Raw genomic sequence first — 123112 nt, forward strand, 5'->3', positions numbered from 1 at the left:
GCCGATCACTATAGCAATACATATATTTTAAATATATATGTATAAATACATGTTTTTAATTACTGGGTCGCCAGGAAGTAAGTATTTGTTAGGCAAGTTTCCAGCTTCGATACTTAGGAATGCAGCACATTGTTTTGAAGCTTATTTAATTTAGGCATAAAATAAATTTTGATATTGAATTTTTGATTTGTATAATTGCTGAACACTAGCAATAATGCTGCACTCCAATCAATGCCCCAGCAACTCAGCTGATCTCAATAAACTATTTAAATACAAATTCTTATTGGCATATAAATCTTCAGGTATTGAGCAATAATGACACACATGTATGTAAAAACAATCATAGGTAATATATATATATATATATATATGTATACATATACATAGATGTGTGTGGGTGTATATATTTTACTATCTTTGGTTTCCAAAAATGTTAACTTAGACGACCAAGTGCGAGACATCGCTGGTATAACCAGGCGAGTAACGCGGTGGCAATGGATTCTGTTGTGGACGCGTCTTGCCCAATCCCAGCTGCGATGCGGTCAGACCACCCTTGCCCAGATCATAGGGCCGCCGTATGCGCAGCACATCGGCCCCATCTCCCGGCCAGGCGCGTTCCGGTCCCAGGCGCTGTCCCAGACGTGGATAGCGTCGCTTGTCCACCGCCAGGCTAATCGTTCCGGGCGCATGTGTGGCCATTAGACCCACATTATACTGTCGCTGCATGGCCAGCGAGGCGCGAATCGTTTTCCGTTTCTATAGAATGATTAATGAGATATGTATGTCAATCAATCTTCTTTATTTTTTCGTTGACACGAAAAGAAACACAATCCAAAAATTAAACATAACTTATTTAGTTTGAATTTATACCAGATGAACAAAAAGGAATTAAGAAGGATTACCTCAATGGTGCCACGCCATTTGTCGGCTGCGTGGCGTGCTATATCCAAACGCTTCTGCTTCTTCACCTGATGCTTCTTGTAGATGACCTCGATGATGATGAGTCCCACGCCGCCGGCTATGCCCACACCAACCAATATAAAAACGCCCGCCATATTCTTCAGTCCCAGCGTGTTGGGCGTCTTCTCAAACAGCTCACAGTTCTGCTGCACATGTCCATGGAAGATCCACTGCTTATCCAGCTTCTCCATGAATCCACCTGCAATTTGAAATTGTTAACTTAATAGTTTAACACATAAGCTAGAATCGAAAAAAATTACTTTATGTATGAAATAAACTTGAATTTAAAGTACAAATGAAAGCTAATCTTAATGGAAATATATCAATAACATAATATTTAAAAAAATATATATAAATAATGAATTGAAAAATGAATAAATTAATAATGTTCTAATACTCAATAATTATATATTTTAATACTTAATAAAAAAAATGGAAACTATTTGAACATATTTGTTTTTGATATTTAAATGAATTTCAGTTTGTACCATTATTAAATATATTATGAAGTGAAAGAAACACATCGCAAAAAACGTACAATAAATAAATGAATAAAATTTGAATACTTAATAAGGTAAATATTTAAACTAAAATAAGGCTTAAAATTCATTGTATCTTTTCATATTTCAATTAAAACAAACATGAAACTGGTCAAATTAAATTTAAAAATAAATTAATTAATTTTCTATTTTCCTAAGTAAATAAAGAAAAGTATTGTAACCGATTTCAACACACTAGTTTTTAATATTTATATTTGATTAATATATTTTTATATAACATACTCTCATGGAACTCGAGTATGGCCAGCGTGACAGCATCCGTCCAGGGCGAACCCTTCTGCAGTCCAATCCCATAGCCGCTGCGTCCAAATAGCTCACCAGCGGTAACCAGTTCACAATCCTTGGAGGCCTCGTATTCGAGACGGGATGAATCCCAAATAAAAGCCATCAGTTTGCTGAACGAAACAAAAGGTGCAAATATTTAGTAACAAATTTATAATTGTTAATTGTTTCAAGATCACAACAATTACAATAGTGATAATAATACAAAATTGTTGAATAAAGAGAGAGAGAGATCTCGTTGGGGAAACATTTAAATACGAGGACAATACGAATATGATTACGATTACTACGGCTACTGACGAGACATAGAAAGAGAGAGAGAGATACTTGGGGGAGAGAGAAAAAGATAGTGATAAGAGTTTGAATTGAGTGGAAAGTGAAGAGTGAGTACTGAAACTTTCATAGTTGTTGTTGTAGTTATTGTTGTTCTTGTAGTTGTTATTGTTGTAGTTAGTTAGTTAGTTAGGTTAACTATTTAGCTAGTTATAGTTGGGGTGCCAAAATCATGCGACTATTAAACACTCGTAGCGAAGAGCAACAGAGACAGAGAGACAGAGAGAGAGAGAGAGAGTGTGTGTTTGACAGACAGAGAGAGAGAGAGTGCGATCTTCAGTTACCCCTTCTTCACATCCTGAATGGCCTGCTCAGCAGTGACATAGTTATTGGACTCCATGGTACGATACATATTGGACAGTTCCACCTGGCGTCGAAAGTACATGTCCACCGATGAACCCTTGACCGTTGCACAGGTCAAATTTTCCATTGTGTTGCGCAGACGGGCATCATTGATGCCGCTCAGCTTCGTCTTGGGCCGCTCCAGCACGAGGAAGGCGGCCAAGTTGGCCGTGTACGAGGCGACAATGATCATGGCAAAGCCTGCCCAGACCATGCCCAACACACGGGCCGAGAAGCTGCGCGGCGTCCCCTCACCAATGCCGCTATTGAGTAAAACTCCCCAGGCGAACCAAACCGCCGAACTGAGATTCAATGCCTTCTCCTCATTGCTGTCCGAATGCGATAGCTTGAAGCGTCCAAACGGTGAGAATCTAAATGTTAGAGAAATGTCACTCAGTTAGTAAAACGTACACTTAACACCAACATTTAACCACGGCTAAGTAATGTCGGGGACTTGGTTCGATTTGGATGTTTGATCTGCTCGCTGCCTTTCAACCGTCAAATGCAACGAGCATATTAAGTCTAAAACATCGCTCATCGAGTGGCACAAGTAATGCTTGTGTTGCGTGTGTTTCTGGTGATTGACTACAGTTCTAAGACTGGTGAGGGGGGATTGGTGGGAATTGGTACGCACCTGTCCAGCAGATAGAGCACGAGCGCCACAACATGAACCGACACCATTACCAAGATCCATAGCGTGTTACTAAATGGCTGCAAGAAAGACACAAGAGTACTCGATCGGGACGGTTTCTTCTCGAGTATTGTAATGCCTTGGTATTTGAATGGTTTCGAGAATTCGATATACTCGGCACGCTCCGGATTAATGGTTAGTGGTGCAACGATCATGCTAGAAATGAATAAACAGAGAAAAATCACATATTAATCATTATTATTCAAATCATCTTTAACTCATACTACCACTAAAATTTTAAAGTAAAAAAAATACTCCTAAAAAATGTATAAATACGAATAAATATTGCGAAATAAACTTAAATTTAAAGTAGGACTTCAAATGAATCTTATGGCAAATTCTTTAATGAAATAGTTATGGAAAATAGGAAAAATTAAGTTTCCATATGAATTAACAAATGCAATTTGAATACGTAATAATTTTAAATAGTTTGTTACCAATTTTCAATATTTATATTTTATCAATATTCTTAATAAATATCATGACAAGTGCCTGTAAAACTAATACTACAGGCTCCAATAAATCTTACTCGGCACGTTCATTGACCAGCTCGCCAATCAAACCCGTCCACTCTTTGCGCAACGTCATCGCACCGGAGTTATTCCGCAGGATATAGTGTCCGAATTGGCCATCTGGCGACAGGGCCAGATCGTAGGTAAAGTTAATCCGCTTCGACAGCTCAATGAGCAGATCAATGCAGTATCCACGACAGCAGAACTCGTTGGCTAAAAAACGACAATATGTTTAAAATGGTTAAAGTCTTCCACCCGAAAGTGACTAAAGTATATAACCAGTCCAAACTAATCCCTACATAAGATGATGAGTTGATGGAATTCAATTGAAAACTAAGTCGATCAGAGAATGACGAATTTTGGGGGGACAAATTGTAATTATATTTTTATTTTAATCTAAGACACTTTACGTTTATGTAAAATTTGACGTAGAATCGGAAATTGCCCACCTGCGTAATGAATGAATAAAAACATATTGATTTGGAAAATGCAAATCGAATTTCAAGTACTATAAGCAAGAAAGATAATGGTAAAAACATCTCTCTTAATGGAATGGTCTGCTATAAAATATAGGAAATAGTTGGTGTGCTCATAGCTTACTTTAAGTTCAAATTAAAGTCAGCTAAGATTAAGCACTCCATATCCAAAATAACGTATATTTTGTAGTCGTCTTAAGAAAATGGAAAAGTCACAATTTGACGCAGCTAGGTAACAATTTATGTCAGGATTTCTTGACTTGCCTTTGTCAAGTGCTGCAAATCGATATTGTTTGCTTTCAGGAAATTGGAAACTCGATTAGAATTTAAATCTAAAATGGGATTTTTAGCTCTTATTTAGACAGAATACGATACAACATTGCCATAAACGTTTTTTTCCCAATTTTCATAGGTAATCTAATAATAATGATTTGGTGTATACGATTGTATCTCTTACCAGTCGCACCGCTGGCATTAAATAAGGGACATGGACGCTCATCGGGTTCACAGCGGAACTCGTCGTCGCCCATGCGACGCACATAGACAAATGGCTTCTCCTCGATGGTGAGGAGCTTGAGATGTGTGGGTATCATGATGCCCTCCGGCTTGCGCTTCTGTTTGCCGCCCCAAATGATCTCGCTGTCATTGATACGCATTCGCATCTTGCCCCGCGGCTGAAGTATAAATCGATGTTGGATTATACGATATGAGGGATATCTTTTGACTGATTAATACTCACACTATCGTAGCTAAACTTGCCGACAACATGTTGCTTCTGATGTTCACGTATATTGATCACATCGTAGCCGGCATAGATGCGATCCCCGTTGTCATCGAAGGCCACTTGACCCGTTTCCCCGGTGATGTTCCTGGATTTAAGATACTGAAAGAGTCGTTTGCCTATTCGATGGTGTGGAGCGATTAATGATGCATTCAATTACATTCATATCATGTCTTGGTTAAGAGCTCACCTGACTCCCAGTTGACAGCGGAGTCACCACAATCTTTGGGCGCCTCGGCGATAGTTTCATTCGATATCATTTCCTTTATTGCCGAGGCCAGCACATAAACGCTGTCCTGTAACCCAAACACATCATGCATAATGAAGATGCTGGACGGCGACATGGTCTGGAATAACATGTGCCATGCACACTTTACTTACCCTAATGTGTCCCTTGTCGCTGTGGGCGTGCTCCAGCTGCAGGCCGAGGACTCCGTCGGGCGTGTTATTCGCATGGAGCGCCTGCTCCGTCACAATCCACACATGACCTTCGCCGGTCATGTTGTATTCGCCAGCATCGCGGAATATCACTTGAGCGTCCTCGGTGCTATGAATATACACATATATACACATACACGTTATATATACACATTCATATACATATAAAACACAACACAACAGCTTATTTTAATGAGCCTGGGGACACAGGCTAAGGACTAGTCTTTTAATAAGCTCCAAACTTGTCTGTTGATAAATGAACCTAAATCTGCACAGCACTGGGGATCTGGGGACTGTAAAACCTAATATCTGTGTATAGTGTTTAATGAATAAATGAACAGGACATTTATAAATAACGCTCAGTCAAATGCTTATATTTCATTACTGTTGAAATATTTGCAACTTTATTGCCCATGCTAATATATAAAAAAAAGGAACGATTTCATATCGTTTACTATTAGATAACATATCTGATATTGTTTTCTCCGTCTATATAAAGTTATTAAATAAGTCGAAATAGGCAATTTCAATTTTCTTATGTATTCTGCTTGAAGGCAAAATAGATATTCTAAAATGGATGGCCGATTTAGAATTCCATTCCTTACAGATGGTCAAAATGGCGACGAAATCGATATCACAGAAACTGATTTAGCAGTTGGTGAGTTGGACAGTGTAAGTTTCGTAGCCTTGATTTTTGTCGCAGAACTCATTTGCCAATTAGGTTAATGGTCCATCCGTTTTTATTTAATTTTTAAAAATAGTTTTACGTATTTTGGCTTACTAAGATGAACTGGGCAGCCAAAGGATTTGACTGAATTTATAGACTTTATTCTTTTCTAGTACATAATTAGAAAACATTACCAAGATTAAATATCAGCTTGTAAATAGTGATTTAATGAATGGGATCTCTAAAATATATTATAATCATGATTTTGGCAGTAAATTATTACGCATAATAATATAAAAAAAAGATGTGTCCTTTAAAATTAAATCTTTTATAAAAGTTGGAGGAACTCTACATTTTTTAATCAAATCGAATCAACCTTTTTAACATCTTATCTTATTTTAAAGTAGTAAATATTAAAAACATCTTATTTTCTTATTTTTGGACAACCCATTTGAATAAGTACTTGAAAGCTAAATTATTTTTAGAATATTAAGTCTGAAATAATTCTTGAGTATTAATTTATTAAGTCTTGGTTCGAGTTTAGAATAATATTTACTTAAATGGAGTTCCCATAACTAATCGCAATTGCAACCAAAAACATAAATATTGTGAGCGAATATTATGTAATGAAAAGCCCCCAGATGATATGTCTATAAGTTCGTTAGAGAATATTTTAGAATAGTTAAACCATATTCGAAATTCAACAAATATGTAACTTCAATGACTGAACCAAAGATAAAATAGTCTAATTGGACCCAGATTTTATGGAGACAAACAAGGATTGAAGGATGCACTTTGTCTAATAGGAATCCTGTGAGATACTTAATGTGTTTTTAACAAAGAAACTCAAAACTTTTTAATTCTTAATAAGGAAACCCAAATTTGCTGGGTTTTAAAGTGTATGAGTATATCTTATGGGAATCATATCTTTTACAACTAAATTTTTATCTTATCTTATCTTCTAGCTTTTGTAGCATACTTATAGGAACAACTAAGTTAGCATCTAAAAATAAGCATAATTTTGAGTTTTATTAACCTACCTGGCATACATGAGATAAACCCGAGACTGTGCTGTCTTCATATCGATCAAATGCTCCGTAAAACTCTCCAGTTTTGGTTCGAACTCAACAATCAATTCGACTGTGGCACGTACATCGACATCATCGTAGTAGGTCTGCGATGTGGTCTGGAAGCGACCCAAAATGGCGCGTCCGTCCGTATCGGAGCTGTGAATGATGATTACCTGTCGGTGGAATCGCAATGGAGACAGGTCCATAAGTCAATAAGTCATAACTTAGACTACCTACCTTCGTGTACAGAAAGTGACTGAGCATCTCGAGCCAAACGTCCGCTTGATGATAGTACGGGGGCACTGTGCGCAGAAAGGAGACGTGTATGTTCTTGTCGGAAAAGGCCGCATCCCGCGAGGATATGCCAATGACGGGTATCGAATAGAACCCGCTCGTATAACTCACAGCTGCCGGCGACAAATCGCCTGAGGTTTGCTCATGCGAAACGACTACGGCGTAGACCTGAAACGAGACACGGCACCACGACACAAACACACACACAAAATCAATCCAATTGAATGAGAAATGCAAAAAGACAAAACTGGGTTAAGGAACGGTTTGGTGTGGGGGGAGCAATCTCTAGACAAGCGGAAGTGTAAATCGAATTGGGCGTCACCAGAATTCTGCAATTGAGTGCCAAAATATATGTGCATCATTTACTGGCTGTGTGGCAACATGAATCTCATCTGACACCGACTTGTCCTCCAGGGTGTGTAATGAAAGGTTAAAAATGGCCACATTTCTCCGGGCAAATGATAAATGACAATTACGATTGCGCTCACAGCACAATTCGAAATTGATTCAGATGGCGAAGAGTTGAGTTATGTGCGAGACAATGTACGATTAATGAACCCCGTCAAGAGTACTTATTTGAAAGCACTTTTTAAAGTTCTTAACAGAGATCATATTCTAATTGAAGATGAGTGCAATTTTATTACTGTCGCAGTCTATAAATTGTTGTAAAGCAACTCAACAGAAGTACACACTTTATTACAGCTGTCTCTAGTTTATGGGCATTTTTTAAGGTTTATACTTTAATCAATTGTGCAAAAGCCTAAAATCTTTGCGGATATAGTTGGAAACTTTATCAAAAATATATTTAAGTTGTGTTAAAAAACAACTTTTAATTTTGTACCCCAAGGAAACTTAACTTCGGAAAAACAAAATGCAACTAAAATAAAAGAAGTCAACAAAGGAGAATTGCCAAAAATTAAATAAGTTAATTTATATACTTAATAATATATATTTATGGATAAATAATCCACGAACTTCCGTTTTTCATATTTTTATTTATTTATTCAATGAAGACTAAATAAAGTCTAAAAAATGTTTAAAGCTTACAAAATAAACATAAACATAAAAAATAATGACTACAATTATATAAATTTGAGTTAAAAGTTAAAACGTAATAAATAATACAACATTTAAAATATCTGCAGATATTCAAATTTATTGCACGGAATGGGGAATCAATCAGACCAACTGAAAGACTAAACTGCAAAATGATGAATCAATGATATAATTTTGAGAGGGTATTTAAATGCCGTTAATCATAAATCGGATATTTGCTGCCTATTTGCGCTGAATATGTCTTAAAGCAATTCGCAGGCAGTCAGTCAACCGGATGAACCAACGACTGACTGACTGACGAACTGATAGACTGACGAACGAAATGACTGTGTGTGATATGCTCGGGCAAATTACCGCTTGTCACCGACTCATTTCCGACTCATTTCCCTTTGAATTATTAAAATGAAGACCCCAAAAACGTGGATGGTGACGGAGGCACTTTAATTATATTTGCATTTGCCAGCCGAGATGCAAAAAATTGGAAATGATTGCTGTTTGTTTTTCCTTTGATACTTACGCGTTTCTCGATGAGCTTATCGCAGACATTGAACACGGTTTTAATTGGGTTCTTATCCATGCGTATTGTCTTATCGTAGTAGGTGACTTTTCGCGGCACATATTGTTGATCGAAATTTAAATGCTGCAACGCGGGAATTAATATTCATAATCTGCAAATATCCAGTTAGGCAAAGAATAACACAAACACACTTACCGCTATTGTTGTGCGAAAATGCTCCTCGCTGTCGGAATTGCTCAATACGCCGCCAATATTGTATGTGGAGGGATTATCGGAGGCTGTGTGCCTTTGTGCTACGAGCACATTTACAATGGCCGCGCCACACAAAAGCCAGCGATAAATAAATGCAACCCGCATATTGTTGCAGCTGCCTGTGTGCAAACTTTTTAGGGAAATGGTAGCTGTGTACGGTGATTTCTATGCGCTTCGCATTTTCTGCAAAGAGGAAATCCTTTTAAAGTTATTAATTTTTAAATTTGCCCGCCAAATTGGCGTTGCCACCGCTGATCGTAACATGCGCAGCGTTGCCCAACCAAACGCTTCAGTTTACCATATGTTGGTTGTGCATGTTACCAGACTGTTCGCTATTCAAAGCGATCAGATGTTTTTGACACTTGTTGCCTGCTCATTGTGCTCAGTCTTCGATATTGTCGCGTGTCGCTTCGCCGCGATTTTTCTTATCGCGGACCACTACGCAAGCAAGACTTGGAAGATAAAAATTCAACAATCGCATTTTTTCTACTACTTAAGCTATTTAATATTGTTTTAATATATTGGAAAAGTGTGTGGCCTTGTTGTAGGTCACAGTAGGCACACTGGCGTAAACCAAAATATGCATGGAAATGTGTGAAAATTGTAATTGAAAATCTATCCATTGTTGTTTGCTTGCGTTAACGCTTGACGTTGACGTCGCCGTCGACGTCATTGTCTTGTCTTAAAAGCCGTCTTTTGGCGTTGTGTTATTGCCGTTGCAGCGGTGGGCGCGGGGGCGTCGCAATTGTTGACGTTGCTTTGCGTTTTTTGTTTTTACCTTCTTCTGCTGCTGCTGTGAGTCGCGTGTGTTTAATTTTTTCTGCTTTTTTTTTTAACGTTCGCCTATTGAAAGCAGCAGCGCAGTCGCTTATTGTTATTGTTGTTTTCTGCGCTTCCCCTTTGCGCTTTTTGTGGTTAAGTGCGCGCACTCAAGGTGAAAAAAAAATATATATATTTTGAGTTCTTTCGAGTGCGGCTTTTTGGAGTGTGTGCGTGTGGCCATAAAACTTAATTTGCAATCAAATTATTCGATTTACGATCTACGAGTGCTATTGCTCCCATATAGATGATCGCTCTGGTGATGATTCAGTTACCGCAAGATTAAAAATAATAAAATAAAATAGTAAATAATAAAAATATGTGAAAATAACTCAACTCAATTCGAGCAGAGGAGCTGACGCTGAAATTGCAGATTTTACTGTAAGTAACTAAAAAATAAACGACAATTTTGCCAACATGCTCCCTATTATATTACATACAAAAAAAAACCCGTTCCACCTGTTGTTGGCCGTTTAATCTGTCTGGTTTAACGGCATTAAAAAAGGGCTTTATGTGGGTCAAAAGGCAAGTCTTTGATAACGTTTAAATGACAGTTGGGCTAATTGCTAAAAAACAAGTTTGCTTTCATGTCGAATAATTGAAGACAAAACAGAGAGAAAAAAAAGAAAATTTTGTTAGACTGCTCGCACTGCCTATTCAGAATCAATTACAAGCACCCAAATAGCAACAACAACAACAACTGTAAAAAGAATCACGCCCTCTCTCGCACTCTCACTTAGCATTGAAAAGAGGGCAGCGAGCAGACAGACGCGTGCTTAATTAAGCGCAACAGACAGAGAGAGAGAGAGAGAGAGAGAGGACGAGTGAGAGTGTGAGTGTGAGAGAGCGAAAGGAGCAGAACGAGCCAAAAAGCTTTCATATTCAAATTTGTGGAATGGGTGAGATGGGGTGGGATGGTGTGTGGTGTTGTGCATAACTTGTAGTTATTAAGTAGGGTGGGATGATGGCGCCACATGCTGTCCACAGCACGCGTTGCATTCAATTTTTTTTTTGCACTCTGTATAAAATTTCACGCGCACCGCAGATTTTTCGACGACACCCACTCACACACCCGCACTATTTATTAATGCATGTGCAGCTGACTCACATTAATACACACATACATACATACATACATACACAGCAAACTGCCGATAACGACTCAATTAAACGTTCAGCAGTGAAAATCAATGACTGAGACACATCGAGAGCACTTTAAGTTATGCCTGCAGAAACTCTTATACAAACACACACACACACACACTTGTGCTCGTCTACTCAATACTTATACTTATACATAGTTCCATATATATTTATATGTGCATAATTTGCAGTTCAATTAAGCGGCAAGAACAAAAAGATACAAACGCCTTTTGCCATATGCTCAATTAACATAAATAGTTAAACAACAATTTATAATATAAATAAAAGATACTCGAGCAACGCTGATTGACCCGCAGCCAACAACAACAACTATCGCAATTGAGAGTGCCCTTCATAGCAATTACTGCGAGAGAGCTTTCTTCTCCCTGCATATTAAAGGGTCTACACACACACACACACATGTACATACGTATGCATGTATGCAAGTGTATGTGCGTGCGTGTTTGATCAGCTGGAATTGTGTTGCAGTTATTACCATTATCGTTATCATCATCAGAGCCATCAGCGGAACAATTTTCAAAACAATAATGAGACTTACATTTACGTAAACTCTCAATTATAAATAAGTGAGAACATTTCCTGATTATGTAAACGACTGAGGAATAGAATTTTACCAGTGTCAAAGTGAATTCTTTGTATTTTGCTGTTTATTATTTTAATTATTACATTTTCATATAATTTATTAATTGCATAATTGTATACCTCAAATTAACGTTACAAATGAAATAATTTACAATTAAAATGAATAGTTAAATTAATAATATAATAATATATTACTTAATGATTAATAATGAAAAAAAATAAATAAAAATGATTCAACATCTACTGCACGAATTGGGGAATAGTTACGAGGGATTAGATTGGAAGGAGTCAGCGAGAAACTAGAGAATAGATAATATTGACAAATGTTCTACGATTAATAAACGATGGAAGTTGAATAAGACGATGGTTCAGAGATTTTCCTAACTTTCCTTTTTTATATGCCTCACTTTGTATCTGTCTCTTTCTCTTTTTGCTGCTTAGCTGCTTTTATTTTCCTTAAGCTACTCATGATTAACAACAATTGGTCTGATTAGATCTTTTCTGGGTTTTCCGAATCCCACAATTTTATTATATCCTTTATTTTATTGTTTCTTTAGTTTCACTTTTATAATTTAGTTCCTCGCTTTTAATTTTAAATAAATTAAATTCGTAACATTTAAAGTTTGGACTGTTTTTAGTCGACATCAAATAAGTAAATAAATAATAATATAAACAAACGAGAAGAGAAGGAATTGCGACTGAATGGATTGAATTGGGTGGTTTTCTAATAAGGAGAATAAATACATGTTCTGTATTCAAGAACTGTACGGATTTCTTGAGAATATAGGACGAGGTTCTTTTTTTTTGAAGATCATCAAAATTTGCAAAATATTTGCAATTTCTTGGAACTTTCTTTCAATCAAAATTCAAATAGCAATATACCAAGCAAAAATACATATAAATGAAATACAATATACATATTTAATATACAGATAAAGCCAACGATAATGCGGATCGAAAAAAAAAAATCCTATTCACATTCTGAGTTTTTCAGAAAAATTAAGCAAGCCTTCCGTTTGATAATTTGCGGAATGTGTACATAAAAAATGAATTCATTTCAACAGTGATTGTAAACATTGGCAGAGTTAAATGAGGGTTTTTTTCTTTTATGATTCAGGCAAATTCCAAACAACAATTCCAAAAAAAAACATTAGACATTTTAATAGTTAATTATGTCCGATTGGCTGTTATCTCACCATATATCATATAATAAATGACTAGCATATAAAATGCAGAACAAGTTGTAAAATAGGCAAAGGAATGTAAACAGGTGAACAAATAAAAAAAAAAACAAATACAAAAACTCATCCATCGCTCGAAAGTTTTCTTCCAATCTATACGTAAAAATTCGGATTTGTTTCCTTTTAGGTTAGGTTACCTTTGTTTCCTTAGTTAAGCTTTAAAACTTATGCATTTTATGGGGTCATTTGGAATACTCTTTGCAGAGGTGTATATTTATAAATTTCCTATGTTTTGCCAAATACTATACTATATAATACAACTTTTATTTTACTTAGCAAATAATGCTACTACTTCATTAAATCGATTATTATATATTTTTTTCATGTACTCTTCCATGTATTCCATAATTCCAACTTTCATTTTTCATCAAATCTTCTCTCACTTTTTTCATATTTTAACAATTCATTTGATATATTTTAAGCATCTTTTACTTTTTGCTTCTGAATGAATTTTTTTGAAAATAGGATTTTCCTTTAAATTAAAGCTAATTAATGCGGTCTTTTAGAAGTAAAATATCTTACCCCTTTATGGCCCCTTTATATTACCATAAAATGATAATTTGTACGAGTTTAGTATTATTTCGAAAAATATGTTCCCCACATTTCGTGGGAAAATTGAAGATTGATATGGAATATTTCCTGAATTGATTGAAAGTAATGAATGTGCAGCTCCCCCTTGAACATTTTTGCAAGAATTCAGTTCATACACACACACACACACACAATCACACACACTCAGATACATCATTGCCTATTTGTGTGCTATTAATAGATTGTGCCACAGGCTCAACACACGCCAACCCCAACACACCCACTGCGGATGCATCATCAACTTGGATGACGCAGAACCAACAAACAACAAGTTTGATTCCCAGTTTCACGACTATCAGCTCGAAACCTCTTTCGCTGTTTGAATCCCCTTTGTTCCCTCGATATTTGTGCTATGAAGGATGATTTTTTTTCCATGGCGAACGTGCCATTGCTGGCGTTTTGTTTGATGTTGTTTTTTGCTATTATTATTGTTGTTTGTGCCATTTGTGGTTTATTTGTTTGTATTTTTTCTTTTTTGAAGCTGATTGCGACTGGCAGTCGCTGAATGTTGGTGACTTTTTTGTGTAATTCGAACTGACATGCAGATGCATGCCTGAAGATGTCTGTGCATGCAAAAACATATATACATATATATATTTATATATATAGAACAGTACGTGAATTATACAGGGTAACAAAACAGTTTGCAATGCCATCCGATTGTTCAATTGGCATTAGTGATAAAAGTTAAGCAAATGTTAAAACATTTAAAATGACTAAAATGATTTTGCTAAAGTTGTACAAATAATAATAGAAATGTACACTAATAGTTAGTAAAGAGAGTCTTTTGAACAAAGAAAAAATGCATCTGATTCCAATTGTCTTGCAAAAACATTAAAAACTTTATTACTTTATAATATTTTTTTCTTTTTTTTTCTACAGTTCTAAAAATCAATTAAAAAATTTAACAAAATTATTAATGGTATTTCATAGATTGCAAAGAAATTCGATTTCATTTCATTCGTGGAGCGTCCAATATCTTCCCACAGATATACAAAGTAGCCACATCCGAGAAAATAAAGTGAAAATATCAAATGGATGACCTCGGAAAATATCAGACTGAGATTAACGAATATTGTTGAGTCTAGACACCAAATTTCGATTTATATTATCGTAAGAATATAAAACGTAAATGTTTTCGAAGAATACAATTTTCAAATATTCAAATAAACTTTGAGCGCAAATTAACTTTGTAATACGATTCAAAATATTCACACTCTCGAAAAATGGTTTATTAAAATTAGAGTAAATTTCAAGAAATTTAATTCAAATATAATTTATTGCACTTCTTCTATTCCATATCTTTCGATTTTGAAAACTACACTTTTTACTATGATTTTTATCCCTTATCACATTTGTTGTTTTAGGAAATTGGTTTATAGCGTTGTTTTGAGTCACCCGTTAAAATCTCGTTTGAATGGTCGCTTCGCTTTCAATTGTTGATGAGACTTTTATTAAATGCTGGCGGTTTTCTCGATGCGAGTATACGTTGACCTTTGCCAGACATTTAATTGTAGTGGATCAACACAAAAATAAATATTCAGAAACAGGTGCACGACAAATGGGATTGCAATTCAAATTATTTGAACCGAATGCATTGACTACATTTCTAGATCTCATCGTTGGATGGAATCGATGTGGATGCAATCCAATTGACAGGATATCCGGGAGCTGCTGGTGAACACAATCAGGAAGTTGTTGCTGCACAATTTTTCGTTATCTGATCTAATTGAATTTTGCCAAATAAACGACCATTGTTTTATGACAACATCAATGTGGTAGTTGAGGGCTCCAAAGAACAAAGAGAGGAACAGGCACAACAGGCAGGCAGCAAGGGCAGCTCCCAAAAGTGTCGCACGGACAAAAGCTTCAATCAATGCCAAAAACTTTGAAATTCACCCTCCTTGCTCCTGGATCCTGATGCTGTAACCTTTATCCCTTTCATTGTGCGAAAGCTGCCTAAGCCAATCAAGTAGCGAGGGACAACATGGAGCCATGCAGCCATTCGCAAGGACCATTTGCTAAAGCGGCGCCTTTCAGCTGATTCCTATAATTTCCCAATGTGTGCGGGCATGTGGGGTGTCTTTGGTGTGTGTGTGTGTGTGTGTGTATGTGAAATTTGTGTGTGTTTATTTTATATCACATTACGTGTTTAGAGAGCTTTTTATCACAATTGCATAAGGTTAACATTTTTGAACTAGCACAAGACAGAATATTCTTTGTTGGTTGGGGCTATCTTTACTATAATCAAACTATCTACATGGACTTATTTTTTTCGTTTCTTTGGGGTGGGCTTTGTATTATTTTGGCATTCCAGTTTATTTGCCAGGGCTCTCAAGGGTAATTTTCCATCCCATTTTGCACACACGAATTGTTAAACATATGTTGAGTTGCCGTTGCGCTCCATTGAATTGATCGAACCTTTAAGCTGTTTATTGGCATCCGGAGCATACCGGAACGAAACACTTCCCAATCCAATCCCTTTGCCGCCTTGCTACCTGGCCGCCTCAGCCAGTTAATGCTCAGAGCAATGTTGATTTTAGTTATTCAGCTTAAGAGCCTTTTGTGTTCAATGCCGTCTGCTTTTTGGTCTATTGTTGCCAACATTATTAAATTGAGTTCTTTTCACATTTCATCTGGTTGCTTGTAAAATGGTCATTGCGATTACTTGTTTATTTACAACATTTTCACTGGCTTTGAGCCACTTTCAGCCGTTAAACTATCAGCATAGCCAAATAATATTAAACTGTTTGCAGTTACAAAAATTGTAGACAGCAGAAAACAGTTTATAATACAAAGGACCAAATAGCAAAAGAAAAAAGAAAAATAGCTTATTTACTTCACACCGAAGATTAAATACCCTTGCAGACCAGAGGCAATTGCTCACTTTTCAAATTTATTATTAAAATTAATCTTCAGAGAACATCGCCAACAATCTACCAACCACATTTTGTGACTGTAGCTTTAAAATTTTGGGTATATGTGGACATATCGATTTGCGATTACCGATTTCCTCGATTTCCTAGCTTTCTAGTGGACATATGACTCTAATTTTAAGCCTTTTCCTGATGCGGACACCGACCAGTATATATTCCAATCTTCGAATTTCTGGCTTTAAGGGTGTCGACAAAAGTTGCATTCATACATCAACATACAATTTATATTTGCCAGACACAACTTATACGAACGATTCATTTTACTCTTGATAGGACTATATGTAAATCCCGCATTCAGATTTCATCAACTGTGGCGAGTTTTTAATGAGATTTCTCTAACGCTCTTATCTTCAATCGTTTTATCCTTTCCTATAGAAGGTGTGAACATTTAATTTCATATTGAATAATTGCAAGCGGATTGAAATGCATACAGATCCAATAATAGAAAATCCCAATGTTTTCCACTAAGTAGCTATATCCCCAAAAATATAGAATGTAGATAATACAACCGACTACGATAATAAGTGAACCGACAACAGCACTCCAGACAATGCACTGACCAGTCCTGACCGGATCCATTGTGTTTAGACGGAGTCCCTGAAAAGAGCCACGCCTTTAAAGCATATCACTGAAAATGTTTGGACATTATATGTTGATGTATTTACTTTTCACATGAATCACCAGCACACACAGCATTTGTCCTATATTTGGGCATTCATTGCTGCCTCGGACTTGGCCTTAATCAAATTATATTGGCTATATACATAGATATATATATATATGTATAAAGATATACATATATATAATGGCTCGAAGGGGAGGCGGGCGCCTTAAGTTATGCAAACACTTTTGTATGTGTGCCACTCCTACGGGATGCTTTTGCTTTGCTTTCTCTATTCTTTTGCTGTCGCGCACACATACACACACTTACACACACACACACATACACACACACTTACACGCGCACACAGAACTTTTATCCTTCTTTTTCTTTTTTTTTTGTTGGCTGCTGCCTCAACTTTCACTGTGAATTTGTTTTGTAAAACAAAATAGGTTTTAATTTATTTAATTTTGTTGTCGTGTTGCTTGTCTCGTTTTATTTTTTGTTGGCTTACAAGTTTGTAAAAGCACAAGCTACCCATTGTATCATATTTAATTTCCACATACACAACCAACATTGGACAGACCAAAATCGCGGGCGGGCGTTTCTCATACGCACCGTGGTCGACTACGCAGTAAACAACGGTCCTCGACGGGTCTGCTTCGGTCGGAGACCGTCAGTCGCCAAATTAGACTGGCCTGCTGGTCACGACTTTGCGCCTTGCGCGACGCTCTATTACTAAGTGTATGTCCCTTTTTTGGCCTGGCAAACTTTATCCCTGTGCTTGAGAGAGAGAGAGAGAGAGAGAGCTTTCGCGTTGCCAGGCAGCTTTTCTCATGAGTGAAGCTTTTCAAGTTTAACGAAAGCTGTGTTACGCCTGCGCGCTGCATACGTAAACAAACAAGCAATTGTCTATTGTTTTGCATGTTTTACGCTTTCCTCTTCTCATTCGGTGGTCAGCTGATTATACCTTTCGCACGTGCGTTTATCGATGTCACTGCCGCTGTCGCAGTCGACATCGCTGTCGCAGCGACCACCTGTGGCGTTTGTATTGTGCGAGAGAAAGAGAGTGATTTTAGTTAGTTTTGAGTGTGCATGTGTGTGTGTATGGGAGACTTTTTTTTAACCGCAATGCAATTTTTATAGTGGAAAATACATCACACAAGGTATGCCAGCCTATAAAGCGCGTAAAAAAACTTTCGGCAAATCATACTTTCTACATTACAGGGTAAAGCAGCTTGTATTGTGAATAAGTAATATGGGCTGTGGTATGGATTCGAAGCTACACCGCCTAAAAAACTATAAATTACGAATCGAATCCGTAATGGAGTCTTTTCGCTGCTGGGTTGTTGACTGGTTGTAATCTACTTTGAAATGGATTTGTTTTTAATTTGCATTCGCTATAATTTGTCCAACTAGATTAAAATTTTGACAGGCCGATAAGAATACATAAGAAATATATAATAAAATAATTGGTGCTTAAGGTAAAATTAAATATACTGCACTTTAAGAAATTCATGCTCAAACAACAAGCCCTTGTATTACAATACTTGAGCTATATTATTTTCTAATGGTTTTTCCTATTTGTGCACTCAGCTAATAAGTTGTTGAGAAAAACCACTCCAAAGTCAGCAACAGGCTCAAAAGCCACTCAAGACACAAACATAAATGAAGAGGAAAAGCACAAACACAAGCACACTTACAAAGAGAGTCTTGAGTTAATCCGTGACCTTGACCCGTTAAATGCAATTGCATTTGCATTAGAAGCATGCAAAAAGTCAAAGTCATCGTCAATGTCTTTGTCTTTGTCTATGTGGAAATCAAATCATATTTGCACATGACCCGTTTTCATCGGCGTCGCTCAAGCGAGTGCATAAAGCAGGAGAGGCCAAACTAATGTACACAACTAAGAAAGCTAATTCGCCGCGCTGATGCGTGAAACGACATAGGGGAAAGGGGATCGGACGAAGGCAGCAAGCAAGCACACACATGAATGAAAGCAAAAGTTGTGTGTGCAAAATGTTGGATCCAACAACAACAGTAGCAGCATCAACAAAAAAAAAAACACTCAAAAAGCTACACCCACGACACACTGCCTTACATTGGAAAAGCTTTTTGTACGCTCGCGCCTGAGCTTTTTGGCAGCGACTCTACGCATAAGCTTTCCAGCATTTTCATTTGAGCGCTGGCCTTTTGTGGGTCGTCGTCGTCGGCTGTCGGCTGTGTCGGTCACATTAAAAGCTGCATTATTCTTTTGTTGTTTTCTCTCGCTGACTCTCGTTAATTGCGGTCGCGCCGTGCAAGCATCTGCGAAGAAAATTCAAACACCTCGTTAATTTATTATTTTATTTATTAGTGCTACTTATTTATACGACTCCCGAGTTAAAATGAAAAATATGAATTGTTTTGTGCAGCTTGGATTTGTTTACATTTGAAAATTTGTGAAAATATTTGTAAGTGCTTTTTCATCATCCTCCTCTTCGAGCATGAAAATGTACACCTGGCAAATCAATCTAGAGCCAGGCAATGTGAGATGTGAGCAATGTGTGTGTGTGTGTGTGTGTGTATGTGTGTGTGTGTGTGCGACTCTGCCCAGTATCCCAGGAAAAAAAGGCAAATTTCTGAATGGGCCACCCGCCTAGCAGAGGCATGTGTATACATCACACACACACACAACTGTAACCCGTTGATGTATAAGTGCTTACATACACATATACGTAAATCTGTGTGGATAGAAGAATCTGGAAGTTGTTTGATTATTGTTAATTAATTTTAATGCATTTTGATACAAATTTCATTTTAATTGTCCAACAGCTGTGAGCGATACAGAAAAAGAAGAACAAGATCAATAATTTATCATTGTTATAATGATAACAGTTCTAATTGAATTGAAATAGTATAATTGTGGCAGCTGCCACAAGATTTAAAATTGCCTTTTCAATCACATTTGCCAGGAAGTTGTGACTTTCGTACCACATTTTCCTGTTCCTGCCACATGCTGCAGCATCGCTTTCCTGGGGGCATTCTATTTTGCTTTTGACTGACAAGTCGACGTTTTTTTTATTTTTTTTTTAACATTTTGTTTGCGTTTGCTCTCCCTGCGGAATTTGTTGGAATTTCTTTCCGCCCAAGGTCTCATACATCACTCACACACACCCAAACACACCCACACACACAGAGTTTTGCCTGCACATAAATATGAATTTTTAATGTTTTAATGTGCATAAATCTCAAATCAGAGCTATGAGGACTGACTGGAATTTGGCCTAAGTGGATACTGGAATTTAAGCTTAAGACAAATCCACAACTAATTGCCTGTCATTGTGCCTGTCAAGCTAATACACTCAACAAAAATCGACCTTAATTTTAGTAAATTGCCATACTTTTTGCATCAATTTGTGATTGTGGCTTTCTTAAAATCTCTGTTTGCATTTCTAATTTTCAGGGTGAATTTTTCTAAGACTTAGAAAAATATGTAAAAATTTTTTCTTCGAAATTATTATTTGCATTTCTTGGAATCTTAGAATATTTTTTATGTATATAAAAATTATTTCTAAAAACTAGAAAAACGTTTACATTTTTTAGAGTGGTTTACTAAAACCTATGGCAATTTTTATCTGAGTGTAGAAATTGGCAATTATTTGTGAGTAAACACGATTCGCTTCTGTCCATTGATAGTTGAGCTCTTCGCTGATTATTATGCCAGACAGACACACAACATAAACACAACACAACACTCACAACATGAAGGAACACACACACAAATATATATTGAATATTCCGAGTATTGCCCAATAGTATTTTTTGGGCAGGAGCTATAATAAAAATAGAAAAAGAAGAATGCCGGTGACTGACCCAAAGCAAAATAATCACATGGGTAATAGTTAATAACTCAGCGAATTGTATCCGGAAATTTAATGAATTTTATTGATTATTTATTATTGTGGTTGAGGCAATGTTTAACTTTGGACTGTAAATCTAATGTAATTAGTGTGATTATTTAAAATACTTGTGCACAAATATTTGGTTCATATGTCTATTAGGCTGTATGTAGTAAGACTCTTTGCTAACACTCTGAAAATACCAACAATGGACATGAAAATCAATGTGGCATGCCACCATTAAAACAACAATAGCAATACACTTTTGTTTTATATTTTATATATATCATTGCTTAAGCATTTTGACTGCCTCAGCTTTTTGTTTTCATATTGTGTCCATTTTCTATGAACAATGGAGACAAATCACACACAAACAATAAATTATTAAAATACATATAGTAGAAAAGTTTTCCTATGACAAGCACTTAAAATTTAACAGCACAAACTACACATAAAATATTAAACAAAAAATCACAGTTAGAATTCCCCATTCAACGTGTGTCCATATTGGGCACATAAGAAATTTGTAGGTATTCGAATTATGATTAATTTATCTGTTGACACGCCCAAAAAAACTGTCTAGATTTCCCACGTGCAACAAAGCTACTGAAACGATACGATAAATCAATGACAAATTATAGCTGGCTTATGTAATGTACTAATTAGGCTAAATGTGATTTATTCTGCTGCTTACAAACATAATAAACGTATGCTTTTTCTTTCTGTCTACTCCCACAGGACACAGAATAATAGCAGCGACAAATCTTTGCAATTAACTCGCATAACCGGCCACAAACAAAGCGAAAACAACAAGCAGCAGGCGGAATACCACCCGCCGTCAAATCACACACGCACACACACACACACACACAAGTGAAATACACAACACACACACCGCCTCAATATGGGCGACAATATAATTGGCTCGGCGAGCTTCCTCCACTTGGGCGACATTGTTTCGCTTTATGCGGAGGGCAGCGTTTGCGGTTTCTTGAGCACACTCGGGTGAGTACCATTCATACTGGCACATAGTTATTCACTCACTGTACTCACAGTACTCACTTATTCACCTACTCACCTAGTCACCCACTCATTTAGTGTACTTGCCCTGAATGACATTTCAATTGAAGATCTTTGAGGACACCCTGACAACTGTTGCGTGGCGCCTCGAGTTTTTCCTTTCTCAATGTGTCACGCAAAGGGAAGCTACTTGTATGCCAATTGGTGCAAATTAATTAGATATAATCAACATGCTCAACAAACCTTGACAACACTTGAAAATTGCACTTTCTTTTCGAATTTAAAGTGCTCTTACTTATTTATCTAAAAGATACTCAATTTTCTTGTCTTAGCTGTAGAAAAGAATTCTTTACGCTTTAGCGCTGCTAGGAAAAATATTGCATTAAATAAGGAAATATGGCACTTTCAAGGAAAATTAGGCTCTCCGTTTGATTTTTCCTAGCAGAATCATATCAAATAGTAACTGTGACAGTTATTAAACATTATAATTACGATCAGTGGTTATTAAAGTAAAGAATATTGTACTCAAATTTTCTGAAGAGCGAAACAGAATTTAATTCTTATTTGAAGAATGGTTTTTTTACAATTTCTGAATTGAATTGTTAATGAATTGAAGAATTAATGTAAAACTGATTGAAAGATATTTGCTATCAAGAAATTAATTTAATTTTCAACTTTAAATGCAAAGTTACAAATTAAATGAAATATAGTAAAAACTGAATAGTTAAATTAAAATTTGAAATAAAAAAAGATGAAGGTTATTAAAAACTATAAAGTGGACCAACTTTTTTGATATCCAATTACGAGTATGATAGATCTCAGAAAACTGTACGATGAAGTTAACGGTTGTTTTGACAATAAAACAGATTTCTTTACCAATAATCTCTGATTGTGATGAACCTGTCTGAACAGCTGACAGATCAAGGAAATCTATTTATATATATTTAATGGTGTCGCAGGAAACTCGCTTCCTTTCTAAAACTTATATTGGGTACATCCATTCATTACTCATTATTAAATACTTTTATGTTAAGTATGAAATTTATTTCTACTTTTTATCTTATCATTTAACTTTATAATACTAATTTTAAACATTTGTTTCAACAGTCTGGTGGATGATCGAACCGTTGTGTGCCCTGAGGCTGGAGATTTGAGTTGTCCGCCGAAAAAGTTTAGAGGTAAACAGTGGAAAACTCAAGAGTTTAATTTAACTTACTTATAACTGTATACAATTCAATTGATCTTTATAGATTGCCTTATCAAAATAAGTCCTATGAATCGGTATTCCGCACAGAAGCAGTTCTGGAAGGCCGCCAAGCAATCGGCCAGCTCCAACACAGATCCCAACCTGCTCAAACGTTTGCATGTAAGCACCAAAAGGTTTTATTTGAAGACTAGACCTAATCCTTCCTCCTCTTCAGCATGCCGCGGAAATTGAGAAGAAACAGAATGAAACCGAGAACAAGAAGCTGCTTGGGACCTTCATCCAATATGGACGAGCTGTGGTGCAGTTGCTCCACTTAAAGTCCAATAAGTATCTGACGGTGAACAAACGTCTGCCCTCGCTGCTGGAGAAGAATGCGATGCGTGTGTATTTGGATGCGAATGGAAATGAGGGCTCCTGGTTCTACATAAAACCCTTCTACAAGCTGCGCTCCATTGGCGACTATGTCGTTGTGGGCGACAAAGTCATCCTCAGTCCGGTGAATGCCGATCAGCAGAATTTGCATGTGGCCGCCAACTATGAGCTGCCCGATAATCCCGGCTGCAAGGAGGTTAACGTTCTCAACTCATCAACCTCGTGGAAAATCTCATTGTTCATGGAGCACAAAGAGAACCAGGAGGACATACTCAAAGGCGGTGACGTCGTACGCCTCTTTCACGCCGAACAGGAAAAGTTTCTCACCATGGATGAGTACAAGAAGCAATACCATGTCTTCCTACGCACAACGGGACGCACCAGTGCCACAGCGGCAACCAGCAGTAAAGCTCTCTGGGAGATCGAGGTGGTGCAGCACGATTCATGTCGCGGTGGCGCCGGCGATTGGAATTCACTATATCGCTTCAAGCACCTAGCTACTGGTCACTATCTGGCAGCCGAATCTGAATCCGATGTAGTAGCTGGTATTTCCGCAGCCAATATCCATGAATCGCTGCTCGGAGAATGCAGCAAAGACTCGGGCATCGGCTCCACAATGAACTCCACCCTTATCGGTAGGTTTCAGCTGTAGTACTGAGATACTTAATGAACATAGCAAGTTATAAGAAATCATGCAGTTCAGTTGTCCATCCCTCATAACAATTGGTTGACAATTCCATTCCTGAGGTCTTCCTTTCTTATATATATATATATATATATATTTTGATTGAAAAATGATATTTCTATAGGATAGTTACTATTACAAAACATAATTAATAATGCAATTATAGACATGCCTTGACTATTTTGTTTGCGGTAAACTTAAAAATAACTCCAGCTCCAATCGAAGCAAAGTATCTTTTTAGTATGCAACCCATGTGAAACTCATGCTTTATTCTAATTGTATTGCAGATAAGCCAAAGGGCAAGCTATATCGACTGGTCTCCGTGCCATATTCAGCGGACATTGCATCGGTGTTTGTGTTGGATGCGACAACAATGGCCCGGCCGGATAGCTTGGTGCCACAGTCCAGCTATGTGCGATTGCAGCACATTTGCTCCAGCACGTGGGTGCATGCCACATCGATACCGATCGATGCGGACGATGATAAGCCGGTTATGTCGAAGGTCTGTTGCTCACCCATCAAGGAGGACAAAGAGGCGTTTGCACTCATACCCGTATCGCCGGTGGAGGTGCGTGATTTGGACTTTGCCAACGATGCGTGCAAAGTGCTGGCCATGGTTACCAGTAAACTGGACAACGGCAGCATATCGATCAATGAGCGACGTGCGCTGATCTCACTGCTGCAGGACATTGTGTACTTTATAGCGGGCATGGAGAATGAGCAGAACAAGACCAAGGCGCTCGAGTTTACCATCAAGAATCCCATACGTGACAGGCAAAAACTGTTGCGCGAACAGTACATCCTCAAGCAGCTGTTCAAGATACTGCAGGGTCCGTTCCAGGAGCACACAGCCGGCGACGGTCCATTCCTGCGACTGGACGAGCTCGGCGATCCCAAAAACGCTCCCTACAAGAACATCTTCCGGCTGTGCTATCGCATACTGCGTCTCTCCCAGCAGGATTACCGCAAGAATCAGGAGTACATTGCCAAGCACTTTGGCCTCATGCAGAAACAGATCGGCTACGATATCCTGGCCGAGGACACAATCACCGCCCTGCTGCACAACAATCGCAAGCTACTGGAGAAGCACATTACGGCGGCGGAGATCGAAACGTTTGTCGGACTCGTGCGCAAGAATATGTTCAACTGGGACTCGCGCTTCCTCGACTACCTCTCCGATCTGTGCGTGTCGAATCGCAAGGCCATTGCCGTCACCCAGGAGCTCATCTGCAAGAGTGTGCTCAGCGACAAGAATGTCGACATCCTGATCGATACACAGGTCAAGGCGCTCCGTGGCGACACAGCTGTGCGCTGCTACAAAGGCACCTCCGAGGATGTATGCCTGGCCACACTCACTGAAGACGCCGGCGACGATGAGGATCGCTCCGATGTGCAATCCACCTCGACCACGACCACCTGGGACAGTGCCAGCCTCAATGAAGAGTTTGACGCCTTGCCCAACGAGAAGTACGAGATACATTTGCAGTGGAAGGGACAACCGGTTGGTATTTTAATATTATGTGCAAATATCCTTGATTTGATCAAATGATGTCGATATAACAAAGTGTCTTATAATCTGATACTAGTAAGAACTTCACCATTAATTGATTTTATTGGCATCAACTTGTTGATCCTGATCAAGAATACATCTACTTTATGGGGTCGGAGGTGCTTCCTTCTGCCTGTTACATGCATTTGCACAAGACCATTATATCCTTTTTACCCATTTTCAATGGCTTCAGGGTATAAAAGCTACGAACTGCTGTAAAATTTTTAATTTATAATTAAGTTACCTAATAAGTTAAACAAAATACTCGCAAGCCACTTTATTGGAAGTATCTCAGTTTTTAACAAAAATACCAGCAAAATGTGATTTTCTTATGAACATTATTAACTTTTTTTTTTTTAATTCTTTTAAACAAAATGCTTCATTGTAATCCTAGCATTTGAAAAGTAAATAAATCAACATCGGACTATTGTATCACATTGATCAAATAGGAGCAATAAATAGAAATATGAGTAGCTGTTGCAATATTGCTATATTTAGTATATGTCACCCAAAAAATTATTGATCTCTTTTATTTCTCATCATTTTTTTCTCAGACGTCGCGCTCCATGGCGGATCTGGCGAAGTGTGTGGCCGATGGCTGTGAACAGGAAGCAGCCATATTGAACTATTATCGCCATCAGCTGAACCTGTTCTCCAACATGTGCCTGAATCGTCAGTATCTGGCATTGAATCGACTGTCGCCTCAATTGGACATTGATTTGATACTGAAGTGAGTTTGTCTGCTAGCTGACAAGTGTTAAATTCTATCCTAATCTTCATTTCTATCCGGCAGATGCATGTCAGACGAAACGATGCCATATGAATTGCGCGCATCCTTTTGCCGGCTAATGCTCCACATGCATGTGGATCGCGATCCCCAGGAGCCAGTTACGCCTGTGAAATATGCGCGACTGTGGAGCGAAATACCCTCAAAGATGTCCATCATGGAGTGAGTTCTATATTCTGCCCGTTCCCTTAGCTTTTAGCTAACGATAAACTCATCTTTGTTATCCGTTTTCAGCTATGATGGCAAAAATCTGCAACCAGATCAAAACAAACAAGCCTGCCGTGCCAAATTCAATACGACAATTGCCTTTGTGGAGAATTATTTGTGCAATGTGGCCACCAAGGTGTGGCTATTCACGGACCAGGAGCAGAACAAGCTCACATTTGAGGTGCGTCACAGAAAAAAAGAAATAAACCAACAAATATCCTAAGTAGCCATATGCGAAGCAGTGACTTGCCTAAGGAGCTCTTAATGCGATATAAATATCTATATTGATAGCCAAACGGCAACAAAATCTAATCTCTGCACGAGAACCACTGAGCCACTGACATTGAGGGCAAATATATAGCCGACGAGCCAAAACACAGTAGAGAGTTGTGTAACCTTCAATAGACTTTAGGCCAACTGTAATGATTTCTGCAGAAGCTGCAAGGAAGAGCAAAAAGAGAAAAAGAATCAAGCACTTCTTTTGCTGCTACATTGGCACTTGCCCGGAAGGGATTAAGCCTCCTGGGAAGCACCGATCTATTACAGTTCGCAACTTGCTGGGGTGATTTTTCGTTCAGTCTTCCACTAGCCAAATCTGGCCTATGATTAACTTTATAACCTAACTTAACCCAACACTCATAGATTTACCAATATTTCTTTTCAGGTGGTCAAACTGGCCAGAGACTTAATATATTTTGGCTTCTATAGCTTCAGCGATCTCCTGCGGCTAACAAAGACGCTGCTTTCGATACTGGACTGTGTGTCCGAGACGACAACTGGTGGCGCCTATGTCAACACGGATATGGCTTGTGAGTATTGAGAAAGTTAGTCAACTTAGATTTAGTTAGCGTTTAGCAAGTTGTCTCTTGATCTTGAAATCCTATATTTCTTTGATAAGCTGTCGAAGAGGAGACAAATAATGATGGTGAGCTTAGGATTTTCCATATGTTAGTCTTGTTTAGTTAAACTAAAGCCAAATTCTATCTATTTCGCAGCTGAGGGCGGCGTCTTGCGGTCCATTGGTGACATGAGCACGGTGATGACTTCACTAGCCCTGGGCTCAGTGGGTCAGGCGATAGCTGCCCCAGCCATAGCGATGCAGCAGCGCAAATCTGTATCGCAAATGATGAAGGAATATCCGCTGGTCATGGACACCAAACTGAAGATCATTGAGATACTGCAGTTCATATTGGATGTGCGCCTTGACTATAGAATCAGCTGCCTGCTCTCCATCTTCAAGCGGGAGTTCGACGAGTCCGATTTGGTCGCCCAGACCCAAGCCACCACCAACTCCACACCCACTACCAATGAGGAACAGGCGCAACAGCAACAGCAGACGACACCTGGCAGTGCTGGACCCTCGGACTCGGAACAAATAGCCGCAGCCGAGGCTGCCATGGCTGCAGCAGCAGCAGCCGCCTCCGCGGCGGCGGCACGCCAAAAGAATATCGATCTGGAATCGATTGGTGTGCAGGCGGAGGGCATCTTCGACTGTGAGCGCAGCGATGCAGCCAATTTGGATCTGGATGGTCAAGGGGGACGCACCTTTCTGCGCGTCCTCCTCCACCTAATCATGCATGACTATGCGCCTCTGGTGTCCGGAGCACTGCATCTGCTCTTTCGACACTTTAGCCAGCGTCAGGAAGTGTTACAAGCCTTTAGACAGGTAGGTTTCTTCAACAATTTGCACACCTTGCAGTCTCTTTTATTTTATTAGGGTTTGCAAAATATGCATAGCAAGTTCACAGCACTTGAATGGGTTTCACATAGGTTTCTTTAAGTCTGAGAATATTGATATATATTTTTTGTTTTTAATAAAAAAAAAAACAACATTGCTTAAAAATATTAAAATTACAACCAAGTATTTTAAAACATTAAAAAATTAAATGCTTAGCACGCTTATTTAAATGAACTAACAGGAGCGATTTTTTGTTTTTAATGTCTAACGTTTATATGGCAAGCATTCCAATTTAGAATAGCTTCTAGTATTGAATAAATTAGCCTTAAATTTTTAATGTTTAACAATGCCTTCTTGATTTATAAAATATAAAATATAATAAAAGCCGATATAACTTAAACATCCTCTAAATATATACTCTAAATTATGCAATCTTGGTGCAAATATAGTCTCGAAGAAGAGAGAATTCAAATCAAAGAACTAAATTCTACGAAGAAAAAAAATACCCAAACTTTCCTTCAATTACCTCACAAACTTTCGATAAAATGCCATTTAAAAAATGTTGCACATGCCGTAATTTGTAGAAATTTGTATTTACTTCTATATTTTTTATAAGTTTGTTGGTCGAATGTAGAATATTGTATTCAATTTAATTTTAATCCATAAATTGTAGGAAATCGTCCTTGAATTAGTCACAAAAATGCACTAAAATAGTGAAATAAGTATAAAACTAATTCCAAGTTGTTTTCTGTTGAGAAATATATTTACTTTGGTCTTCTAATGTTTATTTATTCGTATGGTAACAGAATGATTATATCTTTGTAAATTTAGTGTAATTTGAATGAATCGGAGCACCGATGTTGGTATTAATTTGTTGTTTCTCTCTAATTTTCTGAATATTCTTCATCTCTCTTGTGTTTGCATGCAACGATCTTGATCTCGAATTCGATGTCTCGATGTCGATGTTGAGACTCGTGCCACTTTGCCACATAATCAACTGCATTTCTCATATGTATGTGACTAACAACTAACACACCTCACGTACTTGTAATACACACACAAACACACACACCCACAACTAACAACTAACAATAAAGTGGACGTATTCCGCATATCGTAATGAAAGACATTTTGATTTTGTATGTATTAACAAACCTTCGATTTTTGGCCATAAGATTATGTAGCTTCATTTGACACTTTCGCCTTGCAGGTGCAACTGCTCGTCTCGGACAGCGATGTGGAGTCCTACAAGCAAATCAAATCTGACTTGGACATATTGCGCCAGAGCGTGGAGAAGTCAGAGCTGTGGGTGTACAAGGCCAAGGCGACGGATGAACTGGGGGGTGCCGATGCCACCGGTGGGACAGACAATCTCGAATACGATGCCACCTTATCGCCAGAGCAGCGCAGCGAATATCAAAAGGTCAAAGAGATACTAATTCGCATGAACAAATTCTGCGTAACGGCCGGTGAGTATAGATAGACGCACTCAATCTTTCCATAACAATGAGCATACTAAATCTCTGATTCTCTTTAGGTCCCATTGCAAGACCACGAAAACATGAACAGCGCCTGTTGCGCAACGTAGGCGTGCACACTGTCGTCCTGGATCTACTACAGAATCCCTATGACGAGAAGGACGACGTGCTAATGAAGGAACTGATGTGCCTGGCCCACGAATTCCTACAGAACTTTTGTCTCGGCAATCAGCAGAATCAAGTGCTGCTCCACAATCATCTCGATCTGTTTCTCAATCCAGGCGTAAGTAGCACCCCATTAACGTTTTAAGAAAATGAATATATAAATCTAGTATCTAAAAATGCGGTTTTAATTTGAACTCACTTTGTGCTTCTGCAGATACTCGAGGCGAAGACCGTCTGTGCCATCTTCAAGGACAATTTGGCGCTGTGCAACGAGGTCACTGATAAGGTTGTGCAGCATTTTGTGCACTGCATCGAGATACATGGCCGGCATGTGGCATATCTGCAATTTCTGCAGACGATCGTTAAGGCGGAGAATCAGTTCATACGCAAGTGCCAGGACATGGTGATGCAGGAGCTAATCAACTCCGGTGAAGATGTGCTGGTGTTCTACAACGACAAGACCTCGTTCCACCATTTCGTGCAGATGATGCAGCAGCAGCAACTGCGACGCCAGCAGCTCAGCGACGACAGTCCGCTTAAGTATCATGTGGAGCTGGTGAAGCTGCTGGCTTGCTGCACCATGGGCAAGAACGTCTACACGGAGATCAAGTGTAACAATCTGTTGTCGCTGGACGACATTGTGACGATCATTTGCCATCCGGTCTGCATGCCCGAGGTGAAGGAGGCGTATGTGGATTTCCTCAATCATTGCTACATTGACACCGAGGTGGAAATGAAGGAGATCTACGCCTCCAGTCACATGTGGAGTCTCTTCGAGAAGAGCTTCCTCGTCGATCTCAACCAATTGATATCGAACACGACGGCCACCACGAATAAAACACTGCTGGCCTATGTACTGAATGGTGTCACCAATCTGTTGAGCAGCTTCTTCTCCAGCCCCTTCTCCGATCAGAGCACCATTGTTCAGTCGCGCCAACTGATCTTTGTGCAGCTGCTGCAGGCCGCCTATCGCCTGACCCAGTGCAAGTGGCTCTCGCTGGGCGATCGATTCAACGTGGAGAACTGCATTCGGACGCTGACCGAGTCGGCGAAGATGCGCAGCATTGTGCTGCCCGTCGATCTGGAGCAGCAGGTGGCCAATATGTCCAGCAAGACGGCGATGTTGACGCGCCAGACCACCAAATGGCTGTTGGCGTCCAAGCAGCCCAAATACGAGAGCCAACAGTCGGCGAATCTGATGCGCTGGGATCGCTCCATCATTGAGGGGCTGCAGGACATTGTCTCGCTGCTCGAGGATCAACTGAAGCCAGTCGTCGAAGCGGAACTCTCACTACTCGTGGACATACTGTATCGATCCGAGTTGCTCTTCCCCGCCGGAACCGATGCGCGCAAGCGATGCGAGAGCGGCGGCTTCATTCGCAAGCTGATCAAGCACACAGAGAAGCTGCTCGAGGAGAAGGAGGAGCGCATGTGCGTCAAGGTGTTGCGCACACTGCGCGAAATGATGGCCATCGATGTCAACTATGGCGAAAAGGGCGATGCACTGCGTCAGACGCTTCTCCTCCGCTACTTCCAATGCAAGAGTGCCCCCAAATCGGAGGATGAGCATCCACATCCCCAATTGCCGGCTGCTGTTGCTGCTGCTGCGGTTGCCGCAGTAGCCGCTGCTGCCGCCGCATCCTCCTCTTCGTCCTCCTCCTCATCCGACCCGGCTAAGCAGCTGCATTTGGTTACCCATGGGCCGGGCGCCAAGTATCTGGCACGTGCTGGCAAAACACTGCACGAGATGCAGAATCACTTGGATCGCGAGGGTGCCTCCGATTTGGTTGTCGAACTGGTAATCAAATCGGTCCACTCTCCCAACATCTTTGTGGAGGCCGTCGAGCTGGGCATTGCGCTGTTGGAAGGCGGCAATCCGATCATACAGAAGGGCATGTTCCAAAAGTTTCTCAGCGATGATCTGAATCAGGCGTTCTTCAAGGTCTTCTTCGAGAAGATGAAGGACGCCCAGCAGGAGATCAAATCGACGGTGTCCGTCAACACCACAGACATTGCGGCCAAAGCGCACGAGCACAAACCGGACACCAGTCTCGAGCTGGACAAGATCTCGCGCAAGCATGGCCTCAAGAGCAACGGCGTCGTCATCACCGATGAGCTCAAGCGGGAACTTCACAATGCTGGCCTGGCCACAGCACGTGCCTATGGCAATGCGCGGAATATCCACTCCGGCGAGGAGAGCTCGTCGATCAGTGTGAATAGTCCCCTAGAGGATATACTCGCCGAGAAACTGGAAAAGCATCGGGACAACAAGGATCAGCGCAATCAGCTCTCCAACAAGGTGCTTGTGATGCAGCCCATTCTGCGCTTCCTGCAGCTGCTGTGCGAGAATCACAATCCCGATCTGCAGAATCTGTTGCGCAACCAGAACAACAAAACGAACAACAATCTCGTTTCGGAGACGCTCATGTTCCTCGACTGCATCTGCGGCTCCACAACCGGTGGCCTGGGCCTCCTCGGTCTCTACATCAACGAGCACAACGTGGCGCTGATCAATCAGACGCTGGAAACCCTCACCGAGTACTGTCAGGGGCCGTGCCATGAGAACCAGAACTGCATTGCCACACACGAATCGAATGGTCTGGACATTATAACTGCATTGATATTGAATAACATTAATCCGCTTGGGGAGAATCGCATGGATCTGGTGCTCGAGCTCAAGAACAATGCGTCCAAGCTGCTGCTGGCCATCATGGAAAGTCGCGGCGACAGCGAGAATGCCGAGCGCATCCTCTACAACATGAATCCCAAGCAACTGGTCGAAGTGGCCTGCAAGGCCTATCACCAGGAGGAGCTCATCGACGAGCAGGACGATGCGGATGAGCCCAGTGCTGCAGCCGACGATGATGATGCCACTGTCAGTCCACGCGAGGTCGGACACAATATCTACATACTGTGCCACCAGTTGGCACAGCACAACAAGGAACTGGCCGCACTGCTCAAGGCCTCCGAGGATCCACAATCGGCCAGTTTCGATGCCAAGACAAGTCAGGCTCTCATGTACTATGCAACGCACACAGCCCAAATTGAGGTAATTATCGATGATAAATATTTATAAATGATATTTAATGTCGAACTTCAAATCAATTCTCAGATTGTTCGCAATGATCGCACACTGGAGCAAATCGTATTTCCCATACCGGAAATATGCGAATATCTAACAACGGATACGAAAATCAAAATACTAAATACGGCGGAACGCGACGATCAAGGCTCCAAAGTGGCCGATTTCTTTGACAAGGCCGAGGAGATGTTCAACGAGATGAAATGGCAAAAGAAGCTGCGAAGTAAATCGCTCAAACTCGAATACATTTTCTGATATGGTTTCACAGATCTTATTTTAATATCTATTACAGGTCAGTCGCTGCTGTTTTGGATTAGCAGCTACATGTCGCTCTGGAGCAATATACTCTTCAATTGCGTTGTAGTCATCAATATGATTGTGGCCTTCTTCTATCCCTTCGATAACACTGTACCAGGTATGATGCCCTGAATTCTAGAAACTCATTTTATTATTTAGAAAGTATATGTCTAAAATCCAGGATTTTTCTTTTCTATTTATTTTCAGAGCTCAGCTCGCACATTTCACTGCTGTTCTGGGCCATTCTGATATTCTCGATGGTTATAGTGATAACGCTGCCCCGCGAATCCGGCATACGCACATTCATTGGCTCGATAATTCTACGATTTATATTTCTGCTTGGTCCGGAGTCTACGCTCTGTTTGCTGGGCGTCGTTACGGTGAGTTTTAATAAGTCTCTTATCGAATATTCTATTACTTATATCAATATGTAAATTGTTTTTATGCAGGTGACACTTAAGAGCGTTCATATTGTGAGCATCATGGGCAATAAGGGCACGCTGGAGAAACACTTTCTCAAGATCATCACCGACGTTCAGCTGCTGTATCATTGCATTTATATTGCATTTTGCTTCTGCGGCCTCATATTTCATCCGTTCTTCTATTCGCTGCTGGTAAGGAAATGCGCCAATTAAATTTAAATAAATATGTGTTTAATATATGAGTCATTTTGTAGCTTTTCGATGTGGTCTATCGCGAGGAGACGCTGGTCAATGTGATTCGCTCGGTTACGCGCAATGGTCGCTCAATCGTATTGACGGCTGTCCTGGCATTGATTTTGGTGTATCTGTTCTCGATCATTGGCTACATGTTCTTCAAGGACGATTTCCTTGTGTCGGTTGACTTTGAGGAGCAGGAAACTGGCTCAACTGGCGCACCCTTAACAGTATCGATGCCAGCATCGTCAGGGGAATTCTGTGCCACACCAGATGAACTGGGTAGCTGTAATGCTGATAATGTCAGGCAACAAACAACTGCAGCTGCTACTGGTGGAAACGGTGATGCCAAGGAGCGCTCCTGTGACTCGCTCGTTATGTGCATAGTAACAACCCTGAATCAGGGCCTGCGCAATGGTGGAGGCATTGGTGACATTCTGCGAGCACCCTCAAGCAAGGTAAACTGGCAAAGTGTTTAAGTCAAACGAAGTTTTAATTTAAAAATTTTTTTTTGTCTTTGCAGGAGGGTCTTTTTGTGGCGCGCGTCATTTACGATCTGTTGTTCTTTTTCATTGTCATTATTATCGTGTTGAACTTAATTTTCGGTGTAATCATCGACACATTTGCTGACCTCAGATCGGAGAAGCAGCAAAAGGAGGCTGTACTCAAGACGACCTGCTTCATTTGTTCGCTCAACCGTTCGGCGTTTGACAACAAGACAGTCAGCTTCGAGGAGCACATCAAAAGCGAGCACAATATGTGGCATTACTTGTACTTCATTGTACTGGTCAAGGTGAAGGATCCAACTGAGTTTACCGGTCCCGAGAGCTATGTTTATGCCATGGTAAAGGCGGGCATACTAGAATGGTTTCCGCGACTACGCGCCATGTCGCTGGCCGCTGTGGATGCGGATGGCGAACAGATCGAGTTGCGGAGCATGCAAGCCCAGCTGCTGGAAACGCAAAATCTTATCAAGAATCTATCGACGCAGCTGCACGAGCTCAAGGATCACATGACGGAGCAGCGTAAACAGAAGCAGCGCCTGGGGCTGCTCAACACAACAGCCAACTGTCAGCAGTTCCCATGAGGCGTTGATTTTGGGAAATGAGTTAAGAATGGTACTTGGCTACACTGTCACCTAAAAGCAATTGAATTAAAGACATTCCCTTATGTAGATCAAGCACTGCATAGTTGTTAACGTTAAAGTATTGGCACTATTTCCATTGTAACTTGTTAAAATCTCAATAGAATAACATTTTTGAATCGAGAGTATAATTCCGATGATTTTGTACTTACATATTGTACTCGAAAAGAGCCCTTTTACTGCTCCGCGTTGCTCTCTTTTTTTAACACAGAACTGAACTGAATTATCCAAATTACAAATTCCTTCAGATTGTATTACATTCTTCGAATTCCAACAATAGATTTGTTCAGAACAGAACTTGTGACTCAACCACATATTTTACATAGGGACATTCATTCAAAACAAACAAACAAACATACATTTATAGAAAACTCACTCAGAGAACTTAGGGCTGTTGAAATGTTATTTAATGGATTTCTTGATCCACATTTTCACAATTTATACGAGTTGTGTTCCCCCATCCTTATATATATCTGTCTATATATATATATCTATATCTATCTATCTCCGTATATACATTTTTATACCTGTTTACTATGTCAATGGCAATTTATCGCGTAGCGATATGAAACAAAAATTACTTAACTGTTTATTTGCGCTGTTTTATGTTACCTATTCTTATAATAATTGTTAATTACATGGAGTAATATGTATATAAATGGAATTTTAATCATATTACAGATGCAATCAAAACTAACTAATTATTGTGATTATACGTTCCCTTGTTTTCATTTTTTCGAATTGTTTATCTTGTACTCGATACGAGTTTTGTTGGTTAATTATTTTATTATAAGCTAACATTTAATTAATAATCCTTAGAGAATCTATTTTACACTTAAGCTACTTTTAAACAATAAAGAAAATAAAATATATAAAAATGTTAGAAAGGAATTTGTATTTTGTACTTTGAAGATACTTTCACGAATTTCCAGCCGGGATAGATATTTTTGATCTGAACAAGGTTGCTGCTTTTTTAGTACCCCTGCATGAAAGGCAGTTCTTGGACTGGGTAAAGATCTCAGTCTGCACTGGACCAGCTCTTAGAATATTATTGGTTTATTCCCGAAGACGACTGTAGCAGATCTTACAGAGTCTACAGCCAAGTCTACTAGAACTTAATCTCAAAAAAAATATCAATCATAAAAATAAATAATTACAAACTGACACATAGCCGGAACTGTTATTCACAGTGATATGCATATGGTAGTTTTAAGGAAAAACACTTGCTTTTTATTTTTTATCCAACATTTTTTATTACATATTAATTAAACTACAGTTCATTTTCATAAAATTGTTCAATGCGCTCTTGAGATTATCGTTCTTTGATTGATCTGTATGATTAAATTTGTATAACTAAATATTTATGTATGTGTATATTTGTATGTAAAGATTTTATTCAATTTACTCTTGCTTAAAATTATAATTACGGTCCGTTTGCCTAATTTCAACAAAAATTTATCGATACAATTTCTTGGGGATTTGACGAACGGTTTTCTTTAAAAATATATGTGTAAAAGTTGCATTAAGTTTAAACTTAAGCTTTAGCAAACATATTCTTTAGTCATGCACAAAGAAACATTTTGAGAAAGAAATTTTATCTTAACGTACAAAGTATTGGAAGCTTCCGAAGTTATGGTTGAAGTTAGTGAGCGGTGTAAAATAGTTACTATAAATTAATACTTTAAGTGTGGCAATTAATGTAAAAATAAAAGGACTTGGTAGTGAATACTTGGAGGGCATATGTATACGTCGGGGGTAAGGAGTGTAATTACAGGTATTATAGCTGACATGGAAAGCGGCAGATACTTTTATATGATTAACAATCATGATTTTCTTGCTACATATATATATATATTGATGTATATATAAATATGAAAATTTATTCTTTAAATTACAATTTACTGCCTTTTGTTTAATGCTGTTGTTGTACGATAATTTGTTATTTGTAATTACTATTATTTATATTTTGTAGTAGTATTTGGAAGAGAAAGAGAAGGAATTGTAGTAGTAAAAACATAGTTCCATATAACATACATACATACATGTATAAGATTAGTAATAGTACTAAGTATGTATGTATGCGTTAATGTATATAAATTAGTTGTCATACCATATTTAATATTAATTAACAATATTTCTTTAACTTCTCATAGTACAATTCGTGGCATTTATAATATTGTTACATTTGATTGCTAAAATTAAGTTCTTGTATTTGTTAGGTACAAAGAAAATCTCATGGCCAGCGTTTTTCATCGGTTAAAATTCTGTTTCTTTTGAATACACGCAGATATTTTGAAACGGATTTCAGCCTCAGTTTAAATATAAAATTCATTTTTGAATTAAAAAAAGGATTTCATTAATTGAATTTAAAATTACTAGACTGCTATATAGTCCTCTGTTGTTTCTCGGTAAATAAGTCTAGAGTAAATAGGTATCTAAATTGTACAAAAATGGCTTTTCTGGATACCCCTGATCTGATACGATATTTTATTTGATTGATTAACTACGGCCAAGACAAACCGGAAATACATCGGATCCAGGCAAGAAGAACAATTTACACGTATTTAAAACGATTCGAGTTAAGTTCGAAAGTTTATAACTATTGCCCTAACTAACTGCATGAGTTTTCTAATTGATATACAATTAACTATAAGTCCTGCTGCTGTTGTTAATAATATAATTTTTGTATTGGGAACACAATCCATTTTACACTGCACTTATGCAATGCTTTGTTAGAATACCTATCTACCCTATAAGGAGTGCTTTGCCTTCGCAAGTGGAATACAATTTTAATATTGCTTAATATTGTATGGTCGATCAGTACATATTTTTCATAAAAATCTATCTTTGAAACCATTAACCTAATTGAACGTTTTTGTAGAATAACTTTTGAATTCTTATAATAGTTGTAAAAAAGTATAAAATAAAAAACTCATTTTTGCAACCAAAATCGAACTAAAAAGTTTAACGAATATCGACAATTTGTAAAAAGGCTGATGGGAAATGGTTTAAGCAGTCATTTAAATTGATGTACCATTTGCAAATCTATGCAAATCTTTTTAAATATTTGTTGAGCAGATCAATGTTTATTGTAAGCTATTGTTAATAAAGGTATTTGACCTTTGTGTGAGTTCTATGGGAACAATATTTAATAAACCGTAATTGAAACGCATTCTAAAAAATGCGTACGATAAATAATAAAATTCGCATTTCCAAAGTTGTAAGATTGAACGTTGAAATCTACATAAGTGGACCGTGGTGCATAGTTAATTAAGTTGAATAAAAACAAAATTTATAACTATTACTATGGTAAAATCATCATAGAAGCCATACGAGCTGAAGCTTTTGTGTTTAGTATTCTTAATTAGTTGCATTAGAAGAATTTGAGTAAAATTGCTGCATAAAATTTGCTTGCGACTAGAATTAAGTTGGTTGCTTGTTAGATTTCTTTTGTGTATGCATTGTATATATGTATATATATGTATGTATGTAGGTATGTATGTATAAGTTTGTATACAAACAAATCATTAATGTATGTATATCATATACGCATATGTAAATATAGATATATGTATATGTATATGGATAAATTTATTCATGCTACACTTTAACTAGCATAGCTGCCTAACCTGCTGAGCTACATTCACTTAGACATCTGCGATGGCCTCGACTCACTTTATAGCCTTTCATAGTCATTCTTTGCTAATCAAATTTAATCGAAATAAAGCTATTAATTCGCGAAATGTCACTTGCTATTTGTGCCATATACAAAAGCCTAACTGGATAATGCGAATATTTGAAAAGTATTCTGAAGAAATGCAAGCAAGCAGCTCGAAGCCCACGCATTTATACATACTCGTATCTGTATCTCTACTCTGTGTATAAAGGTAAATATTTGTGTATATGTAGTCTATATACTGTTGTGTGCCCGAACCAGCGTCAACCTCTTAGACTGTGGTGCCATATGCATTGTTAAACACAGCACGTGAACTATCCGTATCCAGCGATATATCCTCGGGACTGGCCAAATCGACGCGCACATTGGAATTGGTGCGACGCCGAGCTGTCTGTGCAGCACCCCAATTGCTGAGAGTCCAGTGAAAACCGGAGGCGCTCGGTGCAGGCTCCGCATCGACTTTGACCTGTGTGCAAACCTGAAATGGATATGTTAATATTCAATATGCCAATGTAATGCACAACTTAGACTGGTACCTCTCGATTTCCGCAAGGTAACGTCTCTGTGCCATTGCCCAGTGCAGAGCCAGACGCAGAGCCAGAGCCAGAGTCCCGGGTGCTGCCAATGCTGCTACTGCTAGCCAGCGAATCATTGCTGGATTCTATAACCGCGCCATGATAACGCGCAACCGAATGCACTGCCTAAAACAAATACAATATTTGAGCACAATTGGAAAGATTAAATGGGAGCAACACTCGCACCATGGCGTCACCACTTTGACAGTCCTCAATCGATTTGAGTATCTCCCAGACGAGCTCTGAGTCCAGTGGTATGGGTTGCTCTGTATCGCGATTATAAATGGCAATGGCAATGTGCACGGGATGCGGCACTGGCAACGGGATGAGTAGCTTCTCCGTTACGCTTCGCTCCCCGCACTTCTGCTTCCAGGGTCGCCACGGCTTCAGGCCATCCTGTGGCGCCTTCGGTACGTGCTGAGCGCGATGGGCCCGCACCCGAGGCGTCGTTAGACCCACGGTCATGTCGCTAGCACAAATAACAATTCATTAGTTTGACATGCGCAAGTTTGGGGGGTGTTATATTTAGTATGCTAGTTGTCTTACCGTTTTTCAGGCTTGCGAAAAGTCAACGTGATGCGTGAGCGCGGATTAAATGCTGTCACTTCAAGGAATGGTAAATGCACTTGGACATTCCCGCGCGGCGCGTAAACATTGCCCAACAAATCGAGGCCCTTGGAACCGATAACATCGTTGGCATTCTTCACCATTTCCGTGTAGCGCATTAGGTCGAGCGAGGCATGTGGTTCTAGTTTAAAATGCGTATCGTTTTCAGTCAATGGCGTTAGAAAATCTAAACTAAATATGTCGGTATATAAGAGACCAGCGAGGCCCGGCCAATCGTTGACCGACAGACCCTGTAAAATGTTCACAAATACACCGTACGGAATAGATTAGTAATATTATTATTATTATTTTGCTATTCTTAGTAAGCTTCTTACCTTATTATCCCAAAATTCTTCTTCGCTAATGGACAGCCTACCGATGACATGAGACGGATAGTATTTTTCGAGTAAATGGGCGGCCAATTGGATAGCAATCTGATTAAATTAAAGATTATCAATTAATTTGTGATAGAACAAATTGTAAATGTTATTATTCAGTATGTTTGTTGTGAAACGATTTGAAATGTAAAAAAGTTTGCTTAGACATGCAAAAAGATACTGATTTTTTAGATAGACAATAAATGCATGTCATGTAGATTGATCTGTTAGAATTATATTCAAAATCAATTGATCATGTTCGAAGATTCACTTTAATTAGATCACATTAAGCAAATTGTGGGAAGCATGAGTAAAAATGAAATAGTAATCGATCATACCTTCAATTCTTTGGTATTCAGCTTAATGCGTGACTTGACCTGTGTGGTTAGGCTCGTTTGTAGCTCTCTTCGTCGCTTTTCCAGCTTTTCGTGTAGTGAGCTCATCAAATCTTGGGCCTCGCGATCCAGTGCCAAATATGGACCCGATTTTGACAGCTGAGCCGAGAAGGGGCCAAAGCAGGCTTCGACAAACTGCAGGAAATCATGCTGAGGCTGCAATACCACACGCTCGGTGGCATGCTGATACGCCTGCAACTCGTCCAGTTCCATTTTAGCTTCTAGTGCTGCCAAGGCTTGCTCCGGCCGTATGATGAAGTAATAGTCCAAGGCTAGGCCGGGTCCGGCAATACGCTTTACGGCAATGCTGTCCGAGGCTGGCACCCGTCCGCACTTTTTAATGAACAAATGAAACGTGACTGAATCCCAGAGCAGACGCAACGTATAACGACCGACGCCAACTGAAAGATAATGTATAAATTAGCACTCATGTGCTAAACGTGTTTCTTTCTATATATTTACCAATCAGCACAAGGCCTGTTGCCAGCGGGCAAAGCAGCGTAGCCACAAAAATCGCCACCACCGGCTGCAGCAGGCCCTGTATTAGAAAGTTCCATATGAGCGCCTCCAACAAAATACAGTAACGATTTCGTGAGTTGTCGGGCGCATCCAGATCATAGACGAGTATCATGTAGATGTGCAGCAGCAGAACAAACACTGGAATCCAAAGGGGTGCACTCAATGCGAGCCCAATGCTGAGGCAGCTCGTGGCAATGCATATCAATGGGAATGCAAACAGAATGACAATGGTGCCAAGAAAGCCTTTTACAAAGTAGTTCCAGGTGCGATTCACATTGCGTGTCAAGCCCTTGCCGATGAAGCCTAAGATACAATAACAATAATTAATGAAAATGCTCTATTTTCATTTAAAATACAATTTCTGTAAAAGTAGCATAACATAATAAATCAATCTGGATGTGATTTTTATGACTATCTAGGAAGCTATCTCTCTATACTCTGATGACAATTATTAAACTCATTTGGAAAACTATAAATATATTCTACGATTATTGTCAACAGCTTAAGTATATTTTTGAAAATGCTTTCCTCATTGTTATATAATTTTTAGGTAATAATATTCAAATTGTGGTGGTTGGTTAACTGTGTCTTGCAATTCTTATTCTTATTGTCAAATCACTTTGAGATTGCTTGTGGCGCCTCACCTGTGTCAGGTTCCGTTTCGAAATGAGTGCGGGATTTTGATATGTGTCGCCAGAGTTCGATGAGCCGCGAGGCTAACGTCTGAGTGATGCTGGTCTTGCGTGGAAAGAGGGTGCCATTGATTTGGGACAGCTCCAGGTCGGGCATGAAAGGCTTAATGCAGAAGAGGGCGCGCAGTCCAAGGGGACTGCACCAGGGCACCAGGATGCCGAGCAGGAACATCATATTCCAAGTCCAGCACCAGGTGCGCTGCAGCAGATTCAATAGACGCCAGAAGGGCCAGCGTGTGCTCGTCGTCCGTATCATTTCTTTCTCGACCAGAAATACCGGCTGGCTGGGATCGGAACGGGGCGTCACTATCGATGTGGCCTGCTGGCTAATAACTGTCGGAATCACATCCGATTGACCCTGGAAATTGCGGCGTATAATCCATGCCTGTGGCGACCAGATGCGACACGCCCATTGAAAGCTGCGCGTCGGCGTTTTGGCATTCTTTAGCTCCTTGAGCAGCACGGGCTCGCGCTCCTTCATGAAGGCCAGATCGCGCGACAGAAAGTAAGCAGTCTGATGTAGATTGTGCTGACTGCACATTTTCAGTGCCTCCTCGTGCGCCGACCAAGCGCACTTGTACAGCTTGTGCTGCTCGGCATGGCGCAGCTTGGAGCGCAGCCAGGGTGCGACGCGGGACAGCACAGAGTGATCGTTGGCCAGGCATTTTTGGTGGTCCTCGCGCGTTCGCTTGATATCGTGCTGCACTTTGTCCACAGCCTTGTACATGATGACCACCGATTGAGCCTGTTCCACCAGCAGCTGCGGCACACCGCCACCCAGTTCGGCCAGTTTGGCATTGGACATGATGGAGGTGTAAACACGCTGCAAATACTCCTTCATCACCGCCTCGTTAACCTCTTCCTCGATCTCCTTGTCGTTCAGTTTCTTGGCGCGCAGCTCGGCAATCAAACGCTCCCGGAAGTGAAGAAACCAGCCGCGTGTTTCTCGCTCCAGGATGCCTATGAGCACGGGAAGCGCTTTGCGCATTATATCGCGACAGAAGAGTCGCAAATCGATCTCCTGGCCCTTGGGCGTTAAAAACAAATATGGCACAGGCTGTGTCACCTCGCAGCTATTGAAATCAAACTTCTCCATTGTGGCGCGACGAAGCATTTTGCGCACATACGAGCAGAGTCCATCCAGACAATCCTCAAACTCGGGCTGCAAGGCAAATTAATTTTATCAGTCCAAACATGCATTTAATATATTTAAAGTCTTATTCATAAACACAGATTGAAATATTTAAAAACAGGCGCTAACATCTTGCAAAGGTTTGCCTTTAAGCTAAGGCAAAATACAGCATAATAAAAATAATAACGTTAATGCTGATAATGATAGATATAATTAACAGATTTAACAAATAAAAACTTGACAATTATATATATTTACGATCTTATCAAAGTTGATTTGTTGTAATACGAAGTTTTAATATTAATTTTAATGATGAGCTCTTAACGGGAAAATAACATATTTGTATTGCAGTAGCGATAATTACGCGTGTTCCAATGGCTCACATCTCGATCTTCTAGCAGATGAGTTTACTACTGAAGTTGGTATATTTATGGGATTGAAAATCACACTTTGAATGTGTTAACCAATAACGTTTTATAACAAACAAAAAAGAACAACAGTTCTTTGTCAGCTGAACTGTAAATATTTTGTATTTATTTTTAATTAAATTTATTTTCTACTTTTTGTATATTAGTCGATATTAAATAAATAAATATATATATATATATAACCTACCCGACACACTAGCTCAGCTATGAGAAAGCGACAGCGTTCCTCCTTGATTTTGTAGTCCAGATTGTGGGCCAGCAGAGCGGGTACACCGATGAACATATCCGCCAGCCGCATGAGGGCATCGAGCAGGGCATGCGCCGCATGCACCACCGAGAAGAAGTGCGAGAAGATGCGCGCCCGAGCGGTGACGACCACAAAGCGAGCTGCCAGCGCTAGATCACTGAGGAAAGAGTCGTTGGCCCGCAGTGTGCCCTTCTGGAGCAACTGAGAGAGGCGCCACTTGTGCACCTGGCCAGAAAAGTGCAAGCTCGGCACATCAAATTCACTGTTTGTGCAAAATGTACAAGTTTTAGACAAATGAATTGGTTAATTTGAACAACATAAAACACACACATTGACCTACAACACACATAAATATATTAATAAGGACACAACAACTTAATGACTTAATGACAATCTGTAGGCATGCTTAAGCGTGGGCCAAATTCAAAATTGTGTTTTTGTCCGATTCCATGTGAGGAGTTGTTTCGTTAATTAATTAATTACATTTCAGATGTGTGTGTGAGAGTGAAGGGATTGTTTTTGTTGTTGTTGTTGGTGTGTACAAATATGAGTCGAGTCCGCGAGTTATCTAAATAAATGATATCAGAGCATTTAACAAGGCATAAAAAAAAATAAAAAAAAACCAAAAAATCAAGTAGTTCTAGTTCTATTATAAATTTACAAATGTATACTATTAAATGGATTGCGAAGTGAAATTATGTTAACAGTTTATAATTGATGGCTTTTTTTTAAATTTCATTATAATTTAAAGTTGTTCAGCTGAGGGGTATCCCACAATGTTTTTAAGATTTCTTTCTAAGCAAACAGGTTTTTTTAAACACCTAAATAAAGAACATTAAAGTTTGCCTTATTTGTTTTTAGCTTTTTCGCGTTCGTATTTCTGTTTTTATTCAACGAAGGCATGCATAAATTTGGAGTAGCTTTATTTATGAACACAAATGTATAAACACAGAAGAGAAAAAAGTACCACGCATAATTTATGAACATTTATTTATGTTGGGTTTGAAAAATGATAAATATATAGATGGATATGCATTTTTTAACTATGTATGTTTATGCATAGGTACTATAAAATAAGGAACACTGACTAAACAATGGTAAACACGCAAAACATTTATTTCAATTTTTTTTTTTTGCTTTTTTGTTTTTTATTTTGTTTCATTTTGTTGCTTATTGTTGTTTATTTACCCATTTTTGCGTATTGTTTCCAATTGTTCCAAAGTTAATTTCTTCGGCTTTCCATATTTATCCTTTTGCAAGCTTAACAGGAATATTTTACATACAAATATTTGGTTTACGTTAATTGCAACCGGTACGAAGTTGTTTGTATATCGGAGCATTTTTGTACATAATGTTAATGCTAACGTTTTATCAGGAGCAGATTAACTGGTGTGACATGCAAATAACATTAAAACAAAACTAAACAAAAATCAACAAATTGATCATATCTTTTGGCCCCCCATATACTCTTTTGAACATGCTTATTATTTTGATGGTTGCTTTTCATTTATTAGCAGCTGCTGCGTGTGCGTGCGCAAGGTGACATATGATTGGTTGCCTATTCATTTTTTAACTCATTTATTTTTGTTTAATTGGCGAAGCGATTGCATAAAGAGGGACGTAGAACGACATCGTTGAGTGTGGGGTGGGTGAGGTGTGCTGTCAGCTGTCTGTGCTGCCCAGCATAGAATTGCATAGCATAGCAGCGACATGTTAATAGCAGCATGTTAGCATGTTGGTGTTAGCTACATGGAACAAATTGCAGATCGGCCAGTGCTAATTTTAATTTGGTATTAATCGGTTAATGTTCAGGCGGCTCTTTCAGTTCTTGTTTAATATCATCATTATCACAATTCACTTCCTTGCCAGACAGGAGACTTGGCCAGCTTTAGCTTCTATTTGTGTGGTATCCGAATGCATGCAATCTACAAAAGAAAAACTCACCCAGTTTCACGCAAGCATTTCAATTGTGCGTTTGTTAGACGACGCGGCTCGCCGCTGCCATCGGAGGCGACTGCGTCCAGTTCATCGAAGGGAGGCGCTATAAATAGGTCACTCTGATTGATGGCACGCTTCTTGCGACCGCTGACACTGTTTGTTGCATTGCTAGCCGTCACATTTAAGGTGCTCGTTGCCAGTGGCTGCGGCAGAGCTGCAACGGGGAATATTCAGTTAACATTAGTATTTATCTATTGATTTTGTGTATTCTAATAATTATATATTTACTTATGGGAAAACTCTTCCAGTGATAGAGAAACTGCTCGGCGACGCACTTAATCTGCTCCACAAGTTGCTCGACTTCGGGCGGTGCACCAACCAGATTAATATTGAACTCGACGGGTTCACGTTCGGGTGCAGCCAACGATTGGGGGCGCAATAACTGTGGGTTGCCATTGCCGGAGACACTGCTGCTGCCATTGCCAGCCACTGCCGGGGCTAACGGGACTAACGGAACTGGCTGAAGCGCCGGCTGTTGCAATGACATGTTGTTGATGAGATTCCCCGCAGCAGCAGCAGCTGTTTACTCCATCATTGGCGGCAGCGGCTGCGTTTGTGTGTGTGTGTCTGTGTAGCTTCTATATCGACAAATCAAAAGCTGAAAATATTTATGGAATCTGTTAATCCAAACACAAGAAATGCCAATTAAAATTGTTGAAATGCGCGCCATATTAAAATTAATGATCCAATTGAAGACACACACAAACACACATATGAGCGTGCGTGTGTGTGTGTGTGGGGCAGATCGCTCACAAATGAATTTTTGGGCAGTAATTCGAGCGAGATGTAAACAATAGATTAGAGTGTGTGGGAGCAGGCAAGAAATAGGTTTACACTTGAATCGCTTTAATAGCCCAACTTGCACGAATACAAAATACGCAGGTAAATGCGAATCTTTCACAATTTTACAACACTCTTCAGTTTAGCTTAATTGCGCGCTTCGTTAACTCTGGCAAGACGGATAGGTGAATGTTTGCCTCATTGTCTGGACACTTAAAAAACTATATATATTTATATATATATAATGCCTTCCAATTGTGCGTTCCACGCCCAACACAACAGACAAATCAACTCACCTCACCACCCCACCTCACCGCACAAACACTTGAGCTTTTTATTGTTTATTCGTGGCGCACGCACCAAAGCCATTTCTTATTATAGTTGGGTTTTGAGTTACAACTGCCTTTTACCTCGCTTTAAATATCAGGTTGCTATTATACACTAGCATGTGCATATGTTTTGCATGTAAGTAAACATGTACTAAATTCAGATCGAGAATTTCTGCTACTACGGGTACTTTAAATTTATCGATGATTTATCTATCAGCAGTTTTACAGCCTTTGGATAGCGGCGACAAACCAAACTATATACGCACTTTTTCAATTGCACTGGCCCGATATTATAAAACGAGTTAGAAAACGTGTCAAGCATAAGTGCACTTCAGGTTCTAACTGAATAAGTAAAACTTACACTTGGTTTATTTCACAGAAAGCATTGTTACTATTTTATAGTAATTATTCAGCGAGTTGTCTCAACACCATATTACCATTTCGACAGAGATGGTCCAAACTATCGATGTATCGATAGTAATGTGAAGGCTCAAGCTGCTTTGATTAATATCAAATATATTCAGAGCGACATCTAGCGCTCAATTTTTCTTAGAGGGCATTAATAGCACAGCCACATTCGAAGACCAGAGAATAGTATTGGCTTATCACTTTTCTTTTTATCTTTTCCAAAATATATTCTAGAACTTCAAATAAAATCTTAACACCGTATCGCCCTTAATAGTCGGAGCAGCGGGCATGTTGTGTTATAAACTGCAATACTAAGAATTATGATTATTACACTTGTTTCCATGAGGATGCTACTCAAATAAATATAAAAGCATTAATAACCTTCTCTTTTGTTTTTTAACTCTTAGTTTATGAAAAACTCGAGCTGAAGCACGTCTTGATATTTCGGATACAGCATGTTTTGCTGCCATATTATCTATATTTGGTGATTCTTTAAAATCTCGCCGGCTCGATAAGTATAAAGTAATAATATCGATGCTAAAATTAATGCTGACAATGTCGATATGGGTTATACCAACGATACGTCGTACAACGGAAATGAAAACACCTCTGATTTAAATTACCATCTGTTACTTTTTTGGAATTTCTATTAATATTCAAACATTTTTATTAACCAAATTCAATTCGACAGACTCGCTTCTTACATTTTATTACCAATATTATTTTATATTTATATAATAGATGCCTATCACTAATTGTTTTTAACCTACCATAGAAACAATCGGTCGGAAGATTAATTTCAAGCTGAAGGATCAAGATGGGCGTCACCCGTTCTGAGAGAATATCATAACTCAAAATGGGAGTGTTCACAGACAGATCTGAAACAGGTAGTTTTAGACAGTGCTTATTCTTACTTTGTAGCATATTGCAGAGTGGAAAGCATTTGACCACGTTGAGCTCAGTGGGACTGAAGCCGGCTTCGACTTACGATACGGCATGTGACTAGCAGTTTGTCCAGCTGTAAAAACAGTCCAGAACATTTATAATATTCTTTCAGAATAATACAAACCGTTTTAGTATCGGTGTATGGATGGATTTAGACTATTCCTTCTCTATAAAATACAGAAAATATAGTGAAATAATTAAAAGTTATATTACTGTAATACATATATCCCCTAAGGGTTATCTTATGGCCTTGTGACCTATTTTTTTTAAGAGGCTACCATCAAAATATGTGAAACTTATATTTCTTATGCACACATACAGAACTAGAACATCTGCTTTTATAATACACACCAGTTAACAGTGTGTTTTGTTGGGAGAGCATCAATAACAAAAGGGACAGTGAACCACATCAAGTCAACATACAGTCCACAGAGCGTGTGGATGAACAGAATGCTGAAGCGGAACTAACCGTTTCTGATGCTGAGCAGAAGCAGATATCTGAGATACAAACTGCGATGAACGTTTGACGCATAATCACCGGTAACAAATCGATGCAATGCGTAGGAAGATAACCCAAAAGTGGAGCACATTTGGATGCTGACTCAGTTATTTAAACATGTATAAAAAATGCTGGTTTTTTTCTGTTTATTAATTTCAATGCATGAGCAGCTCAAGCTGCAACAGGCGCTGATTGGTTGGACAATAGGGCATGGTGGCAGCCATGTTGGCAATGGCCTTGGCGCGTTCGCGCAGCTGCTGCTGTATTATGCAACCGGACTCAGTGTCCAACTTCAGTTGCTTGTACTGTGAGAGTGTGATATCCATTGCGGCGACCATCACGTCGGGTATGACCTTAATGACCTCGCCGCTCAATCGCCGGAAGGTGGACATACACACGCTCACGTCCTCAGTGCTGTTGGGTATAATGTCAGGTATGCGTTCGAGCTGCTGCAGCGCCAATAAAAGTTTGCCCTCGTGATATTTATCAAAGAACTTGAGCAACTCCCGCAGCAGCGTAAAGCTGGTAGAGACTTTGGGCTCCACATCCGTTTGGCGCATGGGCAACCGTGTGCTGAAGCGCTCCGCTTCCAAGCTGAGCCGCGCACGCAATGTGCCCTCCACTGCCGGCTGCTGCACCACCTGGGCCAGCAGTATGGAAATATACTTGAGAGCTAAGTTGAGGTTGCCAGCCATATCATAGAGGCGCACTGCCATCTCAAAGTTGCCGCGGGCGATCAGCTCATCGGCCACCAGGCCAGCCATGGTTGGCGTGTCAAAATCTGCACAGCTAAACTGTCGGAATAGGCCCCTGTGGATGGAGTAAAGACGAGTTATAAATATATGTATATATATATATGTGTCACTTTATATATGTTATATATATGATAAATCTTGAGGATTATAAGAGCTAGTGAAATAGTGGTACACAAATCAAGAGTATCCTGGTATACATAATATATAGTCTAGATATTAATATTTATATGTAGCTGTATTCACATACCCCGAATAGTCATCATCGGTCGCCAATCCTGTCTGTCTCTGTCCAAATATCGAAGCAAAAATACTGGTGTCCAGCACACCGCTGTTGACAACCAGATCACAGACGCACTTGAGGAACATGTTGCGTCCCTTGGGATCGTGCAGGTTACGCAGCGTGTAATAGTAGTGCAGAGCTTCGGCCGTATCCGTTCCCTCGAATCGCTCCACATAGAGGCGAATGAGTCGCGCCAAATTAAGACGACGCAACGGCGTCGGATCTGATATGTCAATAGTGAGCAGAGGCTGCGACACACTTCGCACGCCGCCCAGCATGCCTAGCTCGTGCAGAGCTATTGCCATGTGGACAGCATGCACCCGATTAGCATCCGTGCGAAAGAGAAACTCAATGGCTGCCTCAAATTGGCCCGTAAGCGCTAGCGCTTGGAAGTACAGATACGGCTGATGAAGAGCATCAAAATACTCCTCGCCATAGGTGGTCGTAATGATGGACTGCAGTTGGGCATAGCTAGTCGCATCGCCGGGATGCAGCATGGACAGCCGGATCCAGAGAAAGTCATCGATTGTTTTGGCCACTTCACTGTGGGTATCGTTGATGTCGCAGTTGAGCAGAGTGCAGTACACGGCCTTCTTGAAGGCATCCGTCGAATTATTGCGTATCTTGTTAGCATACTGCAGTTTCAGTTGGCTCTCGATCTTGGAGTTGACTACGCCACCGTTGCGATCGGCAATGAGCTGGGCAAAGTCATCATAGCTGGAGCCAGCTTCATTTAAAAATTCCACAGCCGTTTCAACGGCTCCACAGCGTAGACTATAATATATGAGCGGCCAAAGGGGTTGGCCACCAGCATGCTCCACCAGTCCGATGGTTTGTTGCCCGCTAAAGCGGCGCTCCACATGGGCACGCACCAAACGATAGCTATCGTCCCTATTGGCAATGTTTACCATTTTATTCATGTAGACTCTATATCTATGCTCCAGATATTGTTTGGCATACAATACAAATTCCGGTCGCTGCTGGCGAGTTTTGATGGGATCCCCGAGACAGGGGGCATCGTTCACCTGCGTCACACAGGACAGCATCAGCCACATATTGGTAACTTCCAAATTGCCAAAAGTGCTGTTCGCAAGCTGTGCGTATTTCTGCACAAGATTTGGACGAGATCCGCCCTTCAGCAGCAGTGCATTATACTGGCCCAGCTCCTGGGCATATTGTAGGCCCAGGTCATCGAGACAGGTGAGCGGTAGGCATTCCGGATTCAATATGGTTTGCTCCGGCAATCGCTGCAAGTCAATAAAATTCTGCGATGGTCCAATCAATGCCTCCAATAAGCGCGTTTTCTCTTCATTCCAGCTGCTTGTCAAATTTTCCCATTTTCGCTTGCTAACCGAGTCGCTAATCTGTGTGCGAGAAATCCAAATAAATCAGAACATCTTGCCAGAAGTGAAACTTACATTTTTATTGGTCTCCTCGATGACAGAAAATATGGCATTCTCGCGCTCATTCTTGAGGAACGTGCACACATCTGTGTCCGCACCAGCCACATCCAGAGGCTCAAACGTTTTGCCCGTGCTCAGAGTTTCGAGTTTCTTGTTCAATTTGGACAGGTTAATGCCCTTGGAGCCAAGTAATATTTGTCTGTCAATGGAAACCCAACAATACAATCTAACATCTTTAATTGAGTTAATAATAATTACGCTTGTATCTCCTTGGTGCCGGTCTGGGTAACATGGCTATGTAACTGTTCAATGGACTGCAGCACCTGTTGGAGCGTCCGCTCCACCCCGGGCAGTTCACCCTCAGCCTTGCCTGTGGTCAGGCTTTGTGCCTGCTGCAGCAGGGTGTTTAAATCCATTTCAATAAATATTTCTCTGCCAAAATAAAAACGCGGTAGAAACGTAAACACAAACGTGGTGCTGGAAAACGGATAGAAAAATGTGTTCACCCTGCGCAACACTGAAAATGTTATTGCTGCGTTTGATAGCTTCGAGCAAATTGATTTTTGTGATCAAAAAATAAATAAATTCTGCAGGGTATTTAGTTCCTTTTTTATAAATATTTCGCCGCAACAATAAAAACGGGGTAAAAACATAAACACAAACAAAGCGGATACAAAAATTTGTTGACACTGTGCAGCACTGAAAATGTTTACGCTGCATTTAAAAGCGTCAAACAAAATTAAAAGAATTATGTACTACAAAAGTAATTCTATTTTTTATATACAGATGACAGTTACAGCTGCAGATTTTCTAATATTTTGAGTCACTCAAAGAAATATCAGTCATATGCTCTTGACAATTGCCTCTCTGTAAATCTGATTATTACTAACATGCTCAGGACCAGAATCTCTTCCACTTTTATAATCATATATATTTTCAAATGCGTGTTTTTCTCACCGGAAAGCCCATTTCTTGGGTTTTTTTTTTTAATAAAACAATTTATTCTCTTGTTGCATTTTTTATTAAACATATGTCAAAATAAATATTCAAATGCCTTAGGACTAGGTAATCTGCCTGACATAAGATAAGCCATGCTTATCTCTTATCTTATTCCCTGTCCAATGAGTGCAACAAAAAAAATTAATTTTTATTAATTATACAAATTAGATTTAAATTGAAACTAAACACAATATATAAGTTTGCGTATAAATTTTATAACTGAATTGTTGTTGTGAAAAAGTACTAACTTAAACCTGCTTTTGTTGCTAAAGTCTGACCTCGAACGGTGCTAGGCAACACTTGGGATCCCTACACATTTGTTAGTTGTTATGTATTTGTTTAAATTTGCTGTTAACTTATTGCTAGTAGTTTGTAGAATTTTCCCATCTTCGCGGACCAAACAAACTATTTATAAAAGATGAAACAATGCCGCCGTGGTATGGGCCAGAACTTCACAGTTTCGACATTATTAACGCTGACCTCCATTTGCCAAGCACTTATGATACAATACAACTGCTCTTCTCGGGTGGATTCCCATTCTCGTTCTCAATTAGCACGAGTAATTGATGAAAAATATCGCCGACAGACTGAAAAAACATGAACAAAAATTGTTAATACTATTGTCAAATTGATTAAATTTTAACAGACACTCACCTCATTTTGTTTGGCGGAGGTTTCGAGAAATGCGGCTCGCCAGGATTCCGCTAGTTTTTTGCCCTCGTCCGTGGAAACTGTGCGCTCCTGATGCAAATCCGTCTTATTTCCTACTAAGACTACAGGTACACTGTACAATTTTGAATAAAAAACAGTTTTTTGAACAACCATGAATAACTTTAGTTAAAGTTACACAATTTCTTACTATTTCATGCCCATCACATCCAATAACTTTTCGTATATGATTTTGATCACTTCAAAGGACTTTTGACTGGTTATGGAATATACCAGAACGTATCCATGAAAGTCCATGCTATACTGAACTGGGAATATGCTATACTCATCCTGTCCAGCCGTATCGACCAGCTTAACCCGATAATCCTGCGAGTTGACGCGCGTCGCCTTGGTAAATGCTGTAATTTTATACGTACACACACTAATCACAATTATCGAATTACGTTAATTGTGCCACGCTGCAGTCACATGATCAAGAACAAGAACAAAACGCATGGCAATCATCATCAGCATCCTTCACAGAGATATCTCTATCTCTATGACTAATTTGCTGTTTATGTTCGCATTTGCAAGACACAGCTGCTTATTATTATTCCACTTACTATTCTCGATTGTTGGATCATACGAGTCCACGAATTGGCCTTCCACGAATTGTATACTGAGCGATGATTTACCTATTGATACATGCAAGTAACACGCAATTATTATTACGAATATTCCAATAATATATTGTATGCAATGCTGTCTGTTGTGTCTGTTGTCAAAATAATACGCAATTACAATACAAGCAACAGCAACAACAACATCAGAGCAAACGCACCCACAGACAACAACAGCAACAGAGCGATTAGTCAGACTGAAACTGGAGCTGAAGTTTGAATGGAGAGACGGGACAGACTCACTCACTACTCACCCACTGAACGGTAGCCCATCATGGCTATGTTGCGTTCCTTTGGTGGCATTATGCAGATCAATTTATTGTTTCTTCTACCTTGTCAAATTGTTATAGCCCTTTCGAGAGGGTATGCGTGCGTGTGTGTGTCTGCGCCTTTTTTATTTTATTAATGACGATTGGGTGGTGTGCTTTGCTACAGTTATTTGTTTCTATAACAGTTTTAAATTAACTGCAGCGGTGTGCCAATTTTTTATTGTTTAATTCAATTATGTATTATTTCGCAGAAAACATTCTGATTTTACACTATGCGTTTTCTCAACTGTGGGCACCTATAAAAAGACTTTAACATACGCTGTTAGTTATTAGCAGCTCGCATCGAAATGTTCCCAGTGAAAAAAAACATTGGTTACACATTCGTTAGTAATTCAGGTAAAACACGTCAATTATCTTATAAAATTGCGGTGCAAAACGTTTAAAATGTTTTTGAATAGTTCATTTTAGTTCATTCATTTGGCATCAAATTTAACAGCTGTTAACTAGCTCCAACAAAATGTCTCTAATCATGAACGAACTAAAAAAAGATTTCGCTTTGTGCAAGTCAATTATGTCTTTAACGATGCAGCTGATTTTGTGACGTCAACTATACCATTACATTGGCTCGAAATAAATATGCGCTAAGTAGCCTCAATTGTGTGTGTTTATAAACAAAAGATTGGAATAATAAATTAAGTACTTTTAGGTAAATTTTCGTAGTTGCTAATTATGAATTATAATGTTGGTGACCAAATAAAATTCATATACAGCGCTTAGGCGCACGATATATTTACAAATAAAAAAGTCACAAATGTTTTGGAGTAATTCAGATTCAAACTGTCATATCTTCAGCAAAAATGATTAAATTTCCGAATTATTTTCAATATTAATAAGGTATTGTTATCTATATTAATTCTGCAATACATTCTTTAGATAAAAAATAAAGAATCAAATCATACAACTTAAATCGAGACTAATTTTAGATTGGAAATGAGCGCGTCAATTTTCAAATGAGGACAGTACTGCCACTGAAGCACACAAAAAACAAGCTGGCAGCATTCCAAAAAAAATTTTAAAAAATAGGTGGCAACCGCGGCAGACTTGTGTAACAAAAACAAAATTCGACTTTAAATTAGTGTAAGTTTATTTTCATGTAATTTTTGACCGGAAGTACCCATACACATTGTGTATTTGCTGTATTTGTACTGCCACTAACCACATAAACAGCCCGATAACTACAAATGGTAGGTTATCAAGGCTGCTCCCTGTTCAAGGCCATTCAACGAACAAAATAATCACATTTCGTTTTCTGCCCAGTGCGTAAATCCATATTGCTCTTTTGAGTCCCTTGTGTTTGAATTGTGAAAGATGCTGCCCACCATCATAAGCCGACAAATGCATCGCCCGCTCATCGCCAGTGGTCCAACAACGCTGAAACATGTGCTCGGTGTCGGCGGCAGCAGTATTGTCAACTGCCTAAATCGCTATGCTGCCGCAACCGGCTTCATCCGCATCTCCTTTCTAGACATCAATCAGCGTCGTAATTGGGATGTAGCACGACTGCGCCTCTATGCCGATGCCAAGAAGCAGTCGCTGCAGTTGCGCACATTGCAGGGACGCGATCGCTTGCAGGGCGTCATCGACAAGCAGCGTGCGGAGTTCATTGAGCGCAAGAATATCCTAGTCGATGATATTCGCGAGGCCAGGCACAAGGTGCAGGAGCGTGTGCGTGAGAAGATTGTCGAGATACGCGAGGAGCGTGAGAATATCATGACCATACCGAATATGCTGACCATCAGTCGCGCCCTACTCTCGCCATACATTGGCTATGTCATTGTGCAGGGTGACTTTACCCTGGGCATGAGTTTGCTCGTCGTCGCTGGCATTACAGATCTGGTTAATATTCCTTTTTCACATTATCATATATATATATTTATTTATTATATTCTTAGCTGGATGGTCAGATTGCGCGACGCTGGCCATCGCAGGCTAGCAAGGCTGGTTCCTTCCTGGATCCCATGGCTGATAAACTGCTGATGGGGTCCTTGGTCATTTCGTTGTGCTACAGCGAACTGTTGCCCGTTTGGCTGGCGAGTGTTGTTGTCTTCCGAGATGTGTTCCTAATTGGCGCTGGTTTTGTCATACGCTACATTAGTTTGCCACACCCCGTAAGTACCGAGATATAGTTTAGTAATATATTAATATCCCATATATGATCGTTTTGTTGCAGAAAACGTTTTCACGTTATTTCGATGCCACCCATGTTACTGCCCAATTGGAGCCGACGTTTATCAGCAAGGTGAATACTGGAGTTCAACTGGCCACCATTGGCATTAGCCTGGGCGCACCCATATGGAACTATATTGGTGGGTATTGCACATTGTGTTTGATTAACAATAAGTATTGAATTCGACTTTCGATTATGCACAGATCACCCGGCGCTACATGGACTTTGGTATTTAACGGGCGTTACAACTGTCGCTGCAGCTCTCAGCTATGTCATCAATAGACGCAATACTTTTAAGATAATTAAGAGAAAGTCGTAGAACTGAGCATTTTTTCATTTGCTATTACCATAAATAATAGTAATGGAGCACCAACTGCAATGATTAATATATAAAATTCTTTTGTAAACAGTTAGCTATTAATAAAAATTCTGTATTTTGTTATTGATGTTGATGTCATGATTTCAAAACATCCAACTGTTGTCACACTGAACGAGTCTTCTTCTGGTTTACGTTGCCAGATGTGTACACAATTACTTTTCATGTAACTCATCAATGTATGCTTATGCGTGGGTACCCAAGCCCGTGTGTGTAGGTGTATATCTACTTTATGACAATACAGTCGCCATAGGATAACATGTAAGTAATATTATATTAATACAGCCATTCGCCGCAGTGCTGCCACTAACGGGCAATAATTATCAACATGTTCAGTATGCGAAAGTATGCGAAATGTACAAATTGAAAATGTCTGACCGTTTTCAGTGTTGTATAACGTATTATTTGATTAGTGCGCATCGTTTTGTTGGGATTGTTCAAATGAGTTGTTTTGAAACGCAAATTAGAAAATAAGCTGCCAATAAATCAAATACAGCCAGCAAAATGTGAGTAGCGAATACTTAGAAAACAGTCACAAACAACATATATAAATTATTCCTTGCAGGGCGAGAGCAGGCAAAGATGCAATGCGAGAACTGGATAATATTTTGAACGCCAGCGAAACTTACGCAGATCGCCTGACGGCATTTTTGCAGCTGAAAACTGCACCGAAACCAAAGCAAAGCAACACGCCCTTCGTTCTCGGTGGCTGTGACTTTTCATTTGACTTCGATGTGGATTTAGTTGAACTACTGCCCAAAGCACAGCCAGCAGCTGCAAAGGAAGCTGAGCCCGAGTGCGAGGAGCACACACTGCGCGAAATCATAAACGAATCCCCGAATTCAGCTAACTCCAAAGCAGCGCGGCCAGAACAAACCAAAGCTGCTGTTGCGCTCCTACCCGCAAAGGAGAATGTAACTACTAGCCAGATGCGAGTCATTCGGTCACCAAGTCGATCGGTAAGACGCAGCATTCCTGGATCCGATCGTCTGCGTCGCGTGGCCATCCAGCGACGTTCGCGCAGCTGTGGACATCGTAATCTGCTCAAGGAATTCAACAATGCATATGCAAACAACTCGAGTTTTGTAAGTATTGCTTACTTATTATTATTAAGTGTCAATTTATATAATGGTCGGAAGGAGTCAAAATTAAGCATATAAATTATTTTTATTGTTATAAGGGACGGTGAACAAGTCGAAAACTATAAAAAACGAGTTTTCCAAAATATGCATTACATTTTTTCTCCATTGTTCGATTAGTTAATATTCATGGTGAATGCGTTTATCTATTGAAGCCAGAATATATTTTTGTAATATCTCTTACTTTATAGCATTGCTCACTAAATAAAGTCTTCATTCTCACAGCTGCCCACGCAGAGCAGTACACCTTTAACGGATAATCAACCCGCAGCGGAGTCAGAAAAGCAGACAATCTTAAGCGAAGCAAGCCCACCTGAAAGATCCGCACCAAAACCGTTGCTGGAGCACTTTGAAGACAGTCATGAGCTGTCAAACAGTGCACAATCGAACAGCTCCATCTCGCAGCAATCTATGCAGCGTCAATCAATGTCGGACAGCAACATCAAGCGGCGAACCTTCACCATAGAAGTGGGACCCAGGCCAGGTCAGCTCCTGCTCTTGCCTTCGGGTAAAAAGCAGCTGTCGCCCTCAAACTCCGTTTGTAATGTCTCTCTTAGACAGTCGTGTATGCGTCCGAGATCAAGCGCTGATCAATCAAAACTATCAGTAGCTCCGGCGCGTAGGACGTTGTCAGTACCATCATCTGAACCGGAGTACATTGTGCCCGAATCACCGCAACTGGATTTGCAGCAAGTTGTGCAGAATCTGACACGCAATTCATCGTTGGCTACAACACCTTTTATGGTCGTTCCCATGGCGTGTCTGAATGCCAAACCAACTAATGAGCAGGTCAAGGCAGGTCCAAGTACAGTCACGCCCACTGCAAGAGTAACTAATCGGAGCATACAAACTAGCTGCAGAGAAATCGATTTAAATGAAATCCTCACAGAAGACGAAAGCGACGAGGAGCAGCAAGTAGCTTCAGCTAGAGGCAGCTCGATACAGCTGCTTGACTTGCACTACTCACGCTCCAAGGATTCGCGTAGACGGAGTAATCGCAGAACCCGTCAAGCTGTTCTTAATAAACCCTTGCAGCCAGCCATTAATGGCGAAAAGTTTGCCCAGGAGCTAGCGCGGATCAGCAACTATGAGGTACTTGATCTACGCAAGCGTCGATATCGAGCCAAGCAGCATCCGTTCAACGGACATCGAGAGCGATCGATAGAGCAGCTTACGCTTCCGCATAAGATCCCCGCTGCAGCGACTTTGTCCTCTCCACATAAGATCTCGGCTGCAGCGACTACGTCCGGTTCGGATAGTGATTTTCTGTTTAACAGAAAATCGATGCCGTCACCACCTGCTCCCCCTTTGGACTTTATGGATAGATCTCTGCATCAGCGACGTTCGCGCCTCAGTCGTCATGAGACTTATATGGTAAGAAATTTAAAAACCTTTGGGTTTAGTCTCATATAGTTTATACAAGTTCGAGCATCCCAATTAAGCTTATTAAATTATTTTACAAAACTATTACCACAATTTGAAAAACAAAACTATATTTTTTATAGAATTTTAAAGATTATAAGCGATAGAGGCATGCAATTAGATTCTTAAATATCCGCAGACAGATCAAGTATAATTTATTTGTTGTATAACTCATTCCAGTTTGAATCAATGTCCACCGAGAGAACAGCGCTGCCGCCGTTTGATTTCAGGGATAATTCTATACAGTCGCAGCCCCGGAAAAAGAAAACCAAACAGCGACGCACACGTGCCAGACATCGAGAGCCACCTGTAACCGTAAGTTTGAGACCCAACCAATCACTTTATTTATTTTGACTCAATCACAAATACAGAGCGATGAGGATCAGCTTTTGGAGGTGTGCACGCCGCCCGCACAATTTCGCTGGTCCAAGTCGAGACGGAAGTCTGAACTGATGGAGACACCAGAAACATCCTTGGCAGCACCGCCCTTGCAGTTTATTGATGTGCCCGAAACAGATGCTGAGGAGGAGCTGCAACAGCAAAGCATACAAAGTTCGTATATGGAAGAGCAACAAAAGAAGGAACAGCTGCAAAAAGAGCGACAAAAGCAGGAGCAAGAGAAGGAACAACGGCAAAAGGAGCAGCTGGAGACGGAGAAGCGGAAAAAGGAGCAGCAGGAGATGGAGAAGCGGCAAAGGGAGCAGCAAGAGGAGGAACAGCGGCAAAAGGAGCAGCTGGAGATGGAGAAGCGGCAAAAGGAGCAGCAGAAGAAGGAGCAGCAGGAGAAGGAGCAACAGGAACAGAAACAGCAGCAGAAAAGACTGGAGAAGGAGCAGGAAGAAATGCTGCATAAGGAGCAGCAGAAAAAGGAAAAACAACTGCAAATGGAGCAAAAGCAAGAAAGGCAGCAGGAGCTGCAGAAGCAAAAAGACCGGCGGAAAGAGCAGCAGAAACAACAGCAGGAAGAAGATCAGCAACAGCTGATAGAAGAATCAAATCAAGAGCAAGTGTTGAAACTGGGGCAATTGCCGCCGCCAGAAGTGGTTTTTAAAAAACCAACAGCGCCAGCGTCGCGCTTAAAGCGTTATAAAAAGAGTAAAGTTGAAAGAGAGCTGACAAGATTGACAATAAATCTCCGGAATGAGCCGATGCCACCGGATGAGCAGGAGGAAAACACCGATATGGGTAAGAATAACGTAAATTCAGTTCCCAAAATTTGAGTTTGCCAGAAATGAAAAGAGTAAATGTATTTTTTTTTTTGCAATTGATAAGACAAATGAGAATCATTTTTATAAAGAAAAATGTAAGAAATTGAACTTATTTTTGGCAGAAATGTTCAAATTCCGAGCGGCGACTGTAGTATGGAAACACTATTTATTAACTAACTTCCATCCATTTTAGACGGCGTACGTCGTTCGAGGCGTGGTCAAGTTCCGCTGTGCAACACGTGGTCGCATACCGTCAGGGAGCCGTTTCTGTTTATGCACAAGCATCTGGCACACTTCGAGTTGCCAGCTTGCTATAAAAGCACGTCACCGCAGCGACCAACTGCAGCTAATGGCATTTCCATAAAAAACAGACCACCGATAGCCAGCAGCACCCCTTGCAATCCAACAGCTCCAATTTCAGAGAATAGAAGACGAAAAAAGAAGCCACCACCAGGAGAAGCTGCTGCACAACCGGGTGAAACTCACCTAAACCGAAAAAAAGTTCATAAGAAAAAGAAATAACTGCTAAAATTGTATAATATATTTCAAACATACTTGTATTTTAGTTTGTGAGAATTTATTTAAGGTTTAACTCAGAAAAATACATTTTTTATGTTATTGTTTTCTGAATTATCCGGTCTTAAGCTTTTTTTATATAATTACATTAATTAAATAATTTAAGTATAACACTAATACTTATAAATTAAAAATGGAGACAGAAGTACAATCTTGACTTAAAGATCGGAGTCGCTAGATAACAACCAAATGGCCAATGGCAGCACAATTAAAATCAAACAAGGTTGGTATCCAGCTTATTCAATGCAGATCCATACAAATATTTATACTTTTATATTTGTTTTCAGGCAGTAGCTATATTCAATATGGTTTTAATAGGGCCTCAAAAACTTTCAATTAGTACAATCATTACTCTAGCACTTGGATGAAAAAAAAAAAGTTTATTTAGTTCAACAAAATTATAGAACAATTTAGTTTGCTATTTTGAATCATTCAACTGTTGAGCAACAGTGGAGCGTGACAGTGGAGCGTGATTTTGCGCTGCCAGATTGTTGATATTTTTGTAAACAACGAAAGGTGGCAATGCCAGAGGCGCTGCCAACTGTCACATTTGCTGTCAATCTTTTCTTTCTTTTCCGGTCAGCGAACAGACCTGTAAGTTCGCGTAATATTTGTGCACAAAATAAAATCGTATTCTGTTAGTGTATTAATAAAGCAACGCCAACTATTTAAGGCGCCAAATGAATGGGAATAGTGTGAACCATGCCTGCAAACAATATTGCACAAATTTACCATGATTAGGCTAAACAATTTGCTTGTCAAAGCAACCAAACAAATCAAAATAGAAACAAGACAGAATGCCAATAAATTAAATGAGTGCAAATAATAAGCACTCTATTTGTTAAAGTGCTTAATATTGAAACGAATAAGTGGATCTGTGCTAATTATCCGAATTTCTCTTCCTTTACTTTCTGCATACATGTTTGCTGCTCCGCCGTCGACGTCGCTGCCAACGCACCCAACACAAAAACAACAATAAAATCGACAGCCGCCAAAATGAGGAAAATTATGAAACAGGGCAAGATCGTAATCGTCCTTAGCGGACGTTACGCCGGCCGCAAGGCCATCATCGTGAAGACCCATGACGATGGCACCCCAGAGAAGCCCTTCGGTCATGCGCTCGTCGCCGGCATTGACAGGTATCCACGCAAGGTCACCAAGAAGATGGGCAAGAACAAGCTGAAGAAGAAGTCGAAGGTTAAGCCTTTCCTGAAGAGCCTGAACTACAACCATCTGATGCCCACCCGCTATACAGCGCACGACATCAGCTTCGAGAAACTGTCGCCCAAGGACATCAAGGATCCCATCAAGCGCAAGACGCATCGTTTCCAGACACGCGTCAAGTTCGAGTCGGTGTACAAGGAGGGCAAGAACAAGTGGTTCTTCCAGAAGCTACGCTTCTAAGCAGCACATCTCTGTGGAGGACTCTTGATTTAATTGTCGCCGTTTTTTTAAGGTTAAATAAAAAACCAATAATGATACAAACTGACCGAAACTTATGCCAAATGCTTGCTTATTTTGACGTAAAACGATGTATGGGATTAACTAAATGTTTTCTACAACATTAAGTTCTTAGCCATTTTGTGTCGTTCGTGTACCCCCCGTTAAGGACGGGGTCTTTTTGGGGGATACGAATCAATTTTCATGTAAATTTATTGCTTAGTTTCTTGATTTAGAATTCCTTTCCATATTATTATTATTATTGAAACGCTTCGGATCGAGATAGCTAATTATTTATTATTTCAAAGCTTCAGTAGTATTTTGGTTTTATCATTACTTCCAATTATTTAATAAATATTCGAACAGAATAATACATTTTATTGAATTTCGTTCTACATAGTTATGATCGCGTTTGAATTTATTATACAATTAAATAGCTTCACTGTACACATTTGGAACTTGAAAATATTTTAGAGTATAGTAGTCCGAGTTGACATGCTTATGGATAGTAATAGTGGGTTAGCAAATTAAAGAGTCAAAGCAGATCGTGTTCAAAACCATTGAAGAACGTAAGAAATTCTGCGAAATAGAAGATAATATTTGAATTAAACAATTGCAAGTAGAAGAATAGAGTATTTAATATATGCATTGCAATGAAACGTATATTACCTGCAGTACCTGAACATCGGAGGAGCACAGAACACATAACACTTAGCCGGGGCGGGGAGATTTTTTTTTTTGGTAAAGCAGAGCAAATAAATGGATTGCTTCTATTATTATATTCAGACATCACAATTAAACGCTGTTATGCATTGGCTTTGGGGCGAAACAAATCTGTACAAGAGTTGACTCTGATTGGCTTAGTTGTGGGTTAATATAAGATTTTGGTATTTGTTTTAGTAGGGCATTGACTTTTGGTTTTGGTTTTTGTATTTAGTTTTTTGTTTTTGGTTTCTCTTAACTCTGGTTGAAATAGTTTCCATGTGGCCTGTGGAACGGTTAAGCATGGATTGTTGGGGAGTAGAAAAATATATATGTTATTATTAATATCAGTTAGATTCGAGCGAAATTTGCAAAAAAAAATTGATTGTTAAATTGAAGAGGAACACAATGGTTTTGACGCAGCTACATACGTGTGGGTGTAGAGTGGGTGTTTTTCTGTGTTTGTGTTGGCACTACGGGATAAGTACTACTTAATAATATAAAAAAATATAATATAATCAACTTAAAACATATTTCGGTTTTAGACCAAATTAGTAAATTTTGTTTTTTCGTGTGTGTTTTGAGTTGTGTTAAAAAACAATTGTGTGCAACAGCTTAAATAGCGAGGAGCAGCGCAAAATATAACATATAACACACTTACAGTTCTTTTGAAGTTGAAGTGAAAATAATAATACAATAGAGCATGAAATTTTATATACATAATACAAAAATAGGCGCAGCACTTAAACAGCATGTGTGACAGTGAAGTAAAAAAAGGTAAAGCGAATATAGGTGGTACATAGACGTGTGGACGCTGTGAAACTAAATACATCTCTAATACAGAGAGAGAGAGAGAACGTCTCCCTTTCGAACAACAAATAAACTTAAAGCTAAATTCAAGTTAATTATTTTACCAATTAACACGCTTGGCACTCAAGATTTTGAGTATGTTTTCAACGACATCAGTGCTGCTGTTTACGCCTCCAATATCTAAAATATACAAAGTTTTAAGGATAATGATTTATATTCTATTTATATTGAATTGAAATAAAGAAACAAATTTAAGATTCATATTTACTGCTGCATTCAGAACAAATCAACTTGGGAGATAAATATTACCTGGCGTGCGTATGGCATCTTTAACAATAGTCTGATAGGTGGCATCATGGATAACCTTGGCGTGCTCCTTGTGACCCAAATGATTCAACATATCAATGCTGGCGTTGATCATCGCCACGGGATTGGCAATATTCTTGCCGGCAATGGCAGTGCCAGTGTTGCGGGTGCCCGGCTCAAAGACAGCATACTGAAATAAATGTCAACTTCAAGTTATACCAACAAGAGATCAACATATTGCACATGATCTCACATGATCGCCATAGTTGCGTCCAGAGATCAGACCAGCGCCGCCAATGAGTCCACAAATCACATTCGATACAATGGTGCCATACAAATTGGTCATGTTCATGACATCAAACTGATGTGGGTCGGAGACGGCCTGCATGCAGGTGTTGTCGATAATCATATTATTGTGCTCCAACTCGGGATAATCTCTGTGCACACGATTGGCCACCTCCAAGAAGAGACCGTCCGACAGCTTCATGATATTCGCCTTGTGAATGGTCGTCACTTTCTTGCGATTATTCTGACGGGCATACTCGAAGGCATAACGAGCCACACGCTCAGCATTCTCAACTGTTACGACCTTCATGCTCTCCACGACGCCGCGGACAGATTCGTGTTCCAACATCGCATACTCACCGTCCGTATTCTGGCGGATGAGTACAATATCAACGTCCTTGTGATGGGCAGGTATGCCCGGATACGATTTGCAGTGCACCACATTCACATAGAGATCTAGCTCATTGCGGAGTGCGACATTGCGGGACATCTCCTCCAGGCCGTGCGACTTCGTCTCAATGTTGCCCTTGAGCGCGACGCCATTGCGCTTAATCGAGGTGATCGCATAGTCGAGATCATCATTGCCCTCGGTGGATGGATCAATGTCGATTACCTCAAAATCAATTGGTGCACCACAATAACGAAAGATTTCACGAACATAGCCCATCAATTCCGGTCCAATGCCGCCACCGGGTAACATAGTGACACCATGACGGCCACCATACTGCGCCGAAGGTATATCGGTGCCCTGTATGGGGAGCAGCAAAAATACTTATAATAGTATACAGTGGAAGATCAACATTTCGGGTGAAAACTGTATAACCTCAAAATCATACCGTTAGTTTCTTTTGCAGCGCAGATTTTGTGTGTAGCACATCTTCGGTCTTCTCCTTGGTCACGAGCAGCGGATAACCCTGCAAACGCCAGAGAAAATACAATTAATAAATTGTCATTACCGATCCAGTGGCCAACACATTATGTAATTTGCCAGACGCGCTCCGTTGGCCAACTTGGAAACTGGGTCCCCCGGATCAGAACTTACACGAGTTAGGATTGGCGCCCGTAACTGTAGCAATCTTTGTGACAGGCGTATAGACATCTTTTGTTTTGAGATTTATGTCTTTTCAGGTGGGTTATAGAGCTTTTCAACCAATTTTCCTTTGCTGTCAGAAACTACGGTCAAAACGCCAAATCATATGTTTCTTGTATCGATATGTTACTCAAAATGGCTACAAAACTATCGATGTGCGGAAGATTAGGCAATCACATGGGCAGCACTGGCGTATCCATGGCGTAAAAATATTATTTGGGAATGTGAGATTATTATAATATTCTCATTACTTTTGTTACACTTAATGAATTTGCGTATGGAATATATAAAATATGTTGCTTATGAGAGAATAAAAATGTGCGTTTATTTCGACTTAAGCTATTTTTAAACAGATAGCTGCGTAAATGTTGTGAATAATGTTGTATATATTTAAACTGCAAAAGGGTATTCACGTTTCGATGTGATGCCGAATTTGTTCACAATGTTCCTCTTACGTTAACAACCGCAATCATTTAGAGTTTGTTTTTGAATGAAAACAGTTGTGCTGCTGCAGCTTTGGTCTGGAATCGACCATTACATATGCAATAATCTACGAAATGGAAGCGGAACTTGTGCCCGCTGCAATTCCGGGCCAAATTGAGATGCAGGAGCCGCTGTCGAAGCTCACATTTCTGCACGCGCTTGTTGTAAGTCAGCAGAATAAACTTAGCACTTCAGACAATTATTGTGTTTATATATTTTTTTTCAGGCCGGTGGTGTTGCGGGGTTCGTGGTGGATATTGTATTGTTCCCCATCGATACTGTCAAGACGCGGTTGCAAAGCGAGTTGGGTTTCTGGCGTGCCGGTGGCTTTCGCGGAATTTACAAGGGCATCGCACCGGCGGCGGCAGGCAGTGCACCAACTGCAGCCCTCTTCTTTTGCGCTTACGAGTGCGGAAAGCAGCTTCTCAGCAATGCGAGTAACACCAAAGATTCACCTTATGTTCACATGGCAGCTGCTTCTGCAGCGGAAGTGGTAAGCCGTCGATGTAGAATGAATATAATAATTAAGAGCGTAGTCAGCTTTCAGCTAAGGACGTGGGGGACTTGTACTTTTTTCATATTTTTTTAATCGAAACCATGTTTTATATTTAATTCATTAAAATACATTTTTAATTAATATGCACATATGTATATGACACAAATTTATTGAGAATTTAAAATGTGTAGGTTATTTTTTTCTTCCGCTATTAAGCTTTTAAGCCTTGTTGTTTTATGGTGCGTCATATGTACACCCTTATATGACTTAGTTAAGACGAATTCGATAAGAATTTGAAACTGTGAGATTTTTTTTCAACTGCTAGACGATAAGTGCATAAGAGCTATGATTTATTAAATGCTATTATGACTAATATAATAATAAATGCATAAAATCTTCTCTCAATAAGCTTCTAATCTGCTAACTGCCTTCCCGCTCTCGATATCATCATACAGCTCGCCTGCCTAATACGTGTACCTGTGGAAATTGCCAAGCAACGTTCCCAGACCTTATTGGGTCACAAACAGCACCAGACAGCGGTGCAGATCTTATTGCGCGCCTATCGTACCGAGGGCCTGCGTCGTGGAATCTATCGCGGCTTTGGCTCGACAATAATGCGCGAGATACCCTTTAGTTTAATACAGTTCCCCCTGTGGGAGTACCTTAAGCGACAGTGGACGCCAATGACTGGTTACGGGTCGACGCCGCTAACTGTTGCGCTCTGTGGCGCAGTTGCCGGTGGCATTTCGGCTGCATTAACCACTCCGTTGGATGTGGTGAAAACCCGTATAATGCTCGCTGATCGGGAGAGCGCGACGCGACGTCGCAATATTCCATCCATTCTGCATGGCATTTATATGGAACGAGGGCTCAGCGGGTAAGCAAACCAAATATATATATAATTTTAATTGTTGTACACAAATGTTTATTATATTTAACATTCCAGTCTGTTTGCGGGCGTTGTGCCGCGTGTGCTCTGGATTACACTGGGCGGAGCGTTCTTCTTTGGCTTTTATGACCTAACTACGCGTCTTCTGGGCAAAGCAAATACTGATAACTAAATGTTATCTTAAGGCACATATTTTACACAATTTTAACAATTGAACAATAGTCTGAGGCTTAATTGTATAAAGTGGGTACAAAACTCGATTCTATTATTGGCGAACCTCAATCTGCCATCAACAGACGATAATGTAGACAATAAAATTAAAGTTTATGAAATATTAGAAGCTAAATTGAAGTCTTTCTTTCATGTTGAGGAAGCATTTGTCTCCTGAAAAGATTCTCTTTTGATACTTTTCCCATCTAGGCGATGTCATCGGCATCAGTGTTGAATTGTGGATAACGCTGCTAATATTCAAATAATTCATATTAAATAAACAATCAATAGGATATAGACGAGAGTGTCCAACTAAATAATACCATGTACCCAGATATAGGGATAAATACTATCAATACTAACTGGTGTGATCTGCAGACGTGCATCAAGAAGGCTTGCAACGGAATTCGGTTGGTCAAATTCATCAGCGCCGATCATGGACACATCTGAATCCCCGTCGCCGTCATCAACACTGAGGTAGCCATAACGCGTGGCATTGCGGCGCTTGAAGTACCCACAATTGAGAGTACGGCGGCTACGTGACAATGCATACACCTAGTGTGAGTAGTTTCAATACGCAAATGTAAATGTAAATATTTCAAAATACAGCTGAACTAATGCCAACACAGATAAGCAAAAGTAAGTCAACTTACCAAACCGGCGAGTACAATAACTCCTACTAGCACTAGAATTGGCAGCCAAATGTATTGGCCGTCATCGGGATGCTCCAAGTCTGAAGTTAGCGTTGTGTTTGGCATAGATTCCATTTTTCTGATTTAGAGACTGGACGATTTTTTAAATATCAAAACAACCTGCCAGTGTTACCCCAAAAGCGAAGCTTTTACGAGTTATCGTTATCGTGGACAAGTAGAGATGCACGCTTTAAAGTTACTTCGATATATATAATAAGTAAATAATATTTATAAATAATTTAATAAAAAAAAATGTTTGGTACTCTAAGTTTGATTGTCATTTTAATTATGTGCGTACATTGGTCGAATTTATTGTACAGAAAAGGTGCCAGCTATATTCTATTCTTCTCGTTTCGATATTTAACAGTCACAGTGAGTCGTTGCAGTCACTTTGCTTTTCACATCTCTAATAACAGCGCTGTGTTTGGTGTCTTCTCCCGCGTACTCGTGCTTGAATTCCATTTTTAAATGGCAGTGTCAATGACTGAAACTGTTGTAGATTTGGGAAACTCTTGCTGCCTTTGTCTCTAAGAGCCAGAAAATTGGCCCAAATCGCTGTGCAAGCACTGTGGCATTGAACTAAACTTGACATATGTTTTCAATAAAAAATTAATTTTACCAAATCATAAGCTAATAGATAAACGAAGTGTTGTGCTGAGTGAAAGTGTAGAAATATAACTGGAAATTATAGATGTGAAGAAGGAAAACAAAGTTGTCGAGGAATGCTTGCAGGATAAAGAGGAGGAGCAGCACCAAATCGTGGAGGTTCTAAGCGAGGCAGAACTAGAGGAATTTGATGAAATGGTGGAACTGGCAGAACCGAAAACAAATAAACCGGATGTCCATGAATTCTCCACAACGATCGTTTATAAAACAGTCTGAGCGGTATTCTGGTACATTCGTGCCGTTTGAGTGCAACGTCTGCCAAAGGGATATTCGACTCGTTTCAAGTGGGATAAAAGACGACTAAAAAATAATAAATATCTTTCTAAAAAACAAAGGTAATAAAAGTCTGAAGGCAAATTTCTTACAAATATCACATGGAATGTATTTCACGCTTTAGTTGAGTTGGTTAACAATGACTTGGATGCACATATAGACATATAGATACATATATATCATATATATGATTAGAGTATGGATAAAATATATGTACGTTGACAGTAATTCAGGGGCTCATCGTTAAAGCTAGCGGCATAGCCTTTATTGTAGTGGTGGTGGTGGTGGTGTAGTCGTCCGGATTTTGCGAGGAGCCCGTTGCTGTGCCCGTTGTGGTATTAGCTACATTACCCAGACCAGTTTCGGTGCGCTTGCGTGACGTTATCTTTTTCCAGCCACGTAGCAGGATTTGATTGCGATACTTGGGCGTGGTGAATGTATAGAGCAGTGGATTGACAGCGGAGTTCAGGGGCAGTATAAAAACCACCAGCCAGGCATAGATATCATCGGAGATATTGTATTTGAAGAACACCCAGATCTTCATGGCTATGATGGGTGCCCAGCATAGTACGTCCGTAAGCACAATGAAAAAGAAACGCACCGCAAACTCGCAGTCCAGCAGCGATAGGGGCGTTGCACTTCGTGTACGCCAGATCGAGATGAGCAGAGCCGTATATAATAATGCAATCATGACCAGTAGCCACAAATTGACGCCCAGAAAGACAAACGCTGAGTACTGCCAGCCCAGCGGATATGCCTCGTGGATGAGCAGTGGAAAACAGGTGCCCGAATGTGTGCCATAAAACTGGGTGCTCGAGTACCAGATGACAACGGGCGTTACAGCCAGACCCACTCCAGTTAGCCAAATGCACAACAGGGAGAAGTAAATGATGCGGACACTGATGCTCCGATGACCACGAAATGGATCCGCAATCAGCAGAAAACGTTCCACAGACATAAAGGCCAGTATTAGCATTGATACCTCCGAGGAGCTAACCGCCAATGTGCCAATTGCCTTGCATTGCCAAGAGTTCAACCACTCACGTGCCACTCTAAAAAAAAACAAATATTACACATAAATGCTTGCAATTATGGGTTCTGAAGTAGTATTTCATAGCGCTTTCGAAAAATTATTTTATTAAAGAATTTTTGTTAATTTTAGTTCATGAAACGAAAAATTAAAAATATATGATAAATTTATTTTTATTGTGGACCGGTTTTCAACAAATATATATTTAAATGTTATAAAACACACAAAAAAATATATTAAAATATTTGTTTAAAAAGAACAAGAAGAGTTGCTTTATAACATCAAATGTAGATAGATTGATTCAATTTTAGAAGCGTAATATATATCAACACAAAACATGCACTAAACACTTACTTATGATACTCATCCCTGTAGCGATAGTCCTGCACGCCAATGATTAACAAATAGAAGCCCATCAACATATCGGCCAGTGCTAGATTTCTGATGACCATTGTGACAGCGACATTCTCATCGCGGTAGATGAAACGACCCCAGAGCACCATCAAATTGCCACCTATGGACAGCGTCGCCATGAGCCAGGTGGAGTAGCGCAGCGAGGGTTTGCTTAATAGATCTTTAAACGAACTGACGCCATCGGTTTTCGGCTTGCACATTAGCACTTGCGGCGTCATGGAGCAGTAGTAGAAACGCTCAAAGACGATGTACTTCAAATTGCGCATCTCGTTGAGGGCCGTGAAATCAATGCGATCGAATTCGATGCCAGTCAGATTCAGAAAGGATACGTTCAGCGATTCCAATAGATTGCGGTCTATGGCCAAGGGCATGTGTGCCAGCGAGCTGTATTTGTAGGAGATTTAAATTTAATTTTACATCAGATTTTTTTACTTAAGCAAACAAAAATAACTCCAATGGCTGGCGCTTAAGTTTAAGTCAAATCTTAACCTTAAAGGGCCAACGTCTTAGCCCATTTATGGCCTAGCAGTGTGCATATATTTTTTATATTATTTATTATTTACTTACAGTGCCTCCAGGTGTGTGTTATACAAAAATGTTGCGCCTGATAATTCCTTAATAGGATTGCCAATGAGGCGGCTGTAAAAAAATAAGTAATGCAAAAAAAGCATGAAAATACAAAAGTGTAAGATTGCGTATACGCCGCATATGCCAAATAATGGGCACATGAGCATGATAAAAGCAAAGAACATTTGACGACGCTTTCAACTGCCAGATTACATATGTGCAGTTATATATATATATATATATATATATATATATATATATATATATATATATATATATATATATATATATATGTGCAGGTCTTTAAAAAGTTTTCTTTCACAACAGCTTTAAAAGTAGCGCACTAAAAAGGCAAGAGCGACAACAAAAATGTGAGCGACATAATAACGAAGATTCTTATTTAATAGTTGTGTGTTTGCCTGTGTGTGTGTGTGTGTGTGTACTTTATATAAATCACTCCACATATATATAGTTTTATAAGGGGTTTCGGGAGAGGCGCGGCGGTGTTTGTAAGTTGGTCAGACACAGGAAAAAGCGCATCATTCATGACAGCTTGCAGACGTCGGAGCTCTGGCTTTGGCTCCAGCTGGGGAATGTCCTTACCTAACTCTTGTGAAATGCAGCAGCTGATGTTGATGCTATTTAGCTCCATTCGTTGCACTTGTCTGGTCAATCAATGCCGGCGTCAACTGAAAACAGTTTGTTTTTATGGCTTGCCGCACAAAGACACTACTACTATTACCACTACCCTCCCCATTCGCTGGCCGATGCCAGGGGACAGGCTACCCCTTGTTTATCCAGTAACTCTCTAGTTGGTAATTGCTAGCCAGCTATAAAGTTGCACTCTGTGCTGGGGGTGGCCTACACTCGTAGCTTAACCATAAACTAAATGTTTTACTTGTAGCATAAATTGCTTTTTGATATGCTGTCGCACTCCACGCGCAGCCCCAACCCTCCTGCGATTAATGCCTCTGCAGCCAATTTATGTAAATTTCAAAGCACTTACTGCCCGAAATATAAGGCAAGGCTTTGTGCGGTTGTCCAGGCATTAAATAGCCTACTTAATAACTGCATTAAATGCCAGAGCAGCTGTTTTGGGCCTCAGACGACAATTAACATATTTCTTAAGCGGGGCAACAAGTTGCCGGTCACAAAAAAGTATGTACCCCAATATAAGAAGCATCAGTAATAATGTCAATTGTTTTTGCTTAGGCAAACGCAAACACACACACGCACACACAGGCACACTCCTACACACACACACACGGATGTATGTAACGCGCTACGCGGTTGCCTGCGCACGAAAGTAGGCAACATAATGCGTCAGTAAAGGGCCCACACGCGCACTTACACCCACAAGCACAGCACTTACACACGACAGTAAACACGCACACACACACACACACAGACATATTTACAAAACATTATGATCGGTCAATGCGCATTTAACAACATGTCAAATAGACGCACATAGTTGTATTAGTGCAATGACACAACACAAATTGTTGTCTAAACTGAGGCAAGCGGCAAACAACGACTGCCTGAATGCTCTTCTTGTTTACTACAAAAAAAATGTATCTTAAGTAATATTTTGGTTGTAATTGTCTAATTTATTCTATATAAGATTATTATAATATAAGAATATTATATTGATAAAACAATATAATATTAATAAAACAAGTATTTTTGATTTTATGCTATTAATTAATTCATTTCGCAGAGCAATTTGCAGTTAACTGCAAAATACATTATTAAAAAATGTATTTAAAAATGTGTAGCTAATTTAAGTTAATAGCAATATTACGGCATACATTTCGAATAAACTAATTAAGGACTTTATCAATTAATATATTGCTATTCGTTCAAGTTGAACTAAATTTCAATCGCAACAACTGCGTGGGGTGAACCTATCTGTTGCCATTTGCCACACACAATTAAATGGCATTAGGCCAATCAGTGGAAATGGCACGTACCGCTCTGAACCCTTTCAAGGAAGTTCCGCACGGGCATTGTTCTGCCTTGGGGGATGCTGACACTACAATTATTGCCCGCAATTAACGTCATTGCACTTAAGCTTATTTTCAGTAAAAATAAAAAACAACAAAAACAAAGAAAAAGACACCCTGTACATTTGCTGGAAGCGAAAAGCGGCTAGGCAAAATGAGCTGTCAGTGCGAATTTGTTTGGAATAGCAAAAATCAAATTAGTGCAGCGATTTTTTATGCCCCAAACTGGTAAAAGTGCGAAGTAATGCTCGGCGGGAGAGCAAGTGTCCAGGTCCAGGCTGGACAACAAGTAAACAACAAGTCAGCAGAAATGTGAGCGGAATTTCAAGGAAGACCCACAGAGACGCAGACAAACATATGTATATACATGTGTGCTGTGTATCTGTGAGATACAAAACGTAGTGCCATAAAAGTCGCATTTGCTTTATGAACTTGACGCTTGTGAAACTGCTTAAAAATTCACAGCACGCTTGCAGGCGCATTATTTGCATGAAAAGTACAGACACACACACAGACTGGGTGTGCCAGAGGGGTTAGCCACATCAACAGGCAAGCAAAGGATTTCACTCACTGCCAAAATTGACTTGAGCGATAATAATGGCCAAGAGACCGAACTCAGCGCCAATTTCAATAAACTCGTTCATTATGAGCATGAAAACTAGAGACTGAACTGGCATCCAGAGGGAGACGGGTCTCTAGTTCATAATGCCTGTCCATCAGCCGAGCTGTGCGCTTCTTTGGCGAAATTGTTTTCGCATAAAATACAAATTTATTTGCATTTTTATTTGGTCATAATACTGTTTGTTTATTTGTTGCTCCTGCTGCTGCTGTTGCTGTTGCTGTTGCTATTGCTGTCGTCGCCTGAAGCCCAGAAGTCAAGGCGCTGACAGACAGCACATTCCATAAGATACAAAGCTACAAAGGCGCAACATACAGATACATTTACTTAAATATATTTTGTATACCAATTTTTGGTCAAGTGACAGGCAAAACATATTTCTCTTCTTGGTTGTCCGTGGGCTTGAGTGTTTTGTGTCTTGGCATTGATATGCTGATGCTGATGTATTCGTTAGTCGGGTTGGTAAATTTATTAACGCCTCAGTCTGATGCCAGACTCGGTTCGATGTTAAACCGGCGACCACATTTATTAAATATGATATTGATATATTTATGTATATGTTTGTGCTGGAGCTTGGGAAAGAAATCGAAATGAATTTAACCCATAAATTGGGCAGCTCTTCACTTGGATGGTGCCTTTAAGATACAATTCTATCCCAAAGTGAATGTGTAGCAAAAATGTAAGTTTTTGAAAAGTCGAAAGAATGTTTATTAACTTAACAAATAAAAATGCTGATTTAAGTAAGCCAAGTTATTCAAGATGCGCTTGTCAGCTCTTTAATTCTTAAAACTAATTAGGAAACTTCGTTGGCTCAAGTACAAATTAACTAAGTAATTTATGTTGTCTGGAATATGAACTTCTGTTCCACTCGCATTGTTGCGCTTAATTAAAGCTCCTAAGATTATTTTAAAATAGCTTTGAACATAAATTTGAAGTGCTTTGAAGCCGTTTAGAAAATATTGATTTAATTAATAGTCTTTTTTTTTTATCAAATTAGTCAATATTAGCAAGCCAAAGGATTTTTTGACGACATGATGCTAATTTCTCGACAAAGCCACATCTTAATTTTAAGCAGATCAGTGCAGTATTCTATATATAAAAATCTTATATTATAAATCGTACTATTTTATTCGAATTGCCACACAACTTTTATACGACTTGGCCATAAAGGTTCGCGTTGCTCTGAGCCAATAATGTATGCAGTAAGTGGCCAAATTCGAAGGCGTGGTCCAAATCATAAAATAGTAAATTGAAAGTGTTTCGATATATGACCAAAGATATAAACTATCAATAGGTCTAAAATCGATTACAGTAGGTATGTTGCCGTCTAAGGAATAAATAAATAATAAATAAACGAAGCATAAAGTTTTGCTTATTTTTTGTGTGTTTCTGTGTAGCCCATGATTATAACTTAAGCTAAACAATGGCTTTTTACTTGGAATTTTTATGGGTTCAACAATTGTCCAGTTCGTGTCTTTGTTGGTACGGTCAATATTATCCATTGCCGAGTTCAGTTACCCAGACCAGGAGAACAATATTTATGTAGATGATTATGTTAATTAGTGCTGAGCCATAATTCATGCTTAGTGTTCGCTTAATATTTAATAGGATTAGCATACATATATATATATATATATAAATATATACTCACATATCTAAAATAGCAGAAAGATTTACAAAGGCTTCCTCATGTATGTGAGTGATAAGGTTGTACCTTAGATCGCTGTGGAAGAAAAAGGAATAAGCTATTTATCGATAAGATAATAATATTATAGAGATTAATATTGATGGGATAATAATGTGATAAAGATAGAATTAGAAGAAAAAATTAAATAAATCAAAAAAAGATTAGATCTGAAAAAAAATAATATAAAACAATTGAATATTGAAGAAAAATGGAATCGGATGCATCAGGAATTTAGGAATTATTTACTTCATTAATGATTTAGTATTGTTTAAAATTGTACACTCATAAACATAGATGTATGCTTATTGCATATCCATATTTTGATGGGCAACAAGCATATTGCAAAGACGCAATGAGTTTTGACTTTGTAGGCGGGGGTGTTGTGGATGGTCGGGAATCTGTTCCGAACACGCATTTATTTACGTGGCGACAATTTGTGATGGTGATTTATTTTCACTTACCAACGCGACGGGTGCCTAGACGACCCATTGACTTATATTGTCAGCTATTGATTCATAAATTAATGATTATGTATGCCCCACGAAGCCAGGCGAAGATGCCTGACAAATGTTTTCAAATTGTCGACTATTAAATATATGAGTGAAATACACACACACACACACACACACACCAAATTTGCATGAGTCGATTTACGTTTAAATGTTTGCTTAGAGCATATGCTATACGTAAACAATTGAAAGTGAAATTTATGTTTATTGGCGCATAAATTCCAGCGTCTAGGTGTCTTATTCCATAACAGGTTCGATATTGTGCCAATGCATATCAACTGGCTTAACGCTGCGTATGCGTAATTTGTTTGAAGTTCGATTCGGTTCTGTTATGTTCCATTTTGCTGACAATGTGATACGCGGCGGGGCTGCCAGCCCAAATGTAACCCATATAAATCTTGAAGGAGCGCCGATGATAGCGCTGCCGAAAACCAAATGAAAGCAAAATGCAGTCAAGAGTAAAAATTACGCATACGCACCATAAAACCTAAGTACAACATATTTCAATAGACTTTTCGACACTTTTTTGGAAGAGTTGAGTGCCAGGGAGAAGGTGGCAGAGAGTTCAGTTGCAGCGTTTAGAATAAAAAGGGAAACCCCAGAAAATCACTAAGGGAAATGGCCAAAATTTAATGAGGCCGCCTCAAGGGAACATCGTCCTTGGGTGTGTTAGCATTGAGGTTAATATATCTACATATATATATATATATAAAAATGTATAGTATTTCCTTCTACTCACAGCAGCTCTAATTTATCCAATTGCGCAAAAGTTTTCTCGCCAATGTATTCGATTCGGTTGTTTTCCAAGTAGCTGTAAAATAAAGTGCACCCGCAATTAAAATAAACAGAAAGTAAATTCAAACTTAAGCTTAGGCTAAGCAAGGCGAACGTGTATAATAAACTTAATTTTAAAATGTTGTACTTAGACGTGAATACTCTTACTCGACATAAAATTAAATATGAAGACTATTTTATTTAGTTTGATTTATTTTACACAGTAATAAAAACTATTCTTTAAGGCAAAAAATATAATTAATAATTTTTCCGGCCTCAAACACTTATAGCTTTAATTACTATTTGGGCTCATTAAAAATAAATCGATGTGTGTCTTAAAAAAAGCATTAGCTATTTTATTTATTTATAAAGTAACCATATCAAAATCCCAGAGTCTGTATCTGCCGGTGTCTTTTTACGCTTCCGCGCCCAATTGATAAATGAAGGTTGTTTAGTTATTCAGTTAGAGGCAACTTAAGCTGAGCCTAAAAAACTGGACAATAAATGGTGCTCGTTAAATGGTACATATATTAAGTTTAAGTCTTTGTAAAGTGCTGCACGTAACGGTTTATGAAATATTTATGTTCCTAGGTACCTATTATACAAAATACTTGTTTTGGTTTGGCTTAGTTGATTATTTCAATACAACCGAACAATTACTTTATTAAGCTCGCTTACTTTTTGGGAAACTTTGCAAAGTGTTTTAAATGGTGCAAAGCTTAAACTGTTATTATGCCATCCATGGCACATTGTAATGGGATATAACTGTTGTCCCCCAACCATTCCAAATATAAACGAACAACACATGCCACACTGCACTTGATGGTCCTCAGTCCCCCAGTTTCCCCCCACAAATCCGAGTGGGTCCAGTCAGTGTCGCAGACGGAGACACAGACGCTGTAAAGCATTTCACGCTTGAATACATCAACTGAACGAGTACCATAAAAAGTGGGTGTGGCATTGGAAGGCGGTCCCTTTTCTTACACAAATATATATCTATATATACACACATATTTTTTTAATCTCACAAATAGCAGCGACATTTAGCCCAATCCCAATCATAGCTGGAACTTTAGTTTACTTACATTTCGACAAGTTTTGGACTTTTGGATAGCTGCTCATCTCGCAGGGTCAGACGATTGTGGCTCAATACTAGCCACTCCAGCTTGTGCATAGATGCCAAGTGCTCCATGGGAAAGTAGCGCAGCTGATTGTTGACCAGGAACAACCACTGCAGCGATGGCAAATCCTTGAGTATGCCATGCGGCAATCGGCTAATATTGTTATGGCTAAGCTCGAAACGTTCCAGATGCGGCAAACCGCTAAGGCTGCCAGGCGGCAAGTGTGATATGTTGTTGTATTTGAGCGTACTACATTTGGAATTTCCCTTGTATAGAATTCTGGTTAAATGGATCAAATCATTACTTACAGCTTCTGCAGTCGCGTTAAATTTGCAAATAGGTTGTCTCGCAGCGTCACATTGTTGCGAATAATGAAAAGATTTGTCACCTCCTCGCTGAGGCGGGGCCAGCGACGCAGCTTGGCCAGTCTGCCACAGTAGAGCATGGTGCCGCGGCACTGGCACTGGCGCGGATATGTGATGATAGCTGATGGGATACGCAAACAGAGATATGGTAAATCGAGTACATAACTATCAACATAACAAATAAAAGTGCAAGTAAAACCAGTAAGCATGCTGTACTCAAGTGAGCTCGACTTTGAGATACCCTGCATCCAGCTCTTAAATATATTATTCTATTTTTATGGTCAAATTTCTGCCTGTCCGGATATTGATCAAATGAAACTTGATCTGCACGTGGTATACAAAACTTATATTCCAAATGTGAAGACTGTCGATGTTATCGGAGATCCACATATTCATTCAGACGGTCGGAACGACGGACAAACATACGTACATGGCTAAATCGATTAAGCTGTTTATTCTGATCAAGAATAAATATAATTTATAGGTTGGAGAAGCTTCCTCCAGCCTGTTACGTACTTTTCCAAAACTCCAATATAGCCTTATAAGAATCTCAAAATATAAAAAACAGGCTAATTTAAATATATAAATGCTCAAAATAGCTTTGCTGAAAATATTTCGTAGCTTGTGAGATACATAAACTAAGATATGCTTAAATGGGATACATAACTGTCAAATAAAAGAGCAAATAACGATCAAAAAATACTACAAAAATAGGTAATTTAAATTTATAAATATATTAAATAAAGTGTTGTTTTTGTAAACAAATAAGAAAACCCTTTTGCCTGTCAGCTTCAAGCTTCGCAGCACCATTACGGTATCTATTCATATTTTATCCAGTTTATAATGGCTGTGATATGTAGGCGAATTTCTAAATATAATTAAACACATACCACAGGGCATGAGCATTGTTTGGATTCCGTTGCCCGCCAGCGATGGCCAATCCCAGGAGCTGGCATTTATGGCAACTATCGTTGGGCGCTGCAGCTGTTGCTGCTGCTTCTTCTTTTCAATCGCATTACGCACAATTTTGTCGGCAAGTTCCTTGCTCCCATAGAGATTGCCACACTCGACCGGATTCTCATCACTGCCATCGGAGCAGTCGAGATGTTTATCGCACATTTGGCGCTGCGGCACGCACTGGATGCCATTATTGCACGCAAAGCTGCCTGTGGGGCAAGGTCCTTGGAAAAAAAACAACAACAATAACAAAATAATTAATAACGCACAGACATACATATTGACCTGAATAGGGCACAACATAAAGTGTTGCAATTTGTTTGTTTAATACGGAAAACTTTTCCCTCATTCCTTGCATCGCACATACGTCACGTTGCCCAAATAGAGGGTTTTATGAGTAATCTCCATGCATGGAGCGGAACTGAAATTGTCTCTTTTTTATTAAGTTCACAAGAGTCCAAGAAATGAGCACATAAAAGAACAAATCAATTAATATTAATGTGCACAAAACTTTGGATTGCTTTTAATTTATTTGACTACAATACTTTTGTTGTCAATCGTATATTTTTGTATCTATTACCATTTCAAATAACACATTTGAAAATTGAACAAATAACAGAATGAATAAGCTGGGATCTCAATTAACATTTCCACAGAGCAAAACTAATTCTGACTTGGCTTATAAACAACTCGAAAACTTTTTGCACACCTATTTGTCATCAAAATTGGCAATTTCATTCACCATTTGTAATTTCGTTGGCTGTTTTGTCTACTTCTCTTTTCAACAACTAACTGGAACAGCTCATCAACAGTTTGATGAGGACATTAAGTACATTTTTCGAACTTACAAATCCAAATTAAATGTCTTGAGTCATTTCCCATTTTATCATTTTTGAATTGATATTCACATCAAATTTTATGACTTGGAAAGAAGCGCTCATAATTTTCTAAATATAAATAGAAAATTATTTAAAAAAAAAAAATATATATATATATATATATATTTAGAATACAATTTACTAATTTAATAAAGAGCCTACATTTTAAATTTTATATATTTATAGTTTTTAGGAGAGTTCTTATGTTAAACAGCTAAATGAATCTGAATCTTTCCAGATTTTAATGCTTCTCAATTGCTTGTAATATTGTACATACAAAAAATAAAAATAAATGTATAATAATAAATATGTATATAACAATAATACTTTATAATGTTGACAAAATGCCCTTCTGCCACTCATATACACTTTCAATACTTTTGTGTACCACTTTGTGTCAATTTACCATCAAAAAAATATTCACATTTAACTTCTAAAAATAATTAAAATGCCTCTTTAAACACAAGCCAAAATTTAAATTTATATACTTCATTCAAATGAACACATTTCAGCTATACAAAATCTCTTAAGTCATTATTTGATTTACATTTCGTCCAAATCTCCCTAATGATGGAATTGCACAATTTAATTAATGACAACAGTCAAATCAAATGATTTTCGCATATTGCGTCATTCCGAATAGTTTTTGGCAAACACAGCTTGTCGGCTGGCATATCCTTGGACTTGCTCTTGAATGAGATCCTGTGTCTGAGGCTCTGGCTGTGCATTAACAACAACACTTTTCATTTCAATTTCATTTAGTGCTGGCAGCTAAGCGCATAAATACAAATCTAGGCGGCTTTTGCTATTTGTTTGGATTTAAGACCTAGTCAGCAGTCAGCACAGAGCAGACAGCAGACATATACTTTAATATAATACGTCCTTAATGACGGTCCTTGTAATACGTCAGACATCACGTTAAGCCGAAAAATGGCATTCATCAAACATTTGTTTGGGCTTGACAAATCAATAGGCAAATTGGTGATGGGCATAAAAAAAAAAAATATATATATATATATATATATATATGTATGTAAAAGATATTTAAGCTGGCAACGCGATGAAAATGTTTTTCCAATAAGACAATATTCAGCACAAAATAATGGCACAACAGGCAGCAGACGCCTCCGAAATAAATGTGCAAAAAATTGCTTCGCTCTCGAAGATAAAGTTTGTGTATTTTGGTTTTTTATGGTCACGATTCTTTTTATACCCTGTTCCCATATTTTATCCTGTTATAGAATAAATTACTTTCAAATACTTTTCAGGCGTATCAATTTACGAGCGCTTGCTGTGCGAAATTTGATTTTTTGTTCGCCAGTTGAGATTGAAGTCCTTGTAATTAATTATGGGATAAAATAAGGTTTTCAAACGCTTGAGAAAGCAATCAGTACGTTTATGATTTTCAGAAAGTCTTAAGCATATTTTTCCAATCTAACATATCAGATAATTAAATTATACAATTTAATATTACTTACCCAAACTTAGATAGAAAATGAGAGCAGATATCAGAATGACAATCAACATAAAGCAGACGCCAACAGCAATGCTGCGTCCATAGACCATTTTGACTTAAATATATGTTATCCTTATCGGTGGGCTTTGATTTGCTGTCTGGTTAATTACTTAACTGCCATTGCATTAGCAGCCACTGGGCGGAGTTCATTATTTGTACTATATTGCTCCCAGCGGGGGCTTGGCCACGCCCATGACGTTTTTACCGAAATGTTTGTCTTGTTTAAAGCTTCATTAGCTGATTTTAAAGAAAAAACAAAAATGTATACGTTGTTTAAGGTTTAACGTAAGCATTTGCACTTGAAAGAGGTGTTTTCAGCTTGTTTAGTTTTAAGATTTATTAGTTTTGTAAGCCAAAATCCCTGAGCCAATTAATGTTTATATCTATTCAGCACTTCTTATCCTATTTTAGCAAATGCTGGGTATTACATTTTATTTTGCCGCTATTAAAACATCTATTAATAGAAATAAACTGAGCAGAAAGATGCTTCACTTCTTATTAAAATCGAAACAAAAAAGCTTTGTTCTACCTGATAGCAATTTTATTATTGACAATAAAATCAAATTTAATTCGAACTTAAGTGTGCTTTCGTATCCATATTTTAAATTCTTGAATTAAACAATTATTTATCTGTCTGTTAAGAAAAATGTGGATTGATAAAGATCATCGAAAATAGGAAAACATTTCACTAATCCGATTCACAGTCAATCAAATACAATTTTCGCACAATTAGACCTTATCTGTTTTTGGTTATTATAATTTCTAGACAATTCTCCGTTTTATGGTTATTTAAATAATCTCATCTAATGAAAAGAGTTGGAGAGCTACTTTGGGATGAACTGAGGCTAAAGAATAAAAATACTATTGGAGAACTTAGTCGAAGATAACGTTGTTATTAAATTTTAAATTAAACTTTCTGATTGCAAATTAATTACGGAGAGCTGAGGATTGTCAATATTTATCTGCATCTAATCTGTTGATTAGTTTTATTTAAGTAAAATGGAAATAAGATGACAATGGCCTGCGGGGAGATCATAATTTCCGCAAAAGGTCGTCGCCGTCGAAAACGCATTGTGGGAAAATGTATGCCCAAATGTTTGCTCATTATCTCAATCATCCCAATTGAACAGCATTTGGTGTGGAATTGTCGTAAAAACCTAACATTCTCTTTATGTTGTTGTGCTTTTCTTTTTCTTATTATTATTATCTTCTTCTCTGTGTTGTTGTTGTTGTTCGTTTTCTTTATGTTATTTGTTGTTTGTGGTCACTTAATGCTCTTGACCAGGCTAAAACGCACATTTCAAGATTGTGTCAACGCGATAAGAACCGAAATACGAGAGGGTCCCTGCCAGGCGACAATTCAATTGGGCGGCAAATAATTTCGCCGGCAAAGAAGCGTCTTCCTCAACACACACCTACAAAAAGTATGCAGTGCAAGCCGACGGAGCGTTTTAAAACGCACGCAAAACGCGCGCGCTGCTGGAAGACGCGAGTAGCTGACAATGACAGTGACAATGTCAAGACAAGACAAAAACCGAACTAAACAAGTCCATGCACAGCTGCCAACTGAAACAGACAAGAGCAATTGTTGCTGATTTTGTTTAGCTTCTGCTGCTGCTGCTGCAGCGAAGTCCTTGCTTCGTGTCCTATTCGGCCTTGGCTGACCGTCGCGGCGCATTCGTATTGTGACAAGAACTTTGGCATTAGCAGTTGCTGGACCACCAATTTTCAATCGGAATGAGACAATGTCGTTCCTCAGACCAAATTCACTCAACGTTCACAATTTAAATAGCACTTGGCTTAATCTCTTCCCTTAGCTTTCAATTTAATATCAAAAATTCTCATTGCATACGAATTTTTGGATTTATTGGCGAGTAGAGAGTAACATTACAAACTTATTGTTCCAAAATATATCTCTTTAGTTAAGAGATCATCTTCGCCCTTGTTTTCCTATTTGTTATTTAAAAGTCATTTAATAATTTTCAAAATTTTTAAAGAGAACAAATAAAATGATAAAAAAGTGTTTTATTTATTAGCTAATAGTAATAATGCAATTAGAATTTGTTCTAAAAATTTGTGTCTTTAGTTAATTAATAGTTGATATACCTATTATATAAAAAACATATAGTATGTATATTGCTGTTGCATAGCCCTAAGAAACAAATTGGTTTGGCTAACCGTTGCGTTGGAATCATTAAATAGTATTACTAAAAAAAATTCAATGCATTTTGCAATAATAGCTACAAAATATGTATAAAGTACTAATTGTTTAACACACTTTGCAATTTTAGACTAATTTTAAGCGTTTTCTAAACACTTTCCAAGTGGAAACAGTTTTCAACAAAGCAATTGCTAATTTGTTTATGTTTTTGTTTTACTAAACCTGCGCTAACTGCTAAGTACATATTATAATTATAATGGAATGGGTTATAAATCACTAACAGCACAACTTAAGTGTATTATAAAAAGGCGTTTACAGTTTCGTTAGATACAATTATTGCAACAATTTACGTTTTCTAATGGCGCATGGTGAATGGTAGAAAATAATATGTATATTTTATAGACTAGCAACAAAAAATGTTATAATATTTAGGTTAAATAAAATCAGTAGATATAGCACAATAGATATAAGTACATTTAAATTATAAACAAATTTGTGGGCAGGTGATAATGTTTCGTTTGAGAACTAGTAAACAAATTCAACTAGTTTTATAAATCTAGCATAATTTTGTGCACTAATAAGTTAATATTGTGTGTGGTATGTGGGTTCGTGTCTAAAAATTTGTAACAATTAACATTGCTTAAAGAGATCCATTAGATATTTGTTGTAAGAAGAAAAGATGCATAAGTTTTATCGTTGTAAATTTGTGTGTTTTTCCAAATATGTGATATAGTGTATATAGCCGCGCTGCTTTATGCATACAAGATATGTAAATCATTTCCTCGTCTTTTTGTTCCCCCAAGTTGCTTGAGTGTAGAAAAATATTTCGTTGCTTTTTTTTGTTTTTGTAAAGATGCTATCTTAGACCCAAACGCCGTGTGGATTCTTGCTGGTGGGCACCGCCGTCTCCAGCTGACGTGGTGATCCAATGATGCGACGACTGCTGCCCTGTTTATTGGGTCCCTCCAGCAGATGTTTAATTTCCTCGGTGGTGGTTACGGTCAGACTTTGTAGATTCACCTCCTTCATCTCGTTGACCAGCTGCTCCACTTGACGCTTCTTCTCCGCAATCGCATGCTCAATCATCAGCAGCTCCTTTTTAAGGTTATCTGCCGTTTTATTGGATGTGTCTGTGTTATGTAGGGCCTGATCAATATCGCTTTGTATGCGTTCCATTTCCATGAGGAAGTCACGCTCCACTGTTTGTCTAAATGCAAATATAAATTGTTATTTGAATACATTTATATTTTATTTTAATAGCTCACCTATTGTTCTGTTGCTGCTGCTCCAGCTCAATATCATCCATGAGCAAACGCATTTTGTTCTTACACTGCAGCAACTCTGTCTCGCAGTTGGCCAACTTGGAGCGCAGCAGCGCAATTTCCGACTTGAGTGTCTTCTCCTGCTGTTTGACCAGCTCGTTTTCCTCCTCCACATATTGCAGCGTTTGCAGCTGTTCACTGCCTTGCCGAAAGATTTGATCGGCCTTGGAAATTTCACGGGAAATGGCCTCCAATTCGTGCGCATGATCTCGCTCCCTGCTCTCAAGATAAACTATTTCCGAATCGAACTGTAAATAATAAAATTGTTGATTAATAAAACAATCCACAGTAGTTCACACTTTCGAGAACAGTTTCTTAAATATGTTGATTGTCTAATTGCTGTTAAAATGATCAGGATATGCGTTTAGCTTTCAAGTTGGCTTCTTTAATAAATCAAATCTGAATTCTTGACTGCGAGCATTTTTTCAATTTGAGTGAAAAGATAATTATAACTACTTTGTATACTTAGAAGTACAATTAGTAATTACCTTTTGCAGCTCCAACTGTTGTGCGGTAATCTTCTCGCGCTGAAACTTGATTAGCTGCAACAGATCATTGTATTGCGTGGCCTGGAACATGCTGTCGCCCTCATCCATGCACTGATTGCCACTCTGATTGTTGTTATTGTTAATGTTAATGTTGTGTTGCTCGTACTCGCTGAGAAATGGATTCGTTGAGGAAGATGCATTTGATATGGTTTCGGCATTGCTGTTGCTGGGTGGAAAGCGAGGTGTCTGGCACATGGGACTGTTGCGTGGCGGTGGCGGATCACGATACGGCGGCGGCACCAATGCACCATTTGATGAAATCGTTGGTGTCTGTTTGTAGAGCTCAGGCGAGTTGTTGTTGTTGATATTGTTGCTAATGTTACTATTGGCATAAATGTCGCACAAGTGCTCACTGCTGCTATGGCTATTGCTATTGTTGTTAGTGTTGCTGTTGTTATTGCTGTTGTTGTTGTTGTAGCACAATTCATTGGGACTGGAACGTCGCAGTTCATTGCTGGATTTGCTCAGCTGACTGTAAATATGTTGATTGCCATTGTTGCTGCTGCTGTTGTTGTTGTATAAATCGTTGTAATCATTTAAAGCTGGCACGTTGCAGTTGGCACTGCTGCCGCTGCTGCTCATGTCCAGTGGATTTGACAGCGATTTCTCATGCTTGGGCACCAATGGAGTCGTTTTGCTTGACGGCGGCAACTGTTGCTGAGGTGGATGTTGTTGTTGCTGCTGCTGTTGTTGTTGTTGTTGTTGTGGTATACCTTTGACTATGCCAATATTGTCGAATTGCTTAGCATCGTAGCCGCTGTAAATGTGAGATACTTTTTATTATTAAAGTTGTGGACTATTAAAATATAGGCAGAAAATAGTTTACAACACACGAGCTTGGCCAACTTTAATGGACACTAAACATAATTTTGCTGAATTTTTTATTTTTTTGGCAAACTTTACAACTCTTTTAGTCATAATATAATCCTTCTATTTATTAATTAAACCAGATTGCGAGTCTAACAATTTGTAACTTTCAATGAATATTTTGCTAATGAGTTTTAAGAATAAATGAAACTAATTTGGCAGAACCCGATTCAATCTTATAGCCTCAATTAATTCTACGCACCCAAAACTTTTTTTTAGCTCTTTTGTCCGATAGCTGAGCTCCACGCTGGACTTTTGTTTTTGCAATGTGGGCGCTGTCGTCAATTTTGTATCATTGACATTGTTGTTGTTGTTGTTGCTGGGGCCCAGTGGCTTTTTTATTGTTGTTGTTGTCGTTGTCATTACTGCATATTTGTTATTATTATTGGGCTGCTGTTGTTGTTGTTGTTGCTGCTGCTGTTGTGGCTGTGGCTGAGTCTGGGTCTGCTGCTTGTTTTCGGATCGTTGCAATATAAACTGCACGTCATTTGCATACTCGCCCCATTTGAGCAGCAGCTTCATGGGATTCTCATTTGGGGCGAGGTGCCGCTCATTATTACGCCAGCGTTCGATGAGCGTAAAGCGACCCACTTTGCCCGTTGCATGGGCCAAGGCGAAAACCACATCCTGTCGAAGAAAATGCGCACACATAAAAGTCATAAATAAAATCATATTTTGTTTGTCTGTACAGTAATTGCTCGTTACTTCTCGAACCAAAACTCGAGACTACACATTTAAAAAGATTTATTACAAAATAAAAGTTTCTAGAAACAAATAAGACATTCTTACAAGCATATTTGATAGATTTTTGTCAAATAAGAAGCATACTCTTGCAAACCGTGATTCATCGAATGCATTCAATATTGGGGAGTTCTAGTTAGCGAGCAATCACTGTATTTACTCATCAAAAATCAATAGAATATTATTACGCACCTGGCAAGTTGTATTTACCGTCACGCCGCACACAATACGCTGTATGCCCTCAACCCAAACTTTGAGTTCCATATTTTGTTTGTCGTTGTTGTTCCAAATGAATTAATTATAGGGATTTCGATTTACATGTGCTGTTCTTGCTGATGTTGTTGTTGCTGCTACGGCTGGCAGAAAATTGCTACTAAAATGGGGGCTAATGATTTCAAGCTTGAAATGCTGTCGCGAGGGCAGCGAAGCGTGCAACTTGTTATTGTGGCTGTTGGTGCAGCGCCATGGCAAGACTGATGTGGCTGTTGTTGTTGTTGCTCTTGCTGCAACACCAAATTGGGGGTGGAGCTGCACTTCCACTTTTGCTTCTCGTTGTCGTTGTCGTTCTCGTTGTTGTCGCTTGTTACTTCCCTTTCTTTCTTGCGTTGTTTGCAGCTATTTTCCCCAATTGCTTCTGTTGGCCGTTTGTTTGTGGCCGTCGCTGCTGCTGCTGCTTCACTTGCACTTATTTCTGGTTTCGGAGCGAGCGGGTGCAGCGGATTGCAGGTGGAATGGTACGTGTGCGCCACTTTGTGCATACATTTATGTGTGTTGATGTGTGTATGTGTGAGTGCGTGTGTTCTGATTCACTTTTTGTTTGTTTTCGCTTTATTAATACTGAATTCTTCTCGCACGCATTGTTGTGGCCTATGTGCACGTACACTTTTTATACATTTTGTTCGTGTTTTGCACGCGCGTATTGTATGATTTCTGGGTTTTTAAAGCAAAAAACAAATGCACAATGCGCGCATTGTTGTTGGCATGCACTTGTACTCGATACCCGTGAAGGGGCTGCATTGCTATCAATATCACGGATTACACTTGTCTTAAATTCGATTAATGTAGTTATCGTTTGTTGCAGCCCTGAGCAAGAGGCGCCAAATCAAATTTAATGAGTTCATTGAGTACCATTCTAAGCAACAATACTCTCAATATTAAATGAAGTTACCTTAACTCTTTGATTGCATACTCTATAGTAGTAAAATATATTGAAACGATTAAATTTTATAATAATTAAGTGAACCAATCGAAATATCGCTTGGTCATTATTTTTTCACAATCTTGTGCACACACTTTTTCCACCCACCGCGTCTATCGATACTAAGAGTTGTCGACTTGTGCAATATATCGATAGAATATCAACAATCCTATTCGCGAGTTGAACGAAAACAATTGCAAGTAGCGCAGCAGGCAGCGCAGCACTTACGATAAAAATTAGTTCTGCATAATATATATTGATTTTAGTGCATTAACAAATAATTAAATACTGGGCAATTGTACTGTGCGTACGGGGCCAACGTTAACAATTGTTGCTCCCCCCAGGGCCAAGTGTTTCCACATCGCTTGTGCTTGCTTGCTCGTGTGTGTGTGTGTGCAAAAGTGTGTGTGGAGCAGCAGCAGCAAAAAAATGGCCAGTGAATGTTTTACAGCTGCATAAACATGAACTCGAGTTAGGCCAACTAGATTTAGCATCTGTTTGAGCTGCACCCCTATGTATATAGTTAAAAAAGAAACATTTATATTTAACTCGTATTGTTTTTCGGGGCGCGGCGCCCAGCTGCTGCTCGAGTGTTGGCTGTGCGTGTAAACAAAACAAAAAGCAAGAATTGGAGCACTAATAACAACAACAACAAAAAAGCAACAACAACCACTTAGCACAATGGCCAGTCGGAGTCGGACTATATTAAATGTTAATCTCGATACGGTCATGGCCAACGATCCGTTGCGTGAGCTGTTCGAGGCCTGCAAAACAGGTGAAATAGCCAAAGTGAAGAAGCTGATAACGCCACAAACGGTTAATGCTCGTGACACAGCTGGACGCAAATCGACGCCATTGCATTTTGCAGCGGGTGAGTAACAAACAAATAATTAGCAATTCCTTTTCTTGCAGCCTCCGCTGTCGCTTGTCGTTTGTCGCTTGTATCTCTCTCTCTCTCTCTCTTAGAAAAGGTTGAAGGACACGCGTTGGCATGCAACTAACAGCTAGCCCACAAAAAAATAAAATAAGAAAACCCCCCAACTCACACACAACACACACTGAGACGAGCGCACGCATGCAATCGCTGCTGCTGTTTTGGCCTTGATCCACTTTTGGCGCTGTGACGAGCGTCATTGTTGGCTGGCTAAAAGTCGGCACTCGCCACGACACGAGGGTCGGTCGCCTCGCCTCACGACCCCTCTCTTAATTCATCCCCCCTACATACATACATACGAAACGAGCCCCGCTCAGAATTGACCTAGTTTTCTGCTTGGTTTCGTTTCGTTTCCGGAATCCTCGGCAACCCACTCCAATGTTTTAGCTATGTGTTGCATTTCCACACACAACATGTATTCTATTTTCGCAAAAAAATAAAATAAAATAAAAATAATGAAAACGTCAGCCTGCTGGTCAGCATCCTGCTGACGTCTTTGTGGTCCACAAAACGGCCCAAGATTCAAATCATCCCAAATACTTATAATTTTAATTTTAACTTCCCTTAAGAAAATATCAAATTAATAATTATGCACTAATTTCTATGGAATAAATATTAAATTTAATAATAATTTATTATGGTTTTGCTAATTAAATGTTCTCATTTAACTATTAAATATTATAACAAATGATTTCGGATTCATTGATGCGCAATGATGACCCGTGGAAATTTCTGGATTCGCGTACGAATTTTAGTTTTAATCACAATCTCTGGAAAATTCTTAGTGTGCATCTTTTTTGTCTTGGCCTTGTGTAAACCATGCAACACAGAAAGCCCACAATTGTCGACGAGACATAGAATGCGTTTCTGCGACAGGGCACTCATAAACTGAAACTACAAATTTCACTTTTTGCTCGGCTGCTTCTTGGCAAGCGGTTGCTGTCACGCCCAAGCGCACGCAGCTCGCCCCCAACTCCTTAACTAATTAAAAATAAAATAACTTTTGGCTGCCTCCGCAGCTGGACGGGAGGGGTGTGTGCACATGAGGCGTGTGTGGCTTGGGCGTACCTGTGAGTTTCACGCCCTATGCATATCAATTTTGCTGTGGTTTCTTAAATGCTCTTAGTGTGGCTATTTTAGTTTTGTCAAGCAATGTGTCTCGGCTAATGTGTTCTAAAAAACATATCTAACATATATATATATATATATAAACACATAACATTTATTGTATGCATAAGTGCATTATCAGAATATCACATATTATTATTCTCTATGCTTTTATTAAAGAGTATTTGAGCTTCAGCACAACGAATTTAACGGTACTTCTTTGTCTATGATTCATGCGCAGTTTTTATTATTATTTTTTTTTTTGGTTTTCATTTATGTCTTGCTGGTATTTTATTTTTAACTGTTAACTGTTTTGACTGTCTCTCTAAACTGGTTTGCCATCCATTTTTTGTTGTTATGTTGTTGTGGTTGTCTCGTCTTTTGTCACGTTCTGAAGAAATAAAAAAAAGTGAGATCTCCAATGTGGTCTCCAGTTATGTAGCTATTGTTGTTGCCATTGTCAAAGTTTTCACCTTGTTGCGAGAATTGTTTAAGGTCTAAGCGAACTAGTTGCCCCACCCCTTCGCACCACTGCCCTGCACCACTCTTCACCTGTTGCGAATTGCAACACATTTCTATAAATAACAACGCACCCCTCGATGAACTTCACACAAGTGTACATTGATTTGCCTATATCCGATTCGGTGTTATCTTTGGCGCAGCTTTTTCTTATTTATACAGCTGATAAGAAACTCGATACTTATAGCCGATGACACGTATCCGCTGATAAAGTCGCCAAAGTTACTGACTAGAGCTTCTAGCCGTGTCTCTATAAACAGTGAGATTTATAACATTTTTTTGTTATTATTTAATTAACAATTATTTGACTAATTAACCTTCAGCTGTGTTATTAGTTTAATCTCAAGGAGCTTGCTTTATGACTATAATAAAAATAATATAACAATAATAAATTGAAGCAAAAACTACGTTGCACATTCCATTGCCCAACACACACAGCAATAATTAATATAATTTTCCATTCTATTAATTTTCCACGCAACTTTCGTAATGGTTTGGCAAAACACAAAAAAAAGTGAATGGTTAACGAATATTTCGCAAAGACTTTGGAGGGAAGGCTCCGCTTGAACTCAGTTTCGTTGCACTTCTCAGTGGTATTATTAATTGATCTGCTATTATTAGTTATTTATATATCTAAGAGATTATTCATTAATTATTTTTATTTTTGCTTGTTATCAAATTTGAATTGAGAAACTCTTTTGTTATAGATTTCATTAATTATCTTAATATATTCCGCATTGTCTTCCTGGTTGTAAACACAATTATTATGAATGTGCTTTCAACAATAACTGAAAACTGCTTTAATTATTGCTTATATTTTAATGTGGGGCACCTTATTTAAATGTTTTACGATGGTGAAGACCCCTATTGTTAAAATCAAGATGTTTCGGCTTGAAAAAAGCCATTTGGCAGCTGAATCTGACTATTTTTCATTTAAAATCGCTCTGTTTATGAAGCAATTAAAAAGAGACAACTTTTTTAGCTTAAAAAAAATTGCGATAACATTTGAAACAACTGATTAATGCTTAATCTATCAGACGTGATTCATTTTTGTCTTTTATTCTGAAGTGTTACTTTACATTTTTAACAATTCTAAGAATCTTATACATACTAGTTGTTATCAAAATTGTCGCATATTATATACATGGCTTATATGCTCGCTTATAGGTTAAACAAAAGTTATATAAAGATTAGATTACCAATTCAAAAAGAATAAATAAATAAGCATTAAAATATATTCGTTGAAGTTGAAATGTTTCCATCAATCAAATAAGATACAATGTCAATATTTTGAGAAACTGTTTAGTTATCTAGCTGTAGTCCATATCTTTATTTCTTTATATCAAATATATATGAATATGTACATACATGTATCTCTAAAGACTATACATAATATTGTCAATATTTTCTTAGCCAATTTAACCAGCCCTTTTGTCAGCCATTCGGCCAATCATGCTAGAGTTGTTAACCGGTTTAAATAGGAAGTGATAATAGATATGGTCCGGAGGTGGGGGCTTGTGTGTGTTGACAGCTTTCTTTATTTGTTTGCTGAATTCTTTATTTGTGACTGTGTTTGCTATACAGCTTGCTGTTGTCCAAACAATAACGTGGAGCAAGATTTGTGATGGCCGCAAGGTTGACTTGAATCTACAATTCCAATGAAGAATAGCAATGGCAAAGTGTCGACTGCCGGAAATTTGTGGGCTCGAAGGCCTCGCCCAAATCCCCCATTGCATAAAAAACAAAAAAAATAAGAACAAAAATAAAATGAATACCAAGAACCGTCAGTTAACCGTGTGAGCCACTTTTAGGGCTTGCTGCCATGTCATGATTAGCATTGAGTCTAATATTCTATTTTGTTCTTCTTATTTCCTCTTTTGCAGGCTATGGCCGCCGTGAGGTTGTTGAGTATCTGCTGAACAGCGGCGCCTCCATTCAGGCCTGCGATGAGGGTGGCCTGCATCCGCTGCACAACTGCTGCTCATTTGGACATGCGGAGGTTGTGCGTCTGCTGCTCAAAGCCGGCGCCAGTCCGAATACCACGGACAACTGGAACTACACGCCGTTGCATGAGGCGGCCAGCAAGGGGAAAGTGGATGTATGTTTGGCGCTGTTGCAACATGGTGCCAATCACACCATACGCAACTCGGAGCAGAAGACACCACTCGAGCTGGCGGATGATGCAACGCGTCCGGTTCTGACCGGCGAATATCGCAAGGATGAGCTACTCGAGGCGGCCCGTTCCGGTGCCGAGGATCGTCTGCTTGCGCTGCTCACGCCCTTGAATGTCAATTGCCATGCGAGCGATGGACGCCGATCGACGCCGCTACATCTTGCTGCTGGTTACAATCGCATTGGCATTGTCGAGATCCTGTTGGCCAACGGCGCCGATGTGCATGCCAAGGATAAGGGCGGCCTGGTGCCGCTGCACAATGCCTGCTCCTATGGTCATTTCGATGTGACCAAACTGTTGATTCAGGCGGGCGCCAATGTCAATGCCAACGATCTGTGGGCTTTCACGCCGCTCCACGAGGCTGCCTCCAAGAGTCGCGTCGAGGTTTGCAGCCTGCTGCTGAGTCGCGGCGCCGACCCAACGCTCCTTAACTGCCACAATAAGTCGGCTATCGATGCTGCACCCACGCGGGAGCTACGCGACCGCATTGCCTGTAAGATCCCATGATCATTATCGTTATATATCTGTTCATTTTGTAATCGTTTCTTTTCTTTCTGCAGTTGAGTACAAGGGACACTGTCTGATGGACGCGTGCCGCAAGTGCGATCTGTCGCGTGTCAAGAAACTCGTCTGTGCCGAAATTGTGAACTTCGTGCATCCGTACACGGGGGATACGCCACTGCATTTGGCTGTCGTCAATCAGGATGCGAAACGCAAGCAGCTGGTGGAGCTGCTCACACGCAAAGGATCTCTGCTGAATGAGAAGAACAAGGCGTTCCTTACGCCGCTGCATCTGGCTGCCGAGCTGTTGCACTACGATGCGTTGGAGGTGCTGCTCAAGCAGGGCGCCAAGGTGAACGCCTTGGATAGCATCGGCCAGACGGCGTTGCATCGTTGCGCCCGTGATGAGCAGGCGGTCAGATTGCTGCTCTCCTATGCGGTGGACAGCAGCATTGTGTCGCTGGAGGGTCTGACTGCCGCCCAGCTCGCTTCGGATAGTGTGCTGAAGCTGTTGAAAAATCCGCCAGATAGCGAGACACATCTGCTGGAGGCAGCCAAGGCTGGTGATTTGGATGCAGTACGTCGCATAGTGCTAAATAATCCGCACACGGTGAACTGTAGGGATTTGGATGGACGCCACTCGACACCGCTGCATTTCGCAGCCGGTTTCAATCGTGTGCCTGTCGTGCAATTTCTGCTGGAGCATGGCGCCGAGGTCTATGCAGCGGACAAGGGCGGCTTGGTGCCGTTGCACAATGCCTGCTCCTATGGACACTACGAGGTCACCGAGCTGCTCGTCAAGCATGGCGCCAATGTTAATGTCTCCGATCTGTGGAAATTTACGCCGCTGCACGAGGCCGCCGCCAAAGGCAAATATGATATATGCAAGCTGCTGCTCAAGCACGGTGCTGATCCCATGAAAAAGAATCGTGATGGCGCCACGCCCGCCGATCTGGTCAAGGACTCTGATCACGATGTCGCCGAACTGCTGCGCGGTCCTTCAGCTCTGCTCGATGCCGCCAAGAAGGGCAATCTGGCAAGGGTGCAGCGTCTGGTGACGCCAGAAACGATCAACTGCCGGGACTTGAACGGACGCAACTCGACACCGCTGCATCTCGCTGCTGGCTATAATAATTTCGAGTGTGCCGAGTACTTGCTGGAGCATGGCGCCGATGTGAATGCCCAGGATAAGGGCGGACTCATACCACTGCACAATGCCAGCTCTTATGGTCATCTGGATATTGCTGCGCTGCTGATCAAGCACAAGACGGTGGTCAATGCCACAGATAAATGGGGCTTTACCCCGCTGCACGAGGCTGCCCAAAAGGGGCGGACGCAACTGTGCTCCTTGCTTCTGGCCCACGGTGCTGATGCCTATATGAAAAATCAGGAGATCCAGACACCCATTGAACTGGCCACAGCGGATGATGTGAAGTGTCTGCTGCAGGATGCCATGGCCACGTCGCTCAGTCAGCATGCGCTAAGCGCATCGACGCAATCCCTAGCTGCAGCCGGATGCTCTCCAGCACCAGAGGCTGCCTGCAGTGGAGTAGCTGCCGCACAAGCAGCACAACCATCAACCTCAGCAGCAGCAGCAGCAGGAGGAGCAGGAGCAGCAGCAGCGTCAACTGCTTCCGCTGCACTGTTGTCGCCCACCACGGAGACGGTGCTGCTGCCATCGGGCGCTTCTATGACGCTTAGCGTGCCGGTGGCATTGCCCATTAATAGCTGCAACACACGCATGAGTCCCGCCCAGGGTGCCGAGGCAAATGGGACTGAGAACACGGGCAGTGAGGAACTGCTGCAAGATCCGGAGTCCATAACAAATGTCTCCGGTTTCTTGAGCAGCCAGCAGTTGCATCATCTGATCGAGCTATTTGAGCGCGAGCAAATCACCCTCGACATTCTCGCTGAGATGGGCCATGATGATCTCAAGCAGGTGGGCGTGTCCGCCTACGGTTTTCGACACAAGATTCTCAAGGGCATTGCCCAGCTGAGAGCCACCACGGGTGAGTCCCGAAACAAATTGTAACGTAAAGAAAAACTAAACAAATTTTGTATTTCCAATTCCAGGCATTGGCAACAATGTGAATCTATGCACACTGCTGGTGGATCTGCTGCAGGATGACAAGGAATTCATAGCCGTTGAGGAGGAGATGCAGGCCACCATACGCGAGCATCGCGATAATGGCCAGTCGGGTGGCTACTTCACACGCTACAACGTAGTGCGGGTGAGTGCCGAACAATCAAATCATGTCCAGCTGGCAGTAACTAAATATGTGATTTTTCTGCCAGGTACAAAAGGTGCAGAATCGGAAATTGTGGGAGCGTTATGCGCATCGCCGTCAGGAGATTGCCGAGGAGAACTTTTTACAGTCAAATGAGCGTATGCTCTTCCACGGCAGTCCCTTCATCAATGCGATTGTGCAGCGTGGATTTGATGAGCGACACGCCTACATTGGCGGCATGTTCGGTGCGGGCATTTATTTTGCGGAGCACAGCTCCAAGAGCAATCAGTATGTCTATGGCATTGGCGGTGGCATTGGCTGTCCATCGCACAAGGACAAATCCTGCTATGTATGCCCCAGGTATGATTTGAACAAATACAATCTGAGAATAGAAAATCGCAGTTACTTCTAATGGTATCTTATATATCAAATTAATAACATTACACATATTTGCAAATAATAACATAATACTAATTAAACTATTTGGATTAGGCAATTGCTGCTGTGCCGCGTTGCGCTGGGCAAATCATTTTTGCAGTATAGCGCGATGAAGATGGCCCATGCCCCGCCTGGCCATCACTCGGTGATCGGACGTCCCTCGGCGGGCGGCCTGCACTTTGCTGAATATGTTGTCTATCGGGGTGAACAGGTGAGCAGACTAATCAGATTATTATTATAATGGTGCTAATGGTTGTTGCTTGCAGTCTTATCCAGAGTACTTGATAACCTACCAAATCGTCAAGCCCGATGATAATAACAGCGGCACGGAGGAAACAAGATGATGGATGCCTTCGGTTGGCTCGACGCCCACAACAACATCGCCGGCACCGCAACCACAGCAACCACAACCGACCTCAGCGCCAGCAGCAGTTGCAGCTATAGCTGCTGCTGCAGCTCCAGCTACAGCTGTTGTTGCCACAGTAACTGTTACAGCCACAGCTCCAGTTGCCAAGCGGCGTTCTCGGCACGCCAAGCAGCCAACATTGCCACATCTGCCGCTGCAGTTGCAGTATCAGCATTATCAGCCGCAGCAGCTGGCGACGCATCCAGTGACGACGACGCAGCCAACACTAGCGGGTGTCTTTCACAACACGCACAACAACAACACCAACAATCATCGTTATAGCAATAATAACAACAACAGCAGCAACAGCAACAACAGCAATAATAACAACAATGATATGTCGCCCATATCGAATAGTAATAGCTATTCATCGGTGGACACAAATCAAACGCTACTCAACTCCATTGCCAATCAGCGCGGCAGCAGCAATCAACAACAACAACACCAACAGCAGCAAAAACGTCAGCCACATAGCCGCAGTCGAAAATATAGTCAATTTATGATCGTCACGCCCGCCGTCTCCATCGATCGCGATTTTGAATACGAATCGCATTTGGATTTCGAGGACTTTGCCAATGCAGCGCACAACAATGGCAATCTATTCCGGCTTGGACTGCGCCGTAACGATAGCAGCAGCGATGACAGCGGACACAGTAGCGACAGCAGCTTTCGCTCCAATTACAATCCCTATTTGCATCACAGCCGCCAACATTTGCTCGCCAAGAAGAGCAATAATAACTCTGGAGGCGGCGGTGGCGGCAACAGTGCTCGCAATTTTTATGCATTCTCCTCCACCTCGTGGCGCTGGTGTACGTTGCTGTGTGCGGCGATGCGTTGCTTTGGAGCCGGACACGGCAATCAGGCGCCATACAGCAGCTCCTTTGTGCAGCATCATCGTTTGCGTCGCTGTTCGTCGTACAATGCGGAGACCGCATATGATTATGAGCATTTTGCGGCGCCATTTAAGGCGCGTAAGACACGCGATCATATGAATAATATTACATACGAGTTGTGACGGTGGCCGCTGCCAAAATCCGTACAGCATTTTGATCTCTTTGTCGCCGTTGTATTTGTTGTTGGTCTACTCCTAAAACTTCAGCTCCTTATTAGACTTTTATTACAATTATTAGCTATAAATGTCGTGTACTGTGTGTCGTCGTCGTCGTTGATTCTAGCTATAAATCGATCGTCAAATCAAAAAAGAGCAGCACATTTTTTGAGTGATTTTAATTCGAACTTACGAGTAATATTAATAAATATTTAAAACTAACGATTATATGAAAAATGTATAAATATGAGTATGCATAATGCACGCGTGTTTACTTAAGTGTTTAAAATTAGCTAATTAATTTAAAAATGACAACAATTCAAACTCCAATTAAATTTAAATATACATAATACATATACAAATAAAACATTGACTTTTAATTAAATGCATAATTTTTAAAAGACGTGCGCACTTTGTGCATAGCAGTCAGCTTTTCTCCTGCTCATACTCGCAAGTTGGCCCCAGAGTGTGGGCTCCTCAAGCGAATGCTCAGCGTTATAGCACTCACAAATGGTGCCGCTGCTGTTGGCGTAATTTGCAACTGTCAAACCGCTTTCAAGTTTAAGTGCGCCTACAAAAATTTAAATTTCAGCGACAGCCGTTTTAAGAGTAATGATGATGAATGCTAAAATACGCAAAATATCTTTGTTTTCGCCACGCACACGGCACACATAATCACATTTCACTGTCAAAATGCAGCACTTAACGTTGCCACAGTCTGTTGCGGTTTTTGGACTCCATTTTTTGACTTCTTCTCCGTTCCTTTTAGTTTATTCTTTTTTTTTGGCAACATTTGCAAGTAATGATTAAATTATATAATTATAGGTTGGCGAAGATGAGAGGCCGTCGGTAACACGAATAAGCCAAGTGGCACCACCTTTTGGGGCAGCTGCAGGGAAAGCGATGCTTTTTTTGCTGTTGTTGTTTGTTGTTTGCGACACTCACTGCAGGCCGGGACTAGTGCAATTTGTATTTTCACATAACAACAAATAAGCACCAGGCACGACCTACATCAGGTGACGTTTTAATGTTGCACCACATCACTTACACACACACACACGCAGATAGAGAGAGAGACTCGGACAAACATTCCCATTGAAATATCAATAAGCCAAGAGCAGCCAAAGTCGTCGTCTTGGCCTAAGCACCGTCATTACCGGCTGTCTATTGCGTGGCTGTAATTTAATTAAAATATAGACGCATTTATAATCGAGTGCAGGAAATGCGCTTGCAGCACCAACAGTGGTGTCTCTCTCCTCACTCCTCCTCTAGCAAGTGTGTGGCAAGCAATTACCATTTGTCCAATTCACAGTAGCCTTTGCAATCAATTAACAAATGTCGTTTGTATGCAGCAGCAAGAACATTGTGAACACGCCCCAAACTATGGTTTCCGCATCTGGGTTGGTTTTATTTGTTTCACATTATAACATGCATTTGTGTTGCATTTTGCATATTGCTAGTTACCACCCCATTAGATGATAATGATAATGATGATGATGATCGCTGCCCTCCTCCCAGTCTAGGTAAAAAAAATGTATGTTTAAATTACAATTTCTAGTTTCTGTTTGTTTGTTTGGTTTGTTTATAACTAATTTTCTAATCGTCCATTTCATCCAAGCTGCTGGGCTCAGCTGAATCGCGGCTCTCATTCGCCGTTCTTTTAATCGTCGCTTGGACTAGATCGTGTGTAAACTTTTCGATCAGCCGCATGGACACAGAATGTGGCAGTTCGTTTAGCGAATGCGACACAAATTCGCCAAAGGCTCGAAACTTTGGATATGTGGTTATTGCTGTTGGTGTTGTTGCTGGTGCTCCTGTTGTTATTGATGTTGCCGATGTTGCTGTTGTGGCGGTGGCTGCGACTGCCGCAGATAAAGCTGTTGAATTAGAATTGCGTTTTGCCTGTGGCTCCTCTTCAAGCGCTCCCTGGCGACGCCTCTGTTTGACTCCGGCCACAACGAGCTCCGGCTGACGATACGAGTTGCCACCATTGATATTGTTGTTGTTGTGCCCTCCATTTATTTCGGCGCTTTGTGGTATGCTGCAAAGCGGAATTTGTTTTAAGAGTGGCATTAATAGTTATAGCTATAGGCACTACTCACCTGAGCACTGTGGTCACCGGCAGCTGTCGATCATCGTCGTAAATACAGTCCGAATTGTCATCATTACCAACCAGTTCATGCTTAATAGTCTTAATCGGTCCATTGCTATCGCTATTCATATCGAATTGGACATCGACGTGCTCTTCATCCTCCCCATCATCCGGATGATGGTCATCCACAGATTTACTTTGTCTCTTATAGGAGCGTCGCGTCCTTATGTGCTCCGACAGGAAACTGAGATTCTCATACAGTGGCCACTGGCTGCCCACGATGCAGTTGTTTTCCACTCGTCGCTTCTCGATATTGTAACGATTACGCAGCGTTATAAACCGATCCCGTAATATGGGCACTAGAAGAGAGAAAGAAATCACAAAAAATTGAACACTTATCTTTGTTTTTTGTGACAAAGATTAAAAACGCTTGCAAACATTTAGTGTGAGTTTCGAGAATTATAATGAAACTAATAATAAGTATACTCGGCAGTTTTTACTGCTCAAGAATATATACAGATAAGTATATATTTGGCCTCCTTTCAAGTGTCTCATCTGCCCTGCTCTTCTCCTTACCAGCATATCCCAATTTGTGTGAGATTTGCATCCAGAGCTGCATGGCATGCGCCTTGTCCTTGAATCGCTTATTGGACCGATCATAGAGCGCTGGTCTCAAGTGATATTCCCGTATCAGACCCAAGTCGAATTCTCCGGTTTGGGCGTAGGAGGCGCGTGGACGACCGCGGCTCTTGGGCTGTTGGACGAGAGGCAGCGAGAGGTGGGACTGCAGCAGCGGGGACGAGGCACGCTCCATTTTATGTTTGCTGAGTAATTAATTCAATTTCATTTGATCAAAATTACAAATATTTTTTAATTTTTAGTTATTGTATTTTATTTTTAAGATTTGTCTAGCGTAAAATATTTACTGCAAATGATTTATACACCGCCTGCTACGCGCAGCAGTGTAGCGAGCAACACAAAAGCAAAAGCAAAAGTAAAAAACAAAAGAGAAAAATAAAAAAAATTATAAATAAAAAATATTTTTTTGGCGGCGCTGTGCGGGGTATATACAATTATATTCGTATATATATATATATATATATATATACACATGTGTGTGTTTACAGTTATCTATTTACAGTTGCGATGCTTTTGGCTCTCGGCTCATAACTTACTTTCAACCAGCACGCGAAATATTTTACTTTAACTCAATTTGTTTTTATATTTAACACAGCAGCAGAGCAATAACAACAAAATAAAAAAAAAACGAAGGCACACACAACAGGCGGGCGGGCAATTGCTCGATGTATTCTTATTGGTCTTGTTGTTGTTGTTGATTTTCTATTTTTTATTTTTTTTTCACCAGCGACGGCCGCGACGCCAGCATCAAAAAGGCACTAAATGCCCAGCACAAAAGAAATAGCGCAAAAATACCAAAATAATGAAAAATACCAAACAGCTGATTGAACGCGCGCGCATCTTGGAAACTATTTGAATCTTTCATTTAGTTAAAATATATTTTTGGCTTAATAACTTAACTTCCATATAAGTCATGTGATTTTAAAATTGCATTTTAATAATAATTTTATTTAATATTAAAATTTTAAACTCACCACATTTTGCTAGCTTGAATCACACCTTATTTTTTTCTTCCAACATTAGGTGCTGTAACGATAGTAAACAAGCTAATAATGAAGTTTTTCGAATTTTAGAAATTAAGTTATATTTAAAAATAAATGTTAAATAAAATTTGAAGCATTAAGAGTGTATATTATTTGGTGACCCATTTGTATAATTATATATGTTTTTTCTGCCTCCTGGTTGGGTAAAAAACATAGTTAATTCTAAAAAGATAATAAGCAATCAAGTAGTGGAAGGCAGTAACAGCCCAATTGAAGGAAAATGATAATAAATGAAGAAGTTTCCAGGCAACATCATCAGAGGACGAAAATTATTTCCAACAACCAATTTTCATTTCGATGTGAGAAAACTAAAATTATTCTCAAGTCTATAAACAAAAACACATCCGCACATACATCGTAATAACATATTTAATAATAACAAAGGCATTCCGATTTGACGTAATATACATATTTAGTTTTAGGCTGTAGATTTTAAACCAGTTGTAGATGCACAAACCGCTCATAGGCCGGGACAAGTGCAATGTTTGATTCAAAATGCAAAACGTTGACACCTTCCCGTCCTGCAAGCAATTTATGGTACACGTTTAAGAATATATATATTAAAAAAAATATATATATATATATATATATATACATTTTTTTTGCGAATCTGTTTTTCGTATAGAGTTTCACAAGTACCAAAAACTAAAGACGATACGAATTACAATATAATTATGTTTGCTACCATATAAAAAAAAAAACAGCATGAAGAAAACAAATTAAACCAGGTAGACAAAAGCAGCAGATCAGTGCCTAAAAATCTCATATTTCATACAAAAAAAAACAAAATTCATTTCATATTAAATTTCCGCCCCTACTTGAACACTAAACTCGCCCCTCTCTCTCGTTTTTTGGAACATTTTTGTGCGGGCGAGAGAACAATAGCTCCGCTAAGGATCTGATCTGAGAGCGGACAACTTCTCAAGCTGCGAAACTAAAGTACCAAACTACAAAACACAACCCAACACAACACAGCAGGTAAAATTAAACGCTGCAGATCAAGCGTTAAATGCCATTTACTTACGCCTCAAAGAATTTCACATTTCAGATGCACAAAGGAATTATATACTCTATATATATATATATATATATATATATGCTAGACTTTTTGTGTGTGTGTGTGTCCATTGACAGTTGGCTAACATCGACAAATTTTGAAATTTAAAGCGTGACAAAATTCGTAGAAGAAATTCTGCAGCACTCTCTGGACCCCGTAGCAATTATGAATTATGTGAGCTGAGCGAGCCTGAGCCGCGCAGAGACCGAAATTGCCAGAGTAGCAAAAACAAAATCAAAGTCTCCGCGCACTTACAGTCAGTCGAGTCGTACATTTGTACCACCGATTTTGAGACTTTGGAGCTGATTCTGTTGTTGGGGCTGTTGTGCGACAGTTTTTATTTCCCCTTAACTTTTTCTTCTTTTTTTGTGGCTCTCAGCGTATTTCTATGTCGCTGCTTATCTTTGACGCAAAAAAAAGGGGGAAGCCAAGAGTCTGAGCCTGCGCATACATATTTGTTTATGCGATCGCAGTGAAGCATTAGCTTTAAGTTTAATGACACACATACATAGAAAAACGCAAAATATAAAAAAAAAGAATAAATAAACGAACAAACGCTGCAATAAATTCATATTTATTTATTTTTGTTAGGCAAATACGCCCCCAACAACAGCTACAACAAATCGGCGGCTGCCACAAGTCGTGCGCCCAAGCCTTGGTTCGCAACTGAGGAACTGACTGACTGTGGCAAAGGCAAAGGCAAAGGCAAAGCAGCCGGCCCAGAACGATCAATAATAACGGAAAGCGGAAACGCAAATAGACGTGCGATAAAATAAAGAAAAGCGGGGAGGGGGAAGCAAAGAATGCCACATAAATTTGAAATAACTAATAATTCATTGAAAAGCAGCAAGCAAGCACAAGCAACAACACACTACTATATCTCATCATGTAATAATATTTGTTTAAGCAAACAGCTGACACGACTGAAACAACAACAGGCAACAACAACAACAACACATTCAAGAACCACAAACACCCAATGCGCAACATGCAACGACAACAGCCATGAGGCAGGCAACCCACCAATTCCTAGTCAAAGTCTAAGTCAAGCACATCAGATCAGCCTGCAGCAGCAAGAGAGGAACAGGCAGCAGCAGCAGCACCAGCAGCAGCGGCAGCAGAAAGGGGCAGTGTGTGAACGACTTTTGCCTCATCGAAGCGGGCTGCAACTAGTTTGTTTATGTTGCAACCTTAAAAAAATAGAGCATAACAAGCCTGCTGCGGCATCTTGAGCAGATTGTCAAATCCTTATTCAATTTGCCAATCTAATATGTTTCGTTATACATAATAACATATGCTCACATGATCATTACGTAATTCTGTTTATGTATCATCATTGGAATATCTCAACTGTAAACTATTTAATATCATAGTGCGTAAAATTAATTACATACCTACAATATAAATGTTATCTTGAATGCAGTGAATTAAGGAAACAAGTTTTTGTTGAATCAATTTCAAGTCTGTCTAAGATTTACAATCAAGTTCACTTTGAAGAATGTTCTCAAAATCATAAACAATATTTTATAATAATCAAAACCCAAAGGAAACATCAATACTGGAAGCTATTATCGGCTACATAAATAATGTTTTCAGTTTCCAGTATTGATGTTTCCTTTGGGTTTTGATTATACTTGATGTGAGAGTTGCCAAGAAAAGGAAAATAAAACTATCTAAACTTAACTGTATATCTCTGCTGAATGGAAAAAAGCTATTTTAAATGTATATATCTTTACTGAATGAAAATTTGACTAGGTTTTTTTCTCGCTAATCACCATTTTCCCATTTAAAGTCTCATTTAATATATGGAATGCAGGAAACATAAGATGATGTTTGAAGGAGCCGAGTGGGTATTAATTAAAACGAATGAAATCATAAAGTGAACATTAAAGACAGATAATACGGCGATAAATCCCCGATTGCAGTGTATTATAAAGAGCGGTGTTTTTGTTATCTTCTGTTTTTTTTTTTACGTTTATGATTGCGTACGGCCTTTTGTCTGTTGACTGTTTGTCTGTTGACTGCTGCCTGTTGCTTGTTGCATGGCTCGCCCGGTTGATGTGTTGCACGATGTGTTGGCCTGTCCCAGTTTGAGTAGAATCATATCTAATGACTGCAAAGAGCCAAAATGCCAAAGACGTTGCCGTTGTTCAGAGAGAGGGACTCTTTGAAATGGGGTAGGGGGTCTAATGGCTGCTAGCTAAAAAGAATTGTGGTGCACTCGTCACTGCTCTCCTCTCCCTCTTCCTTCTCTCCAGTTGCGTCTGCGCGATGCTGGCAACAAAAAATAACTGTATTAAATGGCCAATGCCAATGCCAATATGCCTAGGACTGTAAACCGGGGCTTAGAAAGGTTCTGCGCGGCCTGTTACAATTTTTTTTTGTCTTGGTTTTTCTTCGTCGATTTTCTTGTTTTTTTTTTTATTTGCCTTGCCGAAACCAGTTTGCAAAGTCTGCTATGGCACTAAAAAAGGCGTTTTTCTTGCCTGGGCCTGGGCTGTGCCTGGACTGTCTCATCTGTTGTCTATTTTGGTGTGGCACCAGCCAGCCTTCTCCTGCTGTTGCCAGTTGCTGTGGGCCTGTTCCCGGTGCAACATTTACTTTGTTGCCGAGATGCTTTCTCTGTGACTCTTGTGTGTTGCCAGCCAACTGCTGCTCGCACTTTGATTTGCTTGCAAATTCGGATCTCCACTAAGCCAACGTAATCGAAATGCAATTAAGAACTCCTTTTTCTCCTCTTTATTCTATTTTTATTTTGTTGGTTTGTTTGTCAGCTCTTTAGTTTTGTTTTTTGGGCTCTCACACTCAGCGTATGCTGTATGCTGTGTGTGTGTGCCGGGTTTGGGCCATTTTTATTATGGCTTCGTTTTTTAGAAAGGAGTCTGCAGTCCACCACTTCGATATGGCGTCCAACTTTGGGCGAGTGCCATTCGAAAGGCGTTGACGTTAGCTGGACTCGTTGTTGTTGTTGTTGATGTTATTGTTTTTTGTTGTTGTTGTTGCTGCTTCGGCTATTGCGTCTGTTTGCCATAATTAAAGGGTTACGGCCATGGCCAAGACATGCCAATCGGTAGAGGAGAGCCGCCAGTTAGTCAGTTGGCCAGTCGCTCTTGTTGTTGTTGTTGCCATGTGAAATGTGTGCGGCTGATATGCATAACGGTTTTTAATATTAGTTGGCGCAAATAAGTGGGGGCATGTCTCCTAGTCTCCTGGTCTCATGGCTGCTGCAACAACAACAAAAACAATAGCAACCACTCCACTCAATCTCGTTCTATATTGTTGTTGTTGCTGCACTATGCACACACACACACATAAAGTTACACAGTCATAGTTGCATAGTCATTTGACTGATATTGTTATGGCATTTTACATACGATTATTGGCTATATTCAGACAGATAGACAGACAAATATGAATGAATTTATGGCCAGGCATTACAGTTTGAGCTGCACTCAATGTCAGCAGTCAGCAGTTTGGCAATCAGTGCAAATGATTGGTCGCCGGTCAGCTTCAAATGTGTAGAATTCTGAAATTGAGCCACAAATTGATATGGCGGCAAAACGTTGAGGCGAGAAATTACGACATTCAACATTAGATAAGCCTTGGCTGGATATGAACTCACTCAATTATTTTTAACAATTATTAAACATCTGGTTTTCGTTTACTGCGATCAGATTTGAAAAGATTTGTTCAATTTGCTATTATTATTTGAGCTTGAGCAGAAATGGGACAGGCGCAATGTTTTTGTAAAAAATTAGATTTAAATTCGACTAGAATTCACAAAAATGATTGGCTATGAGTAGAATAAGGCACCATTATATTCTATTAAATAAATCGGCAAAGCCATCATCTCAGCATATAATAATTAATAGTTAAAGCTAATTCAATTTGCCAAATCTTCTAGTTAGAATTAACTCAAAAACTAAAATCAGACTTAATTTTCAACTTGCTATTAAATTAAATAGAGCTGTTATAGATTAAAAGTTGAACAACAGGTGTCGCTTTTCTCACAATCCGAATTCAGTTAAAGAAAAGTTAATTTCCCAATCAACTCAGCTTTAGTTAAATGGAAAGATGTAATTTAAAGTGATCATCTCCGTTTTAGAAATAAAACAGAAATAACATTTCGCACGAGAGAACTTCGTGGGAATACGAGAAGAGGAGAGGGGCTGCGAGTTGTCCGACATAACCAAAAGCTTAACAACTCAATTAAGAGCCTGCTGAGAGCATCGGAGCAAGCGGCTGTAAGTCAACAGTTGCTTGGCTTAAAATGCAATTAATAGGCCTACGAGTTGTACACACACACACACACACACACATTGAAAACTCTCTCGAAGCCTGTTGCCAAACCAGTAAGCAAATCATTAGCGGCGAAATTCGCGCCCAGTTATAATCCCAAGTCTTCAGCGCTCACATTTCACAAAGTTCTCACACAAATTTTAGATACGAGATTCTTTTCCTTTTATTCTTTTTTTAGTGGCGATTCTCGGATGCTGCGCAACGTGGCGTTAAATGTGTACCAATTATTTTAGATATATATATATATATTTCTATATACATGTGTGTGTGTGTGTGTGTATAACTCGTAGAAGCAATGTTTTGGCAAAGATCTTGAAGAATTTAAACCTCAAGTTTCGCAGTGGCAAACCACAAATTTCAAAGAGCTAAGCACAATTTGGCGAACGCTTATTATTAAGAAAGACTGCCCCATAGTTATATGGGGCATATATATATACGTCTAAGTGTATATATGTGTGTGTTTTTGTGTAGGTATGCGATAGCGCCAATTTGATATGCGGCCAAGGAGCAGCACACAAATTAAGTTTCATAGGAAGCGGCAAAGAAGAGAACAAAAAATAAGCTACCTGGATAGCACAACATACCCTGTGCTCGTAAAAACTATTGTTTAAAATGGGTATTATAAACTTATGCAAGTGCAAGTGCTTAGCAGAGGGAAACAGAATTTACAAAATTTAATTTACATTTATATGCATATTTTGAATCACATTTAGCAAAATGTATATATTTCAATATATCAAGACAAAGTGTATCTGCTAATCGAGAACACTCATGTTTTGTTTCTTTCACACTTGTTGCTTTTGTCTTTGTGCGTCCCTCTCTAATATCGGATGTGCTTCTTTTTTTTATGTGAGCAAGGATTGTAAAGCTGAAGCAGCACTTAAGTAAAAGCAGCAAAAAATAAAGAAAGTCCGTCATGCTAATAAAAGTATGCATCATTTAAGGAATTGCAGAAAGATAAAGAAGCTGAGGAGACATTAAAAATTCAGCTATTAATGAGTGGTAGAAAGTCAAACAGTGATGTGTCTACACATGTATAAAATTTATACAGATATATATACATATAAACAACCAACTTGCAAAAAGCAAACAAATATTCTGTGTCTTTCGAGCACATAAAGCGAAATCAATATCCAATCATTAATCGTTAACTAATTCCATGAATTTTGGCAGACGGCCGGCACTTGGCGATCGGCTCCAACCAACTCGCATCTCCTCTGGGCTCTGGCCCATTTACCAAGTTCCGAAAACGCAACCAGACATGCCACACTAAAGACATATATTTATGCTCCGCAGCAGCGCTTGGCGTATTTAGAACAGTCAGACAAAAAAAAAAAAACAAAAATAACAAAAACTGTAGGAAAAAAACAACAAAAATATCAAGATAAAAATATTTTTCGGCTGTCCTTTTTCAGCGGTTCGGCAGCTGCCCAACTAGCCTACGAACAGTGGCTCCTAAACCAGCGTGTTTATTGTTGTTGTTGTTGTTATCGTCGCGACGTCTGCCCAGCTTCCAAGTTCCAGTCTCCGTCCTCCTTCTGTAGTCGTCCTGGAATATCTTGGTGTTTGCGTTTTGAATTCGATTCCAAGTTTTGTGTTTCGTTTTCGATTTCGATTTCGTTACCGACGACGACCATGAAACAATTTTTATTTTTGCTCAGAAGATCAATAAAATTGTACCGACAACTGTATTTGGGTATGCGTTGCTGCTGCTGCTGATGCTGCTCCAAAATTAGTGGCCAAATTGTCGTGCAGAACGAGTTTCGGGTCACATTTTTAGTTACACACACAGTAAGCGGAAAAGAAAAGGGCATCATAAAATATAAAAACCAAAAATAAGCAAAAAAAAACAAATTCGAAAATAATTTGAACTTCATAAATTCTTTTGCACATCTCGCGCAGCTCAACCGAAAAGTGTCGAAGTTGCGCTTAATTTATGTGCGAAAGAGAACGATGAAACGATCTGTAGCAGCAATAATCTGGAACGTGTAGGGTGCTGCCTAATAGAGATAAAGATTCATTCAAGATAAGAAACACTGCAAATGAGGCAACAAACAAATTTTTTGCTTTGGTGTGGAATAATTTAAGAATGATAGCGTTACCAGATCGCTGTCTAACGACAAAAACTTTGGGACAGTACAAAATAATTCCATAGTACAAATAAAAATAATCGTGGCAAATGAGAAAGGAAGAAAAAAAACAGATGGCAACGCCGTGTGGGTTCCTGTGCCGACCATCTCCTGAAAGAAAGGTGTGCGCTGCAGAATTCACAGAAAACGCGAGCCTCAAAAACAACAACAAAAGGTCCCATGGCTGCTGCATGTGTGGGAGGTGCAGTTGGCAACACAGGGCAGACAGTCAGTCAGTCAGTCAGCGAGTTCAGCTCAGTTTCTTTGCGACGTCCTCTTTGCAATCAACATTTACAGAGCAGCAGCACTAATGAATTTGTATGCAAGCCGCAGACATTTTTTCATGTTTTATGTTATGGCAATGATTTGGCACAAAAACAAAAGAAACACAAAAAAGAGTAACGGAAATGCGCGCACATTAAAAAAAGGATCAGCAGCAACATTTTGCGAAATTAGTGCAAGCGGCCAAGAGGTGATTTAAAAAGAATGAATATATGTGTGTAATGTATATAATATTATGTATGCATATACATATGTATATATATGTATGTATTTTGATTTATGCATAAGCAATAAAAATTATATTAATGCAGGCGCTGACATGAGGCAGAAGCGCGGCGCAAAGCAAACGTGCAAAGCACAAAAATTTAACCTCAACACACGTGATGTGAGATTTGATGCTCTCTTTCTCTCTCTTCTGCTCCGCTCTCCCGCTCTGCCGGGATGCCCTTTTTCTGCACTGTTGCGCTTCTGTTGGCGCGCAAATACCGTTGTTGGGGGTGTCAGCAAGGATGAGTCACAATACACAAGAAAAATAAGGAATGAACTACTTCTTTGTACCGTTTTTGAGCGGCTACATGCAAATAAATTAATCGCAGCACCCATAGGCTTTTGCGTCGTTAAGTTTCTGCCTGCAAAGGGGCGACAGCTCTCTCTCTCTCTCTCGCTTGCCTCCTGCCGGTTGTTGTTTAATTTATTGCGTCATAGACTGCAAAGCTTTCTGTCTGTGTGTGTCTCTGTGTTACTGTCACACTGCAAGCGTCAGTTATTTGATGTTCGGACATAAATACGGTATTTGGACTTTGTGCAGGCTGTAAAATGGTTGCTGCACCCAAACGCCAAACGGTTAAACATAAAAACTAACGGCACTTTTATAACTCTAGTATAAGATTACCTTTTAAGTCAGCCAGTCAGCTCTTTTGGTGTGTGTGTTCCTCTACGCCGAAAAAGCAAAAAAAAAAAACACGAACGAACTAAACGAAACCCATTTCGGGGACGACGAATTTTTGCAAACGACGAAATCCCGAATGTGGGCGCAGACGCAGGCGGCTTTGCCAAGGCGAGATTCCCGAGGATGATACACAAGCAATCAAAAGAAATGCAATGGATGCTGCGCTGCTGCACTTGCTGCACCGTTAGGTACCCACGCTGGGGAACTCGAGCTCAAGATCAGCCAGAGCCGCACCCACCAAATCATAAACGGCAAAGTCAAGCTGCATCCGCTTAACTGCTGCTTTTTTCGGCTGTTAACTTCGCACCAGCAGCAAAAGCAAAAGCAGAAGCGCCAGCAGCAGCAGCAGTACTTGAAATGTTTTTTGGCATTTTTTTTGCATGTCTCTTTGCACTTAACACACAATTAGTTTCTTTTCAGCACTTTGTCTTTCGTAAAGTAACGGTTGTGCAGTTAATAAAAACACATTACACTCACACTTGAGCACCAAGAACATAACATTTTTACAGTAACGCGAAAGATTATTTGACCGCGTTGAGTGAGGCATTTCTCAAGAGTTCTTTTTCCACGACCGTCCTCGCTGATGGTGCGCTCGCAATTGATTCCTGCTTCAGCGACAACGTCGCTCGTAAGCGTCAGCCACACAAGCCAAGTGAAGAAGAAGAAGAACTCTGCTGTCGCTTCGGCTCTGCCTTCGAGAAGGCAGCGACGCAGGCAGCCTGCCAGGCAATGATGCGGCTACAGTGTACAAGCAGCAAATGCCACTTCAGAAAGAGATTAAACTGGAAAGCACGAGCTCCGTCGTGCTTATATCCGCGCTCATCTCTACTACGCATAATAACGGACTTTTTTTTTTTGTTTTTGTTACTTTGCCTTTGCACAGCGACAAAGAGCAACGGCAGAGCAGGGGCAGTAGAATCAACAGCAGCAGCAGCAGCAGCGGCAGCATTCTCTACAAACTACAAAGAGCCCATCGATCTTTTGCTAGGGGTTTTTGTTTGCGCATGCGCCGATCCGAATATGCCCTGCCCAGGCCCTTTGTCTGAAAGTCCTTGAAGTACAAAACAGATGTGGAGTTTTTTTTTTTGCCATAGGTTTTGATAACAAGGATTATAAAATAAATACTTTTTTTTATAGAAATATGTGACGAAAACAGTAAGAGTATAAAAAGGATCTTAGTTATTTTTGGTACATTTATAATCATATATGTACATTTCCTTAAGCTAGAGTGCCAAATTCAATGAAGGTATAATTGGTGGCATTTCGAATAAGTTAAATACTTTTCTAAAATAATCTGTAAGTAAAATATATACAATGCAATAGATGGCTGATCTTTAGTACTATATGTATGTACTTTAAATGTTAAAAAAAAATAAAAGTTTTACCAAATGTTGAAAATTATGATTCTTTATTCTGGACAAATCTTGATTGTGGAATATTTAATTTCCGAGTGACCACGCCATAATCCGATCGAATTTTAATTTGAATTGAGAGATACAAATCTGGTAAATAGCGTCTTTAAGCAACGAAACATGCAAGAATAAAGGCTTATATGCCCAGGCAAGTGGCTAATGAATGACAAGGACCAGACCATGTACCAACAAATATGTATTATTATGTTAAAGTTTAAGTAAAATATGAAAATAATTAGCTAAAAATAGTCGTAATTAATGTGAAGCGCCTGCAGCAGTTTAAAGCCAGAAAAAAACGAGAAAAAAATAAAGCACGAATAACCAAAAGCTGAACCCCAAAACAACCAGGATTGAAGAGACGCACAGAGACAACTTCATTAGGGCGGCCCACATTTTGCGCTGTTACCTCACCTGGCAGGTGCTTTCCCAACGCGCAGTTGCAACTTGATGTGGCAAAAAGGGTGCCACGAACACAAAAAAAAAAAATAATAATAAAAGAAAATAAAACACAACGAAGCTAAAAATCATAAGGAAAGTTTTGTGCAACGTTCAGCGAGTTGTTGCATGGGCGCGTGGCTAGATAGAGGGACTGTGATCCGATCGGAGACGAGACCCGGACCCGCGTGCAGGACAATCGATGACGCGTCGCACGAGACATGTGCCGCCGTGTGCTTTTCTGGTGGGACTGTCAAAAGAGCAACGACAAAAGCAGCACATGCAGCAAACACCAATTTAGCATAACTGCGCGAATGGCGCAGGCATCATTAAACACATTAACAGGCACACACACACACACACACACAGAGCCACAGACACGGACACAGGCACATGGCTAAGAGCTGCAAGCCATGTCGATGGCAGGTGATGGCCAAGAGGCCGACAAACAGTTGCTGCAGCTTGAATGAATGACTGACGAACTGACTGATCGACTGAGCCGTGCCCTCAGCTTGGACTAAACTGTACGCAGTCGCTGCACAGTAGATTGGCAACTAAAAAAAATTATATAATATAAAATTTAATTATTGTTCCCGACAAATATACATAGTGTTTTTAATAATAAGCTAAATACACAAAAATATGGATAAAATTGGTACTTTTATGAATATATAATTAATAATTATATTATTTTTTTTGTTGCTACATTTACATGATTTAAATCTAACAGAAATATATTTATTAATATTAAATAAAAAGTATTATAAAAAAAATAAAAAATTAAATGCAAATCAATACATTTGCTTAAAAATTATAAATACTTTATTTACTTTTGTATGATTTTAAAATGAAAACAAAATATATGTACACTTTTAAATATTTTTATTTTCTGAAAATGATTTTGGTTTATTACTATTATTTGACTTAAAAATAAAAATATATATAAAATTTATAATTACTTTTTCTTTCGCAAGGCCATTCAAATAGAAAAAAAAAACAATAAAAACAGATTTAAAATTCCAATAAAAAAGAATAACTAAGGATATGATTTTTAGCCAGTGATTACAAGCATTTGCTGCACTGTGCAGCGATGGCTTTAATGAGTTTAACCCGTGCCTGAGGCGATTGGCTGCCTTTCCGTCTGTTCGTATGTCGGTATGGCTGCCTGCCAATCCCCAGCTCCCCTGTGTTTGCTGATAATTACTAAAGGATGCGCCACAGGATAACAGCTGCGGCAGCTATGGACGCAGCCGCAGCACGAAATGCCAATTGATTTGCCTGACACAAAGCTCTGAGCAGTTGCGGCAGCTGAGGCAGCTGTACAATTGGGCCTGTTGTGCTACTGGAGTGATCCTGAGACTCCCTGTGCCTGTGCCTGTGAATTTCTAATGAACCTCATTGTCTCGCTCAAAGAAAGCACAACACACACACAAAAACACACACAAAGATCTTGGGTGCCAGCTTGAAAACTAGTTTGCCATCGCCTTTGAAAACCGGTAACAGTTTTGCACCCATGGCCAAGGTTTCCCTGCCTTGCTTGCTTGTCGCAAAACAAAACAAAAAAAAAAGAAGAAAAAATTTCATTGAAGCATTGGAAATTATGTTTTGATTTTCCATACCGAACCGAGAGCTCCCTAACGAACCATAGCAAATTGTCTAATCTGCCAACTGTCTTCACACCTTTGACGCGTCGTTGCTTGATGGGTTATACTTTTCTGGATTCAATTCTATATTACATTGTCCTTTCCAATCCACCCCACAAAATAACTGCTTACATATACCCGATACTGCCCTCTAACCCGTCAAATGGGCCATTACATGCCACAGACAAGTACACACACCCATCCGAACTGTCTTATTAATTGTTTGTAATTTGTTTAAATTTTCTAAGCAATTTATTTTCTCGATCAGGGGTTCGCATTGAGTCGTCTACTGCAAAATGTATTTCATAGCAGTTTTATATCAGATATCTGCGTTAATAAAAATGATAAATTAAAGGCAAACACATTTTTAACTTGTCGAATGCTCACAGAGAATGCTCATGGAGTGTTGGCTGGTTTTTATGGCTGGGTTTTATGACTTTCACACCCTAATTGTAACAACTTTACGTTATTTGATAAAACGTTTTATATTTTTATTCTTAGTTCTATATACAAATATAAAGAGTAAGGGAGAATCTGTGGAAAAGTTAACCACAGTAAAACACTCTCATTAAAAATATGCTAAGAGGAAAAAGGATATATTATATGTATATGAAAAAATATTAGATTAAGTAAGTAAAATTATATGCTTTCGCTGTCGTCTTACAAAATTTCTGTATATTATTTTTGATCTCTCTGAGATATTGCTCAGTATGTAAATATCTATTACTTTTTCATAGTGGTTTTTTGCCTATTCTAACAATCTAAGATAAATCAATTGAGCTTGTTACGATAATATATAAATGCATCCTGCCTCTCTTGATAACAACAAGATCTCATTTCGAGGAAGCACAGTATATGTAAAATAATAATACAATCTTGCATTCATATTTAGAGATCTTACAGCACTTTAAATTTACATTCGCTCGCATTGCGATATCTTGTTGATCAATGTGAATGTGTTGCGATCGCAGTCTCCACATTACTCAGCAACGTATATATACATACATATTTTTAATAAAGTTATAAATTTGATCAAAACATAAACGTGACATTGATCTACAGCCACTGGGTGAATCACAAACGATCGACCCGATGAGATCTTTTGTTTCTCACAGTCCACACCAGTCCACACCACAGGCGAATACAGAAGGAAGTGTTCTTTCAGTACTTTGAGACAGTTTGCGTAAATTTCGGCAATTTCATAAAAGCCAGAGAGCTACTTAAAGTGAATCCCGGACAAACTTTATGATCACAAAAAAACATATCAAAGCAAATAAAATCAGACAAGAACAACATGTGAACGATTGCAAATTACAAGCAAAGATCCACGACCAAAGTCTGCAGTACTGTCCCTCCATCAGTCTGTCTGGCTGTCCATCTGTCCATCTGTCTGTTGGCTGGTTGGTCTGTTAATATCTGGTGATCAGGAGGACGCAATGGACCAGGTTTCTTTTCCTTTTCTTATACCCTGCCTGCTGAGTTTTGTAAATTTGTCATGAAATTTGTAACGCATTGTGGCTGACGTCTGGATCAAAATCAGCTCAGTTGACTTGACTGTTCATCAGATCTCTATTTAAATAAATAAAATAAAAATCAAACTGTATAAAGAAACGTTGGCAAATTAATGTTGAAATAACATAATACTTAACTATAACAATTAACAATAATAAATGTACAATAACTTTTGTACACATTTATGGTCAGTATCATTTTTGCTACATAACCATAGAATGAATGTTTTGAATCTACAATCTACAAGAGCATTGAATCTGCTGCATTTGGCAGATACTTTCATTTGGCTGGTTTTTGTTTTTCTTATTTATTTTTTTGTTGGTGGCAGCTGCTTCTTTTTGGTTTGTCGTCATTACGAAAAGGAAGCTAAAGACAAACGGATATGCGCTGCACATCAAGCAACTGTTTTTTTTCTGCTTCTCTCCTTTTTTTTTGGTGATTTCTGCTTTTGGGGCTTTTCACTTCTTGGCGTAAAATAAATTGTGCGACAGGTGCGACGATGTCGACAACTGGGCCCAAAAACAAAAATCAAAAAAAAAAAAAAAATGCGAAACAGAAAAGAAAACAAACCTTAACCGCAGAATCTGTTTTGGGATGCAAGCAGCAAGCTTTGGCCGCATTCGCATTTGTGTGGGAGCGAAGCTTTCGATCCTTATTCGATCTGGTTCGATCTTACAGCTGCGCATAATTGCCAAGACTGCTGCTCTCTGCTGGTCTCTGGTCTCTGCTCTGGTCTGGCCTGTCTCTGAGTGCGTTTACAAGACGCAGCTGTTACTTCCGCCTGAATGAGTTTCGGTCTCAAAGAAGAGGTTCGATGAGGTTTTAGGGTTGTGCATTGAACGTTGTTGCACTGATGGCTTACAATAAGCTGGCTACTTAGACCCATGGCTCATGGCTCATGGCTCATGGCTCTTGTTGATCCTTGTTCTTATTCTTCTTCTTGTTCTGCGCTCAGCTCTTTTCTAATGCTAATCCTGCAAAAGCAAAAGCCGGATCAGTTTTCTACCTGCTACCTGGTTGTGCTCTTGATCTGCTTGCGGGTGTTCAGTTGGTGTGTCTGCGAGTCCTATTGAATTAATGTGCCGCATTAGCCGACAACAGGTTTCAGACATCCTTTTCTTTTTGTTCTGTTTTTAGTTTTTAGTAGAAAAACCCAAAACAGAGAGGCGCAACGATCACGGCCATGGATCATTTTGTAGGGTTATAAATTTGAGACTGGCAAACGCACGTAGCACTGGCACTGGCTCTGGCTCTGGCTCTGGCTTTGGCTTTGGCTCTGGTTCTGGCTAATATTGTCCAAAATAACAGGTGTTGACTGATTAGTTTCAATGGCGCGATCGCCAGATCGTCATTACATATACATATACCCCGCAGCACGTATCAAATTGATGACTGATGATCGACTATCCACTCGCACTCTCCGCTTGCACTCCTTGCACTCCGCAGTCCACCTGTAAGCCGATACAGCTTTGGGTACAGTCGCGATCCGCTTGGCAGTCAGGCAGTCAGTCAGGCAGTCAGGCAGGCAGATGTTTGCATATCGCATTGAAGATCGCCGCACAATTCTTTTAAAAGCAAATGTTCGTTTAAGTATTTGTCTGGCCAGGCCAGGCTGGACTTATTACTGGACCTGCAGCTGGTCTCCTTCATATTTTGCATTTCGAAATGCAAACAACGAAATGAAACGGACAACAACATTTTGGCAACACACAAAAGGATCTGTCGTTGTACAGCTATATATATATATATACGCACACAAAAGGCATCCTGCTGCAGCCAGGACATGCCATGTTAGCTGAATGTCCTGCGATTACATGGCACAAAACGTTTCCGTTGATTTATTATTTTGATTGTACTCTCTTTCACTGCCTTTGCTCACTGCTGTGATTGATCTCTAGTGAAATTTGTTTACGGCTTAGCAAAACTCCAAAAAAAATAACCCAAGAAACTGCAGCCTGCAAGAAAAAAGTAGATAACAGTATTAGTTGTAGCTGAAATTCGAATTATCGCCTGTATGCAATCTTGCGCAAACGGATTTACCTTGGGCACAAGATCGATCGATCAATCGGTTCAGCTGTCGTGGAAATTTGCTACATTTTCCGGGCTGCAAATTGTTATAATCTTTGCCTTAGATCTATTTAGGAGCTGTCAGCGCGGTCAAGCATTAATTTTACCAATGTGAGTAAGATGTCAGAAAATGGCGAAAAGTTTGCTAACAAATTTAATTGAGACGAGCAAAATTTAAGCTATATAAGAGAAATAATTATCTGGCAGCTTATATTTATATACGCTAATTTAAGATACATTAAATAGAGTAAACGGAAGTTTTTTTGAAGTACGAAACGCACATAATTCTGAAGCTAAATAAGATAAATAATTTAATTTCTGTTAGTTTACTGTTAGAAATATCCTTTAATATTTTAGAGAATATTTGTGAATTACAAAATACGCTCAAAATCACTTCGATTTCCAACTTTAATTTCTCTTCTTCCGTAATATATTTGCAGCTGCTTTTTTTTTGGGCAAGATGAACTCCACTTTAGCTTATTAATCGTTGCAGCTTATGTTCTGCGACTATATCGACAACCCGTGAGGCGTCAATGAACTTGTCAGTTTCCACACTGTTTCCGACTCAAGATCTGTACAGACTGTTGTGGGGCAGATGAACGATCGATGAACGATCGCCATCAGATCTGTTGCTGTTTGCAGTTTCGAACGCCGTGTTTGCTCAACAAAAACAAAACGCTGTGCGAAAATGTAACTGAAATTGTGTTTACACTTAAGTGCCTGAAAGCAAATCAAGCGTGAGGCAAGATCGCATTTTCAAGTTCACGCTGGGAGCAGCAGCATCCTTAGGCCGAGAAAGAAATTTATGCGAATTGAAATAAAATTCTTTAATGATATATGTATATGTATACGTACAAAAGAGCTCAAAAATAAATGCAGCTTTTGTTTTTGATTTTGAAAACTTCCGGTTTTTGTTTTTGTCTTCTTTACGATCGTAATTTGATCTGTTTATGCGTTAAGAATTTCGCATAAAGTTCGCAAAATTAAGACATGGACCGGCAGCTGCTCCCTTGTTGCTTGGCTAAATGATAATAAGCCCAAAAAAAGAATAAGAAAACTTGGGACAGACCTTACCAATTACACGTGTAACCGTTACGCATCAGGGAGGCAAACAGCATAAAAATAAGTAAAACGAGGCTAACAATTAAACGGAAATGTCACAGGCAAAAATTGGTTCTTGTTTGTTGCAATTGCCAACAACAAAATACGCTAAATTTAAATATGAATGCATTTTTGCCTAGGGCAAACATACACACAAATATATATATATATAGAGGTGTGCAGAGGTGTATAATTATGGAGCAATGGCCTGTTAGCTCGTCTCAGGAAACCCGCGAGACACAAAGGCGCAAATGCAATCGAAAAAGGCCTACCCAAATCAAAGACGACAACAACAAGCACAAGAACAAGGACAAGGACAACAAGGATGAGAACGAGAATGAGCATAAGGACAAGGGGCAAAATTGAAGCTGCGCACAAAATGGCAAATGGAAATAAGAAAAAACCGTGAGAATCGCTCGTTACTCACGACGCATTTCCAAATTCCAGAAAGAAAGTATTGCGCGACTAACTAATATTGTGGTATCCACAGGCAAGGCATCCAGCAGCATCCTTTGCACCCCCCGAGTACACATACAGATCCACCCCAATGCCTTCAGCATTGTCCTAGTTGTGCCAATGCGCAACATTTTCATCTTGGGGGTTGCATAAATTATACATTGTACATAAATTATACATATGTACGTACATCATTCCAAATCCGATGCGCAGTTTTAGCTCTGCTTTGATTGCTTTTCAACAAGTTTTACGGGCTTTTGAGCGATTCAATTTGGTACAGTTTTTAAATGCGATTTTTTAGGGGAGGCAGTTGGAGTAGGAGTTGTACTATATTCTGAAAGGATTGAAGCAGAAATGCTAAAGAACTAACTTTATTGATAAGACATTTAGTGAGTTTAAAAGTATTTAAAAGTAAATTGAGTTTAAAGAAAGTAAAGGTTAAGAAAAAAAAACATAATTTACGTTTATTTTGTAATTATTATATTTCCTTACGCAAGAAGTATATACATAAGTTATAAGTTTGAGTTCAAGAAATGGAAAATATATATGCTAAAATAAATTTTATTAAAATGTATTATTAGTAAGCTTTATATTTTGTTAATTTATTTCATACTCTTTCTTCCTTACCCTTATAATTTCGAGTTCGACTAATCTGAAAAAGCTAGTTGCATTCAAATTGATTTTTTATATAATTTACTACGCTTAAAGATACGATAAAGAATTCGATTTTAATTATAGAAAATTCTCAATAACTAATTTGTTAACCTTTTGAAGTAGTTTAGTTTAAATTATATTTAGGTCTCTCTAACTTTTCCTAAAGATACCTAATGCAATCACCTCGAAATATCCAATTATTTTGCAAAATTTTGTTAATTATTTAGATATGTAGTATCATAAGCAACCTAACCCCCAAACATGACGGCTTTCTTAATGATTCATTTAAGTTTATCTGAGGATTCGATTGATTAATTAAGAACTGATTTAGCCACAACTAACAACTAGCTAGTAAATAATATAGCAAGTAATTTACTTTAAACTTTATTTTCCTTTGAATGAAAATAAATTATATTTTGAAGTAATTATATAAAATAACTTATACAATTTCCAATTGCTAAATAATAATTTTCCACGGTGCAGCATATCAATTGTTTGGCAATAAAACCAACCCCACAACGCGAATGGGTAGGCTAAACAGGAACCCAGTTTAGAGATGAGTTACGCATTAAGTAAACAATGCGAACATGGCACAATAATTGTACCGAATTTCGACTTTGGCCGGATGAAAGGAATGCGCAGTTCTCATTCAACATTTCAATGGCAAAGATTATGCGTAAAAAAACGAAGATGACAATCGGAAAGGAAAGGAAACTTATATAAGTTGAATCCTTTGTGTGTGAGTGCGTAATTATTATTTTAGAATTGGGGTTGCGCGGTTTTCAACAAACGCAAACGCAAACGCATCGTTTTAGGGTTGGGCTCAAGGACAACGGGAAAAATAAGTAGAAAAAGAAGAAGAAGCATAAGCAGAAGAAGCAGCAGCAACAGCGACGGCTGCATGCCAGGACATGTTGGCTCTAGTGAAAGTAGATCATAAAGGGCGAGGGGTTGCTTTATGATTTAATAATAATCAGGTTGGGCCTAATATAATAATGCCATAACCTTGAGCCAAAGGTAAATAATAATTAAGCCCGATACACACACACACACACAGAGACAAATACACACACACACAGACACACGTGTTGCTCGGAACGGGATATCAGGGCGCAGTCGAAAACTGCCTACAGCTGCCAGCAGCGATATATGGAGCGGCAGCTGCAGGCAACTGCCGCTGTCAAGGAGCAAACACCACGTGCCAAGGTGACTCAGCTGAAGGAGAAGCAAGAGCAGCAGCGGCAGCAGGAGGCAAAGCTATTATCCTGCGGGACGGCCATTTTGTGCGGCGCTTAACTTGACAGAGGCAGCTGCTCCACGATCACGATATGAAGCATGCTTTACTTCTCTCTCACTCACTCTCCCTCTCTCTCTCTCTCTCTCTTTCTCTCTCTCTCTATTGCTCTGCTGTGGCAGTGGCAACCAGTTGTTGCGCCCTAAGCTTCCAGCAAGTCCTGCCTGCTGCTTTGTCCTTTAAGAAAGCTGCCAGGCAATAACCACAGATGTTTTCCTTTTTTTTTTTGTTTTGTGCCTTAGGAACGTGTTTCCAAACATGATTTATGGCTGATCTTTTGCTCGCTGCTGCTTGTTGCTACTTCTTGTTAGAGTTGCCAAGCGCATTGTTTGCCACACATTGACCAGCTGCTTTGGCCTGACCCCAACAGCATCTTAGAGATGTCTGCAAACCGGTCTCATATCTCTTTACCGTCTGCTTTTGTGTCTCGTTTTTATGCCGTGTTATGATCTCGATTTACAATTAGCTATACAAAAGGCATGTTGCCTATTTCTTGTTTCATTGTCACCCTTATAAATAAATTGTCACAATTGTGCAGTTTAAGTAGACATTAAAAACCCAAAATTAAAAAACCAAAAAACCAAAACACCCAAAAACCCAGCCTTTGAGCACTTCATTAGCTCTCGATGGATATTATCAAGTTGGCCAACGCTACTTAGCCATAATCAGAAGAGTCATGCGAACATGAAATGCTGGCTGCATCGCTGCCATCGTTGTGGATTGACGCCTCCCGGTAGCACTTAAGACAAATAGCTTGCACACCTATCGACAGGTGCGCACACACAGCTCCCAGATGCAGCAACTCGAGATGGTCGCGTGTCGCGCCGCTTATGCAACACGATGCGACACGTCCATGAACACCAACAACGCGTGCAACAAATTCCATCATCTCGTAAAGTTAATATTACATCAATTCGTGCAGAATTCGCTTTGTATTAAAATTCATTTGATTTAAATAGCAATTTAAATCGATTTAGCAAATAGGCAATTTAATTACATTTAATATTGAAAATGAAAAATATTCCATGTACAAATTAAAAAGCCGAATAAATATAAATAAATTAAGAGTTAAGTAGAAAGGAATATTTAAAATGACTTTAGCAAACGCTCGAAAAACAATTTTGAATTTTCTGCAATTTTACTTCGATATCTTTCATTTTGGTAATTTCAAAATCAACATTAAAAATTGATTTGAATGCTTCCTACAAACTTTAACTTAAATATTAAGGAAATTTGTATACACCAGCGATGAACACGAGCTCAACTCTAGAAAGAGCAGAATACATAAATAAGCTTCAACTGGGAGCAGTGGAGTCGAACGCCTTCGTTTAGTTGTCGCATTTTCAATTAGTTTTAAATCAGAACTGATTGAATTCTTTTTAGCGAACGCATCGCATCGCAGGCAATCTTATCTTAACAGTTATGATGTGGCCGCGTGCTCTGGCTTGTTTTGGCATTCTGCGCCAAAATTTATTGACAAAATTTGCAAGCGAGATTACATAGGGAGCAGGCACCGACTATGAAACTGAAGCTGAAGCTGCATGACCAGTAGCCGGTGAGCGTAGGTAAGCAGGAAAGGTAAACGGTAGTCCAGAAGTTGCCATCGGCATATACGAAATCTATGACCATAGCTGTGCATAATAAATGGAGCACTTTTGCAATAGCGTCTGTTCAACGGCGGCGTTGCAAGCAAAGCGACAGGTAAGTGGCACACAAAAAAAAAAGGTTTGCGAAAACCCAAAGGCAGGCATGCAAATGGCTGTCTGGCGGCTGCTGCACCGTCAAAGCCTGGTCAAGTCTTTTTTTTATGAATAGCTGCCCGTGCATGGCAATGGCATCTGGCCATAACAAGTGGCGCTCTCTGCAACAACAACAAACAAGAGCAAAACAAACAAATAAACAACGAACAACTTTGTAACTTTCTTTTCAAATTGAAAAGAACGTTGTTGTTTGCCGCACACAAGCTGAGTGCTGTAAAACGTGAAAGTATTAGATCGGTTAACAGAATATGTTAACTGTTAACATAGGCTTTAATTATTTGAGGTATCGATACATCGATGTTTGCAATAATTTAATTAATAGAGATTTTGGTATGCGCAGGTCTGTTAATC

At 39.5% G+C, this 123112-nt stretch overlaps 15 protein-coding genes across 21 annotated transcripts; 6 read left to right on the forward strand and 9 right to left on the reverse strand.

Annotated features, from left to right (window-relative positions):
- Positions 1-365: 365 nt before the first annotated feature.
- On the reverse strand, positions 366-17881 carry LOC6563892 (glutamate [NMDA] receptor subunit 1). Its single transcript, XM_001989760.2, has 15 exons — positions 17784-17881; positions 9175-9414; positions 8980-9102; positions 7350-7574; positions 7083-7285; positions 5319-5484; positions 5128-5233; positions 4896-5056; positions 4614-4830; positions 3698-3893; positions 3112-3324; positions 2420-2848; positions 1743-1915; positions 903-1159; positions 366-756 (listed from the first exon to the last, which is right to left on the reverse strand). The coding sequence occupies exons 2-15, from the start codon at positions 9334-9336 to the stop codon at positions 439-441; spliced, it is 2949 nt and encodes a 982-aa protein (XP_001989796.1). The 5' UTR covers positions 9337-9414; positions 17784-17881; the 3' UTR covers positions 366-438.
- On the forward strand, positions 10081-35504 carry LOC6563891 (inositol 1,4,5-trisphosphate receptor). 2 transcript variants are annotated; one of them, XM_001989759.3, is made up of 21 exons: positions 10081-10431; positions 21785-22051; positions 23174-23244; positions 23317-23432; positions 23488-24280; positions 24618-25831; positions 26434-26609; positions 26673-26828; positions 26901-27054; positions 27538-27682; positions 27772-27798; positions 27869-28539; positions 29762-30020; positions 30089-30312; positions 30409-33243; positions 33307-33499; positions 33569-33691; positions 33781-33953; positions 34023-34187; positions 34250-34687; positions 34753-35504. In XM_001989759.3, the coding sequence occupies exons 2-21, from the start codon at positions 21951-21953 to the stop codon at positions 35314-35316; spliced, it is 8598 nt and encodes a 2865-aa protein (XP_001989795.1). In that variant the 5' UTR covers positions 10081-10431; positions 21785-21950; the 3' UTR covers positions 35317-35504. The 2 variants fall into 2 exon arrangements, with proteins under 2 accessions (XP_001989795.1, XP_032593574.1); XM_032737683.2 differs by lacking the exon at positions 27772-27798.
- A 1102-nt stretch (positions 35505-36606) lies between these two features.
- On the reverse strand, positions 36607-46616 carry LOC6564415. 2 transcript variants are annotated; one of them, XM_001989758.2, is made up of 12 exons: positions 46247-46616; positions 45965-46172; positions 45209-45280; positions 43961-44282; positions 42166-43375; positions 41465-41824; positions 40946-41403; positions 40566-40664; positions 40171-40481; positions 39811-40093; positions 39586-39750; positions 36607-39527 (listed from the first exon to the last, which is right to left on the reverse strand). In XM_001989758.2, exons 1-12 carry the CDS (start codon positions 46503-46505, stop codon positions 39321-39323), a joined length of 3954 nt encoding a protein of 1317 aa, XP_001989794.1. In that variant the 5' UTR covers positions 46506-46616; the 3' UTR covers positions 36607-39320. The 2 variants fall into 2 exon arrangements, with proteins under 2 accessions (XP_001989794.1, XP_032592973.1); XM_032737082.1 differs by lacking the exon at positions 45209-45280.
- Positions 46617-49104: 2488 nt separating this feature from the next.
- LOC6564414 (nuclear pore complex protein Nup93-1) lies at positions 49105-51910 on the reverse strand. Its single transcript, XM_001989757.2, has 4 exons — positions 51676-51910; positions 51433-51616; positions 49982-51378; positions 49105-49789 (listed from the first exon to the last, which is right to left on the reverse strand). The coding sequence occupies exons 1-4, from the start codon at positions 51831-51833 to the stop codon at positions 49135-49137; spliced, it is 2394 nt and encodes a 797-aa protein (XP_001989793.1). The 5' UTR covers positions 51834-51910; the 3' UTR covers positions 49105-49134.
- Positions 51911-52611: 701 nt separating this feature from the next.
- Rheb (GTP-binding protein Rheb homolog) lies at positions 52612-54548 on the reverse strand. Its single transcript, XM_001989756.2, has 5 exons — positions 53999-54548; positions 53688-53759; positions 53276-53483; positions 53071-53200; positions 52612-53003 (listed from the first exon to the last, which is right to left on the reverse strand). Exons 1-5 carry the CDS (start codon positions 54045-54047, stop codon positions 52914-52916), a joined length of 549 nt encoding a protein of 182 aa, XP_001989792.1. The 5' UTR covers positions 54048-54548; the 3' UTR covers positions 52612-52913.
- Positions 54549-55121: 573 nt separating this feature from the next.
- LOC6564412 (probable cardiolipin synthase (CMP-forming)) lies at positions 55122-56708 on the forward strand. The gene is made up of 5 exons (XM_001989755.3): positions 55122-55257; positions 55331-55909; positions 55966-56181; positions 56244-56379; positions 56444-56708. Exons 2-5 carry the CDS (start codon positions 55382-55384, stop codon positions 56557-56559), a joined length of 996 nt encoding a protein of 331 aa, XP_001989791.1. The 5' UTR covers positions 55122-55257; positions 55331-55381; the 3' UTR covers positions 56560-56708.
- Positions 56709-57029: 321 nt separating this feature from the next.
- On the forward strand, positions 57030-61015 carry LOC6564411 (inner centromere protein). 2 transcript variants are annotated; one of them, XM_001989754.3, is made up of 6 exons: positions 57030-57122; positions 57182-57701; positions 57981-59129; positions 59358-59492; positions 59549-60362; positions 60579-61015. In XM_001989754.3, coding segments are annotated over exons 1-6 (2949 nt in total). In that variant the 5' UTR covers positions 57030-57120; the 3' UTR covers positions 60908-61015. The 2 variants fall into 2 exon arrangements, with proteins under 2 accessions (XP_001989790.2, XP_032593443.1); XM_032737552.2 differs by having other exon boundaries at positions 57046-57122; positions 59358-59486.
- Positions 61016-61524: 509 nt separating this feature from the next.
- On the forward strand, positions 61525-62460 carry LOC6564410 (60S ribosomal protein L27). The gene is made up of 2 exons (XM_001989753.2): positions 61525-61555; positions 61950-62460. The coding sequence occupies exon 2, from the start codon at positions 61958-61960 to the stop codon at positions 62363-62365; it is 408 nt and encodes a 135-aa protein (XP_001989789.1). The 5' UTR covers positions 61525-61555; positions 61950-61957; the 3' UTR covers positions 62366-62460.
- A 298-nt stretch (positions 62461-62758) lies between these two features.
- Positions 62759-65732, reverse strand: LOC6564409 (isocitrate dehydrogenase [NAD] subunit gamma, mitochondrial). Of its 2 annotated transcripts, XM_001989752.3 has the most exons (7): positions 65547-65697; positions 65341-65418; positions 64473-65252; positions 64223-64409; positions 64018-64093; positions 63071-63389; positions 62759-62980 (listed from the first exon to the last, which is right to left on the reverse strand). In XM_001989752.3, exons 1-6 carry the CDS (start codon positions 65601-65603, stop codon positions 63359-63361), a joined length of 1209 nt encoding a protein of 402 aa, XP_001989788.1. In that variant the 5' UTR covers positions 65604-65697; the 3' UTR covers positions 62759-62980; positions 63071-63358. The 2 variants fall into 2 exon arrangements, with proteins under 2 accessions (XP_001989788.1, XP_032593709.1); XM_032737818.2 differs by lacking the exon at positions 63071-63389 and having other exon boundaries at positions 65547-65732.
- A 338-nt stretch (positions 65733-66070) lies between these two features.
- Positions 66071-67808, forward strand: LOC6563429 (S-adenosylmethionine mitochondrial carrier protein homolog). Its single transcript, XM_001989751.3, has 4 exons — positions 66071-66241; positions 66304-66570; positions 67029-67450; positions 67520-67808. The coding sequence occupies exons 1-4, from the start codon at positions 66152-66154 to the stop codon at positions 67632-67634; spliced, it is 894 nt and encodes a 297-aa protein (XP_001989787.1). The 5' UTR covers positions 66071-66151; the 3' UTR covers positions 67635-67808.
- On the reverse strand, positions 67473-68492 carry LOC6563428. Of its 2 annotated transcripts, none has more exons than XM_001989750.3 (3): positions 68326-68492; positions 68036-68227; positions 67473-67920 (listed from the first exon to the last, which is right to left on the reverse strand). In XM_001989750.3, the coding sequence occupies exons 1-3, from the start codon at positions 68437-68439 to the stop codon at positions 67879-67881; spliced, it is 348 nt and encodes a 115-aa protein (XP_001989786.1). In that variant the 5' UTR covers positions 68440-68492; the 3' UTR covers positions 67473-67878. The 2 variants fall into 2 exon arrangements, with proteins under 2 accessions (XP_001989786.1, XP_032592817.1); XM_032736926.2 differs by having other exon boundaries at positions 67473-67923; positions 68326-68490.
- Positions 68493-69532: 1040 nt separating this feature from the next.
- Positions 69533-81796, reverse strand: LOC6563427 (relaxin receptor 2). The gene is made up of 9 exons (XM_001989749.1): positions 81709-81796; positions 79286-79576; positions 78339-78516; positions 77995-78279; positions 76875-76946; positions 75591-75662; positions 71315-71386; positions 70688-71131; positions 69533-70355 (listed from the first exon to the last, which is right to left on the reverse strand). The coding sequence occupies exons 1-9, from the start codon at positions 81794-81796 to the stop codon at positions 69533-69535; spliced, it is 2325 nt and encodes a 774-aa protein (XP_001989785.1).
- A 1986-nt stretch (positions 81797-83782) lies between these two features.
- Positions 83783-87667, reverse strand: LOC6563426 (probable serine/threonine-protein kinase cdc7). The gene is made up of 5 exons (XM_032737335.2): positions 87578-87667; positions 86847-87271; positions 85718-86534; positions 85173-85477; positions 83783-85114 (listed from the first exon to the last, which is right to left on the reverse strand). The coding sequence occupies exons 1-5, from the start codon at positions 87647-87649 to the stop codon at positions 84769-84771; spliced, it is 1965 nt and encodes a 654-aa protein (XP_032593226.1). The 5' UTR covers positions 87650-87667; the 3' UTR covers positions 83783-84768.
- Positions 87668-89205: 1538 nt separating this feature from the next.
- Positions 89206-98165, forward strand: LOC6563425 (poly [ADP-ribose] polymerase tankyrase). The gene is given in 7 exon segments (XM_001989747.3): positions 89206-89454; positions 93027-93809; positions 93877-95826; positions 95891-96048; positions 96113-96405; positions 96538-96694; positions 96750-98165. Coding segments are annotated over 7 exon segments (4686 nt in total). The 5' UTR covers positions 89206-89264; the 3' UTR covers positions 97905-98165.
- A 1154-nt stretch (positions 98166-99319) lies between these two features.
- Positions 99320-101676, reverse strand: LOC6563138. Of its 2 annotated transcripts, none has more exons than XM_032737084.2 (4): positions 101643-101676; positions 100606-100853; positions 100040-100388; positions 99320-99978 (listed from the first exon to the last, which is right to left on the reverse strand). In XM_032737084.2, exons 1-4 carry the CDS (start codon positions 101645-101647, stop codon positions 99534-99536), a joined length of 1047 nt encoding a protein of 348 aa, XP_032592975.1. In that variant the 5' UTR covers positions 101648-101676; the 3' UTR covers positions 99320-99533. The 2 variants fall into 2 exon arrangements, with proteins under 2 accessions (XP_032592975.1, XP_001989781.1); XM_001989745.3 differs by lacking the exon at positions 101643-101676 and adding an exon at positions 101205-101234.
- Between the last annotated feature and the right edge of the window lie 21436 nt (positions 101677-123112).

Source organism: Drosophila grimshawi, unplaced genomic scaffold (assembly GCF_018153295.1).
Source record: "Drosophila grimshawi isolate 15287-2541.00 unplaced genomic scaffold, ASM1815329v1 contig_311, whole genome shotgun sequence".
NCBI classification, from domain to species: domain Eukaryota; kingdom Metazoa; phylum Arthropoda; class Insecta; order Diptera; family Drosophilidae; genus Drosophila; species Drosophila grimshawi.

What these genes read in the sequence shown, in the direction of transcription:
- LOC6563138 (XM_032737084.2), bottom strand. An exon ending in ACACAAATTGGGATATGCTG is followed by an intron (nt 100,389 to 100,605) that starts GTAAGGAGAAGA and finishes TCTCTCTTCTAG; the next exon opens with TGCCCATATTACGGGATCGG. An exon ending in CCGGTGACCACAGTGCTCAG is followed by an intron (nt 99,979 to 100,039) that starts GTGAGTAGTGCC and finishes TCCGCTTTGCAG; the next exon opens with CATACCACAAAGCGCCGAAA.
- Rheb (XM_001989756.2), bottom strand. Translation starts at nt 54,047, where the DNA reads ATGCCACCAAAGGAACGCAACATAGCCATGATGGGCTACCGTTCAGTG. An exon ending in TGATCCAACAATCGAGAATA is followed by an intron (nt 53,484 to 53,687) that starts GTAAGTGGAATA and finishes ATAAAATTACAG; the next exon opens with CATTTACCAAGGCGACGCGC. An exon ending in CCTCCGCCAAACAAAATGAG is followed by an intron (nt 53,004 to 53,070) that starts GTGAGTGTCTGT and finishes ATGTTTTTTCAG; the next exon opens with TCTGTCGGCGATATTTTTCA.
- LOC6563891 (XM_001989759.3), top strand. Translation starts at nt 21,951, where the DNA reads ATGGGCGACAATATAATTGGCTCGGCGAGCTTCCTCCACTTGGGCGAC. An exon ending in TCAAAGATGTCCATCATGGA is followed by an intron (nt 26,829 to 26,900) that starts GTGAGTTCTATA and finishes ATCCGTTTTCAG; the next exon opens with CTATGATGGCAAAAATCTGC. An exon ending in ATCTGTTTCTCAATCCAGGC is followed by an intron (nt 30,313 to 30,408) that starts GTAAGTAGCACC and finishes GTGCTTCTGCAG; the next exon opens with ATACTCGAGGCGAAGACCGT.
- LOC6563892 (XM_001989760.2), bottom strand. Translation starts at nt 9,336, where the DNA reads ATGCGGGTTGCATTTATTTATCGCTGGCTTTTGTGTGGCGCGGCCATT. An exon ending in ATTTTCGCACAACAATAGCG is followed by an intron (nt 9,103 to 9,174) that starts GTAAGTGTGTTT and finishes CCCGCGTTGCAG; the next exon opens with CATTTAAATTTCGATCAACA. An exon ending in TAATGCCAGCGGTGCGACTG is followed by an intron (nt 3,894 to 4,613) that starts GTAAGAGATACA and finishes GTCGTTTTTTAG; the next exon opens with CCAACGAGTTCTGCTGTCGT.
- LOC6563428 (XM_032736926.2), bottom strand. Translation starts at nt 68,439, where the DNA reads ATGGAATCTATGCCAAACACAACGCTAACTTCAGACTTGGAGCATCCC. An exon ending in TTATTGTACTCGCCGGTTTG is followed by an intron (nt 68,228 to 68,325) that starts GTAAGTTGACTT and finishes TACTCACACTAG; the next exon opens with GTGTATGCATTGTCACGTAG. An exon ending in CACGTCTGCAGATCACACCA is followed by an intron (nt 67,924 to 68,035) that starts GTTAGTATTGAT and finishes TTTGAATATTAG; the next exon opens with CAGCGTTATCCACAATTCAA.
- LOC6563427 (XM_001989749.1), bottom strand. Translation starts at nt 81,796, where the DNA reads ATGGTCTATGGACGCAGCATTGCTGTTGGCGTCTGCTTTATGTTGATT. An exon ending in CATTTTCTATCTAAGTTTGG is followed by an intron (nt 79,577 to 81,708) that starts GTAAGTAATATT and finishes TTTTTTTCCAAG; the next exon opens with GACCTTGCCCCACAGGCAGC. An exon ending in TACAGGGATGAGTATCATAA is followed by an intron (nt 70,356 to 70,687) that starts GTAAGTGTTTAG and finishes GTTTTTTTTTAG; the next exon opens with AGTGGCACGTGAGTGGTTGA.
- LOC6563426 (XM_032737335.2), bottom strand. Translation starts at nt 87,649, where the DNA reads ATGGAACTCAAAGTTTGGGTTGAGGGCATACAGCGTATTGTGTGCGGC. An exon ending in CGGTAAATACAACTTGCCAG is followed by an intron (nt 87,272 to 87,577) that starts GTGCGTAATAAT and finishes TTTCTTCGACAG; the next exon opens with GATGTGGTTTTCGCCTTGGC. An exon ending in GAGCTAAAAAAAAGTTTTGG is followed by an intron (nt 86,535 to 86,846) that starts GTGCGTAGAATT and finishes TCACATTTACAG; the next exon opens with CGGCTACGATGCTAAGCAAT.
- LOC6563429 (XM_001989751.3), top strand. Translation starts at nt 66,152, where the DNA reads ATGGAAGCGGAACTTGTGCCCGCTGCAATTCCGGGCCAAATTGAGATG. An exon ending in CTGCTTCTGCAGCGGAAGTG is followed by an intron (nt 66,571 to 67,028) that starts GTAAGCCGTCGA and finishes ATCATCATACAG; the next exon opens with CTCGCCTGCCTAATACGTGT. An exon ending in ATGGAACGAGGGCTCAGCGG is followed by an intron (nt 67,451 to 67,519) that starts GTAAGCAAACCA and finishes TTAACATTCCAG; the next exon opens with TCTGTTTGCGGGCGTTGTGC.
- LOC6564414 (XM_001989757.2), bottom strand. Translation starts at nt 51,833, where the DNA reads ATGGATTTAAACACCCTGCTGCAGCAGGCACAAAGCCTGACCACAGGC. An exon ending in GGCACCAAGGAGATACAAGC is followed by an intron (nt 51,617 to 51,675) that starts GTAATTATTATT and finishes TTCCATTGACAG; the next exon opens with ACAAATATTACTTGGCTCCA. An exon ending in TCGAGGAGACCAATAAAAAT is followed by an intron (nt 51,379 to 51,432) that starts GTAAGTTTCACT and finishes TCTCGCACACAG; the next exon opens with ATTAGCGACTCGGTTAGCAA.
- LOC6564415 (XM_001989758.2), bottom strand. Translation starts at nt 46,505, where the DNA reads ATGTCATTGCAACAGCCGGCGCTTCAGCCAGTTCCGTTAGTCCCGTTA. An exon ending in AACAGGCCTTGTGCTGATTG is followed by an intron (nt 41,404 to 41,464) that starts GTAAATATATAG and finishes ATTATCTTTCAG; the next exon opens with TTGGCGTCGGTCGTTATACG. An exon ending in TTTCGCAAGCCTGAAAAACG is followed by an intron (nt 40,094 to 40,170) that starts GTAAGACAACTA and finishes TATTTGTGCTAG; the next exon opens with CGACATGACCGTGGGTCTAA.
- LOC6564410 (XM_001989753.2), top strand. Translation starts at nt 61,958, where the DNA reads ATGAGGAAAATTATGAAACAGGGCAAGATCGTAATCGTCCTTAGCGGA.
- LOC6564411 (XM_001989754.3), top strand. An exon ending in ATGCAAACAACTCGAGTTTT is followed by an intron (nt 57,702 to 57,980) that starts GTAAGTATTGCT and finishes TCATTCTCACAG; the next exon opens with CTGCCCACGCAGAGCAGTAC. An exon ending in GGAGGAAAACACCGATATGG is followed by an intron (nt 60,363 to 60,578) that starts GTAAGAATAACG and finishes CATCCATTTTAG; the next exon opens with ACGGCGTACGTCGTTCGAGG.
- LOC6564409 (XM_001989752.3), bottom strand. Translation starts at nt 65,603, where the DNA reads ATGTCTATACGCCTGTCACAAAGATTGCTACAGTTACGGGCGCCAATC. An exon ending in GGGCGCCAATCCTAACTCGT is followed by an intron (nt 65,419 to 65,546) that starts GTAAGTTCTGAT and finishes TGGCGTTTGCAG; the next exon opens with GGTTATCCGCTGCTCGTGAC. An exon ending in AGTGCCAAGCGTGTTAATTG is followed by an intron (nt 63,390 to 64,017) that starts GTAAAATAATTA and finishes ACCGTTCCACAG; the next exon opens with GCCACATGGAAACTATTTCA.
- LOC6564412 (XM_001989755.3), top strand. Translation starts at nt 55,382, where the DNA reads ATGCTGCCCACCATCATAAGCCGACAAATGCATCGCCCGCTCATCGCC. An exon ending in TCGCTGGCATTACAGATCTG is followed by an intron (nt 55,910 to 55,965) that starts GTTAATATTCCT and finishes TTATATTCTTAG; the next exon opens with CTGGATGGTCAGATTGCGCG. An exon ending in ACATTAGTTTGCCACACCCC is followed by an intron (nt 56,182 to 56,243) that starts GTAAGTACCGAG and finishes GTTTTGTTGCAG; the next exon opens with AAAACGTTTTCACGTTATTT.